Source organism: Coptis chinensis, chromosome 9 (assembly GCF_015680905.1).
Source record: "Coptis chinensis isolate HL-2020 chromosome 9, ASM1568090v1, whole genome shotgun sequence".
In the NCBI taxonomy this organism is placed as follows: Eukaryota; Viridiplantae; Streptophyta; class Magnoliopsida; order Ranunculales; family Ranunculaceae; genus Coptis; species Coptis chinensis.
Window position 1 is genome coordinate 50959899 of NC_141464.1, and position 144179 is coordinate 51104077.

General features: G+C 36.2%; 5 protein-coding genes, 2 long non-coding RNA genes and 2 pseudogenes across 26 annotated transcripts; 5 read left to right on the forward strand and 4 right to left on the reverse strand.

Moving 5' to 3' along the window:
• Positions 1–9718: 9718 nt before the first annotated feature.
• LOC147476540 (putative protein phosphatase 2C 58) lies at positions 9719–13898 on the reverse strand. 3 transcript variants are annotated; one of them, XM_086582212.1, is made up of 6 exons: positions 13803–13898; positions 13607–13704; positions 11306–11560; positions 10892–11168; positions 10273–10427; positions 9719–10149 (listed from the first exon to the last, which is right to left on the reverse strand). In XM_086582212.1, exons 2-6 carry the CDS (start codon positions 13634–13636, stop codon positions 9997–9999), a joined length of 870 nt encoding a protein of 289 aa, XP_086438338.1. In that variant the 5' UTR covers positions 13637–13704; positions 13803–13898; the 3' UTR covers positions 9719–9996. The 3 variants fall into 3 exon arrangements, with proteins under 3 accessions (XP_086438338.1, XP_086438336.1, XP_086438339.1); XM_086582210.1 differs by lacking the exon at positions 13803–13898 and having other exon boundaries at positions 13607–13764; XM_086582213.1 differs by lacking the exon at positions 13803–13898 and having other exon boundaries at positions 11306–11580; positions 13607–13705.
• A 1545-nt stretch (positions 13899–15443) lies between these two features.
• On the forward strand, positions 15444–16187 carry LOC147476541 (uncharacterized). Its single transcript, XM_086585759.1, has one exon. The coding sequence runs from the start codon at positions 15444–15446 to the stop codon at positions 16185–16187; it is 744 nt and encodes a 247-aa protein (XP_086441885.1).
• Positions 16188–38705: 22518 nt separating this feature from the next.
• Positions 38706–40136, forward strand: LOC147476542 (uncharacterized). The gene is made up of 2 exons (XR_015208511.1): positions 38706–39449; positions 39539–40136. It is a non-coding gene; the product is annotated as an uncharacterized LOC147476542 (long non-coding RNA).
• Positions 40137–44211: 4075 nt separating this feature from the next.
• Positions 44212–46782, reverse strand: LOC147476543 (protein RICE SALT SENSITIVE 3-like). Of its 2 annotated transcripts, none has more exons than XM_086582059.1 (7): positions 46153–46782; positions 45986–46036; positions 45747–45875; positions 45544–45652; positions 45398–45439; positions 45238–45294; positions 44212–45120 (listed from the first exon to the last, which is right to left on the reverse strand). In XM_086582059.1, the coding sequence occupies exons 1-7, from the start codon at positions 46281–46283 to the stop codon at positions 44332–44334; spliced, it is 1308 nt and encodes a 435-aa protein (XP_086438185.1). In that variant the 5' UTR covers positions 46284–46782; the 3' UTR covers positions 44212–44331. The 2 variants fall into 2 exon arrangements, with proteins under 2 accessions (XP_086438185.1, XP_086438186.1); XM_086582060.1 differs by having other exon boundaries at positions 45743–45875; positions 46153–46766.
• Positions 46783–48898: 2116 nt separating this feature from the next.
• Positions 48899–58963, reverse strand: LOC147476544 (protein FRIGIDA-ESSENTIAL 1-like). 9 transcript variants are annotated; one of them, XR_015207440.1, is made up of 8 exons: positions 58732–58962; positions 55473–56019; positions 55087–55310; positions 53675–54999; positions 53433–53570; positions 49446–49526; positions 49299–49358; positions 48899–49141 (listed from the first exon to the last, which is right to left on the reverse strand). XR_015207440.1 is itself a non-coding variant. In XM_086582058.1 (5 exons), the coding sequence occupies exons 1-5, from the start codon at positions 58880–58882 to the stop codon at positions 53541–53543; spliced, it is 2274 nt and encodes a 757-aa protein (XP_086438184.1). In that variant the 5' UTR covers positions 58883–58962; the 3' UTR covers positions 53244–53540. The 9 variants fall into 9 exon arrangements, 2 of the variants coding, with proteins under 2 accessions (XP_086438184.1, XP_086438183.1); XR_015207437.1 differs by having other exon boundaries at positions 48899–49154; XR_015207438.1 differs by having other exon boundaries at positions 48899–49161.
• Positions 58964–74980: 16017 nt separating this feature from the next.
• Positions 74981–76412, forward strand: LOC147476545 (zinc finger CCCH domain-containing protein 2 pseudogene; annotated as a pseudogene). Its single transcript, XR_015207715.1, has one exon. The product of XR_015207715.1 is annotated as a zinc finger CCCH domain-containing protein 2 pseudogene (transcript).
• Positions 76413–109091: 32679 nt separating this feature from the next.
• On the reverse strand, positions 109092–110340 carry LOC147476546 (uncharacterized). The gene has a single exon (XM_086584747.1). The coding sequence runs from the start codon at positions 110268–110270 to the stop codon at positions 109320–109322; it is 951 nt and encodes a 316-aa protein (XP_086440873.1). The 5' UTR covers positions 110271–110340; the 3' UTR covers positions 109092–109319.
• Positions 110341–124743: 14403 nt separating this feature from the next.
• On the forward strand, positions 124744–130667 carry LOC147476547 (uncharacterized). Of its 7 annotated transcripts, none has more exons than XR_015208661.1 (4): positions 124744–125564; positions 126745–128021; positions 128324–128637; positions 128735–128982. It is a non-coding gene; the product is annotated as an uncharacterized LOC147476547 (long non-coding RNA). The 7 variants fall into 7 exon arrangements; XR_015208662.1 differs by having other exon boundaries at positions 128324–128423; positions 128517–128982; XR_015208660.1 differs by having other exon boundaries at positions 128324–128423; positions 128539–128982.
• Positions 130668–131366: 699 nt separating this feature from the next.
• LOC147476548 (uncharacterized) lies at positions 131367–135797 on the forward strand (annotated as a pseudogene). Its single transcript, XR_015209772.1, has 3 exons — positions 131367–133160; positions 133203–135042; positions 135174–135797. The product of XR_015209772.1 is annotated as an uncharacterized LOC147476548 (transcript).
• The last annotated feature ends 8382 nt before the right edge of the window (positions 135798–144179 follow it).

A 144179-nucleotide genomic window follows, 5' to 3' on the forward strand; every position in this document is an offset into this window, starting at 1 on the left:
TTATAGAAAAATTGCTATCAGTTATTAAGTTGGATTCGAGCATATGGCATAGATGCAAGTTAAATGCAGCCACGTGGTCTTGAGTTTGGCCTTAAGTACGATTGTCGGCGATACACATTAATGAATTTTGGCGTCTCTCTTGCTAGTTTGGGACGTCCAACATAAACTAAAATGTCAAAAACTTTTAATCTTTTGTACTTGCATGATCTTCACGGCAAATTCTTAGCTGGAAAGAAGCCTTACGACCATGCACGAGAGTACCAGGGTAGGACGGTAGGTAGTCGGGATCTTAATTAGTTTAGTTAAGCGTCACACTCCTACTATGATTTGCATGTACAAAATGGGTGTCTAGAATTCAAAAGAATTGAATCAAACATAACATTATATTAAAAAAAAAAAAAAAAAAAAAAAAAAAAAATAGAGCGGTTACTTAAACAGAGCTATATATTTATTTTGAATCAAGCAAAGCGATACTCGGTCGATATGGCCTCAAATAAAAATCTAGTGATATCAACAGGAGAGACAATAAGTTCATAACTTCATTGCTTGATTTAATGATTTATTTATTTTGAACTTGGATAAACATAACATTGATGTCTCTGTCTCCATTTCTATAAATCGAAAAAATTAAAAATATAAATAACTTAAACAGTCAAAAATCCCAATGTACATAAACAGTGTAAATAACTTAAACATCAAAACCCTGACAGAGTTCACCGAATATGCTACTTCACCGAACTCTGACGGAGTTCACTGAATATGTGTTTGTCACCGAACTCTGACAGAGTTCAAAACTCTGAAAGAGTTCAAAACTCTGATAGAGTTCACCGAACTCTGACAGAGTTCAAAACTTTGAAAGAGTTCACCGAACTCTGACAGAATTCAAAACTCTGATAGAGTTCACCGAATATGCTACTTCACCGAACTCTGACAGAGTTCAAAACTCTGAAATAGTTCAAAACTCTGATAGAGTTCACCGAACTCTGACAGAGTTCAAAACTCTGACAAAGTTCACCGAATATGCTACTTCACCGAACTCTGACAGAGTTCACCGAATATGCTACTTCACCGAACTCTGACAGAATTCGAAACTCTGACAGAGTTCACCGAACTCTGACAGAGTTCAAAACTCTGACAGAATTCACCGAACTCTTGACAGAATTCAAAACTCTGACAGAGTTCACCCAAATTGTCGCCGTCTTTAAACGAGGATATCAATCATAACTATAATCATAGCAACCTAAATTAAATCAAAATTCAATATTATAAACGATTAAAAAAAACAAAATATAGTTACAATTAAGCATAAACCTCTCTGCATGTATAATTTCTATGTCTGTGTGTGTATGTGAGATAAAGAAAGTTATTAGATGACTATAATAACATAAGGCCAATAAGTAAAAAGCATTTCTAGGCACATACGTAACATTTTGACACAAAAGGAAACCCTTTTCGCCACCCGACAAGAACTCTACTGATAAATGAAAATTAATATTAAATAGTAGCTTTCAAATGACTAATTGAAAAAAACTGCATAATTAAATAACACAATGTTAATAAACTAATATATATATATATACCAGAATCACAATACCCAGATCTAGTTTCCAGTTCGCACAACTACAATGGCATCAAATTGAAAGACATTAATTAAATAAAAATGAATGTCTAACTTACACTTAATAGTAAATCTTGAGTTGTTTATTGCATTTACATTATCAATAAACAAAATGATGTTTGAAAATTAGAGAGGAAATGAGGTTGTTAGTTTTACGAATTCAAGTTTGCAGTAGTGAGTGAGTAGGAGTGACTTCGGATCGGATTAACCTCCTTCGGAATTTTTCCAAATTTTTTTCGGAACCTAATATGCTAGCCAAATCCGATCCAATTTTTTTTCGGATTCAAAATATATTTCCAATTTCGGAAATTTCGGAATACTTGGTAAATTTTCAAAGATCTCTTTACTTTCAATTATTTTTGGAATATCATACGCCAATGTTCATTGTAGGGAGAGAAAACCATGTCCACAACACCAATGTACCAACAACATTACGCACTTGTTTACTGAGAAAACTCATTTTCATTCAAACAAGTGATCCAAGAAAAAACGAGAAAAAGAACTTGCAGCCACCAATAGCAAGCATTGCATTTTGTTGAGGTCTGGGTATTTGTAATGTTTCGATCTTTTTTCGTGTGTGGAAATTGAAGCGTGAAGTGTCTGCATAAATAATGGATTATGGTCTTGGACTCTAAGTAGCTTTACATAATATTCTATCTATTGGAATTTGGCTTTTGGATTGGTCTGGAAGTCATTGTATGACTCAATGACATTTTTTTCATATCATTGTTGTTATGGCAGACGGTGTAATGACAGTAGAGTGGTCCAATTCAAGTGGGGAAGTAGCGGCTAGGTTATGTTTTTGTTTTGTTTTTGGAAGTAAAAAACTAGAAAATGAATGAACGGTCGATATCTAATCAAGTGGATAGTGAGAGAAGTATATATTTTCGGAATAAATTGGCAATAATATCGGAAATTTCGGAATTTTCGGATCGGATCGGATTTTAGAATTATATCCAAATCCGATCCAATTTTTTTTCGGAATTTTCAGAAATCGGAAAATCGGCCCATAAAAACTACACCCAGAACCAGACCAATTTCGGGTCGGATTTCGGAAAAATCTGAAATTCGGCAAAAAAAGACACCCCTAGTAGTGAGTAAAGTGAGTGAGAATAAAATGTGTTAATGGAAGCATACCTTAATTGGAACTCGAGAGAGAGTGAAGTTCAGAGAGCTCAGGTGGTTGTTAATGGCGATGGAATTGGGTTTTAACAATAGTTGATCCCTCTTTTTTTTTGGTAGATCTGTTTGTTTGTTTGTTTGTTTGTTTTTTTTTTTTTTTTTTTTTTTTGAGAAGATGAGAAGGAAAAGACGTTTTTACCCCCACTTGATTGGTTAGAATTTGGTTTGTTAGATCATGAGATCTTGAGGTGGATCCGACGGTTCAAGAGAAGAGTGAGATAAGAGTGTCACTATAAGAGTGGCACCCTAGACAAACCGATATATATATATGGGCTTAAGCACATCAACCAAAATTAAAAACCTGAAAATTAACAGGCCTACACATAATGGGTTTAAGAATAGCAGGCCCGACCACAAGTCGGGCTGCATGGCTAGTATTAACAAGCAAATGAAACAAGTTCAAGGAGGTGGTACCTGGTAAATGTTAAGAATATTTATAAATATTCTTTCATGAGGTCTTCTACAGTCCAATTAGTGGTGTGGAGGATTTTGAACCACACATTTTAAAGGGTAGAACCGAAGGAAAAAGTTTCAAGGACTAAGCTACTATCTTTTTTTAGTACTCCTATTAAACTACTATATTGGATTGAATTAATGTTGCAAGCGATGACAAACTGGTAGAGCTATATTGGAATACGAGACTTTCAGCTGTACAAACCTTACATCATAATGAAAATATGTCAATGGTAATTTGAATGCCTAAACATAGCCGTAATTTTGTAATTTGAATGTGAACACTTAAGTACCAAACATAGCCGTAATTCAAACACCAAACTACAATGTTTAGGCGTTGAAACACAAACTTAAACACTTAAGTGCAACACAATAATCAACACACCAAACTACAATAACGATTCTCATATGTTATTTATTGTTTCATACACACATGCTATTATGGATATCATATAGTAAAAAAGATGAGGGGTTCTCATATTATGTTTTTATGCATTTTGATTTACTTTTGATTTTTTACTTTCTAGTATATGTGCTAATATTTGAACTAGGGGGTTTTCTTGGATGAACACTAATGCATTTGACATTGTCAAAATCCAATGTCAAGTTAATTTGACATGGAAAAAAGTTACTGCCTATGAATTTGGACTGTCAAAATGCAATGTCAATTGCCAAATTTAAGTGAGAGACAAGAGACAATTTTAGTTCAGGCACGCCATATTTTAAATTAGAGCGAGAGAGATGTCCGAAGATTTAAGCGAGGATTTGAGTTGAGAGAAAAACTTTTACTTTAGGCGCGCCAAATTTTAGGTTAGAGGTAGAGAGATGTGAGATGTGAGATGTGAGATGTGATGTTACAGTATTACCCTTTAACTGTTCGTTTTACCAAAAAAAACTTTGTCACCCGATCAGAAAATTAAAAGGGTAATTTCCCAATTAGTAATCCATAATGTCAATGTGTTCCCAAGTAGTAACCCACTTCCAATTTTGACTTTTTAACGCGGCTTTTGACAATTTTGCCCTTCAAATAAAAACAAAACACTTTTCTCTCTCTTTTTACAATCTCTCACCTCTTACACTTTTCTCTCTCCTTGTCCCCATGATGTTGACGTATTTGAGTTTTGTTTTTAAACAAAACAGTACTCTCTCTCCTCTTTCTCTCCTCTTACACTTTTCTCTCTCCTCTTACACTCAATCATTGATTTTTGAGTTTTTTTTTTATTTCTTAACTAATTAAAATGACTAAAAATATAATAGATAAAAATAAATAATAAAACAATAAATTTAACACAATCCATCTTCATTCATATAACAAAATTCATATTCCTTGCAAAATAATAAAAGTTACCTCATAATAAAATTAACAAAATATGTATTCCATTAAAATGATAAAATTTATATTCTTTTCAAATTTATTACATCAATCCAACAAAATCGAAATTCTAAGTCATGAAGTAGTTTCATCAGTAGATGGGATAATTATTAGTCAATGTACAACGCACATCAGTAAAGTTGCTAATATACAATGCACATGAGTTTGTCAGTCCCTCACTTATAAGATGAAAATAGACAAATGAATTTGGCGGGAAAACTATTGAGCGGGAATAATTGAGCGGGAAAACTGTTAGCGAGAAAACAAATAATGATAGTAAGTTTCTTTGATATACGATGCATGTGAGTTTGTGATCTCTCTCACTTGTAGGACAATGATGTCATCATAAACCCAAACCCACTGTTATTTTCCTCTTAATGGCGTCCACTTCTTCCTATATGTATCCATCATCGTTTCCTTTGTGTACCAATGCATGCAAAAGTCATATGCACATATCTTACCGTCATCGATTGCCTTCATAGCATGGCTACAAGGAAGACCAAGCTGCTGAAAGAAACTGTAAGTGCAAGTCTTCTCCAAAAGGTCTACGGTGTCAGTACGATCCACTAATTGCACAGAGTAAACGTGCTCACTTGCCCTTACCACTGTGAAAGGTCTACTCGTATATCTCAACGAGATGAGCACATCCTCAGCTGATTTGGTCAGTTTTGTCTTCAACTTTGACGCCATCACCCGGTAGTCATAGAAATGTTTCATTATGTTTAACCTGATACCATTGACAAAATGAGATGTCACTTGCATAGCTCTCTCTGGAAGTATCATCTTATTCCAGCTCTATGTGATTTGTGTAACAAATGACATGCCTTCTCCTTTTAGCAAAAGCACAACACCACGACTCTTTTGGAATCTTAACAATCTTTGCATAACATTTGTTGTCGCAATAATACATTTGGCTCATTAGTCTTACAAATTCTGCTGTTAAGCTTAAGCCGGTTGCTCTTTTCACCTTCCTTTTTTGTCTATTGCTTAGTCACACAATTTGAAATGTGTTGTGCACAAAAGCAATGAACCACATTAGGAAGTATTTTAGGCACGACCTGAAGAATGCTTGCATGCCTATCAGAGAGAAGAATAAAGTTTAGCTTAGTCCCAACAACAAGGTCTCTCAACTTTTCCAGAAACCAATCCCAGTGGTCATAGTTTTCCTTCGGGACTATAGCAAATGCAATTGGAAGCACGTGGCTATCACCATCCGCCGCGATAGCAGTTAGTATGACTGACTTGTACCTACCTGTCATGAAAGTGCCATCAATCATAATCCATGGACGAAGATATCTTTTGTAAGCTCGGACAGTGACGCCGTAGCTAACAAACAAACGTTCAAACTTGTGGTCATGGGTGGACGACGTTAATAGCTTGGTGAAACAATCTGAATGCACTCTTTTAAGTTCTTTATAATAATTTGGCAACATTTGGTATGACTCACTGAAGCATTCCCTTATCTGCAAGCAAAAAAGGCAAATGAACATAGGTTAGTAGTTGCTATTGTTGCGTTCATCACTTGATGATATAGCTAAGGCTGTTACCTTCTGTATGTTTCGGAGCCATATCAATATTGTCCCTAAGTTTCGATTTCACAACTTCTGAAACCCATTTTGCAATTGCTTGATGTTGTGAACATATTCCTTAGTATGTAGCTCGCTCACAGTTTAACAAATTACAACGTAGAGAAACTTAAAAATAAAATAAAATAAGAATAATAAGAATAATAAAATTAAGCGAGTTCGGTTCAAAAACCATAAAAGTTACTGACATATGTTTTAAAAGTAACTACCAGATACATACAATAGATCCAAGAGATACTTGACCCAAATTGTACTTAAGAACCACGAGTTCAACATTCAACCAATATCACTGATTACAGGTAAATAAATTACAACTTAGAGAAACTTAATAAAAAAGAATAATAACAAAATAATCATAGATATCATTATTTTAGTACCTAAAATATTAAAAGTTACTGACAGATGCTTTGAAAGTAACTACCTAAATATGTACATTAGATCCAAGAGATACTTAGCACAAAATGTACTAAAAGAAACACGAGTTCTGCCTTTAACCAATATCATCGATCACAGGTCAATAAATTTCAACTTAGAAAAACTTAATTGAAAAATATAAATTGCTGATAGATGTTTCAAAAGTAACTACTAAATATGTGCATTATATCTAAGAGATACTTAGCTCAAAATGTACTAAAAAAACACAAGTTCAGCATTCAACCAATATCATCAATCACAAATCAATAAATTAAAATTTGTAGAAACTTAATTGAAAAAATATATAAAATAAAATAATCACCACCATTTCAGTATCCAAAATAATAAAATTTGTTGAAAGATATTTTGAAAGTAACTACTAAATATGTGCACTAAATCCAAAAGATACATACCCAGCCCCAGCCTAAAATGTACTAAAAAAACACGAGTTCAACATTCAACCAGTATCATTTAGAGAAACTTAATAAAGAAAAAATAATATAAAATAAAATAATAATCACCATTTCAGTACCCAAAATCATAAAAGTTGCTGAGATATGTTTCAAAAGTAACTATCATATATATACATAAGGTCCAAAATATACTTAGCCCAAAATGTACTTAAATAACACGAGTTCAATATTCAACTAGTATTTTCTATATGTGACAAATATATTTATCGGGTTTATAACTTCGATCACAAATCAATAAATTAAAACTTCGAGATATTTATGCTAAAAACAAGCATTTTTAAAAATGTATATATTTGGTATGTAAGAAATAATATTTATAAGTGACAAACCGATTCGTCATTATGTAGCTAATATATTGTTTGAAAGTAACTACCAAATTCGTACATTATAGGCAAGAAATTTTTTATACAAAATGTATTGAAAAAAAACACAAGTTCGTTTTTCAGGTTCTTCTAAAACACCTGCTCCACAATCAAATATCCAACACTCATTGTCAATTCAACTTATCACATTGGAATTTTTTCTCCATTAGATAATTTACCTTTCAATTTTGAACGTCTTCAAACTACTAAATGAAAAAAGATAGATTGGGAATACCTTTTGACAAAGTTGTTACTTGACAACTTACCTTTCTTACATCTTGGAACTATGATAAGGTTTTAGCGTATCCAAACACACAAAGATAAAACCTTTTTCATTTGTTGTACAACTTTTGAGTGTAGCTAAACTAAATGATGAGTTTTACATCTTGTTGAACTGATTTTTTCATATCTCTAACAAAAATGGTTGTTAGAGATATGAAAAAATCAGTTCAACAAGTTGATATTTGTTTATTCCATGTGAATTATATATGAACAAAAACTTTAAAATGGATAATATAATTGGTTGTGAGAGATAAATGTAGGATAATGAAAATGGTAAATGGGGAAAAGTGAATAACAAGAGAATTGAAGGATTAAGAAAAAAAAAGTTGAAAAAAAATAAAAGAAATTATGTGGAAATGAGTTGAGTAATAAGAAATGTAAGAAGAAAATGAGATATCTTGCTGTTTTCCCGCCTAACTATTTTCCCACCCAATTATTCCCGCCCAACTATTTTCCCGCCCAATTTATTATGTCTTTTGTCACCTTACAAGTGAGAGACTGACAAACTCACATGCACTGTATATCAGCAACTTTACTAGTGTTAATTGTTTTATCGCTAATATTTTTTCCGCTCAATTATTTCTCGCCTAACAGATTTCCCACCAAATTCATTTGTCTATTTTCATCTTATAAGTGAGGGACTGACAAACTCATGTGCATTGTATATCAACAACTTTACTGTTACACATTGACTAATTATTATTTCATCTACTGATGAAACTACTTCATGATTTAGAATTTCGGTTTTGTTGGATTTTGATGTAATAAATTTGAAAAGAATATGAATTTTATCATTTTAATGGAATATATATTTTGTTCATTTTATTATGAGACATCTTTTATTATTTTGCAAAGAATATGAATTTTGTTATTTTAATGAAGATGGATTGTGTTAAATTTATTGTTTTATTATTTATTAATTATTTTTATATATTATATTTTTAGTCATTTTAATTACTTAAGAAATAAATAAAAAAAATATTCAAAAATCAATGATTGAGTGTAAGAGGAGAGAGAAAAGTATAAGAGGAGAGAAAGAGGAGAGAGAGTACTGTTTTGTTTAAAAACAAAACTCAAATACGTCAACATCATGGGACAAGGAGAGAGAAAAGTGTAAGAGGTGAGAGAAAAGTGTTTTGTTTTTATTTGAAGGGCAAAATTGTCAAAAGCCGCATTGAAAAGTCAAAATTGGAAGTGGGTTACTACTTGGAAACACATTGACATTATGGGTTACTAATTGAGAAATTACCCAAATTAAAATGAATGGGCCATAACTCCAGCCCCATACACCTCGCCCCTAGCTTTTTAGTGCAAATCTTCGTAAATGTTTTACCCACCGTGAATGACTTTTGTATGTGGTATATTGCATTTAAAAACTCTGCATGCTCTCCTTCTGTGAATATTCACAAACAAATGAAACAAGTTCATGAGGGTGGTAACTGGCATTTTTTTTTTCGATAACCGGTAACTGGTAAATGGTTCTAAATGTTTGTTAAATCTGCTTTCGTATCCCATGAAAGTGGAGCTCCCTAGCCAAAGTTGTTCCCTTGTGCAAACATCTCCCAGTAGAATATCGAAGTGCTGACTATCTAGTTAGTTTAACTTCTTTCCTTGATGATCACTATACATGTAATATCCCTCCACTTGATCTCATCTTAACAGAGATTGTTGAGAATGATGTAGGTGGGACGAAACATTTGAGATTCTAATGCAGGTCTAAAGGTCCCCTCTCCTCCCAGTAGAATATATATTTGACAGAACCACCAGTTCACGTCCCCTCTCCTCCCAGAGTCTAGACTTACAAATATTATCTCCGGATGAAAGTATTTCCTTCTGCTAAAAAGGTATCAAGAGTAAATGCATTTATCAAGAGTTCCTGGTGGAGGGGGGCAATTCAAGAAGCCCTTTACCGTCAGTTGGTGAACTTCAAGAGGAGTCAGTGAGTCAAGGACTTTGACTGAGGAAGTTACATCCTATACAAAATGTACCTGTACATAACTACATAATTATTTTTGGAATGGTTATACAAACTCGACATTATGTCGTCAGTTGAAACATACATCTACACAATTGGGTAGAATACATCAGAAATTTTTGCATACAAGAACATAAAGTTCTTTTTGTACAAAAATATATCGCTGATTGACGCTTGGCGGTTATCGTCGTTGCTGAAGTACAGGAAAACACACACATGCTGACATACCAAGGATCAGCTGAACCTAAGCTTTTTTTTTATTATTATTTATTATTATTTTTATAAGCAACGGGGAGAGCTGAACCTTACAACTATACAGGAGATATCATCCTTGCTTTTCCTAGAGACAGCTTCCTCTGTCAAATGCTTGGCCGCAGATTGAGCATCCTTTTTATTTCTAATAGAGTCCACTGCTTCCTGATTGGACATGACCTACATAAAAATGAGAGGGAGAGAACGTGAATTCAAGGCTCATTCAGAATACAAAGAGGAGTAATCACAGCGAGAGAGCATGAATTTAATCCACATAAAGTATGCTCCAATGTGAAAACCAACCTTCCATAACCCGTCACTTGCCATTATAAAAAACTCAGTATGTTCATCTATCGTCTCCACTGCCACATCTGGTTCTGAACTTAGATGCCGCTTTAAGCTTTTATCACCAAATGCTCTTGCCACTGCCAGCAGTCCATCAACTCTTGGGACATCCCCTGAAAACACAACAATTAATGAAATTCCATGATGGAAGTTCAAGTTACATAAAATATTATTATATAGATCTTTTGAAACTTTAGTTGCTTAGGCATAATTTTGCAGTTCCATCTGCAATAGTATTTTTTCTTCTTCACTTGTTTCTTGCTTCCTTTACATTTATCGGGTAAAATGGTAGGATTTTATCCCTGATTCCCTAAAAAAATTCCTATATGTATTCAAATAATTAGAGAAAAACATGCATTTCGTTAGATTGTTCACTCGTTCGCAGCTAAAAGGACTCGGGCATGAAACCCTCATTGCTGCTTATGCAAAACCTAGATGACAAAAATATCTTATTTGTTGCTTTTGTGTTTTGATCTTATATGCTTCAGAGATGGATTATTTTCATTCTCTTGTATTTGTTCTCTACGTTTACAAAGTTCTCAAGAATTTGGGTGACATGGGGTAGACTATTAGTTACCTGGAATGTTTGACACAAAACCCCCTCTGCTCTCGATTTTCTTCTGCTCTTTGCTTGGCTCATGATCAACTGATAATTGTTTTGCCATACCATTCTTGCATATAACAGCTCGAGAATCTCCAACATTTGCCACAACTAGCTTTTGACCATCTATCAGTATTGCAGTAACAGCAGTTGAACCTCCTCTTCCCAAATCAACTGCTTTGTCCAATATTTCTTGATCAGTTACACGATAAGCTCTCTTGATTGCAGTCTCTGTTTCAGTCCAGAAGTCAGGCTGGTTTGAGCAAGAAAATAGATAGTGAGATTAACTCAGGCATATACTTGAGATCGGGTGCCTCCCTTTTATTTTGAAGAAAGAATAAACCAATAATAGAATAAAATAACACAAAGGTGCACATAAACAATGATTACCTCATTCAAAATATTGTTAAACAGATGCGATTGTAAGTAGTCTGGAACATCATGGCCTAAATGGCCATCAAATATTGCAAATAACCCCAAGTCGTACTCATTTACTTGCTTATACTGTGCAACAAGATAATCTTCCATTGGATGATTAGATTTCCCTTTGATCAAGTGAAAACCATGTGTTACTTGCGAGCCTGACATCTTCGACTTGCCTTTACCAGTATCTGATGCAGATGAACCAGCAAAACCAGCTTTTACCTGTAACAAAGGTGTCGAGTCTTCCAATATATTAAATTTAGAGCTTGACAAACATGAAGTCAGACATCCAAATTAACAAACAACTGAAGCCCATGCTAAGTTACTCGTTCCAATGACGAGGTAATTTTCTGGTTAGAGCATGACAACCTTTTCACTAGATAGCTTCTTATATTCTTGAAATAGATGCCTATAACTTTTAAACAATAAAGCAAAGAAGGAGGAAAAAGTAAATATTTGAGAGGTGGCTCATTTCTGTCATATTTGGCTCTTCAAAATGATGGTGTAGGGCAGTGGGACCATAACAAGATGAACTAACCTCATATGACGATACATGTATCAGACAGAGGTTTTGGTATATAGCTTTTAGGTAGGTTACATAGTGTACATATACTATTTAGGCTCTAATGGATTGAAGGATAAGCCAACGTTATCCTGCAGAAGGACAAAAAAGCAGATGATGGTACACTCAAATTTCATCTGTTCATTAATAAGTTCTCTAAGTACTTACTTCATCCGAATGTAGAAGCGCAAACTTCCTTGTTCTACTTTTCTGAACCAAGACATTGTAGCATCTCAAAAAATTTACCAGTTTCACATGTTATAAAAACTCAAGAGACCTCATACATGAACACTTATAAGACCTGTATAGCCATGTTGCATTTTTCAGCTGATGATAGGACTATCAGATACATTGAGTCGGAAATTCAAACGAGGGCCGGCCATATATAAGAGGAAACTTGGCCTTTGGGATAGCGGCATTCATGTTGCACATGCTTATGAAAATTATGGTCTTCAAACTCGAGATAAATTATAGCCAGGCTAGGACAACACTTAGTTGTGTTTGACACACATCAAAAATAGCAATTGGTCAATGCACCAAAAACTACAATGACAGAATCATCTATTTGATTCTTAAGTTGCCCACGAGAATGATGTGTATATAAGAGGGAATGTTGCCCAAGTTTAAAGATAGTCATTGTCTTCTGAGGGACAGATTACAACTCATAATGCCTCGAGAATCACATCATTCAAATCACAAGATACCTTCTTCCACGCTATATTTTTACACTCAAAATTAGCTAATCACACCCTGTCCCATAAAGAAGAAGATGTGGAAACGGAACTCAGTAATTGCCCTTCCAATAAGTGAATATCTCTTCAGATATTGTCATCCACATACGGTGTTCCAATCAGTACAAAGTGAATACTAAATGTGACACTACGAACCACCCAAAGTCCTATAGCAACTGTAGGTCTGTAGCTTCAACTAGCAGCAGAGTTGCCAAGTGGAGAAATTACTGCAGTGTTTTAGTTAAGCCAGAAGGAATGGAGGCAACTTTGGACCAGCCATTATGACTAAAGGAACCGTAATAGGATGTTGACACAATAGTCATTCCTAAGAATGCTGGTTAAGCTCTCCTGTAAGCATGTTGGTCAAGCTCTATCGTAAGCAAGTGAACTTGTAAATAAATTTGACACTGGGTTAGCTATAGTCCTAGAGATATAGTCGGTGATATACAGGTTCTTAATATCCAAACTGTTTATTCTGCAAGTGGATACATTTTCACAAACATGTGTTTAAACTCCAGCATTCTTCTTTCTTTTTAGAGCTGTGAACCTCTAACAACTGCAGTTGATAACCATCTTCATATGTGTCAGAACAATCTGAAGTGATCTTACTTTAGCTCATCTATTCCTAGACATCCTTGAACATACACCAATTCTACTTCCATTGATTCCGAATTCCTCAATACAAATTATTCACCCCCTTCTCTTGAACAAGTTTGCCATAACAATGGTTTGGGAAATCAACCACTTATTATGAGACAAAACCTCAAATGGTTAAGAAATAAAGCAGATTCAATTCCAAAAATGGCCTAAGTTGACTTATAGATAGCTCAATTCTACTAAAAACAAACAAACAAACTAAAAAGTTCAAAATTGTAACACAAAACCAAACACACAAAGCACATACAAATTTGACTAGAGATAGATCAAACTAGTTGAATTAAATCATATAATAACTTAAATAAATAAGTGTGGTACCTTCATCTTTTGAAGTATTTCTCTTCTCATGGTGTGACTAAAAGTTGATCTTATCTTCTACACAAAATCACAAACTTAAGGTTCTTGAAAAACACTTCCTGCAACAAAGGGAAAAAAAAATGTTTATATTATTAGAATTTATAAAGGTTGGTGGTGGGCAATGTGTATATAGTAGTTTGACAAAACAAAACTCTACATTCTCATTTTTGCCGCGTAGTGTATATTTTACAAGACGCGTTGTTGTTCCTTGCCGACGACGACATACCATTATTATTATTTTTGTTCCTTTTACATATTATTATTTTTATTACAAATTGCAACTTGCAAGTTTTTGCAACTAGTGACTTCTCATCAATCAACATTCAACAGTGAAGCAACAAAAACATGAGTTTTTTTACGTGATTGTTGGATTTGGATAACGCCAGCAGTTCATTGCACGTCAATGCGACATCAAACTTAACAGTTTACAAAATGAAATTACATCTCATTGGACAGGGTAAGGATGCCAATATATTTTTTTGGTGGTCAATGAATTCTTTTTGGACCACTTATAAATTGAAAGTCAAGCAAGTGGGGTCAATAGTCATGATGAAGTAAGATGGGTAAATGGTCCCATGGAAACCCTTGATGGCTAACACAAGAGCCTATTTGAAAAAGAAAAGGCCATCAGAGATATTGTTTTGGACTTTAAATACTTTTGATGTTGGGCAAAATAGGGGAGTGATCAAGTTATCAAACATGCTTAATCCAGCAAAAATACTCAAATATGCTTGAACAAAAACTTAAATGATGCAACATCACAATGCTGAGTCGCGGATTAAATGATATCGTTATGTGGTGACACACGGCGCAAAACGTCCAAAATTGTAATAGAAATAAACGCTAATAATATTTGATTATAGGACTAGATTTGCAAAAATAAAAACCTGTGTCTTATTAGTACCAATCGATTTGAAAAAGGAGGGTTGTGTGCACTATTATCTAAGAAATTAAAGATCAGAAGTAGAACTATTTGTCCAATTCCTTGATTTCTCCCTGATATTACTTTTCTACATTCTCACTTAATTCTGTACTGCCTTACTTTAGACATTGCAAACGCTCCTTGCTTTGTGTGGAATATACGATTGAAGAAAGTAGCAGTCAGCCAGTCGCTCTCATTTAGTCATTTATCGAATACAAGACAAGTTGTCAAAGGCTCAGGCTTTCTTTTGCTTAATAGTATATATAAAGGATTTCAGACCAGGACCTTTACTTTTTCTCTTTCAACATTTGAGTGTTGATATTGTACTATCAGGAGGTGAGCTAGCTATACGAACGACATGGATGGTTTCTCACTTTCTCGAGTCTAGACACCATGCTACATGGCCAACATGTTGATATACATTGGCTTCACAGGTGGTATATATAGAGATCATTGATGTACCTTGCAAGCAAATCATGCAAATAGACCAATAAAGTCATTGTTCCAAAGCAATGATTTTAGGGCTATTCATATATACTTAAAACCTGGAAGATCATGCTGGGCCATGCTCCACAAATGTGATAAACTATAAAGCACTACACTCTAGTATAAAATACATTAAAATGTGTAATGGTTGGGAGGATAGTGATGGTTATGATGATTCAGCGTTTCATAGCTAAAGGTATTGAAGAGTTGGCTGGTAGAATGACATAATTCACACCACTCAGATTTCCGGATCAGCCCAATAGAGGGCCACTTGTTCCTCTTTGGGGGGCATTTAAACTCTTTCCACCTTGTGCATATCAGCTCTTTTGCCGTTATAAGTATCAAGAATTCTGAATCTCATGAGCAATCAAGTTATCATGAGAAGAGCCCATGGAGGATTACCAGCATGAGAATCCTCTATGCACTGGTAGCAACGGTTTTCATGATACATTCTCATTCTCATTTACGTTTGAAAACATGGTTATCCAAGAACAAGAACAAGACAATGACAAAGAACAGTATCAAGATTCGGACTTTGAATTCAACTGCATTACACCCGAGTCCCCAAGTTCTGATCCAGAAAAGAGTTGCCCAGCAGATGATCTGTTCCTTAATGGTTGGCTTCAACCACATGCATTTCCATTCCAATCATCCAAAGACAATAGAATTGATTTTACCCGATGCACAAGTCGCACTAGCAGCAGTAGTAGCAAAGATTCATTTGCATGGTCGCGTAGCAATAGCAGCAATAGTGGAAGCAGTTCTAGCAGTGCGCGCACAAGTTCAAGTGAATTCCGAGGGAAGAAACCAATATACACAAATGCTGACACTAAAACAACAAACAAGAGACTGCAAAACTCTACGACAAGATCAGGTAAGCATCAACCATATGTATCAGCACAAAGGTGGCAATATATTACACCGGCTCCTGTCTTGATGTCCAATGCAGAACTGCCTTGTCGAAAGAGTAGTAGTGAACCTGTATTAGTACAACAAGAACCAAGAACAAAAAACCAAGGGGAAAAGAGATCTAGGAGTTCCTGGTTTATTGTAAGGCTTTTCAGATCAATTGTGTCAGCTTGTATAAGATGCCATGCGCTTGAACCATCAGTAAAACAAGATGAGGAATCGTGAGCAGTAGCTGAGAATCGTTTTGCAAGTAAACATACGGCCTGGCAATTTCTATCTTTCGATATTTTTTGTTTGATTTTGTTTATTAATTGTCTAATGAACATAGACAATGCCATTAAAAATAACTCTAGTTTAGGCAGGAATCGTACCCTTGTATTCTGGTGGGATAAGTAATGGATTATGTAAGCGTAGTTTGTCTTGGATCACCGTACCATTAGCAGGTAATGCATTTGTCCCATGTAGATCATTCTTATTCCCTTTTGCAGTTCTTTCATTAGTATTGGGTGTGTGGCTAGCTGTCATTAGGCAAACTAAGGTTGCAGATGAGGCGTCAGTCGCATCAGAAACAACAACCCGCCTACAAATCTACAATAAGGAAGTAAACAAAATGAAAATTGGGTAATATTACTTCAAGGTAACGGGCACCAATTCAATCTTTAGGCCTAAAATCCCCAATGCCTAGCCTAGAGCTGGTGAAGAAGTAATTAGTCTCAAGGGGATTGCCACATCTTCTATTTGGCAAGCTTTTAGAGTAAGCTGCTTATTCGCATATATCACATAACTGAAGATCAATCCTCAGGTACTTACAAGTCAAAATGAGTAATTTATATCATATCTGTCGTTCAGCGCGAGCGTATAAGGTGTGAGATTGAACCAAGTCTAAGTATAGCTGAATTCCTACTATAATTCAGTAACATAGCCTGCATATATTTTGAGGTCTAAACTATTTTTTAGAAAGTACAACAACAATTTTCAGATGCGGAATAAACAAAGATTTAGAAGAAAAAATGCGGAGATCTTCAAAAGGGGGAATAGATTTAAAGAAAAAGAAAATTGAATAGAAGAATTGTAGAAGTTGAGGGAGAAAAATATAATAGGTTTTGGATATTTGATAGTTTAGTAATTGATAATTGAATTCTTGAACTAAACTACAATGGCCTCCTTATATAAATAAATCATACTTGATAACTAAGAAACCTACCCTTCTAAATCTAACCTACACTTCTAAATCTAATTAAACTCTAAATAGAAAATATCATATCAAATATTCCAAATTCTTAATAAATAATCATTCTAATTTGAAAATAATAATTTTAGCACAAGCAGAAAGAATTCTAGCAAGAAAGAGGAGCTAGCTTAGTAATCCTACACCATTCTTCCATTCTTTTGAAAAACTCGACCTCGAGTTGCTGAGAGGAACCCAATCTCATCCCCATAGAAAATTTCTGCCACTTTCCTTGCAAGTATACCGTTGTCATGAAAAACCTATGTCAAACTCTTCGCAGCTTCAGGCATACTTTTGTTGCCTTTCATATACTGCTTCTTTGATGGAGTGATGGAACCATGGCTATGGTCGTTTGCAGCCAAACTCACATCATATATATCTTCAAGTTTTCTTTTTGTAACTCGCATCCTAGCTTGGCAACCACACCTAATAGTCGAAGTACTTCTTGAAGCTACACCTTCAATTTCTTCTTTCTTGTTATGGACCCCCTCGCGTGAGCAAACCAATAGACAGCTAGAAGGCAATTCGATCCACGCCTGTTTGTTTTTTATCCGTAGTCCGAACACGAATCTCAAATCCCTCCTGTTTACCAAACTCTCTATAGTAAGTCTTTGTTTCATCAACATTATTAAATTTTACATTCAAGTGCGGAACAACTAATTTCTCGATGTCATTACTTTGGGAATCATTACAACAACAAGAAGACCCAACAAAAGCTCCAACATTTTCTTCCATTTCTAGCAAAAAAAAATGAGAAAAATATCAAACGACGCAAAATTGATAGCAAAATAGATATCAATGACTACCATATTAAATTGACAATTTTAACGTCTATTCCAATTAGCAAAAGACGATTATGGTAGAAAATTCTCTTGAGAGCTCGCTCGACTATAGAGAAATTCTTCGAGAGCAAACAACTAAGATTTCTGATTCAAAAAGAAAGCACTCAAGTTCAGAAAGACATTATCAAAAGCAAAGAACATTAACTTGAGCCCATTTTATTAACTTACCTTAGTTTACAGAGATGAGTGATAATCGATCAAGAACTTGTTAGGCAAGCTAATTAAAAAAAAAGAAAAAATTATTGATATGGAGTACTGATCGAACTATAGTGGATTTTACATTATGGGTATTATATTATTTTTTTTTTGCAAAATAGGGCATTGTAGATTTCACATATTGCTAAAATTGGTACCGTATATGTATACTGTGAAGTATGTATACATATTTGATGATTTGGCAAACATAATGCGTACACATGGCAACTCAGTCTCCACGTAAGTAGCACATGCATGCACGAAGCACGTGAGTCTCCATCTAAAATTTCTAAACGAGAAATGAAGGACGCACACTCTCACTCACGTGAGTCTTCAAGAACTTTGCTTTCTCAAAGTCCCTGATGTTGATCTCCCTCCAAAATCCATAACTTCACAAACACTCACAACGGTTTTATTCAAGATCAAACCAAAATTGGTGTCACACCCCGAATTTCAACAGAATTCGGAAAAACAATATTTGTTCCCGACTCTTCGATCTTCGAGGTGTGACGCACTCTCAACTCCCAAAAACCCATAAACAGTTTAAATATGCAGATAATTAAAAACCAATAAAAATTTTAACTTAAACAAAAGTCCTCTTCATTACAAAAATTTACAAATAAGATTAGGTTACAAATCTCTTTTCAATAACTCTTTATTTAAATTTACAAATGAAAATACAAATAATCTTGTCTCAACTGAAAATCTATATCACCTCAAGGGAAAACAAAACATATCTTTGAAATGCAACGCTTAACGCAAAACCACAAGCGAAGAACCAACCTTTTTCAACACTAAACTGTCAAGACTTATCAACTATGTTCATTTAATGAACACACCCGATAAGCAAACATGCAAATCGGTTGACATTATAAAAATCTTTGGTATGAGTAGCTCTAAAATACAACATATATTTTTATACATATACATACACAATCTATAAAGGCGGTTAGTTCCTCCACCCGGCTTTTTTAACTTCCAACAACTAATACAACATTCTTAACTACAATAAGTAAAGGCGGGTAGTTCCTCCATTCGAGCAACTTTAACTTCCCACTAACTACACAACAAACCATACACATAATAAAAAGGCATTTAGTTTCTCCACGAGGCGCCTTAGGTTCTAACTAAACTAATAACCAACCAAGCATATTATATACTTACCGCATTTCATGCTCAATTACAGAGTGGGTCGTCTCTGCACAAATAATTAGTTTGACCCACCCTTCTGCAAAATCATATACAATCATCTATCTAAAGATATATCATTAACCAACATATTACCATAATTATATTAATTTAGGCTTTCTTTGCGTGTCCCTAAAATCACGTCGTAACTATGTCTTACCTAGTTTTCCTGGCTACCACAATCGCCTCCCAACGCCGAACATGTACATCCACATGCCTCCCCTTACATAATGAACCTTTCGGTCGTAACTACCCGGCGGGATGCCGCGACACGGAGGTAACCCTCACACGAAAGCCATTATGTAAGTACTGCCACTATTTAGCATAAAATATCGTGCGTCTCGTTCTAATTTTGCGAACAGAATAATCAAGCCACTATTCGGCTACGCCCAAAGGGCCATTCAGAATCACTGAAACGCCAGAAGGGCCAATCAAATTACTTACGCCAGAAGGGCCATTCAGATTCACTGAAACGCCAGAAGGGCCAATCATATTACTTACGCCAGAAGGGCCATTCAGATTCACTGAAACACCTGAAGAGCCAATCATATCACATACGCCCATCACAAAGGGAAATCACATGAGTTGTGGTAGCTAGGTTCTAGGATTTTCGTTATGTAATTTATTCAGGTGTCATACCTTTATATCTCAGAATAATTCTTATTCTATCTCATGCCAGTATACTTAATTGTACTGAAGCTCAACGTTTTTTGTTATAATACAATCCACATTATCACGTGCCAATACTATTTATTGCACGATATCCAAATATCTCTATATCAAATCTCGAAACTTATTATTTCATGTGCCAATTATATATTGCACTACACCATATGGAATATCTCAGCCTTCATACATACTATAATTCATTTAAGTAGCAACTCATAATAATAATCAATCATGAAATCTATTCGTTCAATATATTTATGTGAACTCAAGTCACCCTCAAAGGCACGCATTATTTCCATTTGTGCACAATATAAATAGTATATAAATAATCAAAATATAAGTCCGTTCCACCAAATATCAAAATGAAATGACTTTAAAAGAAAGAACAACTCAAGTCCAAATATCACGCATAATTATTCGAGTCCAAATCACAAGTCAAGTCAAACTGATTAGTCGTCAAAAGCCCAAAACTAAAGTCCATGAATCTAAGTTCGTATGTAGTTTAATTCTCATAAAAACGTATATATCTAAGTCTTATAAGAATTCCCCCCTTGTTACGTGCTAATATTTATATGTTTTACACACTACTTATGTCAAATCTTAATTAGATAATGACAAACAAAGTTATACAATTTCGATAATATTATATTACTATATTTGTCCATATTCTTAAATATGTGAAAATCTAGAAAAAGTCAACATTCCACACTCAACAGTCAATGTCAAAGTCAACCTATCATTGACAAAGTCAAACTGTCATTTCTATGTTCAATAGGTTCAGGGTCATAGCCCTGGTTCATGGCTAAGGGTAAAGGCGCATGGCTCATGGGCTCATGACTAAGGTCATGGTTTGGACCCAACTAGCCAAGCCCAAACCCAAACCTTAGAACCCGGCCCCAAAAGTCTAAACCAACTTATTATTCAACCTGACCCAATTGGGGACATAAGGACCAACCCACATAAAATTAGAAACCGGCCCAAAGAAAACTAATTAGTTTTGGCCCAAACAACTTAAACTAAACCGGCCCAAAAACTTTGAACTGAAACCGGCCCAAAAACTTTAAACCAAACTGGCCCAAACAAAACAAATAGAACTGGCCCAAAACAGTTTAAACTAATATGGACCGGCCCAAGCAATACAAAATAAAATCGGCCCAACCAAAACAAAATAAGGTCGGCCCAACCAAAACAAAATAAGGCCCAAGCCCCACTAATAGGTTTCGGCCCAAGGCTGACCACATTATTAATGAGAACCGATATCGCCATTAACGCTTCTTTCCTTCTTCTTCCTCCACCACCGACCACAAACTAACCACCCGCGACACTCGACCCTAGCGAAGCGGTTCGGTTTTGATCCCCTAGAAAAACCCCCTCTTTTGATACCAACAAAACCCAATTCCCTCATATTGCGAAACTCAACCCCGACCAAAAGACACCGAAAATTGGAAGTGAGACAGGGTGCACTGGGCCGCGATCTCGGTCACCCAAACCAGCACACCAGCTCAATCCCGCCACCATCGATTCTTCTCCTCCTCTACTCTACCACACTCAAACACACCCCCTACAATCAACTATGAACCCATCGATTTTTAATCTAGATAAAAACCCTACAACTCTAATTAACCCAAAAACAGCCCAATCGAGTTTTCCTAAAACTCTCCCTCGACGCCATTGACGCCTTCTTCCACCTGCAACAGCACCCACCCAAACACCAATTCAACATATCCAACACTCGATCGACCAAACATCCACCCTTAATCAGCCAACACAACAACAGTATTCGTTCCAAACAATATACAAGTTAAACATTGGTTTGGCTCGCGCTGCCATTACCGACCTCTTTCGAGTTCCAACAGTTCAGTAAAGAATTTCAACAGTTTTAATAAAATTAAAAGATATCGACAAACATAAATAATTAGAACAAAAACTGATCGGAAGCACTCGGCAATAAAGGTTTTTATTCATAGACGTAAAACTCTAGTTTCGATGAAAAAGAAAAAACGTAACTACTCACCTGTATTAAAAAACACCACGAATCCCTCGTAGTCCGAATCGTCGCGCTCTAACGCTCTAGCCAACGAGCTTTTATCTCCGCCTCCATTTTTTTTTTTTTTTATTATCTCAGAACCCTATTCTCCATAACAATATGAATATATACTTAGGTTTGAACCTAAGCCCAATACAGACTCGGGCCCAGAAACCAGGCCTACATATCCCAAATCCAATCCAGCAAATTTTAAATAAATAAATAAATTAATAAATAAATAAATACGTATTTTAAATACGGGCATTACAATTGGGATTTCTCTATCTTTCCAAAAAACAAACAGGAGCTCTATTTTTCCAAAAAGAACTTGCAAAAATGAAGGTAATTGCAATATTGATGCATATGCATTATTAGTTTGAAATTTCTATTAGTTTCTAATGAATACATGAGGTGTTTATAATATTTATGTTTGTCCTTGTGTGAGCTTTATACATTCTTTTTGTTTTAAATTTTGTTGTTAACTTTTATTTCTTCAGTAATTAGTACATGTTTTGTTCACCACAGTTTGAATGTCAGGTCTGTGATGAGGTTGGACACTCAGCTATTAAGTGTCAATTTATGTATTCTCCCTGTAAAGAAGCTACATGTGATGGGATCTGAATGTTGGGCATATCCCAGACAAGAAAGAATCCAGGACGGAAGTACTTGAAGTGCCAACATCAATCATGTCCAAGTTATATATAATGGTTGGATGAAGCTGTTGTTGAAAGACTGTTTGGGATTGGATCAAGTTCATCAAGAAATGAATGCTTTAAGTGTGGTCAGACAGGCCATTAGATGTAGGAGTGCCCATGGGTAGATTGTGACTGCAAGAGAAATGATTGTAGGGGAATGAGGTTTGTTAAGACTACCAAGTATGGAATGAATATTGGAAAAAGTTTTGAAATGCAAGAGTTGTGGGGAATTTGAATGGCTTGAAGATGCATTGAAGATGGAGTCAAGAAAGAAGAGAACCACTTTGACAACGGAACCCATTGTTACCTTAAAAATAACTCTATCTGAATTCTCAAAGCTAAATATAAAATTAAGGATGAGCATGTCCAATAGAAATGCAATAGCAGGAGCAGTTGCAAAAACTGAGGGAGGAGAATTCATGAAGCAGAGGTTGTTGTTGCTGAAGTGGCTAGTCTACTTGCCAAAAGCCTAGAATGTAGGCATGTGGAGTTCCTTGGAGACAATCAAAGTATTATCATAACACTTAAGTCTAGAAGAATGTTGGTGTCCATTTAGAAGTGTAGTCTATCACATTTTAGATATTTTCGCTGATCTAGTATATTTTAAGTTTAGTTGGTTAAGTAGGTCTTTTATTGGGAAGGCTCATGAACTAGCTGCCTGGGCTAAGGCTGCAAATCCAAGAACTCTTCCACCTTGTATTATTGAGTCAGGTGTCCAAACCATTAAATTATGATTAATGAAATATCCATTATTGAAAAAAAAAAAAAAAAAAAAAAAAAAAAAAAAAAAAAAAAAAAAACAAACAAACAAACAAACAAACAAACTTGTTTGAGTTTTAGCTTCAGTCCTGTCCAACTTTTGTTCCAACTTTTAGAGTGTTAGTTCTAGTTCAAGTTGTTAACAAAAGAAACAACTGTTCTAGTTCTAGTTCAATTCTGACATAAAAGAAACAACTACAATGTACTAAATTCTTACAGATAGAGCAAACATATATACAAGTTATGACAGATAGAAACTATAAGCATAAAGCAAACATATAAGTTCACATACAAGTTCACATAGAGCAAACATACTAAATTCTGACAGAAAAAACTACAAGCATAAAACAAAAGACAAACATATAGCAAAGAAACTATAGTAAACATACAAGTTTGCTTGACATTCCTTAACAAAAGACTCTTAAAAAACTAGGCTAGATAGCAATACTAGACTCCAACAATACTAGCCACCATCACTTCTTCTCTAGAGTTTTTCCCAGAGTTTCCATGCACACACCTGCAGCTACCAGTGCTAAAACAACTTCTTTAATTTGTTTTTTAGATGGCCCTGCTTCTACTGTTAAGGTTGTTGTGCTTGAGGTGCTTGCTTGAAGCCTAGTTGATCTCCTCAATGAGATAGACGACTTCTTTTGAAAACCTGGTGGTGGCTCATCATCATCTGAAACAATAGTTGTTTCTTTTGGAACACAGTAGGGAAGACATTTTTTTGCTTTTCCTTCTTCCCCAAGCACCTTAACGTAGCACTACTTCTCACACTTAGGACAGACTCCAATATGTAGGTCTCCATCTTGGTACACCATCTCCATGAACACCTTCCTTCCCTGTGTTGTCTTCATCATTTCACATAGTTTATCATAGGACTCACTTAACTTGGATGTGTTCATCTGAACACTCTTCACAGCTCATTTCACCATGTCAACATGAGAGAGTGATCAATTGATTTCTAATAGTGCTGAGTAGAGAATGGTATGAGTGGAGCTGTTCTTATGTAGGAGATGAGCATTGGCATGCATTGGTACCTGTAAAGAAATTAATACACACTACTACTCAACTAACACATTCATTAAGCACAACTTACAATGCAACAAATATTGACTACAATCTATCCAAAACAGTTCCAAATCTATAAAATTTACACCATATCCGAATCCATATTCACAGATAACCCATATGCAACATTCATTTCCATAGTCAAATTACATTCATTTCCACATTTCCATATTCAAAGATAAGTCAATATCTTAGTTAAATTACATTCATTTCCATAGTCAAATTACATTCATTTTCAAATTGGTTTAACAGTGTTTGTCTTGGTCTTAGTTGCACCAGCTCTGGTCTTAGTTGCAGCAGCTCCTTGTTTACTTGTCATTGACCTTGTTGTTGGTGACTTTCATCCAGTTATTGTCTTGGTCTTAGTTGCACCAGCTCTGGTCTTATTTCTAGCTTGAATTGGCCTTGCTTGAGTTCCTTGAGCTCCAACTTCACTTTCTTGAGTTCCAGCTTATTGTGAATAGAACAATGCGGAAACAACGTTACCCACAACAAATAGATCAATCTTACACAAGGATCGATCCTTCTCACTAGACAAGACTTCAATACTCTCTAAGTACTATCCCAACGCTTCTCATTAACAATTTAACAAGCATATAAAGTAAAGATAATAATGCAAAAGAGAACCAACCAGAAGACAAGGATATATCGTGGTTCAGCAATTTGCCTACTTCCACACTGGCGAGATCCAAGCTTTACTAGATGTCCGGAGTAACATATTACAAGAGCTCTCAATTCACTCACAAAGAATGAACACTCAACTCACTAAGAATTTCTCTCTTACAATCTCTCTCTTTCTATCTTTTGGTTAGTTTTAGGTTTCTACAAAAAAAAACCTATATTTATACTATTTCAGAAAACTTCCGAAAAAGTCAAAATTCGTGCTGAAAAACGGTGGAGCGCGGGTCGCGCCCTCGACCAGGCAAAGTTGAGTGCGGGTCGCGCTTAAATCACTGGAGGTCGCCAAAGCATGAGCGCAGGTCGCACCTTGCCCAGGCATAATGGGAGCGCGGGTCGCGCCCTTCACACCAAAGAGAAAAAACGTCATTTTTCTCTACAATTCTCCACCTCGATCGGTGAGGTTTTAACACATAAAACTGAGTCGAACAGCAATAACACATCCATCTAGAAACTTGCAATCAACCGCCCCGGAGGGCCATGCCCACAAAGAGCCACCCACAAAGAGTGTCTTGCTCACAAAGAGCCACCCACAAAGAGTGTTATACTCACAAAGAGTCACCCACAAAGAGTGTCTTGCTCACGAAGAGCCACCGTACCCACAAAGAGTCATGCCCACGAAGAGCACGTCATGCCCACAAGGGGCCACCCACAAAGAGTGTCTTGCTCACAAAGAGCCACCCATAAAGAGTGTCATGCTCACAAAGAGCCACCCACAAAGAGTCATGCCCACGAAAAGCACATCATGCCCACAAAGGGCCACCCACAAAGAGTGTCTTGCTCACAAAGAGCCACCCACAAAGAGTGTCATGCTCACAAAGAGCCACCCACAAAGAGTGTCTTGCTCACGAAAAGCCACCCACAAAGAGTCATGCCCACGAAGAGCACGTCATGCCCACAAAGATCCATGCCTACGAAAGGCATCAATCAACAATGCATGAGCCTCCACCATTTGTGGAGTACCTCCAACCAATGTTGGAACTCAACTCCATAGAGAACCTTCTAGAACCCAAAGCCCTTTTGCCCTTAGGCAATGAAACAAATTCCCAAGTACAAAACTTGTCACGAGCCTCCACCATTTTTTGCATGTCCACCGACCAATCTCTGTAATGAGCATCTCTAACAGTTTCCTTGAAGCTATTTGGCTCATCATCTTCAATATTCAGTGCGTAGGAAACCGAGTCCGGTTGACCATAATGCTTCACTGGCTTATCATGCCTGTACTTCATAACTTGTTTCACACATCTCTTTGGCTTTGATCTAGCCAAAGCTTGCTACTCAGGTTGTTGTAACTCTACTTCTTGTTGAATAGTTCTTTCACTAAGAACCTCACTCTCTTGTTGAATAGTTCTCTTAAATGTCTCGAAAACTTCATCTTTGGACTTCAAGATATATACCCACACATAGTGTGTATAATCATCGATGAAAGAGACATAATACCGGTTACCTCCCTTAGAAGCCACTCTAGAAGGTCCCCAAACATCCGTATGCACATAATCCAGGATGCCTCTCATCTTGTGCTTGCTTGTACCGAACTTGACTCTGCACTGCTTGCCATAGACACAATACTCGCAGAATTCCATACTTGGTTTCTCCAAGTCTTTCAATAGCCCTCGCTTGCACAACTCAGACAATCCCTTTTGGCTCACATGCCCAAGGCGCATATGCCACAATTTTGTGCACTCAGAATCATCACTACATGTACCCACTGCTACATCACCTATCACTGTACTACCCAACGAAGTATACAAGTTTCCAAGCCTTTGACCCTTCATAATGACTAAAGAGCCACTAAGGATCTTTAGGACTCCACCATTTCCCACAAAATTGTGGCCTTTGGAATCCAAGGTACCAAGAGAAATAAGGTTCTTCTTTAGCTCAGGAACATACCTCACATCGGTTAAAGTCCTCATTATACCATCATGCATCTTGACCCGTATAGTTCCAATTCCTACCGTCTTACAAGCAACATCATTACCCATCAAAACGGAACCTCCACTCAAGTTCTCATAGGTGGCAAACCACTTCCTATTTGGACACATGTGGTAGGAACGCCCGAAATCAAGAATCCATGTATCAGTCATGTGGTCGTCCTGTGTAGACACCGAAAGACTTACATCATCCCCATTAAAGCCGGAAGCAAGACTTGCTTCACTAACATCCTCATTCTCAAACTTACCACTCATCTTGTTACTCTTTTTCGGGCTAGGGCAATCACATAGATAATGCCCATTTTCCTTGCAATTGTAGCACCGTACATGTTTTAAAGGCTTCTTCGAACTGCCCTTCCACTTGCTTATGGAAGTCATCTTATTCGACATCACCCTTGCCATCTTTTCTTTTGCTTATTTATCAAACTTCTCTACTTTAAATCTAGTATTTGACATCTTGGGAGCTTTTTTTCAAGTCACACACAATAACCCAAAAAATCACTCACTCATGAATTTTATCGAACACCTTGTCTACACAAATTTCGAGCACTATGGTTCTTTACCAAAACTCAAAATCCTAGGTCATATACCTCGCTCCGATACCATTATTGTGAATAAGACAATACGAAAACAACGTTACCCATAACAAATAGATCAATCTTACATAAGGATCGATCCTTCTTACTAGACAAGACTTCAATACCCTCCAAGTACTATCCCAATGCTTCTCATTAACAATTTAACAAGCATATAAAGTAAAGATAATAATGCAAAAGAGAACCAACCACAAGACAAGGATATATCGTGGTTCGGCAATTAGCCTACTTCCACACTGGCGAGATCCAAGCTTTACTAGATGTCTGGAGTAACAGATTACAAGAGCTCTCAATTCACTCACAAAGAATAAACATTCAACTCACTAAGAATTTCTTTCTTACAATCTCTCTCTTTCTATCTTTTGGTTAGTTTTAGGTTTCTACAGAAAAAACCTATATTTATACTATTTCAGAAAACTTCCAAAAAAGTCAAAATTGTCTTTGAAAAGCGATTGGAGCTGGTGGTCGCATCTCGACCGTGCAAAGTTGAGTCTTGGTCGTACTTAAATCCTTTGGAGGTCGCCAAAGCATGGCGAATGGTCGCCTTTGCATAGGCATAAAGGGAGGTCGCTTCTTCACACCAAAGAGAAAAAACATCATTTTTCTCTACACAGCTGCTATAGGTGCAACTACACTTTTAGTCTTAGTTCCAGATGCTTTTGGTATAGGAACATTCATATTTTTAGTTGCAGAAGAAGAAGCTACACTCAATCTTGAACCTTAACCATTATAAACTTTGATTGGTGGTGCATTGTTTCCTGAACAAATGAAATGATTGCCAGTGTGTTCTGATATATATATGTCATAACCTTGTAGTGGCACTTCTTTTCTCCCAGAAGTCTTTCTCTTCTTGGTTTGGTCCTATAATATACATTGCAAAATATAAGGATAAACTAATAAAGACAACCATTAATATAAACTAATAAGGATATAAACACTGCAAGAACAACCATTAATATAAATTAATAAGGATAAACACAAATTGGATAATTAGTAACCTGAGATGGTTGTACACTAGGTGGTGGCATGGTTGGCTGAGGAGTGGACTTTGGCTCTGATGGTATGTTCTTACTCTTTCTCTTCCCCCTTGTACTAACATTTGCACTAACATTTTCCTACAATGCAAAAATTAAAAGAAAAAATTCAAACTAATAAACTAACCTGATACCATTATAAACCAATAAACTAAACTACTAACCTTAGATGGTTGCACAGTTGGTGGCATGGTTGTCTGATATGGTTCTTCAGCTTCTGGTTGCACAGTTGATGGCATGGTTGTCTGAGATGGTTTTTCAGCTTCTGGTTGCACAGTTGGTGGCATGGTTGTCTGAGATGTAAGTTAGAGATACAAGTTAACCAAAAGGGAAAACTTAATTAAGGGTAACTGACAAAACATTTACTTACATATTTAGCTGGTGGCACTAAGTTGCAACAATTTATCATATTATGGCCAACTTGAAAACACCTTTGGCATACAATCTGCCTCCCTTGTCTGCTAATCTTGGTTCAATTTACACCTAGCTCACCTTCTTCCTTTTTCCTATTCTTTTTAGGCCTTCCTGGCATCCTTCTATCAGTAGGTGGCAAGCAAGTAGAACAAGTGTTCTTTGGCCATTGCATTTCACCAGTCAAGGGTTGCATATAGTGTTGGTATGCCTTGATATAATACTCCACTCTGTACCAATAAGCCATATAATCTTCTGGATTTAACTTCATGTAATATATGGCTGAAATAGCATGCTGACAGGGAATGCCATTTAACCCCACATCCTACAAGTGCAAGTTCTAGCTTCTATATCAATACATTGTGATTGGGAATAGCTTTGAGGTTTTATAATATCAAAAGTTGTGGCCCCACTGTAAATGGTTACCCAATTCCTGGCATTATCCTTGTTCTTTTCAAGTTTTGCCCTAGCCCTTGGACACAAAACATCATGTCATTTGTTGTATATAATTCTCTTTTTATGCATCCTTTCCATACATTGCAATCTTATATCCTCTAGCATTGCAATTATAGTATTCCTTCTTGATTATCTAATTACACCATTATATGTCTCACACATGTTATTCTCAACTGCATCACAACAGGGCACAAAAGAAAAGAAAGCTCTAGACCACCATCTTGGATCTTGCTGCTCAGTCAAATATTTGTTTGCTTTATCATACAACTTTGCTATCTCTTCCATGGTAAGATCAAACTCCTCAAGAATGCTTGCTTTGGCAGCTTGCCAAAACAAGCTCTTGTAAATTGCACCTTGTAATTTGAAACATTTCAAATTTTAAATTCTTGTAATTTAAAATTGCATATTAAAACAACAATTGTAAAAACAAAAACATATTTACCTGGTTGTCTCTTCCTCATGTTTACATAGATATGCCTTGCATAACATCTATGGTCTGTAAATAGTGACATCTCATTAATGACTTGCAGCAAACTTTTTTGTTGGTCAGTGATTAGAGTCAAACCAACACCATGGGCAATTCCAAGGTTATCAATTGTCACACCCCAAATTTCCAGACAATATTTAAAACAATTATAGTTAATTATCTAGAAACCCGGGGTGAAACAAAACCCAAAACCCTGTTATCAAACATGATATATACAAAACTGAAATCAAAAGAAAACTAAAAGGAACAATCCTTAAATCACATTATTAAACTACAAAGAAACTAACCAACTCTATTACATTTGTCTCAAAACAAAATCGTACCCTTCAAAAAATCTTAAACCAGAAGACTCCAAGAGAAACTCCAAATCAAGTATCCTTATCCACTGCACTCCACCATCTATGTTCCCAAGAACACACCCACGTTGCAAAACAAAGCAAACATGGGTCAGCAAATTGAATTTGCTGGTATGAGTAGACTAACAACAAAATATATATAATAATCTTTCAAATTAATAAATATAACATTACCAACCATTTCAACTTGGAAGACAATATAGTTCCGTTTTTCAAAACGGCGTGTAGTTTCTTCCCAAGTAAGATTTCACCCCTAATATACAAATTCCAAGAATCTCATATAACAGTACTCATCATTCCCAATTTCCAAAATAACTCACAACATAAATACCACTTATATTCCATTTATTAAATGCACATAGGATAACCTAATTAAATATGAGTTTGGTATACCTTACCTTTAAGCCAACACATCGTCTTAGAGTAGGATATTTACGTCCCTGTAGAAAAGATTAATAGATCCTACCCTCCTACAAAACAGAGTTATAAAATGATTTATCTCAGTCAGTCAAATTTTCATTCATAACCAAACCTCATTTAAGACATTTAAGTCTAATTGATATAACCTGGTTCGTCCCGCATATTCGGGGAATACCACTTATCATAATACCTATATCAAGGGTAGTCATTCATATGACATCATTACATCATAAAGTTTCTGCGTGCATAACCATAAATCTCAGACTATCACAAGTCATTAATATTTTCGTAATAACATATCAAGTTATAGTCATTTCGCAGTCACATAGAAATCGCAATCATTTACTAATATTATTCACAGTTACACTTCACCTCCATAACATCACACAATTCATATACTTTTACTTAAAAACCACTCGTCTATTTATGAGAACAGGGAAATATTACAACCAAGGAGTACATTCATCCCTTGTGAGTATAAACTCATACAAACCACGTATATATTTCTCATAAGAAATCATATACATCATATGCAATAACTCCATCACACGTAGAATCAATATTTTACTTTACTTATTAACTATCTCGTTGACTCATTTATTAAAAGACACAGCCCAACCTTTAGTTCCTACTCCACGATTTGCACTACACATATTTGCCAAATCACACATATCCGTGTGCCTCACTCACACCGAGTACCACTACAAGACATATATCCAAAGCGGGATATCGCCTCCAGGAAACATACTTTCATCTTGTAAACTCATAACTTGTGAGTCATAGCCATCTCTGGGCTTTTCATACACATAATCACAAAGCCTCCTTTGGGCATAACAAAATATCAGGTCATTCATGGCACATTCAATGAATACCTTAGGTCATTCCCACCACATTCAAGGAATACCCATCATAATACTAACAAGTCATTCATGGCACATTCAATGAATACCTTAGGTCATTCCCGCCACATTCAAGGAATGCCTATCATAACACTAACAGGTCATTCATGGCACATTCAATGAATACCTTGGATCATTCCTACCACATTCAAGGAATACCCACCTACATTCCCGTACATTCAAGGAATACAGCCCACCCACAAGGCGAATGCCTGAGTTCCTCTCTAAGGCGGCTTTTCACATGACATCATTAGTTATAAACATTTCTTTTCATCACAGAGGCGTGGAGAGATCTAAAGATGTGGGCGACACATTAAATTTTCACGGACATTTTTATACTAGATTTTAATACTCAAAAGTTATCATTTATTATAATATTTTCATTATATTATAAGATAAACATCGTCTCCAACAATAGAATCATTAATAAAGATTCTAAACACAATAACCAATCAACTTGCCTCATTATCCATTATATAAATCATAAATATCAAAAGGTTCGATCAGGAATAACGTATTAGTTAAATGCCTCGTGAATACATTTTAAACTACCACAATCACGTATACAATTAAGTACTAATATTGTACACATATAGTTAATTATAACAATAACTAACAACTAATATATAATATATAATATAGTGTAGTGGTTGCACTTTTGCTCAAAGCTGCCTACATATCCAAATCTTTTAAGATTGGAATCAAGCCTTCGTAGTTCTTATCAGCCACATAGTCAAAATCAAAGTTCATCAATGCTAATATATATAATTGCATAAAACCACGTCAAATCTTTATTAGATAATTACAAATATGTTTATACAAGTTTCAACAACATCCGATTATTAGATTTGTCCACAAAATTCAATATGTCAAAAGTTTGAAAAGTCAACATTCAAAAAGTCAACGGTCAACAGTCAAAGCCAACAGTCAAAGTCGACAGTCAACATATCATTTTCATGGTCAACAAACTCATGGTCAACCATGGTTCATAGTTAAGGTCATGGCAACATTATTGAATTGTATGTCTTATATTCTTTCCACATAAAGAGAAGTATCTTGTTCGTATTTCATTATTCACTCGTTATTAATTTTTATGATGTCTAAGTGTCATAATGTCGTATATCATAAAAGACTGAAATATCATATAGTAGTTAATACATGTACACACGTATATATAGAAATGTATTAGCCTAAAGCCAAACATGCTAATAGCCCTAGACCTATCCTAATAGACCAAATTATCATCCGAGTTAAAAGTCAACTCTGGTCAACTAGTCAAAGTCAACTCTGGTCAAGGGTCAAGCCCGATACTCAACAGTCAAAGGGTTATTTCCCAAAATCAGTTAATCCAAAACTCATCCCATAACCCATTAACTAAACAGTGAAATCATAACTTCTAAACCAACTTGGCTAGCCTGACTCTGTTAAATAACTTAAGTCTTAACCCAGCCCATAAACACTTCAGCCTGTTCTTTAAATTTGGGAAAAAAATCTCTTTCTAGCCGAATTGATCATGTCATGTGCAAAGTCTATAGATGATGGTTCATTAATTATCCCAGTTCGCGGCAGAGACAAGGCAGCAAGCGTATATGAAATGGGATACAGGTGGACCAAGCTACTTATGGATCAATAAATAGATTAAACCCAAAAACAAAAGAAAATAAACTGGCCCAAATCAACTAATGGGTTCGGCCCATACAAAACAACAGAATAAATTCTTTTTGGCCCAAACAAAACAAGTCTAAATCCCAAGCCCCACTAAGATATCCGGCTACAACTTAACTAAAACTGCACGTGGGAGTACTGGATACCCCTCACGGTCATCTCCTCTATCAGACCAGCTTGCATCTGGCCACCGCAAACCTCCACACACCACCATACAAAAACCAACCGAAATTAATCCCCATAAAAAACCAACAACATTTAATTAACACACCACACCCTTTTATCAACTGTCGAGATCTCTCCTCAAATCTAGATCTCGACCACCATTAACGTCTGTCAAAGCTTCACCCGCACCACTGCCAACCTCCAACTACCACCAATTGGTTTCCACTTTTGATCTCCACCAAAAACCTAACTTTAATCAAACCCCAAACATCCTCACTCCTCACCAATTGGTCTTGACGCCATTACAGCCTTTTTCAAAGCTTCGACAGCCCCCCAAACAAAACAATCCACAATCAACCAAATTAATACTATATACACAAGTTCAAACATAATTTACAGGACAATTCTTTCCTTTGGGGCTTTAGCCGCCATTAACAACCTCCAGAGTTCGAACAGTTCCAACAATTTCAACAAATAAACTTCCAGAGTTTTTACTAATTAAGCAAATTAATATAAATGACATCTAACTCATTTAACAAATTCGACAGGATGAAAAGGTATCGACATTAAGCATAACAAAAATATACTGAACGGAAACAAAACTCTGACAGTACCCGTAGCTTCAGTGAAATAGATTTAAAAATATAACTACTCACATCTGTTGTGTTTACGAGCGACATAAATGAATATAAAATTGAGAACGAAAAACGCCACGTAACAATCGTCAGAAAACAATCACAATAATATTCGCCATTCTCTCATTTTTCCACTCTATGTAAAACTCTCTCTCTCTCTCTCCCTGTTTTAAAACTGTCCGTGTAAACTCCTGTGTAAACACCATTTTTTTCAAAAACACCCCTTCAAATAGGAAATGGGGTTTATCCTCTTTACCTTATCTATTTCTAATATTTATCCTTTTATTTTATTTTATCTCTTCTTATTATTCTTATTATTTATTGTACTAGGAAAATATTAAATAAAAACATGGGGTGTTATATCAATCAACAAATCAAGAAACTATCTCCAACTGCTTGCATTCTTAGCTTCAACAACAGCCCAAGCAATGGGAAACATTTGATCATTGCCATCCCTCCCAACTGTAGTAAGAAGTTACCCTTTGCAGTACCCCTTTAAAAAGCAACCATCTAGACCTATAACAAGTCTGCAACCTTCCACCCAACCCTTCTTACAGGCATCAAAACAAATGCTTATTCTCTTAAAAATAGGTTGAGCTAATCCTACAACTTCATCTATATCTATTCTCACTGTACTCCCTGGATTCCTCTTTAATATTTCAAAACCATAGTTCCTAATTTTGGAATATATCTCAATCAAATTATTTTCATTGTCTCCCATACACTTTCTCTTAGCCCTGAAGCACATTTTTTCTAATACATTAAACTTGTAAGTTTTCAACACTACTTCAAACTTGAAATCACTTAACGTCCAACCTGGAGTACTAATGATTCTATCATTATAATCTTTAGCCAACCACTGAGAGTTAGCAAGCCTACTGTTCAAGTTACTTGAACAGTTATGCACATTAACAAGTGTCTTGATTTGGAAACTTTCTTCATTCTGCATATGACTAGCCCACAATCTTCAAGGACATTCACCACCTTCTGGGTAGCATCTTGCTTGCATCCTACTTGCTTTGTTGATATACCACTTAACTGGGCACCTGCTAGCAACAACATAATCTTTCAAAGCACCTTTCAGTTTATTTCTATGACCAAACCTCATCCCAACTTCAAACTGAATCTTCTTTATATATCTTAGTCTTAGTATTAAATATTGAGAACTTGTTCCTATTTCTAGCTGCCAACCTAGGCATGATCTCATCCTCTTCACTATTAACCTCAGGACTATCATGATCATCACTACTAGCATAATCAGTTTCATTTCCATCCACCATTAGTGCCAATCCCTCAATACTTGGACCACCTCCATCAGTTGGAACATCCTCAATATTCACATTGCCATCCAAATTGTCATTAACATCCTCAATTACTTTTGACTTCTTCTTCTTCTTCTTCATACTAACCAACTCTTGTGTTCTTACTTCAAGCAATTCTTCATCCACATCACTTAAATGATCTAAACTAGTAGCATCAGACTGATCAGATTCATCCTCAAGTTCTACTACAGTCTCAGATTCATCACTACTCAAATCCTCTTTTATAGCAGGGCATTGGGACACAACTTCATTGTGTTCAATATACACCTCAACTACATATGTTCTTTTAGCATACTCAACCATCTCAATTATCTCTTTGTCACTAAGGATTTGGTGGATATTATTCTGCAAAACTCTACTGTGAGGTGCCCAATACATGTTAGATAAATTATGGATATTCAAATCATTCTTCACTATCCCCAAAAGTTCAAAATAAGAAATCCTATCAAAGTCCAGCTTTGTGACATACTCTATTATACCACTGTAATTTAGCATTTGTGAGGTTTTAAATCTCCCGGAATGGTGGAATTCTATCATCATACTTTCCTGATTAGTTTCCACTAAAAATGAAATAAAAATGATTTCAAATAAAATAAAGAACAAATATTATTATATCAAATCTATACAAATAAAGAACCACCAATAATATTATATCATTATAGGCCATATTCTATACAAATATCGAAATGAAACACAAAGAAAAGTAATAATAATATAACTTAATTACTTGTTTAGATAGTTAAACTAGGTTTTCTTTCAACAAGAATTTCCAAAAGAACACTTGAATTTCTTCAAACAAGGGTTTGTGAAGTTACGGATTTTGGAGGGAGATCAACATCAGGGACTTTAAGAAAGCAAAGTTCTTGAAGACTCACGTGAGTAAGAGCATGCGTCCTTCATTTCTCATTTAGAAATTTTAGATGAAGACTCACGTGCTTCGTGCATGCGCTACTTACGTGGAGACTGAGTTGCCATGTGTACGTATTATGCTTGCCAAATCATCAAATATGTATACATACTTCACAGTATACATAGATGGTACCCATTTTAGCAATATTTGAAATCTACGGTACCCTATTTTGCAAAAAAAATCATACAACACCCATAATGTAAAATCCACTATAGTTCAGTACCCATATCAATAATTTTTTCTTAAAAAAATAGTATGGTGATTTTTTGTGAAGAAGAAAGAGAATGAGCTCCAATTGAAGAGTCAGGTATCTTTTTGTGAAGAAGAAACCAGTGTGGGTTTCTCTATAGAGAATGAGTGAGGAAGATGAAAAGTCTCGGGTGTTTTGTTGGGGTTTTTTTATTTTTTTTATGAATAAAAAATAAAAATGACCATTATACCCACCGTTCTATTCTTTAGTTGTTTGGGTGTGTGATCTGGCCATTGGATTAGATGGGATCAAACAGATGTAACGGGCTGGCAAGATAAGCTGTCATCAAGGTAGCCAACCCAATTAAGTTAAAATAAGTACGTAAGTAAAACTTTACCTAAAAAATGAATTCAAACCCAATTTTTTGTGGATATCATCTACTCACCATAAACATTATCTCTACAAAATTTCAACTCATTTGGAAATCTCTAACCTAGGCAAAAGATGATTGCAAAAACAATATTTTCTGGACCATTAGATTTCTTTTTAAAAATGACAAAAAAAATTATCTAAGTTAAATGTTTCCAAATTAGCTAAAATTTTGTGGAGATGGTCTTTATGGTGAGTAGATGATATTTACCAAAAATTGGGTTTGAATTTATTTTATAGGTGAAGTTTTACTTACGTACTTAATTATTTTAACTTAAAATAAGTATGTACTTCTAAGATCCGGACTATATATATATACTTCTAAGATCCGGACTATATATATAATTAGAAACAATATTTTCACAATCTTTCCAATGTTTTTTTCGACTTCTTGGATGAAATTTTCATAGTATTTTGCTTGAAATAAACACATGTCTAAAAGAAGTTTCAAACGAACTTTCAACGAATTTCTTTCGACGACACTTCTTATGATCTTTCTTGCGCTTCTTCGAATAACATGTAACCATTGGGAAAAGAACAATGCAAACGGATCTTCATAAGTTGGGAAGATAAAAGTTGATGTGCACTCACTTTCAAGAAAAAACTCTATCTTTTGAAAAATCTCATTTTTTTGTCCAAGTTGTAGACTTCAAAAGTTGGGATCTTCATACATAATATGTGGATCATTTTTGGTAACCTGTAATGGAGAATTAACATACGAAACGACATATTCTTCTCTCACAATTTCAACTTCTTGAGGATTGTAGGTGGGTGTTGGTGGAAGTTGGGTTGGACGTGAAATTGGGGTTTCCAAGTTAAAAAATTTAGGAGGTGGTGTAGATAATATATGGGTTAATATTGGGTTTGGGAGGAAATCTTTTGCTTAGATTTAGGGTCGACGATCTCATGGCTTTAGGGTTGGGTTTTGCAAAATCGCTAGAGTTAGGAAATACTTCTTTGAACATAATTATGAGTCTTGTCTCCAAAGCTCCAAATTTTGTATCAAAAGCTTCAAACTTTTAATGAAGGTTTAATTTGAACTTGTTGAATTCTTCATTTGTAACAAATTCAGCCATTGAGAGAGATTTTTTTTTGGTGGTTTGCGGAAATGGTGGTCTATGGTGGATCACTTTCTAGATGAAAATCTAAAAAGTGAGGCTCTTGATACCAATTGATGCGGAATAAGCAAAGATTTAGGAGAAAAGATGTAGAGATTTTCAAAAGGGAGAATAGATTTAAGGAGGAAGAAGATTGAATAGAAGAATTGTAGAAGTTGAGGGAGAAAATTATATAGGTTTTGAAGATTTCATAGTTTGATAATTGATAATTGAATTAATAAACTAAACTACAATGGCATATTTATATAGATAAGTCATACAATCATACTTGATTAACAAGGAAACTAGACTTCTAAATCTAACCTAGACATCTAAAGCTAATTAAACTCTAAATAGAAAATAAATCTAATAAGTAATAATTCTAAGGGTTTATTCGATTTTGGCCCCACTTTTAATAGGTATTCAGCGTTTGGCTCCTGTAAGTTGCGTAATTCGTTTTTGGCTCCAGTTCTGTCAGTTGACTTGGTCAGCTTTAACTGCTCCGTAGCTTTTGGTCCTCATAATTTCAAAATGACAACTTTACCCCTCACGCGTGGCACACGTGATTTTTGTTTTTTTTAACAAAAACGAATGACACGTGTCCAAATCCAACGGTTGGGATCCAAGGGTTATTAGTGACTAGCCGACTTGTTCAATTTTGGCCAGAGGACTCGACTTGCCTAAGCTGGCTCGATCAGCAACCACCCCGCTCAGTCACTAACCATGAGCAGATTGAAATCATCAAATACTGATTCAGTTAAGGATCTACACAGCAAAGGAGCAGAGACTCGAGGGATTCCTAAAAAACAAGTTAGATTTAGGCATTTAGCATATCAACCAACAGTAGGACTGGTTGCTAAAGAACAGGATAGAGATCCAGTGCGAGGTAGTTTCGGTTTGACTTACTATCAGAACCTAGTAGGGAACATGTACTGAACTCTAAAGACAACAACTCGAGTTGGATATATATGAAGTCAAAAATTAGATATTGCATATGTAATGTAACTAAACATAAAAATTTGAATTTACAAAGGATATGAAATAAAACCAGGAGATATATAATGGAAAATGACAAAAACAAATTCATAACAAGATGTTACAGCAAGATCTTTCAAGTTTCACAGGAAGTCAGAGTAAGATATTATCACAACAGCTATTGTTTCTCAATAAAAAATTTCAACAGTAAAAGCTAACCATCTTTCTTTCTTTTCCCTTGATTCAGCTAGTGTCTAATGCGTCTAGGGAAACCTCACCATCTATAAGACCTCTTTTCCCTTGATTCAGCTAGTGTCGGCCGTCGGGAGAGAAATAGATTGAAATTTTAATATGGAGGAGGTGGAGGCAGCGTATGATGCTGATAGTTTGTAATTGGAAGTGGTGTACTAGTACCCTTCCATGGTGATGGGGTTGGAAAATTGGTAGGAGGATTAGCTGATGGTGGTGGAGTTCTGTGATGATAATGTGTTGGTGGAAGAGGTGAACTCCCAGTAGGAGAAGGAGGTGCTGAACCAGGCTTTCCTGGCGCATGGTTGTGGACTGGAGGGGACGTTGGTGACTGATTCTTACTAGGCGGAGGCGGTGACACTAGCACCCAAATCGTTGGAGGTGGTGACGCCGGTGTCCAAGTCGTTGGAGGCGGTGGCAGTGCAAATGGAGGGGAGTAATCAGAAGGTGAATAGTGATTAGAAGGGGAGTGATCTCGTGATATGTAAAATCCCCAAACATTTTAATCCAAGCCGTCAATGTTTGTAATATAGATACTTGCCACGTGGACTTTTAAATCGATATCATCGAAATAAAATTTGTATTGGATTTCAAAATCGAAATTTTATGAAACTAGTATTTAAGAGGTTCACGTGCAACTCACGTGAAGGGTAAAATTGCCATTTTGAAAATATGCTACGGAGCAGTTAAAGCTGACCAAGTCAACTGACAGAACTGGAGCCAAAAACGAATTACGCAACTTATAGGAGCCAAACGCTGAATACTCTATTAATAGTGGGGCCAAAATCGAATTAACCCTAATTCTAATTTGAAAATAATAATCTTAGCACAAATAGAAAAAATTATGGCAAGAAAGAGAGGCTAGCTAGTAATCCTACATCACATAATCAAGTCATTCATTCAATACAAAAGAATCAGTTACCAAATTAATTAATTTTTTTTTAAAATAGACCTATTAGGCCATTAATATTACCTTAAATCTTAAGGGGTGCAAAAAAAACTACCTTTTTCAAGACTGCTAGAGTATATATAACTTCCCTACATTTACTAATGCGCAAGTATCACAAGAGAATAACAAAACAGTTATGCTTAAAAGGTCCAAAAGTTTGCAGTGATAGTCGGTAACACATCTTAACTAAAATTTCAGCCAATAAGCATCCCTTGCCAGCCTGAACTAAGAAATATTTTGCACCATGATGATGGGCTTTTGAATCAAATCATCTTTTTGAAAAGACACCAGGAAATATGATCTGAAATTTAGGCCACTCCTGGTGTTTGACTACTTAAGGCAATACCATTTTCGCATCGTAGTAAGAATCTAGTCCACAAAAGATTTGACTACTAAGAATGTTCAGATGAATGTGATTTGAGGTTGCAGCGTTTACTTTCTTTAATTTGATAGCCAGTATGGCACTTGTTATTTTAGAGAATTACAGACCAGGGACCTATCATCCCTTGACATAATGTATTTTAGAAGTTGTTCAGCTAACAATTTAATACCGCCAGGGATAACGACATAAAATGTCCACATGAATTCGAGTTATAATCGTAGGCTGCAGCTAGCTCCTCTGTTAGGTGGTAGAACAAATGTTCCGTGGGGGAACTGTACAGTTATTACATGACTGCTAGCACTGTTCCTACACATTGGCTATTAAGTGGAATATAAGCCTGAAGAAATTATGAATGGCCGCCGGCGCCTAAGAAGATTGGTGACAGTAGACCAGGATGGACTTGAGGCTTGAAGGCTGCCATCGTCCCCGAAGAGTAGCCAAAGGAACCCTTCATTGGCTCTAATGAAACCTGGACCAAAGACTAGGATTCCTCTTTAGAATGTACTGTGCGTTTCCTATACCTTATTTTATTTGTAAATGATATAAAAGGAAATTTGGCACGTCTGCGACTACCCAAGCCATCGTCATTATTGTTTGAACTTCTGAAGTGTACGTAGATCATGTTCGTATGTGTAAGAAAAAAACATGTATCTGGTCCAGGGCCTGGGTTCCTAATTGAAAAGATAGGTATGTCCATGTACCTACCTCTCTGTAGACCCTTCAATTAGAATAAACCCTTCTTTGAAGAGACTGAATGACTCAATTTTAGCCAAAACACTAGAATGGACTAGCAACCACCATATGAGTAGTTACACAATGGACTAGCACCCACCATGAGTAATTACACAATGAACATTTAAGGAACATCAGTATAATTACATAATGAACATTTAAGGAACATCAATCATATAAATGATGCATTCGATCATGCATAAGAACCTGATGCTCTCAGCTCTCACTCTTTTTATGGGTTTGTCAATCAGAGGTTCAAACCTGGGGACCATGCTGAACTTGGTAGTTGGTACAGAACATTAAAACGGAATATACTTGCTAGCCCTTTTAACTGATCGATAAAAGAAGATGCTTCTAAGAGATAAACATAGATAGGTTATGTAACTGCTTCTAAATCTCACTCAATGAATATTTGCCATTCTACAACTACTATCTCTGTATATATCTAGTTACCAGTACATCAGATACTTAAAACTGGTTTTTCAACCACATTTGATACTTCTACAATATCCAGAATAACTTTTCTAGTTCAATGACCAAGCCTAAAGCCTTGCATCTATAGTTCAGGAATACTAATACAATAAAGTTGAGAAAAGTCAAAAACAAATTTTCATCAGAATATCAGTTAAAAAACTATGCTATCCTTTTGCACCTAATATCATTGATAAATTATCGTATCTACCAGACATGCCACATTAAAAAAACAAGAAAAATCCTACAAGTCGTACCAATAACCCCGATTTGTTCACTGAATATTCATGTTGCTATCTTTGACATTAAGTTACACAATAAGTATGAATGTATGATGAATCAAATCTTTGAAAAGAAGAAAAATAGACAGCATTGAAGTAGAAACGGTGGCCACACAATCCTCTGATGTAACCTTACATTATTTTCCTCTTGATAGATATATATATATATGTGCACCGTAGGTATTCCATGAAGTGATATCGAAAAAAAAAAAGGTATCCCATGAAGAAACATGCTTGACGAATTAGCATGTACATAATAATATAATATATATTGTAAAGAGTGTATAATGCCAATGAATATGAGATGCACAATTCCAGCAATGAGGTCAAGGATTATGATACCCACTGATAAATGAAAAGAATGACTCCCAAAACTAAAATAAAAGGCCTAGCTCCCCTTCATATTATAGAACATAAAAATGAGTTACAAAGTGATTTGTGAGGTTATTTCGTCCGTACAGAAAGATTTACCGGATTGATATTTTACCTAATCGATCAGCATTGCAACAAATACAATGAATTTCAGATCATCCATTCATCAACATCATAAGAACATTTTAGGCAAAGATTTTTTTTTCTAGATGACATTGATAACATCAGATATTATCAGTGTTCTAAAAAACACTAGGCGGTAATCGGGTGTTGGGAGAATGCCTAGTGCCTAGGCTTTCTAGGCAATGCCTAGACAGGCTAGGCACTAGGCGGTTTTTTTCCTAATATATATAATAATACACACCTATACTATAAAAAATGAAGAAAATCATTTACCATAATTCAAAAAATAAATACAAACAAAGATACTTATTACAAAAATGCGTAATAGTTGAAGAATATCAACTTCATATAAAAACATACTCTTTGTTATAGTGATATATAATTTACATTAGACTTTAGTCTTTTAAACTCATTCAAATCTTAATCCTACATGGGCCTTTAATTTTCGACATTTAATCATTCAAAAAAAAATGACTGGACCGCCTAGAGGCCGCCTAATCGGTCTGCCTAGACCCGCCTAGTCGGTCCACCGATTTTTTAAACGACTTGGGCTTAGGCGAGTTGGTTGCCTAGATGGATTTTTAGAACAGTGGATATTATACTGATCCAATAAAATATTTTTTGTTGGGACCAAAAGTGGTTGCATTGAAATGTGAAAGATATCTTTGTCCACAAAGCAATTCTGTGTAAGATCATCAATCTTACTCCTTTCTTAAAAAAAAATGGTAAGCAAAATTTAAGGTTTTATACGTACGTGCTCTTTTAGGATACGAGGATCAACTGGGAACTTCAATTTTGTTTTTGGGATTTATCCACTTCATTCTACCAGTTTGCATTACATTTTACGGAGTGTCTGAGTCTGCTAAACCTTACCACATAAACTTCATTTGAACCAAGTCGTGGTATGTTAGATGTATTGCTCATCTTTTGTTCAGGAAGGGAAGATCATATATATTACGAAGAAAATCACAATTGACGCCGAGAAGAATTTTGTTCCAGAATATTGAGAAGATCAAATTTATCTGATTTCCAGGTTGTTGAAAGAAAGTTGCTCATAGTTTGCAACTTTGCGACGCTACACTAGTTAACTGCTGAGAATTCTATACTACTATACATTTATCTCATAGTCATGTATCTCCACACAATGTCTCGATCGTTATCCATGATTGATGTAGAAATATTCCTAGAGATTCCCAAGTGAAGTCGAATTTTGATGGAAATGAATTGAACATTCTGAAGTGAACTTTCAGATTATAATTCATAACTTCAAGCTTGGTAGAACAAATAAATGTCAAAAGTATCTTAATTAGATTTTGCATGAAAAGAAATGAATAGCAGCTGAGAAAACTAAAAGAGAGATAAACATGAAGTTAAATGACATTGAAAGAAGTAGAGGAATGTCATCAGCAGAAGAAAGCAAAACAAGTTTGCGAATACGTACAATCTGCCATCCTTTATCTCTCTTACAAAAGTTTATCAAATCACTCTAAGAAGGTCTCCATGATATCAGAGTAAATTCCACCTTCAGTGCTACTATAGTCAACTGGCTGGTGTTGATGATGATCCAAAGTGGAAGATGAAGCCATTCTGGCAGGCAATGTGAAGCTCCTTTTAAATTTATTTTCCATCTTCCTGACATTGTTTGTATGACTTTCCAAACTCAAATAGTCATTGACATTTTCATTACCACTATTTTCATTGTGGTTTCCATGATGGCCTAGCGTATTTGATGTTTCTGAGATGGATTTAGACTCTTCCGGATTGCCACAATAGTTCATGGCCAAAGTAGAATTGTCCCCTCCAAGACCAAGTGGATGGTTTTGTTGGCTTGGTTTGTTTCCTAAGCTCTCAGACCCAAATAGAAGCTTTGCCTCGTCTGTCCTGGCAGTGAGAGCATTGAAGAAGGATAACCCGTTAGGCCATTTGATGTCCGCGTCATGATCAGCAATCATGTCGCTCATTTGTGCATCATTTGAAATGGGGTGGAGAAAAAGATGGGCCTCATCTTTGCCTTGTGGTAATCCAAGTCTCGCAGAGCTATGGAAATTCGGAGAACCAATAACAGAAGTCGAAGACGGAAGTGGTCTTTGGCTCCAATTGAAAATAGGAGCAGGAGGACGACTTGGTCCAATCGATTGCTTCAAAGGTGTAGAGGAAGTGGAAGTATTTCTAGTGGAAGAGAAAAGCTGGGATAAATAGAAACCAGATTGGTATCCAAGAGATTCAAAGGTATGCCTCATTCTAAGTACAAAGTGCAAGTCTTCTGGTATCTGAAGAGGATTCAAGGACTAAATAAGTCCCAAGAAATGAAATATTCTTGGCAGTATAAACAAGCAAATCATACTAAAGCATCAACTAAACCTGCTGAAAGCCTGAAAAAAACTTACAATCTGGCAGGAACCCAGTTGTAAAAGACCATGGCCAGCTTGAATGACAGCAATGGTCTGTTAAATTGAAAAAAAGAAAGATAAACAAGAATCTAACTTAACTTACAAAGAAACAACTCTGCATATATTCCAAATCAAACATTAATTCACTCTTCCATACCTGAATACCAGAGTTGAACTGGTCAGTCCATTCAGAAGGAATCTGCAAAATAAGTAGTCAAAATGATTCCATAATCCTAACAATATCATAAGTTGCAAAAACTCATATTTTCATGCAAAATAATGTCTGGGATTCTCATTACATACAGCATCAAATGAACTCTGCCAGTAGTTAGAGATATTTGGTTCACAATCATTATTGAGTTCTTTGAAAACCCACTTGTGACATTTATCAGAAGCTACTTTTCCCATCAACCTGTTTGAAATAACCAAATTAAAATCATATATTCACAAAAACTTGATTACTTATTTTTTTCATAAAAAAAAAATCAAGAAAAGCACCTACCCACCCTTCTCCATAATTGTATAACTGAATAGACATTTTACTGAAAGCTTTTCTAACTGGATCTTCACCATCAATATCTTCCAAACATTCTGCTACTCTTCCTTTGCAAAACCCATCTTCCCACATCAACATCCTGTTCAAGAAATCAAAATTTCAGAATCCTTAAAACCTTCATCAATGCTTACAAGCTCTCCCCTCCTCCGTTTTCTTTTCTTGCATGAAAGTGAACAGAACTATACTTACAAGCTGCCATTATCTTCACCAACCTTGCAACCAGTACCACCTCTACTTCTTCTGCAAAAAACCAATAAGACAACTACATAAGAGTAGAAACAGAGAAAACAGTGCAGAAACAGAGAAGTGGAGAAAAGAAAGTGTGTCTGTGTAGGGTGTGTGTGTTGGGTAAGTACGGGCGGGGACGAATGGTCCAGAAAACGGAGTAAGTCCAGTCTGAATTGAGACAGATGGTTCTAAGAGCCTCATGAAGGGCCATCATCCCAACAGCTTCTTTGCTTCTATCTGATCCACCTGAGCCCACCATTTTTTTTTCTCTTTCTCTCTTAATCTTACTTCTGTCTCTCTCCCTTTTTCTTCTTTCTGTCACTACTACTACTACTACTACTTCACCTTCACTTTGTTTCTCTGTTATTAACTTCTTATCTTTTTATGTGTGAATTTCTATGTAAACTGCACATTTCTTTTTTCATTAATTGTTTTTAATGGTTTCTAACTTTTAACATTGTTTTTCTTTTTCAGTTGTTTCTTACTTGGGAGAGAAGGTAAAAGGTGTTATGTGTAAGACTGACTGACAATTGTTAGTGTGTTTGTAGGTGTGAGTTTGTGACAATGAGATGATGTTGGATGTTTGGTATTTTGTTCATAAATTCAATCAGAAATATAACAATCAGTTAGGACTTAGGAGTTAGGACAGTTCTTATCCACACACATGCAATCTCTCTTTTTCATTCATCAATGTACCGAAATCACAATAAATTTCAAGTTTGATAGAGAGTTTGTCAGACATTCCTAAGGAGTGTGCATCACTGCATGTTGTCATTTTAGAATACCGTATGGACTGTGCAGCACACTCTTTAGTGTTGACGCACAGCTCTCCATCATACGTTTGGATACTTACGCTTTTGGAAAAACACATCCAAAAAAGAAATGTACGTACAATTTGGAAAACTATTTTTGTCAATGAGATAGGAAGGTGAGAGTGAACACTCCTTCTAACAAAACGATTATACTGTATTATTAATGTTTCGTATTGTTTTAGATCGGAAGGAGTGTTCACGCTCACTCATTATAAAGTTTTTTTCAACAAACGCTCACTCATTATATCATTCAGCATAAAACTAAGTTTATTTATCAAAATTATTGTTGCATCTCCAAGCACAATTATTGGGATTGGACAGCCTCCTAATTCCTAAACCATGGATCATTTTCAATTGATAGATCATAATCATACACACTTTCTTGCTGCAACAAAAACTGAATGTAAACCTAACTTATACAGCACCTCAAAAGAATTCATCACAAGTAAGGCCATGGAAAACACTGATATGAGTACGATTGCTGGTAAGAAAAAGGATTTGCAATTCCGTGTGCGAGAATCTTATATAAAAAGACAATGGCCTAATGTCATTTTCTTCAAAATGTGGTTTATCATTAGGTATCACAAATGTAGGTGTTTCAAATGATTTGGTATATATGTCCTTACTCTCCCTTTTGTTCTCCTCCGAAATCAATTTTGTTTACCATTTTAACTCTTTTCTAATAAGATTTTCACGTACTAATGTAAAAGTGAAATAGGCATCAGAACAAAATATAACTAGAGGTAACATTATTTCTTTCCTACCAAACTTTGAAAGAGTAAAAGATCGGTTAGCTCATTGGTAAATTGTGGACGCATATCATTAGTTGATAATGTAATATATGTTGGATATTTACAACACCACAACATGGTTCAAGACTCTTTTACTAGTCAAAAGATAGTTGGAGAAAGGACTGGTAAATTCTGAACCCAAGATTTAGGACTAATTTTAAACTAGATTTGGCAGCACTACTAAACAAACAAAATAACTATAATTAAGCTGCAAGAACCAAAAAGGTGTACATAAACATGAATAATCTTACTGTTTAAAAATAAATAAATAAAGATCAGATTAAAAAAGCAGTAAAGAAGTCACGTGAGCACGTGAGATGGCAGTGGGGTCGGTGCATCGTTAGACTTAAAGAAAAAAAGTGTGAGGACAGAAAGTAGAGTTGAATAAAGAAAAGAGGATTATCAAATAAGAAGTGAAGTGCGCACGAATTGCGGGGATATTGTGCCCTACCTCTCGACATCCTCCGCCTAAACAAATAATCAAAACCAGATTTTCTCTTACTTTTGCATTTGACTGGGCTCTCTTCCCTACCAATGACCATATCTTGTGTGGCTCTGGGACCATTTCTTTCATATATTCCTAACATTTCCAAAACTACCAACCTACAACCTACAAACAAGAATACTTCACAGTATGACTACCAAGTTGAAAAAGTGGTAATTTGTTACATAATTAATCAAGATTGCGTGGTGTGGTATACTTAAGCACCTACAAAATTGTTATGGGCACCAAAAAGTTTTAAACACACAAGCCGGGACTTGAATACTATAACCTTATGGTCCCATACTCCCATAGCAGCTCAAGCTTTTGAGGAGTATTGGTTGTTTTACTTGAGATTTCTCTGTAGAGTTGACCACTTGACCTACACTATGAATGAAAATGGTTTTGTATTGTGGAAGGGCGTGGTGCCACGAGTCAAAGGGACTAATAAGTATCTAATGAAATTTAAATGAGTCTGTTTGGAAGTTTTTTTTTTGGGAATTGGAATTGAAAATATAATTCAAAGACTTATATCCTCTCAAGTTTCTGTTCCTATAGAAACTTACAATTCTTTAATTTTAGGGATTTGAGGTTTCCATTCCAATATAGCAAAAATTGCCAAACAGAAAAATTCTTAATTTTCGAAAATGTGTAATTCTAATTCTATCTGTTTTAAATATTTAATAACCAGTAAAAGACTGTACAAAGGAAATAGGAGAAATGAAAAGGATGAAAAAAATACACTTTATCTTCAAGAATTCGTGAAACATTAAAAGGGAAAATAGATGGCTTTTTCAAACAGGTAATTTCCCATACAAAACGCAATGTTACAAGTATTCAAACAAAGAAGAATAATCTCATCAGAAATTGGAATTGCCATTTTACTTCCCCTAAATGTCTAAGGATTTACATCATAAGTATTTTTATTATATGATTGCCATTGTATTTCTTTGGTTACATAAACACCAACCCTATGTATGTGTGCAAAATTACCAATGTCCTTGCACCCACTGGAACCGAAGTCCCATGCCAGCTTTTGTCCCCTCCTGTGTACTTTGAGAATCAAATGAACGATGTTTTCCTTTAAATTGGTCAATTGGAATATTGGATAAACATATAATATCCATGATTTGTGAGCTTAAATCAAGCAGGAGGAACTGCACAAGCATGTGAAGTGAAAGAAACCTCACCTGCTCAATCCAATTGTCTAGCTAGGTCAATCTTCTGCTTTCATATTTTGTCCGGACAAGCTAGGGAGAAAAGAAAAGAGATATTGTGACCTCATGAAAACAATAAAATGGGGGAAAAAATTAATGGAAACTGCACCAAAAGATTACTTGTACATGGAGACCAACCCACGAAAGCTCCATGTCTCTGTTGGGACATTCTTTATCGATTTCTTGATTGTGCAATTCAACCTGGCGACAAAATATATCAGAGTTGCATCACGGCACGCATACATAACCATATACCTAACAAGAAGGGTGAGAAAAGACATCCCCAAACAGCCATACTTCCAAATTCAACAATGATGATGAAAATGTTTACAAGATTTCATACAAGTGGGATTCCTTTTGGTACGTAAAAAGTAAGACGAAACATGCAAGACCAGATAAGACCATACTCAACCCTTTGAATGAAACATATCATAGAAACGTGAAAAACAGTTTTGGTTGGATTCTGGAGGCATTTGTCAACATCCTCATTCAAGGTTTCTTTCTTTCATGTTGATCTGGTGATGACGAATTTAGATAGCTTGTAAGCTCTATAAATCAGTAACCCCTGTCGTACTATTACTCCTGGTTTGAGTAAAGTTGAATAGTTGATAGTTGATACAGGTGAGTTTACTTGAACACTCTTTAGTATACGTGATACATTTTCCATGTCACGAGCAGTTGAGGACATAGAATATGCTTGTGTTGCCTGTAAACATCTCCAGGTAAACTTGGGGATAAGAACAGAGAACAGTTTTCGACATAGAATGGGAAGGTTGTACGTAGATGATAGGTGTTTCTACTCTAAAGTTCCTATCAAAAGATGCAAATGTGGGTAAATATTTTGCAGTTTTCAAAAGTAGTAAGGATTTCACGGAATTCGCATCATTTCTGTCCGATTTTTAAAGGTGAAACCACTCACCAGTCACCAACTACCCAAAACTTTGCTCGAGTTGTAAGTTTAATTCGATGTAAACTGTTATAGGTAAGGTAAACAAGCACAATTTAAGGGATATTGGCACCACTGTGATATTTTAAACTCCTAAAAATTCCAATGTTTTAATCTTTGATTGCAAAAGCGAATTCGCATGGGTAAAGCTCCCGAAAGCCGGCTTTCACCTTATCATACATTGAAGCTCTGAAGGAGGAAAAACATACGGGCAATGATGTTCAAGGACGGGTTTGGAGAGCCTAGACTCGAACCCTGTTCAGTTACAATTGCAGCTCAAAAAATAAGTTTAAATCAAGAGCTATTTAGTTTTTGGGCCACTTTTTAATTTGATAATTTGCAGTTGATCAATTGATGGTTTATTTGTGTTTGGGCCAAAATTGACGGTTGACTGCGTTGACTTTGAGTTGACCGTCTTATTCTATCTAATATTTTCTAGAAATGGCTCAAATGCCCTGCACATGCTATCACCTGACTTACTTATTGACCAAACACAAATATTACTATTAACAGTATGACCAAATGTTAAAAATTTCAAATAATGACACTTGATAAGATTTAAGATTTGATTCAATGATCATATAAGAATCTTTTTGCGACTACTACTTAACCAACTTACATCCTGCACCTAAGCCAAATTAATTAATATACACACGCAAATACGACCCAAAAGTGATGGGTGGAAACAAAACAAAATGCATATTATTAATTTTGCATAATTATACGAATTAAACTCTCAATCATTACACAGATTTTTTTGTGGTAGGAGCAAAACGAAACTTCACGAATATTATTATGAACACGTTTGAGATATCGATAATTCAATTGCTATACTTAGAGGTTAGAAGGTGTTTGATTTTCATTAGCTTTTATACTAAAATAATTGTTAAGTATTGTTCAAATTGGACTATCTCAAACTTAAATTTGAATAAGATTCTTACAACTATATAAAGATGACCGATTGCAAAACACCTCGTATGATTTATTACCAGTATTAGTCATGGGGTTGAACAATCTATTGTCGATTCAATCGCTATCATTATATGCAAATAATAAAGAAGTTATGTATTTATATTGCAGACCATCCGCCAGTTTATTAGATTCTTAGAATTCAAAAATGCACATATAAAACCACTCTTCACATTCCATGATTCCAACAGCTGAAAATTTCATTAGGAAAGACGTTGCTACCACGTGTCTAATAACCAGAAACTCAAAATCCCTCACCAGACGCCATCTCTAGAATAGGGCTGTAAGCTCTTGACTCTCCTCGGTGGAAATGGTGCTTAAGGGGAGCAGGGCACATCGTCAACCAAAGTACCAAACTGGTAGGGTTCTGCATAAAAACTCACTCCAGCAAATCATCTAGAGTTTTGCCGCCATCCTATTTCCCTCTCGAAGCCTTTTTGCATATTTTGACGCCTGAATTTTCCAATCATATTTCGCCCCCTTCTCTTCCTACACATCCAGCACTTACAATCTGCTTGAGAAAGCCACTAATTTTGACTTTATTCTTCAATTTTCTAGAAAACTAATGTTAGGTCTATTCACATAGTATCCAAATCCAACATTTTAACTCCTGCGCAGACTCCGCAGAGTAAATCCAACATCTAGTAAGTTCAGGATTACTACACCACACAAGCTCAACCCCGGACAGAGTCCCGACTCCTGACTATACAAATTCGATGATAACCACTGCGCATAAGCATCGTACAAAGCCAACCTAGACCCCACGCTGAATTAATTTCATAATTCCTATCTAGAAACTGGGAAATCTTGCTTGCTGGTCTAACTGGACTTGCCCACTCGAGAAGGATAAAAAGCCCCAATGATATCATGAAATTTCCTCAAACACATAATTGCTTGACAGACCTCTTTCCTCTGTTAGGAGAACCTGACTTCAGGCAATTCATCAAGAATCAACACCACCGAAAACATAGAGACCCACAAGTTTATCCCAGAATAAAATAAAATTTTGGTCAATTGACAGACCATAGACCCCAAAGGTAAACTCAGTATGATTACCATTCTGAAATTAACATCTAACTTCCACCTGTAACAGAAGACCGCCTTGTAAAGTTGTACTGTAATCCTTGTAAAGTTGTACTGTAATCATTCTTCCACTACACGCTACTAAAGGCAGCATCCGCAGAAATACTTCACCACTCAAAACAATTAATCCCACAGATTCCCTGCCCAACTTGGTGAGAAAGAATCTACAATATAGTACCTTAAAGACAACCTAAGCTCTGTCAAACTTCTAATGAGGTCTTTTTACTTGCAATAGTTTAAGCCTAGACCCATGAATCCTTGGGTTTCCTCTCTCCCCTAGAACTACACTCACAATCATTGTCCTCATAGTTCAACAAAGATGGTAATCCCAATTGTAGTACACAACAACAGTAGAATATAGTCTCTTAAAGACTGCCTAAGCTCTGTCAAAATTCTAATGAGGTCTTTTACTTGCAATAGTTTAAGCCTAGATCCACCAACCCTTGGGTTTCCCCTCTCCCCTAGCACTACACTCACTATCATCGCCCTCATAGTTCAACGAAGATGCTAATTTGACTAATGTCAATCGTAGAACACAATAACAGTAGAAGTCTACAAGATATTATGACATAAAGATTCACACATCACTCACTCAAATAATAAAAGTATTAGCGAAGGTAGGTCAATGCATAAAGAACAAATTGTGCACATTATGAAGCAATCCACGTAATCAACAAGAGGTAACTTCAATTCCAGATGTTAAGAAAGTTCCATGTATATAGCAAATGATACAATCCAAAAAGTTGACAAAGAGTACAGGCTAAAAGACGAAGAAAGACCTAAAAAGAGGAAACTGTCTAAGGAAACTCAACACAACAAGCTCACTGAAACACAAATTATATCTTACTCTAAACAATTTTTTTTTTTACTCCAAACCTATTAACATCCGCACTCCACTCGCCGATATTTTCACAAGGTCCTCAGTGTATCTTGACTTCCTAATTCATATATTAAGTTCTACCTCAGATACATATAATATTTATTTAGTACCTACAAAACCAATATTTGTATAAAAAGTTAAAAACAGAAATAAGAAGAGAAGAGCTAAATGTCTCTCAATGTATCATTGCTAGAAATCAAAAATCTTTAACCAGAAATTCAATGCATACCACACGAAACTAGTTTCAACCCCAACATTGGTGTTTATAAGAGCGCCCCCTATCTTACTGCAATAATAGGTATTTGTACAGTTTGTAGACCTTTCCACAACAGGAAGCTCAAGATTTGGCATACCTACCGACATATCCCTGCATTTAAGAGCAAATAGAAGGTAAATGCCGGCCATTGAATACATCCCAAACTTAAACTAAACGTATTCTCTTAATGAGGCTTATGAAATCCTGAAAATCACCTCGACAAGTTTTGCAAGTTTAGGCTGAGATGCAGAAAGATATTCAGTAGTAGACTCTGTTGTATTTGGAATTTGCTGGGGCTGTAATGAGTGTAGCACCTTTTCAACTGCCTTTTTAACTATAGTATTGTGAGCATCCTTGCTCAGGTGACCCTCACGCCAGTATGGTTTGACTAACTCTTTCACAAATTCAATAAGCGAAGCACGAAAAAGCTTCAGTGCCTTAGATTCCTTAGTGTGATTTCCACCATCTCCTTGATGACTATGCTTATGATCAAGATCCACATCCTTGGCATTTGTAGAATTTAGAAAACGACCAGACTTCAAACGATTCTCTTCTTTAGAAAGGGATCTGTTATTCTGTTGTTGAGCCCCAAAAGTTGCTGTTACGTCTGCTGGAGTTGTAAATCCATCAACACCATGACTGGACACACTGTTCTCTGATAAACCATACTGAGGCTTTTGATGAAAAGAAATGGGATCACCATTTGCCTGCTGATTTGACGTATTATGGGTGGTTGCGCTTTGACTAACAGAAGAACCCCAAACAGTCCTTTCGCCTCCATTCGGGGGATCAATGCTATCCAGAAGGGGATCATACTGATTTTTTGGCGAAGACATAATTGAGGATATATGAAAAGAAGGTCGGAAAGGTACAGATGGCTCCCAATTGCTAATAGTGGATCGAAAATGATGTCCAGTAGAACGATGAAGGGACAGGATTTCTTGCTCAGGCCTTGAGTAGAATGTTGAAGGAGAGTGACCAAGCATGGAAGAAGATCTAGATGGGAAAGAGGTGATGAAACTTGAGATAGGAGAACTAATGAATCCAGATGATGTACGGGCAACATATTTCATAGACTGACTTTCCAATATCAGATTAGGCGGCTCGCCGATACTTTTCTCATAAGCAAGGGAACTGCTGCTATTTCTATATACGCTTGATGGTATAGGAGACCCACTTGAAAGAAACCTATGTTCAGGAAGCAAGTTAGTCATGGATGAGGAATACCCTCTGACATATTCTTCACCATTTAGTCTCTTGTCATCCATGAAATGGGAATGATGATTGCGGATTTCATTAAGTAAGGGAATCCCCAAAGACCTGTTATATTCTTCGCTGTTATTGGACTTACACTGGAATCCACTAGCAGAACCTAAATGTTGCCAACCACTGCCAGGATTATCTGATTTAAGATCGTCGGGAACCAGTGAACAATGCTTATCATGTTTGTCAACTGACTGGCGGGATCTTTGGCTTTCGGAGGAAGCCAAAGGCTTAGACTTCTGAACAGAAGATTTTTCGTTTTCCACCCTCAAACCTACTACAGGAAAAAGCACTATTAGAAATTGTCACCATCAGGTGCAAGTGGTTAATGGATATGAAGACCCCAAAAGCTATCTTAACATACCTGAGTCCTTGAAATTATCATTTGAACTTTTAGTGGGAACATCTTGATTGGAAAACATGCTAGTATTATCCATACCATCTTTCCTATGAAGGAACTTGCATGAACTCCCTTTGATGCACCATCCTCTAGCAAAGAAATCACAGATGATTGCGGGTCTTTTAGTTCCATCCTCCGATTCAATAGGAGGGGACAAACTCCTAGGCCTTATCTTTGGAGTAAGTGAGCTGGAAACCTAACAGTTGTTAGAAACTGGTCCAGGATGGGAATGCAACAGGGATTAACTAAGCTAAGCACCACAAGAGGAAGTTCATATCAAATGGAAGTAACGCTTCTAGAGGGAGTATAAAAGCAAAACTTAGGTGTAGAGTGAACCAGTGGCACCATACCTTGATGCCTTAAGCTTAACGTTTTCTCCTGATTGCATGTCCATTAGCTTATTTTCTTTCTTCGAACATGAACTTCTATTAACGACTTTATTAGCAGACCCATCTCTCATCAGAATCTCAGATGCTCCCTTTTTCTTGCCAACAAAAGCGGACTTGGTCTTTTTAGCACCAGTAAAAGTACTAATTGAATGATCTTGGGTCCCGCAGTGAGATTCACCATATTGTTTCTGTGCACTTTTGCAAGCCTCAATGGGGGTCCTCTTCAATGGTTCAGATGTAGCACCTTTATTACCAGAAATAGATTCTTCAGACCTCTTAGCTTCATATACGACTTTATTTTTACTCAAAGTTTCAGTCTTAGAGTCCCCTTTTCCCACACGTGCTAGCTCCATGACTTGTGTTTCGAGTGCATCATTTGAAGGGTAGGGAGAATCATAATAGCTACCACTATCCTCTTCGTCATATCTATGTGAAACTAGACTTCCTTTAGATTTTTCCAGCCTCAAGTCCTTGTCATGCCCCTCGGATTCTACCTCGGGACTGGAATCTACAAGGGAGAATAGAAGAAATCAATAAAGAAACAAAGCAAGCATCAATAAAGTGCTTGCAGCAAAACTATGGAAGAGGTTCAAGATACGTTCCATCAGACTTATATGTAGGAACAGAAAAATCAGAAATCTGTTAGACCTTTGGGCAAGTCTCTATAACTTTGAGGCGGGACAGTTGTATTTGAAATTGAAGAATAGGCACCAGACACGGCACAATTGTATTCAGTTGTAGCAATGTGCACAATTATGAAAGTGAAACAGAAATGCACCAACAATACCGGACGCACCAAGGATAACTAATGCCCAGCTGTTAACCTAGAACTGAATTTTCCCAGACTATGAATACTTACACCACTAAGAATAGGGAGGAGCTTATTATACGATTTATACCCTTATAAAACTCAAGGGTACTAAAATGTGCCAAAATCTACGGTGTATGCACCCTTTTGATATCAATATATCATCTGGGGCATTTGGCTCGAGAGAAACATGAAGCACTTCGAGGGTCTACTTTGTGATTTTTATGAGGTACTTATTTCAGTAAGAGCTTTTATATGAATTCTTATTCTTTTTTATTTATTTTCATTTTCTCTGTTGACTTTGAAAAATGTCCCTTTTCATAATTGATTCCTAGACGTGTTCTATACTTCATGACATTATTTATTGAGGGTCGGATTCTGTTGCTTTGCTTTTTCCTTTGATGCGTGTGCGCTGTTTATATGTGTTTGAACCTTTTTACTTTGTAGGTTATCTCCGTAATTTGTGCAGTGCATAGCACCGAAAGAGAGGAGGTGGATAGGCAACTGTAGGGGAACTAATCTACCATGCTTCATATTTACATTTGACCAATAAAAACAAAAGAATAGAACATAATGTCGTTGCAAATGGAAAACACAATTTCTTTCTCCCTAAAAACTTAGAATAACGACATTAGATTATGAAGATGGACAAAGAAACTGGTCATAGAGGTAGCATTGACGAAGTGATTAATCTTTAGGTGTTCAAGCAAGAAATACTATAGACGCAACATGAAGCCAAAGGAAGAGATGGAACGAAAGAAAGATTCAAATAAAGTTTTCATTAGTCAACAAATAGGAGGCACTCACTCCAAAAAGGATTTTGTGGCGGTGTATGAAATCCAAATACTCTGGCATGTGGAACATGCGAAATAAGTGCCTAAACTGGACACTTCTGGGACACCGCCAAACATGATCAAGACACTAATTTGATATAAGACTTGAAAATGCACATACATAATAAAAGAAGTTAACGAATACGTGATCCTTTCTACAATTTTAAAGGTCTTTAACTCTTCATTCTCCTATCTCGAAATTGAAAAGTTAACATAAACAGACTAATGTACAAGCCTTGTAAATGAGTTGAACTACATCAATTGCATATAATAAGATGAATTAGGGTTACTATTGGATCATTGGGATTACTTTTGGATCCTTTATTATAGTATCAGAAATAGACATGGTGAACATTTTGATCTCTAGTTGCGTGCTAAACTTACGATGTGAGTGTATACTGATTGAATATAAATGCAGTGGATTGTTTATCTAAATTTTCAGGAGCCTCGTAAATGGGTTGAATCACATCAATTGTATTGTATATAATAAGATGAATTTATAACAAATTGAACACTTACACACAACCCATATATAGAATTATACATTATGTTGACCTCGCCATACCCGTTTTAAAGACTTATTGGTATCTTCGTATCTGTATTATGTCAGACACAACCCCTCCTGTTCATAAACATTTTTTTTTTCTTTTTTTTAAAGTATATATACAAATATATTAGCAAGCGTGTTTTTAAACGAGATCAGTAACTAATTGATGCTGGCGGGGTTCAGAACCCCAGACCTCTGGTATCATCACCCAAAGGTTTTACCAACTTTGCTAGTTGGAACCTGCATAAACATGCTTTCTAGCTTATCAATATCAATAAATGTCCAAATTTATCAATCTAAAACTAGCAACACAGACGACGTGAGCAAAATCTTAACTCAAACCAATCATAAGTCACTGCCTGAATAAAATGAATGGGAGCACAATGCAGGATTACTATCCTACAAGGCCACAACTACAGACATACAAGAAACCAACTACGCATCATTAAGCCCCAGCAAGCAATGACACCATTAATACCAGGAGAAGCCAAACATCTGAAACAAAATAAGTCGTATACTGGAAGGTCGGCACTCTTGCTCTTAATTGAAGCATACACAAAAATATTTATATCCTTTCAATTCTACTAACCTTATTCTAATCAACTCAACAACGACAGGATTCTAAACAGAGACTCTTTAAAACAAGCACCAAAAGCTAATCCAAGTAAGGTACCTACACTTGAGCCCCTAATGTTGACCAGTGATGACCTGGAATTGATGATTTCAAACCAAATGAGAACTTCCTTTAGTTATTCTATCTGTAAAGGTTTTCTGTATCAGTGGTCTACATTCTTTAAGGAAATTAAATGCTGTGTTTTATGTAGTTAGGTGGGATCGTCTTATGTTATTAAACATGTGGTTATGGATTGTGTTTATTACTTGTGTAATTAATGATCTTTCTCTTTACTAAGCAAAAGTATCAACATATAAATAAGATACAAGATAGTCATGAAATGAAGCAGGTGACATTAACATAAAAACATTATGATTCCAAAACAATATACAAAATAAAAAAATAATATAAATTATTACCATAATTGTTATTAGCTTCTGATTGGGTATCTAATATTGATTCCTCCTCGGGCACTTCTTCTTCTTCTTCTGGCTCTTCTTCTTCTGGCTCTTCTTCGTCTTGTTTTAGAGCATAGCTGTTTTCTTGTTCAGAAGAATCAGATGACGTCATTTTATTTTTGAGGTGGGGGCTTTTTTTTTCTTCTCTCGGGGAGAGAAAAGAGAAGAGAAGAAGTTTTTTTTTTTTTTTTTATAAGTTTGTGGGCTTTAGACACGTACTATTTAAAGCCCAATGGGCTAAGTAGGCTGGTCAGTAACATTTTTTTTTTTTTTGTTTTTTATTCCCTACCGCTTTGACTTATTGTTTCCCTTGTGAAGGCGGGACCGCGGGATTGAACATGAGACCAACCTCCCTTGACCAAAAGGCCACTGGACAAACACCTACGTAATGGTTAATGGATTGTTTTTATCCCTTGCAATAAAAAAACAGGGAGTTTGTAAAATTGTTTTTCTTAAAAAAAATATTAGGTAATAAGTAATAATTAGGAAAAATCTGAAGATACATTATGTTGTGTCATTTTCAAAAACAATAAATGGAGAGGAATTGTGTGATGATTTTTCCTAATTTAGAAACAAATATTTTGTTGGTGATCAAAGGACAATTAGAAATATTTAATTAATAAGAATAAGAGATCTAGAAGATGATGAGTTGAACCACGTTCTTTAATGACTGCCTACGTATTCTATAAAGAGAAATCAAACTCAAAACGTAGTTTAACTATTCTATTTATAATAATAGATTAGGTTTCATAATTAGTTGTGAATTAAGTAATTAGTGTTTAACTGATAAACAATCTCTTATCAAGTCTTATCCAGACTCTTCTAGAAGTTAGTGTTTCCCAAATCAATAAGTATTCTTTATTGACTTAAACAACAATAAAACATGTTCAAGTTCAGATTGGGAGTTGGAGTTCTGAATGAACTTGGTAGTTTCGGATTAAAGTAGTTACTAGTCAAGAGTTAGTAATCCGAACCTACTACTCTAACCAATTCCGAGTTTCCTTTTTTTATTTCACTCTCGAACCTAGAAAGTGAGTTAGTCAGGACTTGGACTTAAAGTGTGTTATGGTCTGGTACTTCCTACCCACACTAAGACTATATTCGAGCGTTAAGAAGGTGTTGTCACGTGCCACATATTTATTTGCTACAATATGTACACACAATGGGTCCATAAATATAATACCCGCATTTTTCATATTGATATAATTGTTTAAATAAAATATATATTGTTGTAATATGTTTAAAAACCAGTATTTAAAAACCCACACTACACCATAATAGGATATTTGCAACACAGACATTTTTTGCTTTGCAACGGTTATGTACTATTAGCAAGTTGCCAACGCTTATATAGCGTTAGTAATGTTATAAATCGTTACTTTATTTCAGTGAATTTTAAGAATTAATTGCTAACGCTTAAAAATCGTTTGCTAAGTGTTGCAAATTAAAATCTTTGAAATATAAAACACAACTTTACTTTTTCTCCTCTCGCTCTCTCTCCGCCGCTAGACTCTCCAGTCTTCTCCCTCTCTCCACACACACTCCGCCAACTCAGAAGAAGATGAAAAAGAGTTTTTAGATCCAGATTTATTCAAAGTAATAATTTCTTAAATTGATTTTGATTGATTTTTTGTTTTGTTTTGAATTGGTTTGTGGTTTTGATTTTTTTTGTCACTCATTTGAAAGGGATTATTTCGGCTTTGAATAATTTCAAGGAGAAAAGCTCAGAAAGAGAATTGAAGAAGCATGAGGTGACGATTTCAAGGTATATTTAACTCAAAACCTGTGAATTCCAAATCGTTGAAGCTAGATTTTGTTATTTCTGCTTATTTTAACGGATCTGAGAAATAAAAATTGAATCTTGAAAGTAAGTGGTCGGAGGAGATGGCCTTGTCTGGAATGAGAGGTCTCTCCGTATTTATAAGGGATGTAAGAAATTGTCAAAACAAAGAACGAGAAAGACTTCTTGCTCTAGAGTTTTTGCAATGTGCAATAGCAGCTTGGAAAACTTACAAACCAGTCAAAAGAACCAAAGAAGATTACACATTATTTCATTATTAATTATCCTCTATAAGCCTCCCTACCCTTATTCCTAAAAAAACGTGTCTGAAAAATGATCCTTCACTCACTTCTTACTCCCCTATCCCCATATGTTCCCTACCCAAATCTACATTCTTAGTGAAACATCATATGTGCAGTGCACTTGTACAGATGGTGGTGCTGCCCAACACTCTACTTCTTGCCTATCGTGTACATTTTCATTAATGTATCTCCTTAGGCGTCAATAAGCATAATGAGTAATTTGAACTGTCTTTACAACCCATTTGTTCTTGGGTTTACTCATTACAAATACATGCTTCCTTATCTCTACATGTCTAATTTCTATTTGCAATACTGACATACCTATACATAGCTCCAATCCTATTCCTAGTGAGCTCATTCCAAGTACTCTAAGTCTCTAACTCGATCTCTAAGGATGGCTAATTAGCCAAAGCACCCACTTAAAACTTGCTGTGTTACAATCCACAAACAAACTGAGACTTTCGTCTCTCCTTTCCATATCAACAAGTACTTGATAAATATTCATCAAAATGAGACCATACAAATTTAACACATTGTGGTAATGACAAAAAGATTACTAGAATATTACAGTACAAGTTACAAGTCATTCAATATGCAAATTAAATAAACCCCCCCTAAGAAATCACATACATAAAATAAGTGATCAAAATTCAATCAACCCATTGTATGTGAATTACTACAAGATATATATATATATAGGGGTGGGATAGAGGTACAGTCACTGTAGCCACATTCTAGACACAGTGACTCCCATCCACCGATCTGTTTCAATCTACGGATATGGGTAGTTCAATCAGCCAAATACGAAATGCGAAATTATTTCGGGAAAACAAAATTTTCGAAACAAAAAAATAGAAAATCTCCAAAACAAAAAAAACAAAAGATCGATATATTTCTCTTTTCTCTCTTAAACCTTCTTCTTCAAAATTAGATCAATCTCCAAAATTAAACCTCACTGAGCACATGCTTCCACAGAGGGTGTTACCAAATATTTGAAGCCTCTTTGTCACCGGCTTTTTCGATACGAAGGTAAGCTTTTTGTTTGTTTTTTTAGCTGCTATTTATTTCCATTTAGTGGTTGAGCTAGATTTAGTGTATGCCACAAAAATCTGTTTTTACTCTGGATAAACGGAGACTAGTTTTGAAGAGAGAGAATCTTGAAGGGGATTTGGGGGAAGAAGGATTTAAGTTTTGAAACAATCTGGAGGTTTTGGTGTAGCATTGAAGTTTGGGACTGTTTGAACTTGTGCTGGAGTTGGTACTTGTGGGGCTGTTGTTCGACATTGTAAATTTGGGCTAGAAATATCTTGAGAAGATTGAAATCTTGGGGTTGATGGATTGCTACCACCAGAAAGAAACCTAAACTTGAGTCTACTACTACTTCTAGGAGTACTAGGTGTACTTGGATTTGGGCTTTGTTTATCTGAAAATAAAGTTTGATGATCTGAAGATGAATCTCTTGGAATAGATGTGCAGAAAGCTCTTCTCCACCCAGTTCCACCCATATCACTCTGTATAGAAGATGATAGACACAAGAATTAAAACGAAAGAAAAGGGAGTTTGTTATTTGATGTATTCCTAGCTAGCTAAACAAGACAAAATGATCAAAAGACGGAACAAGTAGTGAAGGTTCCTGAGTCTCTTCCATTGAAGGCGTGGCATCGTAGACCGTGTATCTAAAGTTGCGTAATTATCTTCCTCTCTCGGTTCAGTCTAGTCCCACTATGTCGTCAAAGGGGCTCCATTTGACATGAACCAAATTCCTCGGCCTTCACATGGGGCTTTGCGGCAAAGCGGTGAGTAGAATTATGCGCTCTCCTCACATACACCCGGAGAACAGGCAAATGAGGTCGGTCCGGTGATTCAACTTCTTTCTCGGTCATTAGATGCATTGCCAAAAGACAAGACGATACACCCCTCAAAGGAGGACATGATAACCTCAACCAAGCTGAATTGTTGCAGGGTAGCGGAATATCATGTTTAAAAGGAGCAGCCAATGGAGATGAAACTAAAGATTTGAAGCTAGAACTCACGCCTGGGACATCTATTGAGATTTTTCCGGACAATGGGACCATTGCTACTGATCTCGAGGCTCCACCCAAAGTTGCGAGGGATAGAACAGAGAACAGATGGGACATTGAATGGCCAACCTGTTGACCTCAACGGCAGCCATGTAGATGCTGAATACATTTTGTGGCAGTTGAAATTAAGGACAAAGGTGTTGAAGATAAGCAGAGCTCTGTTGCCACCGGATCCCAAACGCGTGACCACTCAAATGATTCTTGAACTTAGCAAGATGTGGGAAGAAAATCATGTCGGTCGGACTTCGGAGATTCCAAGGAAAGATGAGACTTCTCCTTCAAATGAAGGGCCATCAAAATGAGGCCATGAATGCCATCGATATTCATGCACCGTCCAAGCAAAAGAACGATCACTCAACAAATTAGAAGGTCGACGATACATCCACAAGACCACAAGTGAACTTCTTCCTTAGTTTGATCTATTAGTGTCAGGTAGGAATCAACATCAAAGTTTGTGTACTAAAGTCCGTGTAAAATTTACATGGTCGGATCTATTTAGAAAACTCTTTGAGGGTTGGACATACTTGATGAATCTTGTGTATGTGCAACCAATTGTAGTTTCATGATTTACTTTTTATTTTTATTTTTTTATTCACATTTGATGCTTCTTCTCTCTCTCTCTCTCGACTGCACAAGCCACACATCACAACATGCATAAACATTTGCTTGTCACTCTGTCTGGGATAATCGCATTTGTTTTGTGTTGATAATTTATACACTTTCGGTGCTTATTCCCTCAGAGCAATATTGATTGGCGGTGATTACGTGGTTCGTGTGGGAAACTTGTGTAGGCAAAAAGAAATATTTAAAATGTGTGCCTGTCACCACTATGCCGTGAAATTTTGCATTTCTAATTGACTAGTATTCCAGTTGGTGATATCTTGTCTGGAGCATAATGCTAATGTCATCGACAGGCTTTCCCTTTGTTTTAGACTATCAATACTTTTGAAGTTCTGATCCCCTTGTTGGTTGTATCGGTCCATTAGTCAGTTAGATCTCTGTCCTTACAAACTTTAATATCGAAACCTCCCACCTGTTTTCTACGTGAATTCTTCTCTCCTCTCTTTTACAGAGTCCGAGCTTCATTTTTTATGTATTTCTTCACATTCAATAAGTTGGGTACAAATTGGCATAAAAAAAATGGTATGTAGCTGATATGTTCAGTATCGCGATTGGCCACGGCTTAAAACACTTAAAAGATATCTAGTTAGAGGGTCTTCTAAACAGCATGGAAGTAACGTTTGGCGAGGTTGATCTTGAGACCATAAAAACTAGCATACCAATAGAAATTGAAAACTTTAGAAATGAACAGGTTTTTCTGGTAAGGTTAACAAATAACAATTCTGAATAGAAGTAATCTTTTGTATGATGATTTCCATTATGTTTAAAACTCAAGATCGCCCTCACAAACAATCATGATCGAAATCCAAAATAAGCACTACGTCAACAAACCAATAAAGACTGGTGTCTGTCACTCCAAACCATGACACCACATGCAATCCAAATGAAACATCCAATTTTCCTGACAACAATGAGATCAACAACTATAGAGCTGACGCAGATACAGCGGTGTTAAATATGATAGCTCAAAGTGCCAAGAACACAATAATTGTATCGTAAAAGTGAAACTTGATCTTTGCTCAACTGAAGAGATGCAGATAATGCTCGATTAAATGTGGACGCTCTTGATTCATAATAACCAACATACAACAAGCGGGTATTTAGCTTAATCTATTGCAAATATTTATTCTCGCGGTATATGATGACAAAACTTCATTTTAAGCTCAAAGATAAAACTTAAAAAGAATGAACTCATCGTATAAATCCGACACAAACTCTTCACATGACTAGTCAGATAGAACGAAAGGAAGTAACCCGGTTGTTCCAACTCTCGTTTTTCCTTTTTTCTTTTGTCTTTTTCCTTCTTCCAAAGTACAACATAAACTTGAATGTTGAGTTATGAGGACGGATTAGCAGCCCGCCTTTAACTTTTGGTGGTGGGTTTCCTCCGGATGCCACAAAATAGGTATAGAAACATAATATTGCAAAGATTGCCATTCATTGGAAAGTGAGTTCATATATATGAGCAGATGTTTTAACTCGAGCAATTTTGGTGAACAAAAACATTACAAAAGAATATAGGCATTACCTTATTACAAAGATAAAACCCTCGACTTAAAAAGACTTTCTTTGTGCGCAACCATGATCGATATCGGGCAACATTCAAAGCAAAGAAAATCGCTTTTATTGACGAAAGTAAAAAAATAATTTATAACAATGATCACTTACCAAAGAGTAATTTTGAAGATGTTTCCAGAAAAATGCTGCAGAGAGTACTGCAAAGTCAAGCAAAAGAGATGAGTTCTATTGCTGTATATAGAATAATATCATCCCATCTTATCATTTTGTCTTGTTTAGCTAGCTAGGAATACAACAAATAACAAACTCCCTTTTCTTTCGTTTTAATTCTTGTGTCTATCATCTTTTTATCTGAGTGATATGGGTGGAACTGGGTGGAGAAGAGCTTTCCGCACATCTATTCCAAGAGATTCATCTTCAGATCATCAAACTTCATTTTCAGATAAACAAATCCCAAATCCAAGTACACCTAGTACTCCTAAGAAGTAGTAGTAGACTCAAGTTTAGGTTTCTTTCTGGTGGTAACAATCCATCAACCCCAAGATTTCAATCTTCTCAAGATATTTCCAGCCCAAATTTACAATGTCGAACAATAGCCCCACAAGTACCAACTCCAGCACAAGTTCAAAACAGTCCCAAACTTCAATGCTACACCAAAACCTCCAGATTGTTTCAAAACTTAAATCCTTCTTCCCCCAAATCCCCTTCAAGATTCTCTCTCTTCAAAACTAGTCTCCGTTTATCCAGAGTAAAAACAGATTTTTGTGGCATACACTAAATCTAGCTCAACCACTAAATGGAAATAAATAGCAGCTAAAAAAATAAACAAAAAGCTTACCTTCTGTAACAGAAAGTCAGCGACAGCAGGCTTCAAATATTTGGTAACACCCTCTGTGGAAGCATGTGCTCAGTGAGGTTTAATTTTGGAGATTGATCTAATTTTGAAGAAGAAGGTTTAAGAGAGAAAAGAGAAATAGATCGATCTTTTGTTTTTTTTTGTTTTGGAGATTTTCTATTTTTTTGTTTCGAAAATTTTGTTTTCTCGAAATAATTTCGCATTTCGTATTTGGCTGATTGAACTACCCATATCCGTAGGATTGAAACAGATCGGTGGATGGGAGTTACTGTGCCTAGAATGTGGCTACAGTGACTGTGCCTCTATCCCACCCCATATATATATATATATATATATATATATATATATATATATATATATATATATATCATAATGCAAATAAAGCATAGACTTGAACAACATTACTAACCTTTTTTAAGAGGGAGACAAAGCTTTGAGTTTGTTGTTTATATATAAGGTCGGAGTGACATAAGGTATGTGTCTTGTTTTTGTTATTACAAATTTATCAATGTATTAGACATTATATAAGCCATATTCAATTTTTGTTCCATGTGCAGATACAAGCCATGCTAGGGGGGAAGAAGCAGGGTGTGATTATAAACATGGCGTCTGCTTCGAGACTTTATCTGATGCTTCCAAACCCTATATACTCTGGCTCCAAAGGCGTGTTTTCTTTTATTTTGCTTAGTTGCCATTCACTTATGAATGCGTACTTGTCTTTTTCTACTGCATGATGCATTGGTCCTTGGTATGGTAATACCATAGGTGGTGTGGTGTTATTTACTAGATCACTTCTTCTGTACAAACGTCAAGAAATCCGTATCAATGTGCTCTGTCCTGAGGTAAAAGAAATGCTAAAACCTTTCTTTGTGCTGAACATGCTATTGTATTTTGGACTTCAAAGGCCCCTTTTGGTCACTTATAGTGAAAATCTTTGCAATAGACAAAAAAAAAATGGAAGATTTATTAACAATGGTATTATGGGAGGTTCTTGTTTGGCATACATAGTCACACACAGACATGTTCATTGGTCTGATTTTTTGTTTGGAATATAATCTATGTCGGATACGTCTCTATGCGTCCATGTATTGTGATAAACCTCAATTTTTTGATATTTTATCGTGTCAGACACTTCATATCCGTATTAGTATGGACACACATATCCATGTCAATGTAACTTAGTAGATTAGAGTTTCAGTCGTGCTATTATCATTTCTTAGTCAGAAAGTACTGAAACCTTCAATTGCATCATCCGTTAAAGCAGGCTGTAGCACACTATTCCAGTGGCACGAAGCTTAGAACTTGCAAATGAAGCCGTGCCTAGAACTGTAGTCTATGTTTATTTGTGTGACTCTATACTGTTTTTGCAGAAACAAAGTGAAAGCTGTTAGCATTTCATAATAGTAGCACTCTCTTTCCGGGATTTATTTATTTGAATATAATTATCAATTTGTTGAAAATGATATATATATTTTTTGTTCAGATTTTGGTCGTTATTAATGTATAGTAGTTAAATATGCTTTATATGAAGAGTTAAATTTTGTCATAAAGTCGTTTCTTATTGTTTTGGTTGTTTTCTTTTGCTCGTCTAGGACTTTGACATTAAATAGACATATACTTCGTTTATCAAAATAACAATGGTTAAAAGTACTGAAAAAAATTCTTGCAGGGGGAGTTATCTGCTGAAACAGTGGCTTCTTCTATCGGTTAAACATTCACATTAATATTTTCTGTAAGCAATTTTTGTGGTAAGCTTATTGAATTGGTTGTTTTCATCTCCTACCTATATAATGTTGGAAATGTTTAAGGTACAAGGGTTTTTTAACACATTTGGCGATCTGTGTGGGACTATTGCTGCTATGGAGCGGATAAATTCTTTGTTGTCTTTGACAAATAGTGATGATTATCTTGCATATGGACGGTAAGGGAACTTAATAAAAAGAAGCTTGCAGTGAAAATCTTAAATTGTTCTACAGTGAGGGTTTCTCTGAGGAAAATTTTGCTTTCAATAAGCATTTCATGTCAGCCTTGTAATCAGCTGCTAGCAAGGGATGTAGTGTAGAATGGCCCGGTAATATTTTTCTTGAAGGTATTGTTTTATCTCATTTTATATATACACTACGATATAAAACTTGGTTACATAATTCTGTCCTAAATTTTAGTGGTTTTGTGTGACCACTAATGTTGGACATGAATCTGACCTCATTTCTTTGTATACTAATAGACGATGATGATAACTAGTCGTGTCATTAGGGGCCTTGTAATTTCATTTCGACCTTTAAACTCTATATCTAGTTTGGCCAGTCCAGGCCCCCTAAATCTCTAATTCTTTTCATGCACCATACACTATTTGGAAAAGAAAATAAATATGAGAAGAGAAAATAATTCATAAACAATGAAAGTTCCATATAGATATGAAATATTAGAATTTAAATATGTTGACTTTATTGCACTTATGTGAAATATAGTCCATGGTTTAAGTCATTCGCCACAGGGCCACTACGTAAATAATATGCCAACTGATTATAGGATTTATAGCTATGTTTGTCATTTGTCTGAAGAGCTTTTTTTATGTATAGTTGTAGTTGAATAACGAGAAAACACTCCATACTCAAAATGAACTGAAAACACTTGCACAAATGCTACACGTATGTTTAAATATTGTTGTATTGCTTTTTCGAATTTTCGTTCTATTTTCTTTTCCTTCCATCCAATAGATCATGTCTGAACAAGACTCTTAACAGATTTGAATGCAAATGCACAAAATTTTGAGAGAAGGGCTAAAGCTCCTCCTCTTCTTTACACTGTTCGAAAATACTATAGACAATTTTTCCGACTCATCCCTATTCGTCAAAATGTTTTAATGTGGATGGACGGTTTTTCCTCATGAATTAACTATACCATAACAAGATATGTGATGAATTTGCACAAATTAGCTTAGCTGGTCTGTCTTTTTAGTTGCGGAATCGCCAACGTCCGCTAACTGTCAGGGTCAGAGCTGGACTCGTAGTGAAACTCATTCTTAGAGAAAGTGTGTTAGCCTGGACTACCACCAAAACTGCTCGCTCAATGCGCGAAAAAAGCTCTTTGTTCGTGCTTCTCGAGTGAGTTGAGCTTACGAGCCAACCATGCCTTTCAAAGTGCACCCTTGCTCTGTGGCTCTATCATCAACCGAATCGCTCGTCTCATCTGTGGTGTCTGAATCCACTATTGGCTAAATCCGAAGAGTTAAAGGACCCACACCTTCCCTTCCAGAAAGGTGGGTTCCCTACAAATGAACAGACCCCAACAGAAACCTCCTCACAAGCAGCTACATATGGGCTAAGATCAACTGCTACGGATGAAAGAGCTCCGAAACCCTATGAACTAGACACTGATGCTTATCCTTTAGCTGGATCTCCAGTTTAAGCTGTTGATGCCCTAGTCGAATAGACAACTTTTGAGGAAGGCGCTACTTAGCCCTCATTTGATCATTCTGCCAAACGAATTGATCGAGAAGGATCATCAACCACTTCGGTAGTGGACCTGGTGGTTAGTCCTTCAGCTGAGAAAGATAGCCCGGGCGTGATCCGTGATCCCTGTTCGTTATCTAACCTTTTTTCTTCCCCACCCACCGCCCACCATCCTGCACTCGCTCGAAAGCTTTTAGTTACGACTGAAAGAATAACGACTCGAACGGCTTTCAATGTTGCGATTGGGCGGGATGGTTGGCTTAACGCGTGTGAGCTGGTTCAAGGTCGGCTACTACATGCACTTCTACTGCTTCATCGGCGTTTGAAAGGTATAACGTTGATCCTTGGTAGAAGCTCGTAGAAGGGTGCAGGGCAAAATAAAGGTTCTTTCCATTGAGCGGAGGCTCGGTGCTGAACTCGATAGAAAGAAGGAGTCGAACCGTATTCAATAGGGAGGCGGAGCTAACAACCTTCGGGACTGGATTGAAAAGCAGCTGTTTAGATGTGCTAACTGTCCGTGGATCCGGGGGGGGGGCTTGCTTAAGCAATGGCTGTTTTTGAGTTCGTTCAGCAATATACGGATGAGTTCATGAGACTTAAGTAAAATTGAGGATTCAAGACAAGGCGAGTTTCTTACTTGGTGAAGTAAGTACGTTGGTTTCCTCTTCCATGCTATCCAGCAGAAGATGGAGCTGTTGATTACTCTTCACTTCAGCGTGCTATACAGCTGGCCATTGCTATTGAGAAATATCATAAGGCTCCACCCGGTCCTCGATCTTCTAAATCCCAGAACAATTCAAAGAATCATAAATTCAGCACTTTTGCCCTCCCAAGCGCGATTTCTTCCGTGTCACACTGCACCCATTACCATAATAGAAGCGTTATTTCTGTTGGATGGATTTCGCGCCCCGCCTATCGCGGGATTCTCTATTTCCAGCTCTAGAAGATGGCAGAGATCAGACGCCATCGCCTGCTTGTTAATCATTATATGGAGAGGAGGCTGATCTTGCATGAATCACGTTGATTGGTGATAGACAGAGTGAATGGTTGTCGGAAGATAATCGAATGGGGTAGAAGGGCTTGCTTGCCCTCGGGGGTTCGATTCCCACTTGTCCATTCTTCCACGCCAAGCACCACCTTTTTTTTTTCTTACTTGCTTTTACGCCCTCTTAAGTAAGAAGAAAAGGAATTTCATTTCATTACTAGAGAGAGAAAGCAAAGGTAAAGTTTTTATAAGTAGTTAGCCTCCATTCCATTTATTAAAAACGAAATAAGGCAAGATGTTCGATTCGAGTCAGAAGCTAAGCTAAAGTTGGACTCAGCACCAGGGGTACCACTCTAATCAAATTACAAAGTAGGTTGATCTGCTCTATACATTGTTATGTTCCGACCTTTCTTTTTTAGAGTTATGTTGGGTCCATGGCTTGCTAGTACATGTTGATGCAGGACTATTTTTGGACAGTCCTAGGTTTATAGAAGTGATGTTTTTGTTTATATATAAAGTGTTGGACAGTCCTAGGTTTATAGAAGTGGTTCTTTTGTTTATATATAAATTGTTTCAAAGCTTTTTAGAATAGCTAGATATATCATTTTGTTGTCGTTTAATGTGTTGTTCAGTGTGTTGTGTAGGGTATCAATTTGATGGAGGGAAAAGCAAGAAGCAGAGCAAAATAAGTGTTCTCCAATCAAATGATCATGCTCACCTCAAGCTCCTCGTTAAGGTAAAGCTTAAAATTTCACCCTCCATTTTCTCATTTGTTCAACTTCTTACTTTCTTTAGGTAGATTTTCAAATATTTAATTAATTGCATGAGTTTAATTAGTATTATTGTATTTCTAAGTTCATTATTTGTTTTGTGAATTTTTAGGAATTAGATGGACTTTGTGGAACCGCACTAGGATTTATAATGAGTGAAGCCATCACCAATACTTGGTATTGCAATGATTCGAGATTGCTTGGAAAATCGTATTGAATATGTTACTTTTATTTGTAAATATGAATTTGTAACTCTTAGAAAATATTTTGAAGTTATATTGCATATTTAATGAATATCCTATTTTTTTCAGTCTTTTGCTTGTGTTTGCTATTATTTACTTGTCAAATGGTATGAAAAGGCAATGGGAACTTTATCATGGAAATGTGATGTTTGTTTCAATATGGAAATGAGATGTTTGTTTCAATATAGAACAAGTAATGTTATTTTTGCAGGTTAGTGCGTCCTAATAAAATAATAAAATGGGGCAGGTTTAGCTATTTTGCTACAAAATATGAGATTTTTTTTTATTTGCAACCCATCAGCAACGGTTTATAACCGTTACAAATTTAAAAATGTTGCTAAAATTTTGTACGAAACAGGGCATAAACAAGCGTTACAAATAATATTTGCAACGCTTAAAAACCGTTGGAAAATTTTTCTTGCAACGGTTAATAAGCGCTGGAAATTTCTGTTTGCAACGGTTGATAAGCGTTGGAAATTTCAGTTTGCAACGGTTAGTAATAATTGGAAATTTCTGTTTGCAACGCTTATTAACCGTTGCAAAAATTTCCAACACTTTACCCATGCCATATTTGCAATGCTTAAAAAGCGTTGCGAAAATTATTAGCAACGTTTTTTTGCCGTTGCAAATAGCCTGTTATGGTGTAGTACCAAACAATGTTGGTATATTGATCTTGTGCCATTTGGAGGTCCATCCGTCCATAATGACAAGAAAAAGTGTTTTAATAATTAGGTTTTAATTAAATTCAAAACTAGATTTTATTTCTTATTTTTCAAAAAGTTGAAAACCCTAGCCTCCAAGAACAAAAAAGAGATGAAGAAGAAGAAGAATCCAAGAAGAAATAATAAGGAAGATAAAAGATTATTTTTATTGTATTTGTTTCATATTTCTTCAACAAGGTGAGTTAGGCTTTTGGTTTTTCATAGAAACATGATATGTTGCTCTTATATTTATTGTTTATATGAATGTAGAAGTAGGAAGCCATATTAGAATGTAGGGGTTTATATGAGGAAGATGAAAAATGATAATACACTTAAAATATGCACAACACAGTCTTTTAGTACTGCTTGGATGGAGTTCTTCCTGAACTCGTAATTATCCCAAATTTGATCTATAGCTTCCCAACACACTATAGTATGACATACTAAAATTATAGGTAGATCCAACAGTTGGATATTTTTCGAGGCACACATAAGTGTGATTGGTTATAGTATAAACTACGTCAGCAAACTGCATTACGCAGTCATAAGTTTAGGTGTAGATGAAGTATGCTCCAATCATGGATTTTCCTCAAATTTGATATGTATATTCAACACACATAGTAGTCATACACAGTAAGATTTCAGGCCTATCGGACGGTGGGATGTCAGTCGAGCCATGGAAAGACGATTATCTTGGTATTAGTTAAGTACTAAATGGAAAATGGTTTATTTTATGAGTTTATTTTTGTTTTCAGTTATTGTGCATGATTTTATACAACATGGAATTTGTTATGTATCTATCTCAAGTGTGATTTTGATAATATTGGTACGTTGGCATGACAATTGAGTTAGTTTGTGAAAAACGTAATTCTTTGGAGTGAAATAAGAAATATTGCATGGGAAGACTATTTGATCTTGGATCATTTAAGAGCTACATAAAACTTGATTTCAAACCTTAAAGGATTTGGATACGTAGACAACTTTGTAGTAAAGTGCAGCTTTTATATTAAATATTATGTAATTAGTGTATTTACTAGTGTAACTAATGCTTATGATAGTCAGACATTTACAGATATGATGTAAAGTGTTATGCTTATGTGGCAAGAAACTGCATGCATCTACTTAAGCGATAAACTATCTAGTGAGTCTCGAAAGGTAAGAGGAACTACACGTCTTGATGCACGTTAGTGGTTCAATGGCATTAATGTTTTTTTTTTTTTTGTTGAAATTAAATTGGGACCATGCCGTGTTATTTATGTTGAAATGGTACTGAATGTTAATATATTGCTAGTGGTGGTGATACCCAAAGAAACTACGGGTTTCCAAAGTGGACATAGAGAATGAAATTGGAGAAAGTTATATTTTGTTTAAATAATGGTTTAGTGTTTTTATGATTCTATTTGTATTGTATAAGACATGTATTAGGGTGTCTGGAATGTTGTTCGTATATAAATTGTTTCTTTTGATTTGAGGATTGGCTACTTGATTTAACTGGCATTTGTCGAGATAGTTAATTATCCGGTTCCATGAATCAGTATATCTTTTAATAGTTGGGTTTACGGCTGAGGTTTTAATATATTAAATGGAAGTATAGTATTTGATTTTCATATTATGATAGGTTTTAAATTTATGAAATGTTGGAAATACAGAGAAAACTCTGCCGAATATTTTTTAGAATGCGATGTTTAGATGTTGTTTTATATTTTAGTTCTAGTTTGGACTTGTGTGAGTCAAACCCATTCACGTCTTGGTTTATTATATTGTTGAATATTCAGACCGAGTTTTTTTATCTGAATATTCAATTGTCTAAAAAATTGGGGCGTGACAATAAATAGACCTAACAATTTCATATTTTCATACAAGCTAATTGTTGCATATATCCCACTTAGTAAATAAATAAATATAACAATGAATTACAACTCTAACATTAGTCCATTAGAAAATTAGAAAGACAAAGAAAAGGAAATAAGAATATTCGAGCCAAATTAAGCTATATTTGAAGCCCTCAACATGATTAGGTTCAACGGAGTTTCTATCATCACCCTAAACTTCCGACTCCAAACTCCAAAGTTGATTTTGCCAATGTCTAGCTAGTGTTGTTGAAGAACTCCTGCAATTAAAACAATAACGAACTACCACCAAGCAAGCACATTAGGATGCAATATCCTCAAATCGCACCCAAAGATACATACTGTGTCGAGCATAGGAACTAAGGGCCCAAATCTATATAAATTCTTTCAAGCCCATAAATCCAATCCCGCCATAAACAAATATAAGTAATTGGAATGAGAGCCCAATTTTAAAAAAAAATTCGCTCTAAGTCCACTTGAATTTTAATTTTGCTCTAAGTCCAAATATACGGGCTGACATCATTATATAAATTTAAATTTTCATATGTAAAATACTGTGCAAATTTAATTTTACATATGTAAATTGAAATTTGCATATTTAAAAATACTATGTAAATTTTCATTTTTCATATGAAAATTTAAAGGGATCGGACGATAGCCTGGTTTGTTTTTGAGCTGAAATTATTAACCAAAATGTGTCATTGAGCCAAAATTAGATGTAAAAATTGATGACATAAGGTGACGTCAATCCACTTTTGGATTTACTGTGAAATTAAAAGGTACCCAGACTTATGGTAAAATTATTATTGGGTTTTGTCATTGGGCTGTAATATCTGAGAAGCAAATAACTGGTGTAAACCGTAATGACAATTTAATTCGATGTTTGGTGGACAAAGTGGAGAATGACTATTCATTAAGAGCTGACACATGTAGGGTGTGCATGTATGCACCAAATACAAAGCAGACACGCATATCACCCCCCATACCTCACACCACTCTCAACGTCATTTCTTATGAATGTTAACTCAACCCTTCTCTTTTTAAGCCTTCAACAACTCCACTGCTCTCCATCACACCTCATTCCCTCAAATCTCTAATGGCTTATACTATTTTCGCTACATAGTTGTATTTTTTGTCTTCAACTCATTCTTATTCATATGGCAAAGATGTCTAGCATTTGTGAAGAACACTCTTATCCATTTTACTCTACCAAAAATACCCTCAAAGACATCATTCTTCCACCAAGAAAGCTACTCAACAAATCAAAACACTCCATGGAAGAATTCCCAGCAAGTGGATGTGATGATTATGAGGAAGAAAGTGATCCATACTCAAGCGATGAGTTCCGAATGTATGAATTCAAGATTCGTAGGTGCATGCGAAGCCGTAGTCATGACTGGACTGATTGTCCATTCGCTCACCCTGGTGAAAAGGCAAGGCGAAGAGACCCTCGACGTTTTCATTACTCTGGCAATGCTTGTGCTGATTTTCGCCATGGAACTTGTCCTCGAGGCGATTCTTGTGAGTTTGCTCATGGAGTTTTCGAATGTTGGCTACATCCAGCTAGGTATAGGACTCATGCTTGCAAAGATGGCAGGAATTGTACTAGAAAAGTATGTTTCTTTGCACACACTCCTCGCCACCTCCGCGTCTTGCCTTTGAGTTCTTGTTCTCCATCAAGTTCGATGTCAAATCATTTGAGTTCTTGTTCTCCATCAAGTTCGATGTCAAATCATTGTTGCTATTTTTGTCATTCAATGGCGTCTTCGCCGACTTCTACTTTAATGGGTCTTTCTCATTTATCACCACCAATATCTCCAAAACTCTCTTCACCTATCTCTCCAAGTTCAAACAAGGAAGGTGGTTATTCTTTACTTTCTCGATTTAATGAGGCTTCAATATTAAGTCCTAATTCAAGTTTCTCGGCTAGTACTAAACGATCTGTTTCAGAGTATTTGAGTTACAAGTGTGTTCCTATGGAACTTGTCAACTCTTTGCAAACTCTAGATCTGAGCTCAGTAGCTTGTCCAAGTTCTGGTACTGAAAATTTGTCATGGGGTGATGGTGTTTTTTCTCCAGAATATGAGGATCAACTCCAATTCTGTCTCTCCCCGAGTACTTTAAATGTGCCTGCTAGATCAAGGGATAATTTTATTAATGAAGATGGTTTGAACAGCAATGGTGGTAGTACTGGACCTGATATTGGCTGGGTGAATGAGCTGGTTATGTAAATGGCGATTAATTATGATGTGAAGGTGATCAAGTCAGGCTGTGAATACAGTAATATGTGATTGCTGATTTTTATTTTATTTTGATTTTAGGTGTTCTTCATTCTTATATGTTAATTTGGCCATGTAATTAAGTTCAAGGGAGTGTGCGAGTCTGTAGTGTCAATTGTTGAGTCTTAATAATTAGTTCTTCATGAATGCCTATTAAGTTGACCCAACTCGGTCAATTCATAATAATATCTTTAGATTTTCTTCAGCACTTCTTTTTCTGGTCTATAGAACTGAGATATATCTTAGTTATTTAAGCTAATGCAAATTCAGCTTAAGCTTTGACTTTGGTTTGACTAGTCAATTGGGTTTTATTAACTGTAAAATGCTAACATTTCTCTTTTTTTTCGATAATAAGAAAAATGCTAACATTTCTCACGTCCTAGTAACATTTTCTTATGTTGGCCGGTTTATTTTTATGCTCTCATCATTCTAAATATTTAATCGTGATAATATGGTTCACAAAATTTGAGTTTCTTTAATTGGTATCTTAAATGTCTCTAAGCAACCTGACGATGCTTTGATTCTTAGTTATCGAAAAATTGAAAAGCTGTAACTGTGCGGTAACTGTGCTACTGTTGCACCCGTAGTACAAGAAGTTACAAAAATTACAATGCCTGTTGAAATATATTTACTTTTGATATGGGATCAAGTATTCAAGTGATCAACAATTTTTCTTGAATTATGGTTGCACCCTTGAGTTCTTGACGACACCATAGTGTCAAGAACCAGAGCATGTGCAGGATGGAGAGAGGGGGAGTACAAAAATTTCTCAATATATAAGGCTTCGCCCCTTCAAAAAGTTTGACGATCGGATAGTGTACTGCCTGAGCATGTATGCAAGTGATTCAAATGCAGTTGCTAAGCGATTCAAGTATTCAACTCATATTGCATAAGCGATTCCATGTAACGTTAGAAACTTATCACGAAAATAGTGCCTTCAACTTTCCATAAAATCATGCTTTAAAGCTTCCCACTTCACACCGAGCATCTCTCAGTCTTACTCTGTGACTAAATTCATAATTTAGCCGACACTAATATCCTGGAAAGTCCACGTGGCACTCATGCAAACGTTAGTAACGTATCGTGTCGTGCATGCGGGAGGGAGGGAGTCATGGAGTCACGTTTTAGAAGCGTGCGTGGTAAATGGGATTTTTCAGTTTCATAAAACGACACGTGTAATGACATGCGCTAAGATTCTAAGAAGATAGGGAGGAATCATTTTGTCGAGATCTATGCAACAGTACAGTTACGACTACGTTACTACGGTAGAAGTACGAAAAAAATTCCAATTCAGATGGAGTTCATGTGCCGGTAATTTTGTTAAAGTTTTGACCATGCCCATGAATGTGGAATCAGTTTGGAACTTTGGATTTACCTCGAATGGCTCTCACAAGATGACAAGAGGTAAGCTGATTGGTTTGATTTGTCTGCACGTACACGTGGCAACTTCTATAACTGACAAGAAAACCAAATTCACCAACTTAATATTGCATTTGGACCAATTTAAATGAAGATGCTAGCTTAGCATAAAAACTAGAGTAAAACTATTTTAGCACCTTAAAAACACGTTCAAATGTAGGTTCTATATACGGGGTGCTATATTCATACTCATGAAAAAGTTTTACCCCGTGAACATTAAATAACGTAGCATGATGTGCATAAGTGCATTCAATCACGCGTGCAATCAATTATCCTGCGTTGCTACTTTTGTTGCAGCACATGACTACATGTTTCCTTGGATAGAAGCTTATCGTAAAATATGGCAATATATAGGAATGGTAAGACTCAATGCCCATAATTGGTGTTTGTTTGGGATGGAGGGGGCAGCAGCCAGTACTGAAGGTGAAGGCATGGTGTTCGGTAGTTGGGGCTTTTCAAAAAGAAATATGGTCTAGAGGGTGCACCCCATGCTAAACTGACCTGTCTGTAAATGAGGTAAGGTCCCTCCACCTCTATATCTCTATATTCTTGTGATTGTCTGACTGACAGAGTAACAAATTTCATTTATATAATTTAGCTCTAGCAAGCCTCTCTGCCCATCCCCCATTCCTTGATGACACGTCTTTTGGTGTTCTATCTGCTAGCATTGACAGGTGCACATAACCAACAATCTAACAGTACATCAAGCTAACGATAGGCTCCAAGGTGTTGGTTTTACAGTTTCTGATACTAGACTTGAAAATTGTAACTTCAAATTGAAGACTTAGTGACTGGTCGGACCGAGCTAAATGTTGGAACTTTTTCTATGCTTCATTCTACTCCTTGGTAGGAGCTGCATCATTTTTTAAAGCATATATTTTATGAAAAATATTTTATTGAGTTCGAAAATAAAAAAGTTAAAAATAGTTCTATGAAATATATTGTCAAATATGTTTTAGTGAATATTTCTGATGATCTTTATTAATGTTTCCTGTAGTATATATACATGAATACAAAGATCTCCTAGATCTACATATCTAGAAAAAGATAATACACTTACTAAGATTACAAGATACTTGCTAATATATCTATATCCTATAAAATACTTGCTAATACTAAACATAATAACAAATTGTTACTCTAACACCCCCCCTCAAGTTGGTGCGTGGATATCGCACATGCCCAACTTGAAAAGAGTTAAGCGCGCGGGCGCGCTTGGATATGCCTAGACAAAGGCGCGCCCCACGCTTTTGTCTTGACGAACCTCTAGGTGGTTGGATATGCCTGGACAAAGGCGCGCCCCATGCTCTTGTCTTGACGAACCTCTAGGTGGTTGAGCACGCCCCGTGCTTGGATATGCCTGGACAAAGGCGCGCCCTGCGCCCTACATACCTTATTTCAGCACCCCCTCAAGTCGGTGCGTGGATATCGCATATACCCAACTTGACAAGAGAATTATTAAACACCTTGCTAGCCACTGCTTTAGTAAGGATATCTGCTAGTTGGTCTTCAGACTTTACAAATGGAAAAGTAATAATTCCAGCTTCAAGTTTCTCTTTGATAAAATGTCTATCAATCTCCACATGCTTCGTCCGATCATGTTGAACAAGATTATGAGCTATCTATATAGCTGACGTATTGTCACAATATAGATTCATTTCCACTCTTGGTTTAAAACCCAAGTCCTTCAACAGATTTCTCAACCACAGCAACTCACATACCCCATATGCCATACCTCTATATTCAGCTTCAACACTTGATCTTGATACTACTGGCTGTTTTTTACTCCTCCAAGTCATATGGTTTATGCCTACAAAAGTGAAGTATCCTGAGGTAGACCTTCTGTTGTCGGCTGAACCTGCCCAATCTGCATCAGTGTAGTCTTCTACTTTTAGGTGATCATGTTTCGAGAACAATAAGTCTTTACCCGGAGCAGATTTCAAATATCTCAATATGCGCTCTACAGCATCCATATGAGGTTTCGTGAGTCATGCACGAATTGACTCATGACACTAACAGCATACGCAATATCTGGCCTGGTATGCGATAAATAGATCAGTTTCCCTACAACCTTCTGATATCTCCCCTTATCGGTTGGAGTTGCATTCAAACACAAAAATAGCTTGTGGTTCTGCTCAATGGGAGTATCAACTGGCTTACATCCGAGCATTCTCGTCTCAGATAATAAATCAAGAATGTATTTCCGTTACCATTCTTTGATCAGGCTACCTCAATCCCAAGGAAATATTTAAGGTCTCCGAGCTGTTTCATTTCAAATTCAGAAGCCAGATATTGTTGTAAGCTAGAAATCTCCTCATGATCATCACCTGTCACCATCATATCATCAACATAGATAATCAAAGTAGTGATTTTACCTCTTTTATGTTTTAAAAACAAAGTGTGATTCGAGTTGCTTTGTTTGTAGCCGAACTTCTTCATAGACTTGGTAAACCTGCCAAACCAAGCTCTTGGGGACTGTTTTAACTCATACAATGCTTTCTTTAGTTTACAGACCATTGTTGTATATGAGTATTCTGGTATACCTGGGGGAGGATCCATATATACTTATTCAGTAAGATCTCCATGCAAGAAAGCATTTTTTACATCAAACTGAAGAAGAGGCCAATCTTTATTAGATGCTAATGACAAAAGTACTATCACAGTATTGAGTTTAGCAACCGGTGCAAAAGTTTCTTGATAATCAACACCATAAGATTGTGTATACCCTTTCGCAACTAGCCAAGCTTTGTATCTCTCAATAGCCCCATCTGCTTTGAGCTTGACTGTAGATACCCATCTGCACCACTGTCTTCTTTCCCTTTGGTAAGATTACAAGTTCCCAAGTGGCATTCTTTTTCAATGCTGCCATTTCTTCTGCCATAGCTTTGGTCCATCTAGAATCTGCTAAAGCTTCCTGCATTTTACTAGGAATAGAGACAGATGATAATTGGAATACATAAGATGCATATGACTTGGACAACTTGTGAGATGACACATGGTTGCTTATGGGATATTTCACTTTAGCTTTAGGATCAAGTTCATATTGAATTGGTGGTTGGCCACGGTTAGATCGAGGTGGAAGATGATATTGAACTAGTTCAGAATTAAGACTAGGTAGATTAGCATCATGAATATTAGAATCACCAACATTATGAGTATTGAAATTAACACTACTACAGAAAATGTAATATACCACTGTTTTTAAACCGTGATATCAGCTGGTGGTAAATACTTTTAGCAAAATCGTGGTATAAACTTGTACTTATTAACCACGGTTTTAAACTTGTACTTATTAACCACGGTTTTTCTTAGAACCGTGGTAATAGCGATTTCAAAACCGTGGTATTAGACCATTACGAAGTATTGATATTTTTAGAAACTGTGGTATAAAGTCACCATATTTGTTACTCTTTTATCATAACCGTGGTATATAAATTTTTTATTTAAAAAAAAATCCCTGGTTTTTTAAATATTCCAATCACCTCACACAGTGCCTTCATAAAATTGTTATGCATATCACATTCCATTTCATCACAAATTCAAAACACCATAATCAAATTCCAATCGAAAATCCAAATATATATATAAAGAACCCAACCAACTTATTCCATCTTGTTCTGTATTGCAATGAAAGAATAACAATAGAAAAAAAAAACATATAATTCACTAAAACTATAATAATAATAGAGTCAGGCGATACCTCTAATAGGTCTTTTGGAGAAGATTGGATCATTGGATCCGTCTTAGGAGGTAATGTACTATCATGGACTTGATCTTCACATCGACTTCTTCTACTGAGTTTTTATCACTAGGTGATTGTGGTCTCGATAAATCAAAGACCAGTATATCATCATGATTCTGTATTTCATTTCTATTCTCCCCCTGAAGTGAAAAATCAGTGATCTCCGCATAAAAAAGTTCGTGTTCATGGAAAATGACATCCATTGAGACAGATTTTTTTTTAGAAGATGGATGATAACACTTATAACCCTTCTGAGTTGAGCTATACCCAACAAAGACACACTTCAACGCACGTGGATCAAGTTTGGTGCGTTGTTATGTATGTAAGTGAACATACACCACACACCCGAAGATATAGGGTGCTAAATGAACAATGGGCGGAAGCGTACAGTGATCAGAAAGCACATATAAGGGTCTCCGAAATTGGACAACACTAGAAGGTGTACGATTCATCAAGTAAACATCAGAGGTCAAAGCTTCGCCCCATAAGTGAGATGGGACATGACCACCAATTAATAAAGACCGAGTGACCTCTAAAAGATGTCGTTTTTTCGATTCGCAACCCCATTTTCTTTGGGGAATAAGAGCAAGAGGTTTGATGTAGAATACCAGCCGAATGCATAAAGCCAGTCAATTCCTTTTTGAAATACTCACCCCCAATATCAGAGCAAACAACCTTTACAGAGATTCCAAACTGTGTGAGCACCATCTGACGGAAAAGGGGAAAAACTGTACAGACATCACTTTTATGTTTCAAAAAATATACCTAGGTCATCCAAGTGCAGTCATCGACAAAAGTAATAAACTATTTCATCCCGTTATGTGTAGGATGTGGGGCAGGACCCAAACATCTGAATGAACTAAAGAAAAAGGAGCATCAGCTCTATTATCACTCTAAGAGAAAACAGTACGATGGCTTTTCGCTATTACACAGGTTTCACAAGCAAAATCAGAAAGACTACAACCATTAAATAAAGATGGAAATAATCTCCTAAGATAACCAAATGAGGGATGTCCTAGTCGTCTATGCCAAAGCCAAATCTCGCATTTTTTTTAATTAACCTTATCATCACTCATAACATGAGCTTGAACTCCTTGATTGGACCGTTGACAACCATCCTCTAGATAGTACAATCCTCCACTTTGTTTACCACTGCCAATATTCTCCTTGGTAAGGGTGTTCTGAAAAATACAGTGAGTAGGAAAGAATAAGGCAACACAATTATGAGATTTGGTTAATTGGCTAATAGAGAGAAGGTTATAGTTTATTGATAGAACAAATAAAACATCATGGATAGATAAAGAAGGGGACAGAGGTACAATGCCAACACCAACAACTGGAGATGACACACCATTAGCATTAGTAATGACTGATTTGGAACAACTAGAGGATCGAGAAATGGTGTCACACCCCAAATTTCCAGACAATATTTAAAACAATTATATTTAATTATCTGGAAACCCGGGGTGAAACAAAATCCAAAACCTTGTTATCAAACATGATATATACAAAACTGAAATCAAAAGAAAACTAAAAGGAACAATCTTTAAATTACATTATTAAACTACAAAGAAACTAACAAACTCTATTACATCTGTCTTAAAACAAAACCGTACCCTTTAGAAAATCTTAAACCAGAAGACTCCAAGAGCAACTCCAAATCACGTGTCCTTATCCACTACACTCCACCATCTATGTTCCCAAGAACACACCCACGTTGCAAAACAAAGCAAACATGGGTCAGCAAATTGAATTTGCTGGTATGAGTAGACTAACAACAAAATATATATAATAATATTTCAAATTAATAAATATAACATTACCAACCATTTCAACTTGGAAGACAATATAGTTTCGTTTTCCAAAATTCTAAGAATCTCATATAACAACTCATCATTCTCACTTTCCAAAATAACTCACAACATAAATACCACTTACATTCTATTTATTAAATGCACATAGGATAACCTAATTAAATGTGAGTTTGGTATACTTTACCTTTAAGCCAACACGTCGTCTTAGGGTAGGATATTTACGTCCCTACAGAAAAGATTAATAGATCCTACCCTTCTGCAAAACGGAGTTAGACATCACAATAAAATGATTTATTTCAGTCAGTCAAATTTCCATTCATAACCAAACCTCATTTAAGACATTTAAGTCTAATTGATATAACCTGGTTCGTCCCACATATTTGGGGAATACCACTTATCATAATACCTATATCAAGGGTAGTCATTCATATGACATCATTACGTCATAAAGTTTCTGCGTGCATAACCATAGATCTCAGACTATCACAAGTCATTAATATTTTCGTAATAACATATCAAGTTATAGTCATTTCGCAGTCACATAGAAACCACAATCATTTACTAATATTATTCACAGTCACACTTCACATCCATAACATCACACAATTCATATACTTTTACTTAAAAACCATTCGTCTACTTATGAGAATGGGGAAATATCACACCCAAGGAGTACATTCATCCCTTGTGAGTATCAACTCATACAAACCACACATAAATTTCACATAAGAAATCATATACATCATAATATATAAATATTCATCTGCAATAACTCAATCACACATAAAATCAATATTTTTCTTTAATATCACTCGTCTACTTATGAGAACGAGGAAAAGTCACAACCAAGGAGTACATTCATCCCTTGTGAGTATCAACTCATACAAACCACGTATATATTTCTCATAAGAAATCATATACATCATATGCAATAACTCCATCACACGTAAAATCAATATTTTTACTTTGCTTATTAATTATCTTGTTGACTCATTTATTCAAATACACAGCCCAACCTTTAGTTCCTACTCCACGATTTGCACTACACACATTTGCCAAATCACACATATCCGTGTGCCTCACTCACACCGAGTACCACTACAAGACATATGTCCTAAGCGGGATATCGCCTCCAGGAAACATACTTTCATCTTGTAAACTCGTAACTTGTGAGTCACAGCCATCTCTGGGCTTTCCATACACATACACAAAGCCTCTTTTGGGCATAACAAAATATCTGGTCATTCATGGCACATTCAATGAATACCTTGGGTTATTCCCGCCACATTCAAGGAATACCCATCATAACACTAACAGGTCATTCATGGCACATTCAATGAATACCTTGGGTCATTCCTGCCACATTCAAGGAATACCCATCATAACACTAACAGGTCATTCATGGCACATTCAATGAATGAATATCTTGGGTCATTCCCGCCACATTCAAAGAATACCCACCTACATTCTCGTACATTCAAGGAGTACAGCCAACCCGCAAGGCGAATGTCTTAGTTCCTCTCTAAGGCGGCTTTTCACATGACATAATTAGTCATAAACATTTCATTTCATTTCTTTTCATCAAAGAGGCGTTGAGAGATTTAAAGATGTGGGCGACACATTAGATTTTCATTGGACACTTTTACACCAGATTTTAACACTCAAGAGTTCTCACTTATTATAATATTTTCAGTACAAAATAAACATCGTCTCAAACAATAGAATCATTACTAAAGATTCCAAACACAATAACTAATCAACTCACCTCATTATCAATTATATAAATCTTAGATATCAAAAAGTTCAATCAGGAATAACGCATTAGTTAAATGTCTCATGAATACATTTTAAACAACCACAATCACGTATACAATTAAGTACTAACATTTACACATATAGTTATCACAAAAACTAATATATAATATATAGTTATCACAAAAACTAATATATAATATATAATATATTGGCTACACTTTTGCTCAAAGCTGCCTACGTATCCAAATTTTTCAAGATTGGAATCAAGCCTTCGTAGTTCTTATCAGCCACATAGTCAATGCTATAATTTTTCCTATATTCATCCAAATGACATGTAACTTAAATATTTAGAAACTAGGGTATGTAGACATACTTTTTAATGCAGAACTCAAAGTCCCAACCTCAGCCCATCTAGAAGAAAACTTAAGTTGAAAACGGTAAAAATCCTAATTTTTCAACAAACTAGATTTATGACGGACTATCTTCCGAATGACACAACGCTTTCCACAAGTGTCCAAATGCATCGAAACTTTTTGTGTTGAAAAGCTAACACACAGAACTTACTTTCTTATGTTTTACAAAAATACTCAATCTCATTCTAAATGTTTGATAACTAAGCTCAAACACAGTGCGCAGAAACTGATTTCTGACGCACTGTTTTCTGCCAGTCAAACTTCCAAACACCATAATTAATTCCACGAGCCTCGGAATGCGATGAGGCCAATTGGAATAGAAAGAAGATTTCCAAATCTTATTTTTTTATGTTTTATAAAAATTCTAACTCTCATCCTAACTATTTTAAAACTGACTTGAACACAGTGCGCATAAACTGATTTCTGACGCACTATTTTCTGTCAACCAAACTTCCAGACCTTATATTTATCTCCACAGACCTCGGAATGCGTTGAGGCCAATTGGGTTGGAAAGAAGACTCAGAAAACTCATTTTTTTTAATGTTTTGGCGAGAGTTTGAATCTGACCCTAACTATGTGAAAACTCGATTCCAAACCATGCACAGACCGGATTTCTGCAGTCAACAAATTCTGACGTGCCAACTTCCGAAGGGTGTAACTCCTTCTACATAAACCGAAATACTATAGGGCTTTTTGAGTTTGAAAGAGGGCGGATAACACTTAGTTAACATGCTTTAAAGAAAACCAAAATCAATCTCTAAACACACTTAAATTCGTCTCCAAATCAGACAAAATTCATGACTTGAATAGGACCAAACAACACCAAATTTTGCAATAACATAAACACCCATGTCAGTACTTATACATCCGTTATTAGTATTAGATATATACGATCTGAGACCTCATATGATTTAATAGGAAGGGTCATGCTCATCGTCTATATACAAAAGTAAAGGTAATAGATAAGTTCAAAACTAAAATAAGGTTAAGCTAATGCATTAGTAAAGTGTGACGACTTAGCCTTGTACAATCCATCTGAGTAATCAAAACTCGTCTAAAATACTAATACGTTGGCATCCCATGTCATGGTTTATTTCTTATAAACATTCACGTGCACAAGCAAGATAAACAAATAGTCGACAGTGTATTTCAAGCACACAAAATCATCACTTTCCAGATGTTAGATATCATCTTGTGTGTCAAGTCAAATAAGACAACACTGTATTAAATCATTGAACAGGGAGAAATATTTTCATGTTTAATAGCCAAACATTTCCGCTATTGAGCATGTATCGTTAATCAAAGTTGGATCTAAAAATATTCTATACAGTTGTACCTATAACTATCTCATGCATGGCAAATAAACATTCCCGCTTATAACCTAATAACACTAGTTAAAGTAGTAATCTCTAAAGTTCACACCTGTAGCTATAAACAACCTTTATATATATATATATATAAATTAAGCACTTCAACCTTTAAAGTTCGCATCTGTAAGCTACTAACATGAATATATAGACACTTTAAGCCATGCACTTTACTTCACCATATTCCCATAGAGCAAATAAACAAAGCCCATGAAACCCATATTCCACAATTAAATAAACTTTGGCGTCTGTAACTCAGTATACCAAATGCGTCTTTGTTCAATTCAATAATTTTTGACTTCAAAGTTCTAACAATTAAATCAATACACAACTATTATAAACCATATGATAATCAATTAATTATACATATATATACAGATTTAGACTACTCACTCGTGATACGCTCCTATTGCCAGCAAATTCCCAGCAAAAAACCTTCATTTTCTTCTTTGAGTAAAACTCTCTCTCTCTCTCTCTCCATTGTTTAAAACTCTTCGTGTAAACTCCTGTGTAAACACTATTTTTTTTTTCAAAAATCCCTTAAAAATAGGGAATGGGGTTTATCCTCTTTACCCTATCTCTTTCTAATCTTTATCCTTTTTATTTTTATCTATTATTATTATTATTATTATTATTATTATCATTATTATTATTTAACTTTATATATATTTAATTAAAAAGCAGAATAAAAATAGGGGTGTTATAAATGGTTAAATTTATAGCGATCGCAAGTCATATGATCAGTAGCACCCGTGTCAATTATCCAATCACTATTTCCAGTAAAAGCAATAAGAGCAGAGTTAGATATACCTAACTGGGCAGCAAATCCGGCAGCAGTAACTAAGTGACTCTTCGAGTTAGAAGACATGACAGTCGAATCGTTATTGGAATGCACAATAACGGAATCATTATTGGTAGGTACGTCTGTCATTATGATATAGAACATAAACAATGAACTATATCAATAGACAAGAACGATAAGGAAGAAGAGGGTAATAAATACAATCTGATATAGTGTAACAGATTGTATTATATGACCAGAAAGAAAAAAAATCAAAACACCAAAAAAGGCTCCGATTCCTATAGTAATGGGGTAATAAAAAGGAAATCGGAGTTGGCTCTTGATACCATGTCAAAGATGTTTTACTGAATATTTCTGATGATCTTTATTGATGTTTCTAGTATTATATATACATGAATACAGAGATCTCATAGATCCACATATCTAGGAAAAGATAATACACTTAATAAGATTACAAGATATTTGCTAATAGATATATATCCTACAAGATACTTGCTGATACTAAACATAGTAACAAATTGTTACTCTAACATATATATTATCCCCTATATTCCCAGAGAAATTTATTGAACTTGGCTAGTTTAGTTTAGTGGGATGTTCTCTGATTCAAGAGAAAATCAAGTGCCCAATGCTTTTGCCTAGCAAGTCAATTCTCAAGTTAAAATGTTGCCAAAAATGAAAATTTGGGTTTTATGGACCAAATGTGGGATTATATATATATTTTTTTATTCCTGAAATCATCCTCACCTAAATTTCGGAAATGAAGCTTAACACATACATTTAGCCTTCAAGGCCCGAAGCTTAGTTACTGTTGGTCCAGGCCATTGTCCATGTCCACCATTTCTTCCCCAGCCATTTCCCAGGACATCCTATCCAAACGGTGTCTTTGTCTAGTCAAGGCCATTAAGCCCTTCTAGTTTTAGGGGGTGTTTGGATCCTATTTATTTATTGCTAAAAAGTGTTTATTAGTAAAAAAAAAAAAAAATGTGTTTGGTCTCTATTTAAAAAAAAATAGTTTTTCATCTAAAAAACACTTTTTGGTCCCAAAAACTAGTTTTATGATAATTAGGTAAAACTTGTTTTTCAAGTTAAAAAACTATTTTTCTGTGAGGGAAACACTTTGGGCGCTCAAGGCAAATGAATTGCCCAGATGTTTTAGATTTTAGTACTTTATGCCGTGATATGCCGACATATATCGAGAAATATAGTGCGAAATGTGATTTGATAAAATAGCTTTTAAGAAAAATCACAACCAAACATGAGACCCAAACACCCACTTAACTTATTGGGCTCAGCCTACAGCTTAGGATCATTTCCATAGCCCATAACATTGTACTGCCGTGGAACATTGAAACCCCCAACTATTCACTCTTTTGATGATTCAAGTGTAGCGTTGGTGTGCACTGTACATTCAAAGCTTTTCAATGGTGATTTCTATGGATGTATGGGAGTTCATTCAGATCACATACATCAAATAATCGACCTAGCTTGTTGCAATTGGATGTCGGGCCATGCTTGGGCCTTTTTGAGTTCTTGTGTGTTCTTAAAGTAAAAGCAGTGTTCTAAAAATCGGTCTAGGCGGCCGCCTAGACGGTCTCTAGGCGCTAGTCCAGGTGCCAAACCGCCTCGCCTAGGCCCAAGCCGTTTAAAAAATTGGTGGACCGATTAGGCGAGCTAGGCGGACTAATCGGCCTCTAGGTGGTCCAATCAAGTTTTTTTTTTGAAAGATTAAATGTCGAAAATTAAAGACCTATGTAGACTTAAGATTTGAATGAATTTAAAAGACTAAAGTCTAATGTAAATTATATGCCACTATAAAAAATAGTATATTTTTATATGAAGTCGATCTTCTTCAACTATTAAACATTTTTGTAATAAGTATATTTGTCTGTGTTTATTTTTTGACTTACTGTAAAAGTAAGTGATCGACATTGTCCATTCATTGTACTTGCTCAAGTCTCTAACCCTGCTGTTTACACAAAAAACCTAAGTAGGAAAATAAAAGAAGTGGCATCTCATATACAGTATTTAACTAATAATTTGAGCTAAATGTAGGATATTCCGAGGTGATGCCAAGAACGAATTTTCCACTAATTACTAAGGACCATAGTTAGTAGAGGACATAAAAATGATATCGAAAGTATTCATGTAATTAGTTAAAATTTTGGATTTCTTGCCGATTTGAGTATGCATATAAAAGATTACCCATTCATTTTCCATAGCCCATAATGTTCAGTAATTTATAACTTGCCTTGAACAATCTTTAATGCATCCCTCAGGACTACTATACACACATACCCTATACCCTGGATACTATAAGAATGATTAAGCAATTCTTACCCAACATACCCTGAATAACCTACTTGTATCTGTAAGGCATCGTGAAGCTAGGGATAAGAAAACATCAATCAGTGTTGCCTTCTTTTCTTCCCTATTCAAACCAGCACCACCACTTATATATCCTTATATCAATTCAAGTCGTACAAATACGTACTCATCATTTTCTCCTTGAGGCTCAAGAAAAATCACCAATATTTGAAGCACACTGGATAAATAAATTCACTAACTGTCACACCCCAAATTTAAAGAAAATTTAAAATAGGGAATTATTCAAGATATAATTATCTCAATCGTCACCCTATTCAATCATCTGAAAACCTAGAATAAAACGAAACCCTAATTACCCATTCTCTTACACGACAATAAAATATGAGATCAAATTAAAACTGAAAGAACAACTCTTCATTCACAAATTCAAGAATTACTAACCAACTCTATTACATTTGTTTCAAATCAAAACTTTACACTTCAGAAAACTTAAACTAGTAAGGCTCCAAGAGCGAATCCAAATCAAGCGCCATCATCCATTTCATTCTATCATCTATGTTTCCAAAAACACACCCACATTGCAAATGAAAGCAAACATGAGTCAGCAAATTGAATTTGTTGGTATGAGTAAGAGCAAATACAAAATAATATAGCAGTATGTTCAATCTTTTAAATCAAGAAATATACTATTACAATCATTTTAATTTGGAAGACAATTTAGCTCCGTTTTTTCAAAACGGCATGTAGTTTCTTCTCAAGTAAGATTTCAATCCCAATATATATTTCCAAGGAATCTCATATAGCAGTACTCATCATTCTCACTTTCCAAAATAACTAACAACATAAATACCACTTACATTCCACTTATTACACATATGATAACTTAATTAAATATGAGTTTGTGCACTTTACCTTTAAGCCAACACGTCGTCTTAGGGTAGGATATTTACGTCTCTGCATACAAGATTAACATATCCTACCCTCCTGCAAAATAGAGTTATACATCACAATAAAAGGATTTATCTCAGCCAGTCAAATTTCCATTTATAATCAAACCTCATTTAAGACATTGAAGTCTAATTTATAAAACATGGTTTGTCCTGCATATTAGAGGAATACCACTTATCATAACATTAACAGGTCATTCATGACACATTTAATGAATACTTTGGGGCATTTCCGTCACATTCAATGAATACCCATCATAACACTAACATGTCATTCATGACACATTCAATAAATATCTTGGGTTATTCCCGCCACATTCCAGGAATACCCATCATAACACTAACATGTCATTCATGACACATTCAATGAATACCTTGGGTCATTCCCGCCACATTCAAGGAATACCCATCATAATACTAACATGTCATTCATAGCACATACAATGAATACCTTGGGTCATTTCTGCCACATTCAAAGAATACGCATCATAACGTACACTAACAGGTCATTCATGGCAAATTTAATGAATACCTTGGGTCATTCCCGCCGCATTCAAAGAATACCCATTATATCACTAACATGTCATTCATAGCACATTCAATGAATACCTTGGGTCATTCCCACCACATTCAAGGAATACCCATCATCTATCTAACAAGTTATTCATGGCACATTCAATGAATACCTTGGGTCATTCCCACCACATTCAAGGAATGCCCATCATAACACTAACGTGTTATTCATGGCACATTCAATGAATACCTTGGGTCATTCCCACCACATTCAAGGAATACCCATCATAATACTAACATGTCATTCATGACACATTCAATGAACACATATATTGGGTCATTCCTGTCACATTCAAGGAATACCTATCATAACACTAATAGGTCATTCATGGCATATTCAATGAATACTTTGGGTCATTCCCGCCACATTCAAGGAATACCCATTGACAATTGTACTTTTGCACGTTTTAAGATTTTTTTCTCAATACACACTCGAGTACATTTGTTCAAGTACCTCACTCACGTACACGTTGAAATATAATTGGAGTGAGGGTTTCGTTCCAAACCTATGGGCTAGAACTCTAATTAACAACCAAATGGAGGTTTCTCTAGGAGGAGATTTAGTGAGTAGGATTTTACAAATATTTTAAAACTATTTTCCAAAATGACTTAAATTGCAAGTTACTCAACTTTGATTAAACTAAACATAAGAAACATAAGAAACATAAGAAAAGAAAATTCTACTAATTACTTAATATTGCAATACTCAACTTAGAAATGACTTTTATTAATAACTTAGACTTTAAAATATATTATCTAATTAACTTAAAAATACAAATATGAAAACTTTCAACTCCATAACAAAACTTAACTAAGGAGCCAAAGTTATTTCTTGCTAATGAAACCTTCTTTTTATAGGAAGTGAGAGTGCTAATTTTCTTTCATCCTACATAAATTTTCCAACTCTCAACTGCATTATTTAATGTCCATTTGATTTTTTTTCCATGCCACCACATCATTTGCCAACCAATTAGGACTTTGTTGCCAAAGCTTAATCATTTTCCGCTTAATCAAGCATAAAGCTTAATTTGCATCCACCTAATCAAGCCTAAAACTTAATTTGCATCCACCTAATCAAGACTTTGTCTCCAAAATCAACTTTCAAACCACCTCATCAAATTTGATGAATTTTGTGCTAAGTTATGCACAAAAGTCTTTGATTTATTTCAATGCAACTTTACTTGTGCGGAAGCTTAACGTGTGAGCTTGGTCACCAATTTTTGTGGGTCCGCATAGTGGGTACCTCATGCTTCGACCAGTGGCGGGTCCAAAAGTTGACTTTTATAACTTCCCACATATGTGTAGAGCTCGTCGTACTGATCATTCTGATGGTTCAATTGCTACTATTGGAGTTCAGGTCTAGCAGATACAGGCTTTGGAAATTTGATGTTTTTTTCGGTACTTTTATCCTGTTCTGACTGGGAACAGTCCTATTTGATTCCTTGGCTTTAGTTGGGCTTCATTTGGCTTCACGTGGGATAAATCGAAATGCTTCATGTAGACACACTATTCCATGCTTAAATACTGGCTTTTATCCTCAATTGTACGTTGATTTCTCAAACCTGCAAAAACACGAAAATATGATTATTTCATGATTATTAAGCACATAATTAACCAAAATGCTATGTCTCTACAGGATTTTATATTACAGTTTTGGGTGCTTATCACACCACCCCCAAACAACACTTTGCTTGTCCTCAAGCAAAGAAGAGACATTAAAACAGATAAGTGGCAAAAAATGTGTAGTCCTAAGCTAATTCTCGTTTCGCAGAGAGCGGTTGTATTGACCGTATGCAACAATGCCTTAAACCACTAGGAATTCCCTAGTGGACGAGTTATAGCATCGTGAGAGTTTTCCAAAGAAGATTCTCACAAACGTCACTTATACTATAATGACTCAGTAATAAAGGTTTGTTCCTTTAATTAATCTCAGATATCTATACATCTCATTAGCAGGGAACGAGGATTAATTCCTGTAAAACTAAAGTTAATATGCATACAATAATTAAAACATCTACATATGAACATGCATACAGTGAACTTTACATTGAAATGTACAAGTATGGCCGTTTTTGGATCCTTTTGGAGAGCGTCCCTAAATAAGTTCTCACCAGTATGTGTCGAAACACAAATTCACTCGTAATTTTTCTACTCAAGTTTCGCTAACTCCAGTGTGTAGTGGCACACATTTCCTCTCATCTCAATGACAGTCAGAAGAGCCGAGGTCGATTAATCATGTCTACTACTTATTATTACACCATCTGATAAACGATAAAAAGATAAAGTTTACCTACGAAATGAACGATAAAACTCAAAACGTAAGTAAACTTAAACTTAATTACGTTGCTAAAATTTATCAAAGATTGTTCTACTCTCGATCTATTGAACATATATAGTGGAGTAGGAAGTTCGTTCCACTCCTAGTCCTTCCGCATGCTGTGTTTTCTAGTCTAATTACTCTACTCTAAGTCTAATGAGAGATTTACGAAATGATAACTAGACTACGATGCAATTACCCACAAGATGCAACTAGTCGACTATTTAAACAACTATGAGAATACTAGATCGATTCTATGATAAGGAGTTAGAGGGGGATTGATTCCACCTTAGCTCAACTTAATCCACTAACGACGAATCGTAAGTAATCCGAATGAATCGCTGCTTGAGAACAACCTGGTTATTCCTAATCCCTAATTACACATGACATTTCTACCAATTCATAACTAGCATGTGAACGATTACACCTATTCTCATGGTGAACTAATCATTTCTAGAGTGGAAAGGAAATTACGACTATTCAACATTAACACGAATCAAGCTTTCATCAAGGCTTTGCAACCCCCTCTAATGGAGGTTTAGCCGAGAATCATCACGCTATCATTCCCAACCAAATTCGAACAAGACATGATATAAAGATTTGAACTTTATTTGTTTAAACTCAATTCAAAACTACTCATGCAATAATTGAATTAAACTAATAATGACAAATAAGTACATCTAAAGATTTAAGCTAATAAATAAATAAAAATGACACTAGATTATGGAGAACTAATTAACTTTATTTATCTAATGAATAGCAATAACAATAATTTAATACTGAATTTAAGGCAAGAATAAAAACTAATTAATTAATCTAAAACTAGATCTAGAACTAAGGTTTAATGGCTACTTTTCTTATCCTAACCTAATTTATTTTCTAACCTAACTATCTACCATTAACAAAGAGCTAAGCTTTTGTTTTTATATGTTTCATATCCAAAAATCGTGCATGGGCTTGGAGCCATGTTTTGGGCCAGAGAATCAGGCCTAAAACCCAATTCTTTCAGTCCAAAAAGGCCTCTTCAGCTATAGTTGGCTTCAATAGACTTTTCGTCCACTTCTGCTCCTTTGATTGGGTCAAGGCTTAGACCATTGGAAAGCTCTTTTCGAGCCGGTCGTTTTGACATAAGGTAAGCCCAATTCCGAGGTCTGAGTCCAAAGATACGGCCTTTGGAAGTTCTACTGACTTTGTGTGCTGTTTCTGCCCGCGTCGACTTTTCAGCTTTTGAACGGGCTTTACAAAGGCTTTGTCTTTTTGAATCTTGGCCTTTAATCACAGAACTCCTTAGCAACCAACTATTTCTCCTTTATCTCATCAAAGTGGCACATTTCTGCACATAATTGACTTTGAAGCCCAAAACGATAAAAACGAATCGGTATTAACTCTTAATTATTACTCACATAATTGGTCTAAAAGTATGACTGTTACAGGGTTAAAACTACAGTTTTGGGCTCTTATCACCATCCTACTCCCAATTGAGCTAGATATCTTTATTATGTATTATGGGACTTAGGTGTTAGGGTAGAAGAAAATGGAATGGAAAATAAAAAACGAAAAGTAATAGAGAATAAGGTATTCAAGATATTTACACTAGAGAAATCTTTATTTTCTTTCCCTGCTTCTCACACGGGTTTCCATATATACTTGGAACGTTTAAGCTTTTGTACTCCTTTTGATTTGACTTTTGGGAGTTTGATTTTTCTTTTGACTTACTATTTTTTTTTAAGCAAGTGACTGATTTTGATTTGGGACAAGTCTTTCTATTTATTTTTCCACATTTCATCCTATTTCTCATACTCATCGTTTAGGTGAGTTATTTTATTTAGGGTTTAATATATGGGTAAAGTGTTTTTGGTGAAAGTGAAAGGTTTGATGAAAGGTTCAGTGGGGCGACTAGTGATAAAATTTGTAATAGGTATGAATTTTCGGCTATGTCGATCCAAAGAAAGCCTAAATTCTCGCATAAGATTCGGATAGTGATCAAGTAAGTAGTCGCGTGATTTTCTATACTTGGAAAAACTACTTCTCTGTGCCATTACTCATAATTCACACATATCGAGGCTTTTTGGTTAGATTCTCACAGGATCGGTAATTTAAGTAAACTAATCGTGAGTTCAAGAAACTTACTGCTATGTACATTCAATGATACTCAGTGCATGAATGCTCTTGAAAAGATGTAAAAACTATTGTGTACGTATTATCTTCAGTTTCTTAAGAACAAATCCTAATTTGAATGCTAATGTGAGATTTCTAGACAATTTTTCATCACAGAAAAGGAAACAAGACTTTGCCACAAAGTATATTTATTTAGAATAAAAACTATACACAACCCACAAGTTGGCTAACTTTTGCTACAGGTTTAAAGCACCCCCAAATAGAATGATGCTTAGTCCTTGAAGTATCAAGAGATGAAGAAAGAAATTACCTGAGAACCGTGAGCAAAATTAGGTTTGGACATCTATAACAGAAAGTTATTCTAAACAAATATATTATACAAAAAGAAAAATGATAGCACGCTAAACACAACTATATACAGTTACATACATACACATTGTCCTTCTCAAATTTTTACCATCCCCTGAATTATGATATTCTCTCATCAACATGGGTGAAATGCATTTCCTTAGCATCACGCCAATAGATAATGGTTTGCCAAATGGTGCTCCATTGTGGTGCCTCTTCGTTTAAATGTGCCAACATTTTTTTGTTGTCAGGATAACAGCGGACGTACCTCAGGTACCGTGACGGTCGCTGCCATGCTCGAAATCTTAAGGAACGAATTATTCTGTTTGCAGGGCACATAGAATCTACTTGAACCCAGTCGTTAAAAGTAGCAGAAAACTGTTTGAAATGCGTCCTCATAATTCGGCAAGCGGTTACAGGTCAAAGTAGATACTGATGCCGAAAAGTGCGAGCTCTTTTCAGATCGGTGATAACACAATTTATGATATCAAAGAATGTATGACCTTGGGCAAGAGCGTTGAAGACTATAAATGCATTGTCATTGGCAGTAGAAAAATGTCAATCTCCCATGATATTTAGAAGTACAAACAACATCGAATTTCCCACATTCATGGTCATGCTTGCTAAGGGAATGGTGGTCTCTGGCCATTGGCCTGGTGTAGCTCCTTCGTCTATCCATGCTAAACCATCACCATATATCTGGCAAAAATGATGCCATGAAAACCAACGGTATGAATTCTGGTTGATGTATGACCAAGTTGTCGCCATATATCTGGTGACAACTTGGAGAATAAGTTTGGTTTGGTTGAAGGCCATATATATGGTGATGGTTGATCTATAAAAACCATCACCATATATCTAGCAAAAATATGCAGCCAAAGTTGGAGAATAAGTTTGGTCCGGTTGAAGAACTAGGGAAGACCATCCAATGTTTGTGATATAGTCGCGGAATTGAAGGCCATAAGCAGGGAAGTCCATCATAGCTTGGAATGATTGCTCAGGGATGATCTTTGGAGAGGCTATGCTTGATGATGATGATCCTTGATGGAGTAGAGAGATATGGTACTTATAGAAGGGAATCTTGACAGACTATCAATCAACGTGGTGTGAAATCCAAAAGTAAATAGTCGCCTTGGGTGAAACAACGATAAGGGCCCACCACAAGGGAATCAAATATGTTCCCCACGCCTGCTGATAAAATTGAATAAAGTCTGGCGCAATGGATGGAAGAGTATGGAAGAAGATAAGGCCCTCCTGCAAACAAATTTAAAACAATAGTTTAAAATTTGTCTTGAAATGATGGTTTATTAATAACAACAAGAATTAGTACAACCTAATGGTACACTATCCTTAACCAGTGCTGAACACTAAAAGATAAAATAGGTGGACTAAGAGATAAAAATAACCTAAAAATCTAATTTTTAAAGGTGGAACCAAATCCAGGGCTTTTTTGACAACGAGGATGGGTAAGTGGAAGCAGATCATTTACAAGACTGTTAAGTTCATCAACTTTCTGGATGAGCTGCTGCTGAAGTTCAGCCTGGTGTGTGGAAAAATCGCTTTGGTTATACATTATGAGAGTGTGATTTTCCATAAACTATGAGTGGTTTGGCAAGAATTCTTCCTGTGCCACTTCATGTATTGCGTGAACTTCCTATAATTCTAGCAGACTTGTAAAGATGACTTCCTGACGGGCGTGCAGGGCTCGCAGTCCTTGGTAAAGAAAATGAATGCCCTCCATAGGATTAAAGATGTTATGCAAGGCATTTTCATCAAAAAAATGCTCAGAGTATAGATTTTGGTCTTCTTGTTCCTCTGTTAGGTGCATTGGAAGATCTGGAGTCCAAAAACCAGCGGTGCACTCTGCATGAATTACAGTAAGGCCAACTATTTGAAGAGGTATTTATGGATAAACAGCTTGATAGCCCCAATGCAACATAATTTTTGTGACTAGAGTAAGCAAAGGTGCTAACCATTTTTTAGGTCTGGTGATCGAGTTCCAGAGATATTAGATTATGCAAAAGTCATCCCTTTGAGTTTGTATAACCTAGAGTAGGTGGAGAAGAGGTTTGGTCACTTCAGATGTTTGTGATGTTCCCACCACATTGTGTCATAACCAATGGAGCACGGTTCGTTGATTTTGTTTCAAAGAGCGCTGAAGAACAACATGGTTCCGGTTTTCGAGTTCGCCATGAGATATAGTGGCCTTCAATAATTGTTTGACGGTATTAAATGGTGACTCCTGAAAATGCATCTCCGGGTTCGTCATTGGAATTTGAAGGATGTCGGAGATGATTTCCGTAGTCAATTCAAAATGTTGGCCATGGGCATGGAAATAGAATTTACCATGGTCAGGTCCGCTAAATTGGTAGAACATGAAAACCAATTCTCTGGAATAAACAACTACCGAATGATATAGAAGAGGCATCCATCCTCGACGTACAATTTCCGTGTCAAAATATGGAGCAAATAGGCCTTCATGAAAAAATTTCAAATAATTTTTCTTGGGCACTATTTTTCTGGGTCGATCCATTTGAAAGTATAAGTGAGGGAAGAATAGTGAAGAATGAGTGAAATGAAGATGGCTGAAAGGAAGAGATTTATAGCCAAGATATGAACATTTACGGATCAGGATGACAAGTGTAGTTAGATCCAGAATTAATATATGGAAAAACACAGATAAAACATGTGCGCTTGTTACATCACATTTATGTGGGAGCATGTTCAAATGAGAAATTCTCTAATGGTCAGATTCCCGAGACGATTAAGAGGTGTTCAAAAATATTAGATAATACGGCGGAAGGTTTCACAGGGCAATTGGACCCACACGTATTTTCTATCTTGAGTTGTCAAATAGGGCATTTAAAGTCACGTCCCTAAGACTGTTATCAAGGTATGCAAAGAACATATGGAGGAAGGGGCCACATGGTAGTTAGACTTACACTTAAAATTTGAATTTATGTAGCAAACCTTGATAATTGAACTTACAGAGTGGTGGGCATACCTAAGTAGCGTGCGCGAGTTGATTTGAACATAATGATGCGAGCTTATGTTATTTTTGTGATTTTTTTAATTTTTTAATTTTTTTTATGATGAAGTAAAAATACAAATAATACATGCAAACATAACATAGTTAATTTCTCCATTTAATACGTAAACCATACAAATGTGTGAGAATTATTTAACACACCACGCTAATGTACAAAAACATTAAAGAAAAAGAAAGATGTACATTACATAGATCTAGATATTTTGAAGGATGTTATGCATAATTAACAGTATAACAATGATAAACACCGTTATCAAGACGACCTTGAATGCAACATCACGTTGCTGCTTTTCAAATTTTTCAATGGGATCCATGAACGAAGCTGAAAGAGAGTAGAATATTGAAGAATTAATTTGTTAAGAGATAGAGAATAGGATGAGTGAAGTAGTGGGAAGGGGGTGGATATTTATAGGGAGAGATTCGACCGTTGGGGAAAGCGTGCGGAATAGTAGAGAGCACGTGGTCTAAAAAACTCAAGCACGTGCCATGGATAGGGTTGAATTTTTTTGGTCCAAGCCCGAAAAGCGTGCTGAATAGTACCGATCGCGTGGGTGAAAAAAAACTCAAGTACAGGACATGGATCTCGTTTTTTTTAGAAACTATATACAAATGTACAAGGGGAGATTAACGTGTTAGCAACACTGGACGGCCAGAAAACTCACCACATAAAATCCTAGGCAATTGTCATGTCGGCTCTGGAGCGAACCCAATCCAGCCAGACTGTGGCTTAACCTTTATGTTTTGGGGGCCTAGGGTGCAGGACGGTACCATCCTTGACCGTGCGAGAGTCGCAACAGTCTAATAATATTACCTTTATTACATATGGTATAGCCTTAATTGCCCCCGAAACGAAATCAATTAGCAAACAACTAGGGATTGGCCTGGTGGAATCCATTGCTTGTGTCCTAAGTAGGCAACATCCGAGGTTGAACATGAATCTCTTTGTGCATAGTGATAGTGCAAAGGTGAATTGTAAAAGACACGAGTATATACATGTTGAGTCTTTTAACGTCAGATCCTCAAGACGAATCGAGTCTTTTAACGTCAGATCCTAAAAACGTTTGTGAGTCTTTTAATATCAGATCCTCAAGACGATTCCCAACCCGTGGGAGAAATGGCGCAGCGATGAAGTTTATCCTGTTCAGCTGGTGTCAGACAAAAGTATACCTTATACCGGCTAGTATTGGATAGGAAGTCAAGACCTAGACAGAAAGGTGTTTGACAATGCATACACCACCCCATCCTTCGCGCACATCGTTTACGAGCAAAAGTACTATGACCATTACCTATTCGTGATGAGTGAGACTTACACCAAATGATTAGTTGAAGTTCGTGAGGTAGATAGTAGAAAAGGGAAAAGAAAGAAGGAGGGGAAATTTTTGGTACCCATCGTTTACCAGACGGCACGTTTGCTCGATTATCAGAAGACATTTATACTCAGTTCTGAAATAGAGTTGTTGTAGACTATGGTTCCGGCGTATGTAACCACACACTCCAAGTTATATGAAAAAAGAAAAAAGAAGAGGGCCCGACTACCAAAATGGTGTACTCCCTTGTTAAAACATATGAAATGAAGTACACCAAGCAAATCTATCAGTCGATGAATATTGGATCTTGTAGAAGAGTCTTGTCGACATCTGGAGACCGTAACTCATGGTAATGTTTGAGACATTGACCATTTACTTGAAATTCGTTGTTATCGTTTAAATTTTTCAAAGAGATTGCTCTATAAGGGGTTACAGCAGAGACAATGAAAGGACCAGACCATCGTGTTTTTAATTTTCCTGGAAAAATGTGTAATCTTGAGTTATAAAGCAAAAAAAAATTGACCAATTTTGAAATCTTTCCACAAAATGTACTTGTCGTGCACTATTTTCATGTTGGCTTTATAGGATTTCGAGAGATCATAGACATCACTCCGAATTTTTTCAAGCTCATTAATTTGCAATTTCTGCTTTTCGCCTGCTGCATTGATATTATAATTAAGACTTTTGATGGCCCCATAGAGCACGATGCTCAAGTTCAACCAGTAGATGACAAAGTTTTCCAAAAATGAGGCGGTAAGGAGACATCCCTATAGGTGTCTTAAAGGCCGTTCTATATGCCCACAAGGCATCGGATAATCGGAGAGATCAGTCTTTCCTAGATGGATTAACTGTTTTCTCCATAATGGACTTTATCTCTCTATTAGATGCTTCCACTTGGCCACTGGTCTGAGGATGATACGGAGTTGCCACCTTGTGGGTAACTCCATATTTCTTTACTAATGACTCAAAAATTTTATTACAAAAATATTTTCCCCCATCACTGATGATAGCTCTAGGGACACCAAACGAGAACAAATATTTTCTTTTACAAACAATACGACAGTCTTATGGTCATTAGCACGACGTGCTATTGCCTCAATCCATTTTGACACATAGTCTACAGCTACCAAGATGTAGAGAAAGCCATGAGAATTTGGGAAAGGGCCCATGAAATTGATGCCCCAGACATCAAAAATTTCCATAATTAGAATTGGATTTAAGGGCATCATATTGCGTTGAGTAATGCGGCCCAGCTGCTGGCAGCGAACGCATGCTTTCCAATGCTCATGTGCATCTCTAAAAAGTGTGGGCCAGTAAAACCCACATTGTAGAACCTTTGCCGCAATTTTCTTACCACTGAAATAATCACCACAAGATTGTTCATGGTAGAAGGATAGCACATCATTATGTTCCTAGTCGGGAATGCAACGACATATGAGTTGGTCTGAACAATACTTGAAGAGGTAGGGGTCATCCTATAAATAATATTTCACAGTGGAAATGAACTTTTTTCGGTCAACACGAGACCAAGAGGAAGGGACTTCCTTAGTAACAATGTAGTTCACTATATCAGCGCACCAATGAGATGAAAAGATTGAGTACAAGTGCTCATCAGGATAGGAATTGTAGATGGTGTCTAAATCGTTATCAACATCACTGACTAGCCTTGATAAATGTTCGGCAACAACATTTTCAAAACCTTTTTTATCTTTAATTTCCAAAGTAAACTCTTGCAAGAGAAGGATCCATCGAATCAATCTCTATTTCGCATCCTTTTTTGTGAGTAGGTAACGAAGTGCCGCATGGTCAGTGTAGACAATTATCAAAGATCCAACTAGATATGCACGAAACTTATCCAATGCATATACCATAGCTAGGAACTCCTTCTCAGTGGTGGTATAGTTATGTAGAGCTTCATTAAGAGTTTTACTAGCGTTGTAAATGACAATAGGTTTGTCGTCTTGGCGTTGACCTAGGACAGCTCCAATAGCATAGTCGCTAGCATCACACATGAGTTCAAATAGTTTTGATCAATCATGTAGTTGGATGATAGGAGAAGTAGTCAGGGTGATTTTCAGAGTCTCAAAAGCTTGTTTGCAATTGGAATTAAAATCGAATATGGCATCCTTAATTAGGAGATTGGCTAAAGGTCGAGCTTCCTTTGAGAAATCATGAATGAATCTCCTGTAGAAGGAGGCACGAATGTCACAAACTATTCGTGGGATAGGAAGAGATGAAATCTTATCAATCTTTGCTTTATCCACCTCTATTCCATCTTTTGAAACAATATGTCCTAGAACGATTCCTTTGGTAACCATAAAATGACATTTTTCCCAGTTAAGGACTAGATTTTTCTCTTCACAATGTGCAAAAACCTGGGAAATATTTGATAGGCATCTATCGAATGAGTTATCATATATGGAGAAATCGTCCATGAAAACTTCCATAAAACGTTCAACCATATCACTGAATATGTGAAGCATACAACGTTGGAATGTACCAGGGGCATTACAAAGGTCGAATGACATTCATTTATATGCAAAGGTGCCAAAAGGACAAGTGAACGTTGTTTTTTCTTGATCAGCAGGATCGATGACAATTTGAAAATAGCCTAAATATCCATCAAGAAAACAATAATATGCATGACCTGCTAAACGTTCAAGCATCTGGTCGACGAAGGGAAAAAGGAAGTGATCTTTACGTGTGACCTTATTAAGTTTGCAATAGTCAATACAAATTCTCCATTTCACTGGGATGCGAGTGGAGATGCATTCATTCTTTTCATTTCGCACAACTGTAATGCCAGACTTTTTGAGGACAACGTGAATTGGACTCACCCAAACATTATCAGAGATAGGGTATATAATACCAGCATCAAGTAATCTTAAAACTTCCTCCTGCACCACATCCTTCATGGCGGGGTTCAGACGACATTGCGGTTCACACGACGTCTTTGCTCCTTCTTCAAGATGTATGTGATGGGTGCACACATTAGGGTTAATGCCTTTAATGTCATCTAACGACCATCCAAGGGCAGAACGGTGTTCTTGAATGACATCAATTAAACGGCCTTCTTGATCGGCATTCAACTTGGATGAAATGATAATTGGGTGAGTGCCATTTGGATCCAGATGTATGTACTTCAAATCTGAAGGAAGATGCTTTAAATCAAGAGTCAGAGGAGTGAGAATCAAAGATTCTTGTGGAAAGTTTTCTTCAACAGAGAAGATGGATTGAGGTTCTTCAAAATCGTCAGACAACGCTATAGTAGGGTCAAATAGTGGTATTGACTCTAATAATGTGGTGACATCCTTAGTGTATGAGTCAACATCAAATTCTGAAACACCAAAAGAAAGAAATTGGTATACTTCATCGTTAGGAAAAGAGTTTGTTAAATAGCCTTGTGCGAGACTATCAACCATGCTAATCTCACCATCAATGTTAGCATCTGGAGTTTGTTTCATTAACTTGAAAATATTTACCTTGACAGAAAGATTTTCGAAGGACATGGTCATGAAACCATCCCGACAGTTTATGAGGGCATTTGCAGTTGCAAGAAAAGGACGTCCTAAGATGATAGGAATGGAGTCACAGCCAACTTCTGTATCTAGAATGAAAAAATCGACGGGATAGTAAAAGTTTTGGACTTTTACGAGGACGTTTTCCACAATGCCTTTGGGATACTTGATGGAGCGATCGGCTAACTGCAGAGTCATGGTGGTAGGTTTCAGCTCATGTAGACCTAGTTGTTTGAACAGGTAATATGGAAGTCAGTTTACACTTGCGCCTAGGTCTAGTAATGCAATAGCAGTATATTTGTCTCTTAATGTGCATGGAACGGTGGGTCTGCCTTGGTCTTTGTATTTTACAATACCATTCGTTTCCATGATGGAAGGGAACTATTCGGTGAGAAACGCTTGGTGAGGAACATTGGTTCTCCTTTTGGTGCAGTGGTGCACATATCTTTCAAAAACTTTGCATGTTTTGGCAATTGTTTGAGGGCCTCGAGAAATGGTAAGTTGATGGTCAAATTCTTGAACGTTTCTCGAATCTCATCAAAATTTTCATCCGGTTTGTTCTTTGCCAACCTTGCAGGAAACAATGCCTTTGGTTGGAATTTGGCATATTGATCAACTTGATTGTTGCCCAGTGTCGTGGATGGTGACTTGGTTGGAAGTGCTACGTCCCGTGTAGGTTCAACATTAGAAATAGGTACATTGGGAGATTCAGCAGTGTTTGGGTGATCCTCTGGCATACGTATTTGATTATCTATTGTTTTGCCAAAACGAAGAGTAGTGATTGCATTCACTTCACCTTGGTTTGGATTACTTGTATTGTTGAGTTCAAAGGTAGTGTTTGTTGGCTAAGGGTTTGGAACTACTTGTCCAGGAAACACGCCCTTTTGACTCTTATCCTGAGCTAAAAGTTGAAGAGATTGCTAGATAGACGTCAGGATTTGAGACTGTTGATTCATGTATGCCAGGAAAGTCTCAGTCGTCTTATTTGTAGAAGGTTGCATAGGTGGAGTAGCAGGAACTAGTTCACGGTTATTGTTGGTGGGCTGAGGATGATATCCGTAATTTTGATTCAAGAGAACAAGGCTGCGGTTGTTTTGGTTGGTTGGATTTGAATTGCTTGGAACCTGATTTTGACCTTGTTGGTTCTACTGATTATTCCCTTGACAGTATGGAATATAGTTGGTGGATGGTCGAATAGGAGGATTGGTGAAACCTGGAGGAGCCATCTGCTGTGTATTTGGTCACCAAGCGAGATTCGGATATTGTCTCCATAGTGCATTAGGGATGTTGAATGCACAAGCTTCTTTAGATGTTTGGGCAGTGGAGTCATATAACAAGGGACAATATGCATCAGGATGGTCAGGACTTAGGCAAAGAAAACATGGGGAAGTGTTAACGTTCATGACCTGTTTGGGTTTTTGATCGTTTACTTGAACTGCGAGAGCATCTACCTTCTTAGTTAGGGACTCAATCAGAGTTTTTAATTCTGAATCAGGTTTGACCTCAAACATAGATGTAACTTTAGAAGTAGTATCTTGGGATGATCTTGAAGGATAAGTGTTACCCCAGTGGGTACCTCTCGTTGCTTGTTTTTCAAGAAAATTGTAGGCCTCAGTAGCTCCTTTGTCCATGAAACAACCACCGTTCATGATATCAAACGTTTCTTTTTGATGATCGGAAAGACCATTAAAGAATGAACGGACGAGGACAACGATGTCAAGTTGATGATGGGGACATTTCAAAAGAAGATCGGTAAATCGGCTCCATGCTTCGGTAAATGATTCTTGAGGATGTTGGCGAAAGAATTGGATTTTCTGAAGTATTTCAGAAGTTTTCTTCTGAGTGTAGAATTTGACCATGAAAGATTACACAAGTTTGTTCCATGTGTCGAGGGATTGTGGCGGTTGACCTGCTAGCCAAATTGAAGCTTTATCAGCTAAGGTGAAAGGAAACAACCGTAACAAGACTTGTTCGTTGGAGACGGATAGATGTTGGAAAGTTGTGGCAACTTGCTAAATCCTACGAATGTGATTATACGATTTCTCATGGTCTAACCTATGATAAACAGGTCACAATCCAAAAACGTTGGGTGGGATTCGAAAATCACCCGCAATTTCCTTGAGTTTGATGCAGGAAGAAGGTCCTTCATGTAAAGAAGTATAGAAGTCCAAAAGGGGCTTCTCTGCTGGAGATTTGTTTTGTCGGCCATAACGAATGGAGTTAATGGTGACATAGGATTTTGATGATTACTATTAACAGATGAAGAACTTTGTTGAGGTGAGAACTTACGCAATTGCTTATCGTATTTTCGCCTACGATAAGTATATTCAAATTCTTTATTATTTCTAGACCTTAATCTCATGCAAGTATAAAATTAAATCTGAGGCACAAAAAGAATTTATTTTTACATGAATTTTATCATTTACATAAGCATTAGAAGTGAACAACGTAGGCCTACGCTGTTGCTAATGTAGCAGTGAAGCGAGGAATACGTGTGCACAAACCAACAGTTAGGTCACATGAGAGATATGAGGGAGGTTTTCCGTGCAAGCACGTTCCTTAATTAGATAACCTCAATCTTTCAAGTTTGCTAGACACCGTTGGAATATGATTATGATTTATTTTTTTTTTTTTTACATATTATGCATAAGGTAAAAGCACAAAATATTAATTAGTATGATTATTATTATTAATATTAGTTTTTTTTTAGTGTAAGTTACTAAATATGCATATAAAATCTAATCATGTAAACATAGTTAATTCATACGTAGCTATACATAGTAGTATGGGAAGTGATTCTACTCATACGTATATATATATTAATAGGCAAGGATGCATCATCGATATATATTTCCATATTAACAGGCAAATATACATCAGTAATACGTATATGGATGCTAATAGGCAAATATATATTACGTATACGTATAATTACGCTAACAGGCAAATCAAAACTACTCATACGTATATATAGATGCAAAATATAATCACGGGAATGTATATATACATTAACATGCAATTCATAATCACTCAAACGCATATATGCATTAACAGGCATACACACATTATTCATACATATTTCTAATATAATACGCAAATAATAGTCCATGACATACAGATAAACACATGTGAATCATGCTAATAATATACAACATGGTAATATTTAAGAAAAAGGAGTGGTAGAAGTTAAAACTTGGTTTTGCCCGTGCTACGCTAATAAATAGCGCCTTCAACAACCGTTTTTCACGTGCTGATGCTACTGGAACCGGTACGAATATTGTCCCAGGTCCAAGAACTGAATTGGATAGTGCTTGCAAAAATTCGACCGGATCAGAATTTAATGGAGCGCGGGCAAGCTATGGACAATTTGTATGAAAGCAGATATATATATATATATATATATATATAAATATATATATATATATATATATATATATATATATATATATATATATATATATATATATATATATATATATATAAGTGGAAATTTTATTGAAACTGATAAGGAATTTTACAAATAATTAGGACAAGCGTGCAACAAGCTGCGCCGCAAGTCCTTTCTGAATAGCAAATCATATTCTTCTAAAAACAAACTCGTTAGAACCAGCTGTCATAATGTTACTGTCCATCACTTTCTGAAGTCTCTTGAGAAGCTCAATAGACTGTTGTTCCAAGAAACCAAAAGTGTCCAAACTAAACAGAATGAAACAATGTTGGTTAGCAGTGCAAGCTTCTTCATGCTTCTCCATCTTCCCTGTCGCTGCTCTCTTAGCTGCTTCACCCACCTCAAAGACTCCATTCCCAAGCCCTACCAACGGAGAGGCTCCAGTTACATCAACACATGCATGTCTCCCCTCAGACCAACTGTAGATCAATACATCCGCAGGCCGAAGTGTAGATCTTCCCTCATTCGGATCAGTGAGAAAATTCACGGGAGCCTCCTTCTTTACCTGTACCCCAGCCCTCCAAAATGCATCACATAAAATATCTCTGACATGGTCATGTCGATATTTGAAACCTGAAAAATGTCGACAATGTGCTGCATGGTCCCCAAAGCATCTAGTCTACTCTTTTTGCAAACAGGGCATAGACCACCATCAGAGTACAAAGGAATCATGAGACGGTACCGGAGAATAGAACGATACTCCACCGGCGACATACGCTGTCCAAGTCCCTCCATCGGAATAGCAAGTAGAAAATCCTTTGCGTGTTCTGACTACAAGCATCCAATGACTGCTTTCTGATGAGCAGAGAACACAAATTCCCTTTCAAGACCAGCAACAATCTTACCATAGAACGCTTCCGCCAAAACTTTTTGTGGTTTTGAGGGGACGGAAGCATTCACAGCCATAGAACTGAGGTCAAAATCGGGTAGACAAAGACTCAATGCACTGCTAGCAACATCAAGAATCTCATCCAAAGGCATTGGCCCATAACTCCTAAGAATGTGGTTCTGAAGCTTAGACGTCTGACAACGGGAGGCCACAAACGCAATAGTAGAGACATCAGTAGCACAATAAATACCTAACCCACCCAGATGTAATGGGAGTGTCGATAAACGCCACTGCAAATCACCGAAGTTAGGACCATCTGAACCACAATACCCTGGAGAACACTGCGGAGATGCCGATTAAAAATCTTAGCTGCCTCTCTAAAAAAGGATGGTAGACAAGTACGAATCGCAAAGACCAACTTAGAAAGCCCAGCACAAGCACGTAAGAGAGCTAACTCACACTGTGGATCTTCCAATATAGCTAAACAGTCCATCAAAGACATAACCTTTTCAACACGCTTGCAAGCAAGCCCCATGACAAAGGATGAATCAGTGCTGACTGCACCTCCAAGCAACTTGACTCCCTGCTGAAGACGGGACAAATCTGAAGGAAAGAGACCAGGAGTGGAGCGACGTGGATCCAATGATGGCCAAAATATCTCAGTTTTAGCCACATTAAGAACCAGCCCGTAAGAAGGTCCTTCTTCCTGAATCATACCCAAAGCATGCCGCCACATTACGTATCTCCGATCAGAGTCCCATCATCTAGATACCAAAGCATGTAGCAACAACTGACAACTGGACTGGATCCACAGAATCAGGGGATGCAACACCAGTGCAAATAGAAGGGGACCCAAAGGGTCACCTTGCTGGACCCTAGTAGCAGACCATATGTAGCCATCTCCCAAATATAACCTTGCAGGTTGACAATATAAGTACTCGACCCAAGGGGTAATAGCTGGGCACCGGATACAAACCTCTCTTAACATGGTATTCCAGTCAACCATGTTAAAGGCATTCTAAAAATCTACAAGCAGCATCGAAAGAGAGGTATTGTCCCTGTTAGCATACACTATACGGTTGACAGCGTGCAAAATTGCTTCTGCTCCACCAGAAACACCAACCCCATATTGAAAATCTTGTAAGTACCCTACCACGTCTTTGGAAACTCCTTTCATTGCAATCTTGGAGACCAGACGGCGCCAAACCATGCCCACAGCTATAGGACGAATACTATTATCCTGCTTAAGAAGTGGAGTAAGCGGACCACTCGCAATGAACTCCGCTAATGGCTGTGGACATCGTCCCTGTAACCAAAGATTCACCACAGGGGTCAATGCATCTAGCAAGTCAGAAGATATAGCTGCTGCAGCACCACTCATGGCATCTAACAAGTGCTGAGCTCGAAGACCATCACGACCACAAGAAGTACCTTTCGGAAACGACCTAATACATGATAATAGGGCGTCTCTCTCTACCACTAAAGGGGGCTCAACAAAAGGAACAGGTGGTCTTACAGGTGGTTGTCGCATTGGGTGCTTCTCCTCTAATGCACATATGGTATCCGCAGTATTGAAGGCAACTCTTGATGAAGTCAACACTTTTACTGCTGCAGCAAAATTTCCATCAGCAACTTTCTGCAAACACCGACGCACATTCTGAATGGGGACAGATCTTTGGGGTGGCTGGATTGAAAGAGGCTCTATTACAGACTCTAAGAGACGAAACATCCCACCAGGCTCATTCCATGTCGTCAAAGCATGGAGAATTTGTTTCTGCTGAAGGTTTTTTCTAGTACCAGAATGACGTTCTTGATGATTCTGTGGTTGAAAAACTTGCAGAGTACAGCGCGGCAGAAGAAGGAGACGAACCCAGGGCATAACTGAACCAGGATCAACTGTAATATCCCAGAGAGCAGATTTTAGTGCACCAGAAAAAGTCAAACGACAAGCACGTGGTATACTTTTCATAGTACGAAAAGGTATACGGAATGCACTATCAAGTAACGTCTCATCAAGATGCGAAACATTACCAAGCTGATTAGGGGTATCACCGTCACCCCTGGGTATTATGAGTGTAAGATCCGTAGTGTTGGGCTTAGAGGGTGGTTATGGTATGCCCACAATAACACATGCGGGTTCTCAACTCTTTATCAAAGCAGGCGGTTCTATGGTATCATCTGGATGACAACACGGTATCCCAAGTGCATGGATGCAAAGACAAATGCCACAAACCCATTTGTCTGATGACCTTAAAGAGTTCTTTAGTGACAAATACAGTTCATGATCATTCTTAATTTCATCTCGTACCCTATTGATACTTAACTGGCAATCCAAATGTTGTTTATCGAAATGTGTGAAAATGTAGGGAACAGTAAACCTATTGCCGTTCACTCCATTGGTGCATCCATGACGATCCCGAAAAGGACAATGGACACGTTTCTTAGGGGGTGGGGCACAGACCCCCGAAGAAGTAACTGAGAGGGTGAGACCTTTATTCCCTCTCATAGCCAAACCCCGTGATCAAGTCAACAAAAACCAAACCAAAAAAATCCCAAACTATACATATCCCATACCCTAAAACCCGTCGAACAACAACACACAAAACCCAATACAGACAAATCCCAAAACCAGTCCAACAAACAAATCCAAAACCAAATACTGTTAATAGTTCAACTTATTGGCGGGAAATTGGTTGTGAAGTCTTCGGTTGCAAAAACAGACAAGAAAAGAGGTGGCATAGGTTAATAGAGTGTTTTGTGGTGCTGCTGAAGGTGGAAGAACCCAATGAATTTGAAGTTATGGTGGAGGTTGGAGTGTGGGGGTAATCTTGGCGGTGGGAATGTGGACAAGGTGGTGAAGGCTAATAGAGGCGATTGGGGGATAGATGGCGCACGATTAGAGATGCTTGTCCAAGGTGGTCGCCGTGGGTAATTTTTGGCAGAGATGGTGGTTGGGTGTTATAGTGGAGGCGAAGGTAAGAGATGGTGGTGGCAGTGCAAGATATATATGGTGGCGGTGGTGGGATGTGGGAAAATGATGGTTGTTGATAGAAGATGGTGGTGCTGCAATAAGTGGTGGTGCTGCGATAAGTGGTGGAGGAGATGGTGTTGGATTTCAGTGGTAGAGGTGGTGTTGGAATTCAGGGTAGAGAACAGTGGAGATCGGTGGGGAAATGGGAAAGATGGTGATAGGCAGACAGTGGTGCCGGTGGTGCGACAACAGTAACGTCGGGTTTTGGATCGGTGGAGAGATGGTGGTAGAGAGACGGTGGAGATGGTGGAGGATTGGTGGTGGGGGGTGGCAACAACAAGTGGGTGCTGGAGGAGGGTGCGGCGGTGGAGTGAGGTGCCGCACAAGTAGGGAAAGAGTTTATAAATTTTACAGGTGGATTTCTGTGGTTCCAGGAGGTGAGTTTTCAACTGGAGTTCAACTTGGAATTGAAAAAAAAAAACGACAGTAGTGAATTAGTAGGAAAACAGTAATAAACTTTGAAAAGAAAACATGAAAGTGAAAAAAATGAAAAAGAGTAAGGATAGGAATTGGGGAGAGAGAGAGAGAGAGAGAGAGAGAGAGAGAGAGGGTGATAGGGTTATATACTAAAAACATTATTTTTTTATTAACTCTAATTCTTTATATTTTGAATGAGAATCATATGGGCAAATGTTATGCATATTATATATGTTATTAGTTATATGTATGTGTCTAATACTTTATGTTGTAGATGATGTGGTGTGAACACATAGAAGATCATATCATCAATACTTTATAAAGTATAAGTAATCGTTCACAACCTAGATAGATTTGGACAAACCATTGGTACGGTTGTAGTATAATCTGGTATTAGTCTATCTTGACTATAGGATTACACTAGTACACTTTATGCGTATTGAACAGGACCAAGTGAGGTTGTTTCTCTTTATACTGACTATATAAAAGAACAAACGCCTCTGTTATTATGGATGTTTGTCCTCTTAATCCGGATATAATAACGGGCACTTACGTGCATTGTACATTGCTTTAAATCATCAATGAGTGAGATTCATTTGTAAATCAACAAACTCGATGGATTGGGTAATGACATTGTATATAAGGTGTGCTGTTGATTATAGAAGGAATTCGTGACCCGCAGGAAATCGGGTTGATGATGTCCCCTTGAGGAGCTAAAAAGATAGTCATGTAAACCCTGCAGGTGGATTTATTCTGACATGACAATGAGGTTGAGTGGTACTACTCAAGGACATAAGAAGTTGATTAATATAGTTGTCAGTAACTTGACTTAATCAACGAACATTCAATATCTTAAACACGGGGAGATCAACGAGCATATAATTTGGAGCCCATAAACTCTGACACGTAATTTGGGATTAGGGCGGTAGTGCAACAATGGCCTTTAGTGGAATAAGCCATTTGTTAACGGACTTGGGCCGTGTGTTCTGGGCGAACATGGGAAGCCTAAGCCCGTCAGGAGGTCCAACCCTAATTTCTCCTCATGGTCCCTGTTGTAGCCTATAAATAGAATACTCTTTCTCTTGGCTGAAATTCACTATTCACCTGGATTAGAAAAAAAGGCAAGGAAAGATAGATCCAAAATTGGATCTAGCTTTGTGAGAAAGAAGGGCGTTGGTAGATCGTTGTCCACACAATAGGGGTGTCTCTTTTTGCCGAATTTCCGATTTTTCCGAAATCCGACCCGAAATTGGTCTGGCTCTGGGTGTAGTTTTCATGGGCCGGGCCGATTTTCCGATTTTCCGATTTCCGAAAATTCCAAAAAAAAATTGGATCGGATTTGGATATAATTCTAAAATCCGATCCATTCCAAAATTTCCGATATTATTGCCAATTTATTCCGAAAATATATACTTCTCTCACTATCCACTTGATTAGATCTCGACCGTTCATTCATTTTCTAGTTTTTTACTTCCAAAAACAAAACAAAAACATAACCTAGCCGCTACTTCCCCACTTGAATTGGACCACTATATTGTCATTACACCGTCTGCCATAACAACAATGATATGAAAAAAAATGTCATTGAGTCATACAATGACTTCTAGACCAATCCAAAAGCCAAATTCCAATAGATAGAATATTATGTAAAGCTACTTAGAGTCCAAGACCATAATCCATTATTTATGCAGACACTTCACGCTTCAATTTCCACACATGAAAAAAGATTGAAACATTACAAATACCCGGACCTCAATGAGAATGCAATGCTTGCTATTGGTGGTGCGGTGTTCTTTTCTCGCTTTTTTCTTGGATCACTTGTTTGAATGAAAATGGGTTTTCTCGGTAAACAAGTGCGTATTGTTGTTGGTACATTGGTGTTGTGGACATGGTTTTCTCTCCCTACAATGAACATTGGCGTATGATATTCCAAAAAATAATTGAAAGTAAAGAGATCTTTGAAAATTTACCAAGTATTCCGAAATTTCCGAAGTTATTCAAATTTTCGAAAGTTCCGAAATTGGAAATATATTTTGAATCCGAAAAAAAATTGGATCGGATTTGGCTAGCATATTAGGTTCCGAAAAAAAATTGGAAAAATTCCGAAGGAGGTTAATCCGATCCGATCCGATCCGAAGTCACCCCTACCACACAACGTCCAATCTATTCTAAAGGAATACAACAGAAGATCAAGTGGTTGATTTCAGATTTCATAAAGCTTGGATTCTCAGAGATTACATCTAAGCCGATTCTCAAAGGTATGTTTTCTATCCAAAATCGTGAACCCCATTAATTCCGCTGTGCGTGGGTTTTCGCGGTTTGTAGAAATTTGCATTCTGAAATAACGGTTCCTACAGAGGGGTGTTCCCTTTGGAGTTGGTTCCACTTGGATTGCTGATTCTCAAGCCTTTAGGATGGCAGCGGCGCCAATTGACACTTGTACTTTTGCACGTTTTAAGAATTTTTTCTCAATACATACTCAAGTACATTTGTTCAAGTACTTCACTCACGTTCACGTTGAAATATAATTGGAGTGAGGGTTTCACTCCAAACCTAAGGGTTAGAACTCTAATTAACAACCAAATGGAGGTTTCTCTAGGAGGAGATTTAGTGAGTAGGATTTTACAAATATTTTAAAACTATTTTCCAAAATGACTTAAATTGCAAGCTACTCAACTTTGATTAAACTAAACATAAGAAACATAAGAAAAGAAAATTCTACTAATTACTTAATATTGCAATACTCAACTTAGAAATGACTTTTATTAATAATTTATACTTTAAAACATATTATCTAATTAACATAAAAATACAAAAATATGAAAACTTTCAACTCCATAACAAAACTTAACTAAGGAGCCAAAGTTATTTCTTGCTAATGAAACCTTCTTTTTATAGGAAATGAGATTGCTAATTTTCTTTCATCCTACGTAAATTTTCCAACTCCAACTGCATTATTTAATGTCCATTTGATTTTTTTTCCATGCCACCACATCATTTGCCAACCAATTGGGACTTTGTTGCCAAAGCTTAATCATTTTCCACCTAATCAAGCATAAAGTTTAATTTGCACCCACCTAATAATCAAGCCACTTAATCATGACTTTGTCTCCAAAATCAACTTTCAAACAACCTCATCAAATTTGATGACTTTTGTGCCAAGTTATGCACAAAAGTCTTTGATTTATTTCAATGGAACTTTACTTGTGCGGAAGCTTGACGTGTGAGCTTGGTCATCAATTTCTGTGGGTCCGTGTAGTAGGTCCCTCATGCTTCGACTAGTGGTGAGTCCAAAAGTTTACTTTTACAACTTCCCACCTATGTGTAGAGCTCGCCACACTGATCACTGTGATGGTTCAATTGCTGCTATTGGAGTCCAGGTCTAGCAGATACAGGCTTCGGAAATTTGATGCTTTTTTCGGTACTTTTATCCTGTTCTGACTGGGAATGGTCCTATTTGATTCCTTGGCTTTAGTTGGGCTTCATTTGGCTTCACATGGGATAAATCAGAATGCTTCATGTAGACACTCTATTCCGTGCTTAAGTACTGGCTTGTATCCTCAGTTGTACGTTGATTTCTCAAACCTGCAAAAACACGAAAATACGATTATTTCATGATTATTAAACACATAATTAACCAAAATCACTACTACAGAAAAGTCTTAAGATAGCATGCGAAAAACGCTATGGATGTTGTTCAATAGCGTTTTCTAAAACGCTATTAATGACGGTGATATGCTTTTATTGATAGCGTTTTATGAAAAAACGCTATTGAATTTATAGCATTTCTTAAAAAACGCTATTATATTTATAGTGTTTTTGCCTTAGCGCTATTATAGACCGATAGCATTTAATATGGAAGTGCTATGCTATTTGATTGCGTTTGTTTCTATCGCTATCTATTTATTAATAGCGTTTTCTCTTTAGCGTTATCCGTTCTATAGCATTTTAAAGTGTGCGCTATCCATTTTAAAACATTTCCTAATCACATGCATTTGTAATTAATTTCATTTTTTTTTTAATCTCAAAAACACGATTAATTTTTATTTGGATCCAGATGGATTCGAACCATCAACCTCTCACTCTCATTGTGTGAGCACTCTTTCCCATTTTGAGCTTATAGATCCATGAAAAAATAAACACACACACAACATACATTTCATTTAAAAAGGAGTAATCACTTGTAGTTATGTGGTTATACTCAAAATAATATAAGATAAATCTATACAGATACACAATATAAGTTACATAATGAACTAGTACATAGGAATGAAAGATATTTACCACACGGAATGTAAAAAGGAAGTCAATACAATATATCTTCTTATACATGACAAGACAACTAAAAAAATACAAGGATCATGACATAAATACATGATGACCTTATAAGATACTCATTTTGAGAAAAAATCTTTGGAATATAAAGGCACTTACCAAAAAATATATATAAAGTCAAGGCACTAAGAAGGATTTGGAGTATGCATGATACCTTACGCTCTAGCAAGTAGCAATGCAAATCTTCAAAAATAGTATACAGAATTATCAGTTGCTGAATTTAACTGCGCCAATTGGAGCATATAGAAATAGCATTGAAGAACTTAAAACAGAATTTAACTATGTACTGATTAACTACCAAACAAAAGTCACACGATCACTTCATTTGTTCAATATTTACCTGTCCCCCACTTCACAGAATAAGCCAATCCTTTCAACCCCTAACTAGGATGCTCCACAAACTCTTAGCTAGTAAGGAATGATGCTTAAAGCAAGTGTGAAAGTCGTTGCTTGTGGGTCGGCATGTCCTTCCCTACTTCCTTGCTCCGTTTGCTTTCAATCCGTAAACCTCCGTTGGAGATGCTTCCTTATTCCTAACATAGCCCACCTGCACCATCACCCAGCAGTTCGAAGAGTTGGCCATCCATCTGGAATACTTATTTACGAGACTGAAGAACCACTAAAGAACAATAAGTGAACAAACAAACAAAAAAAGGTGTAGTAAATTTCATCTACAGTACTTGAAACCTCTTAGATGCACATTGATCCTCTAAAGTCTCCATGTGTAAAGAATTCATTAGCAACAAAGAAAAATGGATGCATGAGAGAGACAAAATTAACAATATTAAAACATTAACTACGTATGTAAGGTGATAAGCAACACGAAATGATAAGCAGAGGAAATCATATAAAACAGAAACAGATATCTCTGCAAAAAGTCATAGGCAGCCCAAAATGGCATCTGCTTACAGGAAGTATTCAAAGTACTGATCCTATACCCATGACATTCAACCTGACAATATATCAAGCCACACCAGGCATTTCAAAAACCAAATGTAGAACGCAGGCTTCAAACCACTGACAATATATTGGACATGTAATAGGTTTATACGCAGAAAACAAACAATGATATCCATCACAGTTACAAATTGCAATGCCTAGTAACGAAATTGGGATGAAAACTCACTGGAAAACAGACTTGTATGCATTGTACTTTAGCTAAGGTAAGTAGTACAAACACATTGTTTCGATTGGTAATATAATTAACTATAAAGCTTACTTCGAAAACCGAAACACCACTTACTTGGATACATTATTTACCGTGACCTGCATGTATGTCGATGTGAAAGCCAACTTTCTGCTTCTCTGCAGAGGCAAAACAAAACACAAATAAATACAAAGTTTCATTCAGTTGGCCTGGGTCAGCTTATTGCCCTTTAAGGACACATAATTAACATGTATAACTTCAGTCTAGTTACTCAAGGAGGCTTTGTGCATGCCCTGATACGAACTTGTTTAATTATTAAAAAGGTAACCAAGCTTGAAGAATTAGACTAGTCGAATCAACATCCAAGGAATTAAAAGTCAGGAAAAAAATGAGATATACTTACCAGTTTGGAACTCTTAACACAAAAGGGAAGTGAATGGGGCAATGCTACGCAATTCAACATTAGATTATTGGGTCAGCATAAGTTTCATTGTTTTGGAATTCAACATGTGCATTCCACGTCACACACTTATTCCTTGGATGGTTGTTAAAGCTGCACTAGGGTAGGCGTAGGTGTGCTACTCTGCAGGTCAGAAAAAGAAAGATTCACGGCTTTAAAAGAAATGAGAAGTAAGAGAAGTGTGTGTATGTCGGCGTTTACATGTGCAAGTGTGTCGGTGTAGGTCAGCAAACAAACTAACACAAAGTAGTCTTAATAAGGATGAGATATGATAACAAATAAAATTAGGCGAAGGATTGGACCTTGTATAGCTGAGAGAGCTGCTCCTAAACCACTTCATTTAATTGGCATGATGCCTTGAAGAATAGAAGAGGCCTCCAAACAAATCCCCAAGATTTATATCAACCAACATAGCAAGAGATGCTTCTCCTTCCTGGAGAAAGTTTATAAACCTAACTGAAAATTTTGAGTTTATGCATCTAGAGTTACATAAGTCTAACACAACCACATTACCAAGTGAATGGTTCTTGAGTGCATAAATCAATATGTAAAATGGAGTACTTTAAACTTACCTTTCGCATATTACACAAGGAACAAAACAAGAATTGACTGCATCAAAAAAGACATGGCAACTCTTGTGAGGTAAAATAATAAGGAAAAGATGACAGAAAGGGCCACCTGATTAGTATTACATTTTAAGACAGTCAAGAAATAGAATTTAAAAGCAGACACTAGTCAAATATTTTACTTCATAGGATATAGTCTTCTGTCATTACTCGTGGTTTCTTCTCTTTGTGCCAATTACCAACAACACAACCGCCACAACACCAACCAAAATAAACTAAAAAAATACAATTAAGATATGAAATATGTCAGGAAAATACTCATTGTATCAATTGCAGTTAGAGTAAGATACCATTAAATTTGAGACAACGATAATACACAAATAATATCAACAGTCCATTGCTTCCCAACATTCTTTCTTCACTCTAAAACCTAAGAAATAAACCGATAGTAAAAGGGTATGCTTTCATTGTAGAAATTTTTCCAAACGAAGGATGCTCACAAATTCACAAATCCAGGGAGCATAAAGTAAAGGCAAGCAGTCAGAAACAAGTGTATCAACGATCACCCAATTGTTTTTTTTAGTTCCTGAGTAGGTGAATGATATCTACCAAAAAAAAACTGGAAGGTAACTACAAGTCCAACTTTAAAAATGGATGTGCTAAACTACAGTGCATTATGTACCAAAGAGCACTTACCTGGCTGCGCTAAATGATCTTTCTCATTTGGGTTCTTTAAAGTCGAGAAATAGAGAAGTGAACAAGAGAAGAAGCAGACCTTCAAGTTCACACTGCATCTCATTGGTAAAACCATTAAAACTAATCTTAGTAGCAAAAGATAAAATTCAATACAAACAAAAATAAAAGATGTACCTTTGAGGTTTTTCGAAAGCTCAAATCAGAAATCAAAATTGGGATTTTGAGTTCAATCCCGAGATGAGATGTAGACAGGGAAAAATACCCAATTGCTTTGTGACTTGTGAGATAACCTAAAAGATCAGTTAATGGGGTCGGGAGAGACTGATGAGTTGCCTCGAAAAATTCTATCTCCAAAAAATTCAAAGTTCCATTCTCAGATTTTGGACGTTTTGCCTTAGAGAGAGAGATGGTGGTGGCTGTTTGGGGAAAGAGAGAAAATAGAGAAAAAGAAGCGGACCTATTTTAGTTTTTGGGAATTTCAGTTGTAGTGGGCTGAAATTTTGGGCTAAAGTCCGATAAAGGCCTGCCATTTATAGCAGTAACCAGAAAACGCAATTGATTTTATTGCATTTTTCGTATAAACGCAATTGTTAGTGTTTCAATTACAAACATGCCATAGCACTAGATTGATAAACGCTATCCTCTAAAATGCATAACGTTTTTTTTATAAGTGCTATTAAATGAAAGCTATCTTATTGCATTTTTGTAGTAGTGAATGCTATGTCTCTACGGGGTTTTATATTACAATTTTGGGTGTTTATCACCCACCGTAACACTAACATGTCATTCATAGAACATTCAATGAATACCTTAGGTTATTCCCGTAACATTCAAGAAATATCCATCATATCACTAATAGGTCATTCATGGCACATTCAATGAATGCATTTTAACCAATCACAATCACGTACATAATTAAATACTAACATTGTACACATATAGTTATCACAAAAACTAATATATAATATATAATATAGTGACTGCACTTTTGATCAAAGCTGCCTACGTATTCGAATCTTTCAAGATTGGAATCAAGCCTTCGTAGTACTTATCAAAAAACATAATTTCCATGCAGAGTCTGCTAACAATCATTTGATAACGGTGGTATTTTAACGTCTGTCTGCTAACGGCCGTCCTAACTATCAACTTCTAAAGTAGTCCTAACGGTCGTCTTCTAATGGTAGTCTTAATGGTCGTATTCTAACGGTCGTCTCCTAACGATCAGCTAACGGACACCCCAATGACACTCTTACCTTCCTATAAATTTGTGATCTTCATTTAAATATTCCATCTTCTCACCTACTCATCTCATATTCTCAACCTCTCCACTATTAAATTTTCCCATATTCTCATCTTACTTCGGTTTCATGGATAAATTAGAGAAGTTGTATAAGTAGGACATTGACGACAATTATAGTCTTCTAGTTAACGCTTTTTATCGTTGTCATGTTGTTGATCTGGCATCTAGTTATAACAAATATCTAGATCTATGTAACTTTCGTTTTTTCCTTCTCTTTGTTGTGTTTTGTAAATATGTGTGGTGTGTTTAATAAATTCTCACAAATTGTACGTGTTACGTATTAATTTGAGAAATTCTCTATGTTTATATTTGTGTGTATTATTTGTATTTTTGCGTTATCATAAAATAATAATAATAATAATCAGAAAACCCATTAAAAAATAAAACAAATCAAAAACTCACAAAAGCAACACAGAATGAACTTATTCTGCTCAAATACGGTCGCGCGCGCTACTAGGGTTGTGCATCAACTCTGTCGTGTGCGCGACTCTGTAAGCTCCAAATAGCTTTCACTATTGAGGTTAGCGCCATCAATTTAGAATATACGTGTTGGTTTAACTACCCTGTGAAGTCTTTTTCCATATGTTCTACCTCATTATAAAGCCTCGATCTTCGTCTAGGGAATCTGACGTTAAATGACTTCCTGTGAAAAAAATTTAACTTTTCACGTACGTGCCATGTAAGAGTGTTCAGACAAAAGCACATGTCTCATTTGGTGTGCTCTCCCTTTCCTAGTGTGTGATATTTGATTGTATATATTTGTTTGTCTTCTTTGATTGGTGTGATATTTTCAACTTTATTTTGGCATGTTGTATATTGTGTTCGACTCACTTTTTGTCGCAGCGTTAACGTTAGCTGAATTTTTGCTCAAGCTTCTCAGGTATTTTCTTTCTTCATCTCTTGACACTTTGAGGACAAAACATCTTTTTGTTTGGGGGTAGTTAGAACATTTCGCAAAAATTTAGCATATTTAGGTTGTTTATAGTGTTATTTTCTTTTATTTTCAACGCATTTAGTGACAACATCTTGTTTCTTTTTCTGTGATAAAAATTGTCTAGAAATCTCACATTAGCACTAGGATGAGAAATTGTTCTTAGAAACTTAAGATAATACATACGCAATAGTTTTTACATATTTTCATGAGCATTCATGCACTGAGTGTCATTGACTGTACATAGCAATAAGTTTATGGAACCCACGGTTAGACTACTTAATTACCAATCTTGTGAGAATCTAACAAAAAATCCTCGATATGTGTGATATATGAGTAATAATGACACAAAGAGGTAGTTTTTCCGAATAGAGAAAATCACGCGTCTACTTAATTGATCACCATTCGAATCCTAGGCGAGAATTTAGGCCTTCTTTGGATTGACATAGCTAAAAATTCATACTCAATACAAATTTTACGGCTAGTCGCCCCACGTACTGAACCTTTCATCAAACCTTTTACTTTCACCAACAATTCCTTACCCATCTATTAACCCCAAATAAAATAAACCCGCCTAAATGATGAGTATGAGAAATAGGATGAAATGTGGAAAAATAAAGAGAAAGACTTGTTCCAAATCAAAATCAGTTACTTGCTTAAGAAAGAAAAAGAAAAGAAAAATAGAATTATGTTTTCCAAAAATCAGAGTTAGAACTCCCCAAAATCAAATAAAAAGGAATCCAAAAGCTTAAAAGTGTTAAGTATGGAAACTTATATAGATGCAGGAAAAGAAAACAAGGATTTCTCTAGTGTAAATATCTCGAAAACCTTATTTTCTCATACTTGTCATTTTTTATTTTCCATTTCCATTTTCTTCTACACCACCACCTAAACCTCATAATATGCCTAATAAAGATCTCTAACTCAATTAGGAGTAGGATGGTGTGATAATAAGTAGTAGACTTGATTTATCGATCTTGGCTCCTCTGACTGTTATTGAGATGTGAGAAAACGTGTGTCACTACACACTGGAGTTAGCGAAACTTGAGTGGGAATATTATGAGCAAATTTGTGTTTCGACACATATCTGTGAGAACCTATTTAGGGACGCTCTCCAAAGGACCCAGAAACGGCCCTGCTTGTACATATCAATATAAAAATGTAAAGTTCACTGTATACATGTTCATATGTAGATGTTTTAATTATTGCATGCATATTAACTTGAGTTCCAAAGGAATTAATCCTCATTCCCCACTAGTGAGATGTATAGATATCTGAGATTAATTAAGGGAACAAACCTTTATTACTGAGTCGTTGTAGTATAAATGAAGTTTGTGAGTATCTTCTCTGGAAAACTCTCACGATGCTATAACTCGTCCACTAGGGAATTCCTAGTGGTTTAAGACCTTGTTGCATACGGTCAATACAATCGCACTCTGCGAAACGAGAATTAGTTTAGGACTACACATTTTTGGCCACTTATATGTTTTAATGTCTTTTCTTTGCTTGAGGACAAACAAAGTGCTGTTTGGGGGTGGTGTGATAAGCACCCAAAACTGTAATATAAAACCCCGTATAGACATAGCATTTTGGTTAATTATGTATTTAACAATCATGAATTAATTATATTTTCGTGCTTCTACAGGTTTTTGCGATGAACATAAAAATGAGGATAAATCCAGTATTTAAGCACGAAATAATGTGTATATGTGAAGTATTTTGATTTAGTCCATGCAAAGCTCCGTGAAGCCTGACCAAAGCCCGGGACGCAAAGAGGACATTTTCAGGTTAGAACAGGGTTAACGTGCAAAAAACATCAAACTTCCGACAAGCATATCTTTTGAACCTTGACTACAAATCGGGCAAGTGAACCATCAGAAGGATCAATGTGACAAGCTCTATCTCATGCCAGATTTTGCAGAAATTGACTTACAGACCCGTCACTGGACAAAACATATGGGCCCACTATGCGGACCCACAGACGGTCATGCTATCATCATGTATGCCCATGTGAATGCAAAACTCTCAAGTCAAAACTCATTATTGCACTTAAGATTTTTGTGCACACAAAAGTCTTGATTAGGTAGGAAGACAAATTATTGATTAGAAAAAATCAAAAGTGCATTTAATGATGTGGTTAGGAAAATCAAATGGTATAATTAAATTAGGTGGTTGATTCACGTGGGTGGGAAAAAAATTAAGCAATCTCTTGCTTTAAAAGGGAGTCTTCATTGGCAAGACACGACTTTGGTCTCCTTAGCTAGTTTTAGTTTTCATTTTGCTCCAGAGTTTAACAAGTTTACATTTTCTAGTTCTAAGTTGTAATTAAGCCTTGTACTAGTTTTCAAAAGCATTCTTATAAAAGTACTTCCTTTTAAAATTAGTATTCTTCTTGTCATTATCTTTTAGTTCTATCCATTCAATTTTCTTTAATTCATAGAATCTAAGGATCATGAGCTAAAACCCTCCCTGGTGGAGGGTTAATACGCTCATGTGAAGATCAAACTCAGCTTGAGGAGTCCTGGATCATGGCTTAGGACTTAGGTTGTATTTAAAATCCTGTCACAAAATGACAATGATCGTCCAAGATTGGAACCTGGACCTTGAGATAAGCTCGCGTGCGCGACCCAGGTGACACTGGGGCTAGTCGTGCGCGCGAGGCTTTGGTGCATTCAGGCTAATTTTGAAATTTGAGTGGCTGGTGTAGAATAGATACAAGGATTGAAAGGGTAGTTTAGAGATGAATATCAGTTCAATCTCTTATGCTAACAAGATGAGCTTAGAGATAACTTCGTGTTGTTAGGGATCGACGTCTCAACGTGTTTTGGGTTTGTCTATGAACCCAAAAGAGGTTAGAGACAACATGATTTAGGCTTATTAATCATGAAAATAGTTTAACATGAATAGATTTAACTCTCCACCCTTCTTTCTCTTTATCTCCTTTGACTTAAGAAAATTAGTTTTTGAAAGCTTTAGTGATTTGAATTCCACGTAACACCATAGTGTAGTCGAATAATCACTGAAAAATAAATCCTTCTCACGAGTTCCCTAGGTAGTAAATCTAGTGAAGTAAAGCACAACAAGGGTTCTAGACTTTAGGCGTGGAACGATTCCCTTACTCGTAGTGCTTTTCTTATAGCTTCAAATGCTGAACTAACAGTGAAATTACCATCCCTTGCAAGCTTCCATATCATAGTGTCATTAGTATCCCCACTAGGAAGTTGAAGTTGTGATAAATCAACTCCCAAGTTAGAAAAAATCTGGGTCACCTCCGTTGGTATACACCATTGGTTGTCACCAATGATATGAGTTACCGTAGCTATGAACCCTCTCCAATTGAGATTAGGATTGAGGGCAGAAACTTGAGATTTCCTTATTTTGAGAAATTTTAACTACTTGAAATTGTAAGTTTTGGAATTCCAATTCAAATTCTAAATAAAAACTTCCAAACAAACCATAAATGGAATTGTATGTAAACTCTAGATTTGTTCATTTTCTCTCATCTTCTTTTTATAACAGTTTTTAGTGTTTCTTTTGTATGAACATTCTTGAGGGACGGTTCCATCCACTAAATTGGAAGATTTGTTCATTTTCTCTCATCTTCTTTTTACAACAGTTTTTAGTGTTTCCTTTGTATGAACGTTCTTGAGGGGCGGTTCCATCGACTAAATTGGAATAAATTGGCATTATCGTGGGTGGTTTGTTATGGGAAATTACCCAAATAGTTATCCGTCGAAACCCTGAGTGAAAAAATAAAAATTTGTCTAATACCTTCTCTTCATTTTATTTTATTTTTTTTCGATGAACTTTCCTTTTCTTCAAAAGTCAAAACTTGCTTTCGTGCTGATTTTCTAAATCAAAATGATAAAAAATGATGATGCCATAATTTTTCAGGTTTCAGATATATATCAGAACACATCGATATTATGGCCATAATCCTAACTCAGAAAACGATCAAAAATAAAAAATCAAAATGTTCCACCTCCAAATATGGTCCCATTCTTTGCAAATTAAACGAAATTGGGATTGACAAAATTTGAGATAATAACAATAAATATCTCATATCTCATTATCCACAAAAACTCCTTTCCCATTACTCCCGTGAACCAAAAAAAAGTGATACTGCAATTAGGCTTTTGCAATGTCATTTAACATCCTTTGTGAATGTAGCCCATGGACACAAACAAATGTACGCAAATCTTTACTTATGATTGGAAATATATCAAATTTAGCTTTCTCCAGAAAACTTCCTCAGGTTGACTTCAATTCATTGCAGCCTTGGAGGAGTTGGAGCCCTTCTTCAATGCATCTGCATCTCAGTTCATACTTGGACAGTGGATACCCTCTCACTGTGGCTATCGTTAGCCCCCGTTGTCATTGGTAAGCTGGAATTTTTTTGTTATCTATCCTGGCATCTATCCATTTGAGAAAGCGCCATTGATTTTGTAGTGTTCGAAGTTGGTTTCGATTAATGACTGAAAACTTTGTATCATACTATAACAAGCTTTGACAAGATTGCATTGAAACCAGATACATAATCATATCCTTAAAGAGTGATTTCTTACGTCTAGTGTTCCAAAACCAACGTGAATATCCTCTATATTCTCCAGCACAATGTTCTACTCCTCTCCTCTCACTTGAAGTTTTAAAATCTTAATTGGTTTACTAGTGAACCACGATGTTGTTAGCTTTTTTTCAGGCCAAAAAAACATTGCAATCTATAGTGTCATTTTTCGTAGGTGTCCTCTATTCTTATTCTTCAACTCTTTGACAACATATAAAAACACAAAAGCTCTGCACTCACTCAAGGACAGAGGCATTTGGTGTCCCCTCTAGTAAGAACAGGGGCCTGGAAGTCAGTAGTCGGCATGCGTTTTAGTCATGCCTTTCTTCGATCAAGGTTCGATATTTCTGGTGTTCTTGGCGTATATGATCCTTCCTGAACATGGTGGTTAAACTCTACGGCAGTAACTATACTGTAGTCGGGCTATGAGTATGTGTAAACATAGTACAAAATATCATGATATGGGTATTTATCGATATTCAATTTCTGGATATGTATCGTGGATATATCTCTCTCTTTGGGGATATTTGATATTGTTTCACATGCAAATATCGTGGATATATTCAAAATATCGACAAATATCGTAGATATTGTAGATATTTCTTGATATATCATGATACATTATTTATATTTATTTAAAATATAATGGTAAATATTAAATAAAATTGTTATATACACAAAATATCGTCAAATATCCCCAAATATCATAAATATCACAAATATTATCGAAATATCACTGATATTTACAGTCGTATATATCTCTGAACATATCGTGATATTTATATATCTTTTTCTGAAATCTAGATAGATATCTCCAAATATGGCGATATATCGGGATATTTTATACTATCTGTGTAAAGACATGCTTAAAACTAAAAAATGTTATCCAAATGCATTTTAGTAATTGCACTGTAGTCGGGCAATAAGTGGGTTTTTCTTTAGAAGCTAAGCGTTTTACTGTGAGGTTACTTATTTTTCTGTGAACTGTATCTTCAGAAAATTCAGGTGTGGCATCTTTGACTGAGCTCTCATTCAACTGGCTTGGCTTCAGTAACGCAATGATTTCAAATATCTCATTCACTTACAGGAGTACCCACTCAAAGAAAGCCATAGTTATCCTCCCATATGATTTTTATTGTTTTATGTTTTCTATTACTTAATTAGACTTTATCTGCTCTCATTTTATTTGCTGATACTTACTTTGTTGAAGACTGATATGGATAGCACCAATCTGTATGCTTACATTTCCATCATTGCTCTTATTGTTTGTATTCCACCATAAGCACTTAAAATCGATTTTCGAAACTAATCGGTCAAGGAGCGATATGCGATTAATCGGTTAATCAGTGATTTAATCGGTTATATCGGATGTATATATTTGACGTTTTCAAAATATATAGTAGTATAATCATACAAAATATTTCTAAACAGTGATTCGAGATACAACAAAAAATATTAAATTTTCATAATCACATTTAACTAGCTCAATTTTAGAGTATTACAGATATGTCAAACACAAAAATTACGTTAAATATTTAAAAGAATAAGGAGATTGAGAAGCAATAATATTTATTGGAGAGATAATACAACAATTTGTATATTTAACTTTTGTTAAGAAGGGAAAAATAAGTAAACTTTTAGCTTTCTATATTGATTGGGTTATATTATTATTAATACAGTGAAAATATTCAATTCGTTAATTTTACTTAATTTTTGGATGGAGAACCGACATTTTCAATAATTTTTTTTTCTCGATTTAGCGAGAAATCGGTCATTTCAGCCGATTAATTAGTCAATTTGGTGATTTTTGGTGAGAAAAAGTTAAAAAAATCAATAAAAACTAATCGGTTTTCAAGCGATACGCGATTAATCGGCTGAGATATCCGATATTAATAGCATAGATTCCACCATGAGAATCCTTAGTCAATTCTCCGTGTCAGATTTTTTTTTCAGCTGACGAATTAGACATATGCCTATACATATTTGATGCGATCTTAATTTATCATTCTAATTAAGTGTTAACTTTTCTTCATAAGTCTTGCAATTAATGTGTACTTATACCTACTACAAATGATACTTCCTAATTCAAATGTAAAAGAATGTCTTCCTCTTATATAACGGAGATATTTTTCCTGATCGAATATTCTTGTTGGCTTTGATGTTACAGTTGGAGGGACCTCAACTGATGAAACACGACCTTTGTGATGCAATAGCCAAAGTTGGTATGACCAAGTTTATTTCGGATCTTTTTTGGGTTGGAATGTTACAATCAGGTATCTATCTTACTAGAGTATACTGCAACAGGATTGTAAAAAGAACTGTTAACAGGGTGGTAATACTGGCAGCCTCTTTTTAAGGGATAGGACAGATATATTTACTTGGGCATTTAGTTTCCATTTAGAAAGCAACCATGACAAACATATACATATCTCCGTACCGAAAGATGATATTTACTCATTCCATCTTCTAGAAGACAAAACTATCTTCTGTCGTAGTAGTCACATGATGCATAATGTTGTATTATCTGCTTCGAATGATGATCTCAATGACCCCTTTTCCCCCGTGACTGTTTCAGTTGGCAACCAACACCCTCGAGAGAGTGGCACCTCTTACTCACGCGGTTGGCAATGTATTGAAACGTGTGTTTGTGATAGGTTTCTCAATTGTTGTCTTTGGTAAGTGTCACTTTTCTCTTGCTTGGTTTTCCGGTTTCGGTTATGCTCGTTCCCCAGATATTCTTCAATCTTCAGAAACGAGGTGCCGAACAGGCCAACACTAAACTTCGTACAGGCAACAAGATTTCGACACACAGGAATTGGAACAGCCATTGCAATTGCTGGAGTAGCAATCTATTCATACCTCATGGCCAAGATAGAAGAAGAGAAACGGGTAAGTCTTGGCACTTGTTTGTTGTTTCAACAACCTGATCCTACTCAAGTGGACAAAAGGATTTGGACACCAGCAATAATAGATGGAGAATTCACAGTGGCAGCAGCTCATGAGCAAGTAAGAAAGAAGAATTCCAAACCCGGTTGGGTGTCATTCTTTGGAAAGCCCTTGTGCACCCAAGAACAGCGGCAATTGGCTGGAAAATTTTGCAGGGGGTAATAATGCATACCGATGATAGCTTAGTGAAAAGGAAATTTCATGTTGCATCGAGGTGTTGTCTATGCAAAGAGCACATGGAGACCCGGGAGCACCTTCTTTATCATTGCAAGTATGCTAAAGACAGTTGGAACTGGAAAATTTTCAGGGGTAATAATGCACCTAACAAGTTTAACATTGGGCAAGTTAGTGGCGTCAACGACATCCTCATGCTATGTAAAAACAAGAGTCCATTGATAAGGGATCTCAGGTCTGCAGCGGCAATCACTTGTCTCGTGGAAGTTTGGAAGACTTGAAATAAGATCGTCTACAACAAGGGTCAGGCTAATCTCTCCTACACTATCAAGCGCATTACTCAAGCGGTGAAGCACGCATACAATTTGTCCAGAAGTAACATTAACAATATTGTATCTGACCTCGCCACGCTCCATTCATTTGGTCTGCAAACGAGGCATAGAAGAGCGCCCCAAATTTTAGAGTGCTACTGGGCTCTCCCCCCTGAAAACACTAAAGATTAACACGGATGGTGCTTGTAGAGGTAACCCAGGCTTGGATGGTTGGGGTTCTGTTTTTCACGACTACATGGGTCTTGTGGTGGGAACACTTATAGGAGGTCTTGGAGTTTCGACAAACTACATTACTGAATCTGTTGCTATAGTGGAGAGCATAAGGAGAGCAATTGACAAGGGCTGGACTAATATTCGGGTGGAGTCAGACTCCTCCGCAGCAGTCAAGGCTTTTCAAAGTGGCAAAGTTCATTGGTCAATCAAAGCTAAATGGAACAAGGTTAAGCAACAGGCTAATTGGATTAATGTAACATGTACGTGGTGCGTTGCAAACCGGACTTTCTACCCTTGATGTAACTTTAGATTTACGCACTGAGGAGGTCTAGAAGAGTCTATTTGGACAGTTCTTCCTCCAACTTTTTTTCTTCTTTGTAATGCAAAAAAAAAGATTGTTATTTCCTTTCATATATAGGAGCCCCAAAACCTGGACTTGACTTATCAACCATTTTATTGGCTTATCTCATGAGCTTCCCATCAACAACACATCCTTCCGTAAATACTTGGACGCTTAGTGCCTTTGCGTCAGTACTCCAGTTTTGAGTTTCCCTTATAACTGAATGATTACATACCTGAACTCTGGACAAATTTTTTTAATTTGTCTATAAAAAAAATACTCTTTCAAGGTACTGGTCACTTGCCCCATACCTGAAGGTCACTAGGTCATGCATCTAACTTACACTTTTTGTTTTTGTGGTGGCAGGAAAAAAAAGCTACCTGAAAGCACATGAGCTATGGATTCGGAGGAACATTTGGCGGTGTAAATTTCAGAAGTGGTTGAAATGATTGTATTTTTATTCCTAAAACAGTACTTACGTCATTTCCTCGATTCTCTTGTAGGACATATTTCTGAAAATCCACATCGACGGAGGCAGGGACATGCCGCAGTCGGTACCTACAAGATTGAGCTTCCCATTACGCCCTTAAATCAGTTACATTTGGAAAATTTGGTGCCAACAAGATTGAGTTATTTCTTATAAATTGTATGCTGAAGAGGGCATTGGAGAGGATGATTACTCATTCATCAAAAATATCCCGAGAAAAGCAAGTGCTGCTTCAGAATTATCTATCTACGGCTCGTAAAGGTTCAAAATGTTTCTCAACGTTTCCATTGTTTCCTAAGCCCTGAAGAGTTTGTTTTAAAAATTTGTAAATGGTGGAATATCAAAACTGTTAGTATATATCTCTGCTCCCGGACTTGAGAGATGCGTTATTGATGAATAAAACTGCCATGCTGGTTGTGAAGCAAAATGGGTAATGAGTACAATTATCTCTATATAAATCATGTCCTCCCTACAGTCTGTGTCCGCTTTTGTCGTTCCACGCGGGATCTGACATTTCCTTCATTTCTTATCGTTTCTATTCACTCGTTGGTTTTTCTTAGATTTCTTAGTTTCCTCTGTTACTGTTGTCATCTGTAAATGTACGTATTTTCTCATATACTTTTATAACTCATACTAGAATGGTGCACGTGCTATGCACGTTTTTCTATATTTCATCCTACCTCTTCCACGTGTCCATCAAAAGCCCCCAACAACTTTTCTCTCTTTTAGATATAAATTAGGTAAATAAAAAAAAAATAGAGGGGCAAATAAGTAACCAAGAGTTCATAAAAATTAATAAACTACTGTTGCGGGACTGTAGCTAACAGTCGCGTTCTTTAAAGTATTTTAGATATCTTGATCTAGTGGGTCAAACACTCAAACCAAGTCTTTTGGATACCATCTTGCGATAATTGCAAGTCTTGAAGTGTTTTGACGGACGCTGCGAAGGACCAGACTTGGTTAGTCACCTGCCCCAATCAAAATAAATGGCCTTCGCTACTACCACACAAACAGCTAGTGGCGGTTTATTTCTTCCACACAGACTGACCTACAAGAGTGCAAGTCTTACGATCATCAATAAAGTACTTTGATGTACCTGACCCACAGACTGAATAATGCACAATCAGTGATCTTCCAGCACTATATATAGAGCATAAACTTCACGTCTATCACGTAGCCAAGCCAGTGAAACTCACAACCCCATCATCACAAGTTCATGGCTTCGTATCACATGAAACTGCTGGTCTCTTTTCTTGTCTTATTAGTTTTACTGTTGTTTTCTTCTTTCAATGTTAACTCTTCTTCTACTAGTCCCAGTGAAGAAGCCCATGCACTTCTCAATTGGAAAGATAGCCTTCATGGCGAGATCACTTCTGCACTATCTTCATGGGTACTCCCTCCTAGTCATGCCAATTCTTCTCATCACTGCCGCCACTGGTTCGGCATTTCTTGCAAGGCAGGAAAGGTTGTGGACATTAACCTATCAAACATAAGTTTGGCAGGTACGCTTCACAGTTTCCCATTCTCAAACCTTCCAAATCTTAATGGTTTGGACCTCAGTTTCAATTCACTCTATGGAGCCATTCCAGTCCAAATTACTGAACTTTCCAAACTCAATTACATCGACTTTTTCGCCAATAATTTCTCTGGAGAAATACCATGGGAAATGGGCCAATTAACAAGTCTCCAAAGGCTTGATTTCGGGAAAAACCATCTTTCTGGCTCCATTCCTTCTAGTTTGTGTGATTTGAGTATCCTAAACTATCTATCCCTCTCTTCAAATCGATTTTCAGGTTCAATTCCGCTAGAAATAGGAAACTTGAGGTCTCTTGGGAAACTAAGTCTTAGTACAAATCATCTCAGTGGTTCAATCCCTTCTTCATTCGGTAGTTTACAAAACTTAACCGTATTGTATCTCTATAAGAATGAACTTTCTGGTTCCATTCCTTCAGAAATTGGAAACTTGAAATCTCTTGCGGAACTGGATCTTAGTGAAAATCATCTTTTTGGCTCCATTCCTTCTAGTTTGTGTGATTTGAGAAACCTAAACTATCTATCCCTCTTTTCAAATCAATTTTCAGGTTCAATTCCACAAGAAATAGGAAACTTGAGGTCTCTTGGGAACCTAGCTCTTTATCAAAACAATCTCACTTGTCCAATTCCACATTCTTTAGGTAATTTGACCAATCTAAAATATTTGTACTTCCAAAAAAATCAACTTTCTGGTTCTATTCCTTTAGAAATTGGAAACTTGAAATCTCTTGTGGAACTAAGTCTTCGTACAAATCATCTCAGCAGCTCAATCCCTTCTTCATTCTGTAGTTTACAAAACTTAATCCTATTGTACCTCTATGAGAATGAACTTTCTGGTTCCATTCCTTTAGAAATTGGAAACTTGAAATCTCTTGTAGACTTAGAATTTTATACAAATCATCTCAGCGGTTCAATCCCTTCTTCATTCGGTAGTTTATAAAACTTAACCACATTGTACCTCTATGAGAATGAACTTTTTGGTTCCATTCCTTCAGAAATTGGAAACTTGAAATCTCTTGCGGAACTAAGTCTTCGTACAAATCATCTCAGCGGTTCAATCCCTTCTGCATTCGGTAGTTTACAAAACTTAACCCTATTGTCCCTCTATGACAATAAACTTTCTGGATCCATTCCTTCAGAAATAGGAAACTTGAAATCTCTTGTACACTTCGATTTGGGTATAAATCATCTTAGCGGTTCAATCCCTTCTTCATTCGGTAGTTTACAAAACTTAATCCTATTGTACCTCCATGAGAATGAACTTTCTGGATCCATTCCTTCAGAAATTGGAAACTTGAAATCTCTTGCGAAACTAAGTCTTTATACAAATCATCTCAACGGTTCAATCCCTTCTTCATTCGGTAGTTTATAAAACTTAACCCTATTGTACCTCTATAAGAATGAACTTTCTGGTTCCATTCCTTCATAAATTGGAAACTTGAAATCTCTTGCGGAACTAGATCTTAGTACAAATCATCTCAGCGGTTCAATCCCTTCTTCATTCGGTAGTTTACAAAACTTAACCTTGCTCAATCTCATGTCTAATAACCTTTCTGGTTCTATACCTCAAGAATTAGCGAAAATGAAACTGACTGAACTTATTTTATCTTTTAATAATTTTTCTGGTTATTTGCCACAACAACTATGTGAAGGTGGACAACTTCAAAATTTCACAGCAAATTCCAATAATCTAATTGGTCCCATCCCCAACTTGAAAAATTGTCTAAGATTGTTTCGACTTCGACTAGATGGAAACCAACTCACGGGAGACATATCAAATTCATTTGGCATACATCCAAATCTTAATTTCGTTGATTTGAGTAACAACAACTTGTACGGCAATCTTTCAAGTAATTGGAGTGAATGCAAAAATCTAACGAGTTTTAAAATCACTAACAACAAACTCACTTGTACCATACCTCGTGAGTTTGGAAGCTTGACTCATCTAGGAATGTTTGATTTATCATCAAACCAATTCACAGGAGAGATTCCAAAAGAAATGGGGAACTTGGTTTCGTTAGTGAATCTCAACTTGAGTGATAACCATCTTTATGGCAATTTGCCTACCGAGATTGGAAGCTTAAGTCGTCTAGAGACACTAGATTTGTCCACCAACAATTTGAGTGGGACAATACCAAAACAAATTGGTGATTGCTCCAGATTGCATCATCTGAAGTTGCATAAAAATAAATTCAATGGAAGCATATCATCTGAATTAGGCAATCTGGTTCACATTCAAGAGTTGCTCGACCTGAGCCAGAATACATTTTCTAATTCTATTCCACCTTCCTTTGCTCAAATGCGTAACTTGGAGAACTTGAATTTGTCACACAATATGTTCTCTGGTTCAATTCCAAATTCATTGGCAGAAATGCTAAGCTTGACAGTTGATATATCTTACAATGCATTAGAAGGTCCGGTTCCTGATTGCAATGCTTTCCGCGAGGCTTCAACCGAAGCATTTGTTAACAACAAAGGCTTGTGCGGTCACGCTAAAGCTTTGTCACCTTGCAGATCTTCTGAAATAAGCAAAGGTGTAAAGGGAAGAGTTAAACTAATCAAGATCATCATTATTTGTTTTGTGGGATTGTTCTCTCTTTTGATTGTAATCGTTGGAACTTGTTCCATGTTTTATAAGAAAAAAAGAGTTGAAGAGGAAGTGATGACAAGAGCAACATGTAACAATTTATTTTGTATTTGGAATTACAATGGGAGAATAGTATATAAAGACGTTATTGAAGCAACAGAGGGGTTTAACGAGAAGTACTGCATTGGGGTGGGAGGATATGGAAGCGTCTACAAAGCGGTTTTGTCAACTGGACAAATAGTGGTTGTAAAGAAAATTCACCCGGCACAGGATAATGAAGTGATCAATTTAAGATCATTTCAAACTGAGGTACATGCATTAACAGAACTAAGACATCAAAGCATTGTGAAACTTTATGGATTTTGTTCACATGTTCGACACTCTTTTTTAGTATATGAGTATCTGGAAAGGGGGAATTTAGCCCAACTTTTGAGCAATGTAGAGGAAGCAATTGGTTTGGATTGGAAGAAGAGGATAGACATCATCAAAAGTGTAGCTAATGCCTTGTCTTACATGCATGGTTGCACACCACCATTGATTCATTGAGACATTTCGAGCAAAAATGTTTTGTTGAATTCAGAATATGATGCTTGTGTTGCTGATTTTGGTATTGCTCGAGATTTAATGCCCGATTCTTCCAATTGGACGGCACCAGCCGGAACGTATGGTTATTTGTCCCCAGGTAAATCTTTCCTTCTCTTTTGTTCACTATTTACATTCGATTCATAGGTGAATTTATGGTTTTCTATCTAATATGCAATTTAGTTTCTTTTAAAATATCTGACCACGTTTCAATAAAAAAAATTCATGTAGAGTTGGCTTTCACAATGAGGTTGACTGCAAAATGTGATGTGTATAGCTTTGGAGTGTTAGCACTTGAAGTGATAATGGGAAATCATCCTGGTGAATTTTTATCATCTCTTGCTACATCATCTTCTACAAGTGGATCAAATGTTTTGTTGATGGATATATTGGACAAACGTCTTCAACCTCCCACTACGGAGCTCGTCAAGGAAGTATTGGTAAGCGCAAAATTGGCGTTTACATGCGTAAATGTTAGTCCTGAATCTCGACCTACAATGGACTGTGTTTCTCGTAAACTAGAAACTTTGAAGCTATCTCTTGTGGAGTCGTTCCACATGATAACTGTTGTACAATTGCTTTGTGAAGAAGTCTGAAACTATTTGAAGTAATACTATCTTTCTGTGATGAAATAATAAAATCATGCGTGTTCTCTGTTCAAGAGAAGATTTTTGGAACCATGATATTCGTATTGCTGCATTCTTTGTATTTTTGTGCAACATGGGTTTGTTGTGCACTAGTCCCAGTGTTCTAGATTTCAATCTTCAAATGCAAAACTTGCCACAACATGGTGAAATCGGCCTGTACGAAAATAGATGATTATAGTAAAAGATATTGGAGTCTCTTGCTTGCTCATGTTTGAGGAACATTTTAGTAATTACATGGTGGTTTCCTATGGGAATTATTTATTATCATGTGAATTAAAGCACCATGTGTAAATGCATAAAATTCCTTTCTCCTTTACCTTACCAAAATGGTTTGATTTATAGTATTGACTGTACTTCTTATGTGCAGCTGTCTACATATCTATTTCATTCATCGAACGACCTAGAATCAAGTCAAATGTAGTTATATAGAGATTTAGAAGTTTCCATGGTGGTAGAGAATGTAGAAGATGTCTTTTCCTCTTGTCCTTGGAACACCACTTGTCCTTTGAACCCGGTCCTCATGGATGACCTTTGATGCCCCATTGGTAGCCTATTAAATGACGACATTAAGTGTTCCGATCCGTTGATGAGGTGATTGACCTTTGGTGCTCTATGTACAACTCACACCTTTTGGGTTGCCTCGTTGCTACGATCTAATAGGTTTACATGCGTTAATTAATCAACGACAATGATATGTGTCAAGAATATATTGGTGATAAATATATGCACCTTATACCAAGTACATTGTTTCTTTCTTTTTCACTTTAACATTTGCTATGTGCAGTGCTACACTGCTACCACAAAAGTTGACCCCTATACAACTTTTTTCAACTCCATTGATTGCATAAAATAGGATCACTTGATTGTCTATCTAATCTTATTCTAAAGTATTTAATGTCCAATTGTCAACTTTTAATAAAAGGCAAAGTTAATGCAATAGTTTACTAAAATGGATCTTAATTGGGCAGCTAAGCGAAGACATGTTCGTATCTTGGCATAAATTAATAACTAAGTCTAAGATACATAGAAACATATTGCACCTCTTATGTGAAGCTTAGTATAAATCAGAATCCTGATCAACTTACCATATTATATGCATATTGGCACTTAGCTCATCTTGCATCGTGTGTGTGTGTGTGTTGGGGTTGGGGGGGGGGGGTGTTATAGGTACTTAACATCCCTATAATAAAATAATATACTGATTTTTCGGATATCTCAACTTGAATAACAATCCCTCCATTAGAGATCAAATGGTTGAAATAGTTTGGAAAACAAAACAACAGCACCACCTATATACCTTTTGGGTATCGTACATTGGTACTACGACATTTTTTATTTTTTTTCGCACACAAGTAAGGTGTATTATATAGAAGAGAAGAATGTTACAGAGTGTAGGGAGGATCCCTTTACAACATTAGAACATTCAGGTGAACCTAAAGTAAGTTATATGAGGACATTCTATAACTCTTACAAACTCAAGCCTACTACTACTCCATAACGACACATCTTTGGGCAAGGGTGATCCCTTTTTTGCTGTTGCATCAGTAGCGAAATTCGCTTATCGGAATACATGTGTAATCCTAACCTCCTAAAGCTTGTTGGTTGCCTTGACCCATCTCTGCCTCAGTTGCCAAGGTACCTTATCCTCTTTAAAGGAACAAATAGTTGTGGAAGAGTTAGCTTCTATACATATTTTTATCTATCTGTGTCGTGCTGCAATCTTAACTGCAAGTATAATGGCCATACTCTCTGCTTTGAAGTTAGTAACAACTCCAAGCCCTTGAGCAAAAACATATACAATTTCATTTGCACTGTTTCTACTTATCACACCAGCACCTCCACATCCCGGATTCCTTAGAGAAGACCCATCCTTGTTTATTTTTATGACATCTCAATCTGGCGGTATCCACGATACCTATTTAATGATGGAAGAGGGTCTAAATCGACGCCTGACATTGAGCTTATTATGCATAAGAGTAAGCTCCAATGGGTCATTGCACATGAATCCATGAGATAACATGCCCGCAATCCCGATGCTTTTGAGGACTTGTTTCTTCATGAAGAACTTGTTCACATGCATATCCTCAAAGTTCATCTTATTCCTTGCTTTCCAAACTTGAACTAGCAAATTGATCACAGCCGCAATCCAAAGGTCTTGGACAAGAGAGCTTTTGTTCTTCACTACATTCACAATGCCACTAAAAGAATATCTATAACCTGAGACTTGAAAGAGCTCAGCCAACCAATGAAGTATGTCTTGTGGTTTGTATGGGTTGAAGTTGTTCATATTAGATCTTTGAAGAGTAGAAGTGTGATGGAGAAAAACTAAACTTTTCTTAACTTTTCATTTGTTCTTTGTATGTTTTCGGTGTATGAAGATGTAGACAACTAGTTATTAAGGGTTTTAAGATTAAAACATGAATATTAGAGTTGTTTTAGGTGTAAAACATATAGATGTTGATATGTAAAGGTAGCTTGGTTAGCAAGTTATACTCATTTGATTTATTCAAATGAATATAACTAACTTGGGTGTGTTGAATGAATGAATAAGAAGATGTTTTGAAGAACTATTTTGATGAAAGACAAAATTAAACACTTTGAATGGAAGAAAACCAACTTTATTTAACTAAGCTTGAAGTTTTAAAACAATGAAAATGGAAAACAATAACAATAAAACTAAATAAAAACAATTAACTAGTTATTATCTCCTATTCCTACTAGAGTCTAGCTATTATTAGTTAACTAGCTCGTTTATTTTGTGGGCATTTCTACACTTATATATGTGTAGAGATGTACAAGTTTGCCCTCCTCATATCTTATCCATAAAGTAACCTAATCTAGAATTTTCTTGTGCCTTCTTTGAGTGGATATGATCAAGCCTTTTTGGGCCCAAACCCATGTCTTTGGAAATTTGAGCTCTTTGGTCTTTTGAAACTTTAGGTCCTTAACCATAGCCTTGCAAATGGTTGAGGCCTTGGTCCTTGAAGCCTTTGAGTGTTTCCTGAGCTTTTGAGTTTTTGGGCTCTTGAGTTGACTTTTTGACACTTTTTCTCAATTGTTCCGATCTATGAGGTCCCTTTTAGGCTCTTTTTGTCTCCTTTTGGCTCTAGAACTCGTCTTTTGAGATATTTGGTCTAGAATAGGCTTGTATCCTAGAAAAGTAATAAGAATATGAGTTTTCTATATTATTGATCATATAATTTGACTAAATTGAAGCATTATAAGGGGATAAATAAAAACGCATATTTAAGGACTGATCAACTACCCCTAAATAGCATTTTGTTTGTCCCCAAGCAAATATGAGAAATAAAAACATAAGAAGTCAAATATGTGTTTATTATACTAATCTCGTTTCGCAGAGTGCGACTACATTGACTGTATGCAACAAAGTCTTAAACCACTAGAAATTCCCTAGTGGGAGTTTAAGCCTCGTGAGAGTTTTCTAAAGAAGGTACTCACAAACTTCCTCTATTTAGCACAAAGGGTCTTGTCTCCTTATTTATTCTCAAAAGTCCATACATCTCATTAGCGGGTGAATAGGGACAAACTCCTTTGAACTTAGGATAACATATGTACAGTAGTTTAATCATCTAAATATAAATGCGCAAACATGAGCGATGAAGTGCAAAAGCAGAGTTGTTTCCGAAACTTTTGGAGAGTGATCCTTCAGGTGAGTTCTCACAGGGATATGTAAAACACAAACTCTTTGATAGATTCACTCAAGTGCAAAGGGCACTTATATTCCTCACATACACGAATGACGTCTAAGGAAAATCGGGGTCGATTGATCATAATTGCCACTTACTATCACACCATCCTATTCCTAGTTGAGCTATATGTCTTTTATTATAAGTTACGGGGCTAGGGTGGTGGTTTTGAAAAAAAATGGAAGGGAAAAAAAATATGATAAGTTGAGAAATCGGGTCATCAGGATACTTGTAACTAGAGAAAAACCTCGGTTTGTTCTTTGCTTCCGAATTGTGATTCATTCTTTATCCCTTTGGCTTTGTGGCTGCATATGATGTTGATTTTTGAGAGTTCTAACTTTGCTTTTGTTTCTTTTGAAATCGACTCCATTTGATTTTGAACTTTTGGGAGTTTCGATTTTTAATATGAATATTTCTTTTATTTTCTTTTCGAAGCAACTAACTGTTCTATTTTTGTACAAGGTATTTTCTTATCTTTTTACTGTTCATCCAATTCTCAACTTGGTAGCTGGGTAAGCTTTTTATTGTGTGTAACAACGGGTTATGGATTCGATGGCGAAGAATAAAAAGGATTATTGAATTTTTGAAGGCTCAAAAAGGGGAAACTAGAGGAAAAATTATTTTTTTGGGGTTTTTAACGTTTAGCTGGTTATTTCGTTTAAAAAAGGGCCTAAATTTTCTCCTAGGATATGGCGTGGTGATCAAGCAAGTGGACGTGTGTCTTCACTCAATAATCATTCAAATGAGGTTTTTAGCTAGATTCTTATAGGATATGGAACTTAATTATTCTAACCTTGGTTTCGAAAACTTACTGCTATATATATACAATCAAATGCTTATACATGCCATTCATGAAAAGATTCAGAAACTATTATACGTATATTAGTCTAAGTTCGAAGAATGAATCCTTACTCTATTGCTATAATGAGACTTCTAGACCATGTATTCATCATAGAAAAATGAAACAAGATTTTTGTGTACTAAACAAAATGTTACTAAACAGATTTTTTGGTCTTTTCGAAAATATTTTTACACACTACAAAGTGTGTATTAGATGTCAACAACTTGGGCATATTACTCAACGTAATATGATGCCCCTAAATCCCATTCTCGTAGTAGAGATTTTTTTATGTCTAGGGTATTGATTTCATGGGTCCGTTTCCCGTCTCGCATGGTTTCAATTATATCCTCGTTGCTATCGACTACGTTTCTAAATGGATTGAAGCCATGGCTTGTCGTAGTAACGACCATAAGACTGTAGTATTTTTTATGAAGGAATATATTTTCACCCGTTTCGGCGTCCTTAAGGCCATCATCAATGATGGGGGAAAACATTTTTGTAACAGAGTTGTTGAAGCTTTAGTCAAGAAATATGGAGTTACCCATAAGGTGACGACTCCGAATCATCCGCAAACTAGTGGTCAAGTCGAGGTGTCTAATAGAGAAATCAAAAAGATTTTAGAGATGACAGTTAATCCTGATAGGAAAGACTGGTCAAGACGCCTAACAGATGCCTTATGGGCATACATAACGGCTTTTAAGACACCTATTGGCATGTCACCCTACCGCTTGGTTTTTGGAAAACCTTGTCACTTGCCTGTTGAGTTGGAATACTACCCTGTGGGTTATCAAGAGTCTAAATTTCAACATTAACACTGCCGGTGTCAAATGCAAATTGCAATTGAATGAGCTTGAAGAAATTCGGAGTGATTCTTACGATCTCGCGAAGGATTATAAAGCTAGCATGAAACGTATTCATGATAAACACATTTTGCGTAAAAAGTTTGACCTTAGACAAAAGGTTTTGCTCTACAACTCATGTTTGTATATTTTCCCTGGAAAATTAAAAACACATTGGTTAGGTCCTTTTCTGGTTATTGATGTCACCCCTCACGGGGCAATCACCTTGGTAAACCCCAAGGATAACAATACCTTCCAAGTAAATTACCAATGCTTAAAATATTTCCACGAGTTAAGGTCGCCAGCTGTCGAAGAAACCCTTATACAAGACCCTATTTATGATAACTGACCCTCTATGATTGGTGTACTTTCTATCCATATTCCATATTAAATATGGGAGTGCACCATTAAGGTAACCGGACCCTCCTTTTGGAGTGTGTGGTTGTAAGTGCCGAATCCTTAGTCCATGTTTTATGTAATTCACGCATTCCAATCTTGCATTTTTTTTCTCGTTTCTTTTGAGTAGTGTTTCTCTATAGAGTGAGTTACATTTTTAATTACTTTGTTCTTTTATTTTCAAAAATCCAAATTCATAAAAACTATAAAACTATAAAACTATAAAACTGATAATAGTAAAATGATAGTTTTACTAATGAATAAAGCGATGAAACTCTAAATGCAAGTAAAACTAAAAACTGAACTTGTACTAGACTTATCAAAGATTTCTACTCTCGATACTATTGAAGTAGAGTTAGAATAGAAGATTTGTTCCACTCCTAGTTCTTTAGCATTCAAGTTTTCTACGACTATCAATCCTACCAAAGTCAATGAGAGAATTACGAATTATACTACGAAATGCTACGGAATACTAAGGTTAAATCTAGAATAAGAATTAGGGGGGAATTGAATCCACCTTGAATCAAACTTAAGAAACTAGCATAGATTGTTATAATCCAATTCTTACGTTCTTACGGTAAGAATTGGTCGTTCTAATCCCTAATTATACATGGCATCTCTACCAATTCATAACTAGCATGTGAGAACGTCCACCCATTCTCATGGCGAATCAACCACCTTCTATAGTGGAATAGACTCTTACAACGATTCTAAGCTAACAAAATCAAGTTTTCATCAAGGCTTCATCAAACCCCTTTAATGGAGGTTTAGCCTCGATTCATCAAACTATCATTTCCAATTGAAATTGAATAAGACATAATATAAAAATTCTAACTTTATTAAATTTAACTAAACAATAATTGAAATCTAAATTAACAACTAAGAAATCATTAAATAACAATAATCGAAATTAATCTAAACAATCATTAAATAACAAGATCGAATTTAACAAGAACTAAATATTTTATTTATCTAATGAATGATATTCAATGATTCAAATAACTAATCTAAAACAAGGAATGAAACTAATTAATGGAATGGAAACTAATTAATTAAATCCAAAAACTATATCTAGAACTAAGCTTTTTAATGGCTACTCTAATGGCTACGTTCTAACATAAACTAATTCCCTCTATAGAGCTAAGTCTTGTGTGTGGAAATGGAGGAGACCAGATCCACATTTTCGTGCATGGGCTGAGGGTCCATGTTTTGGGCCGGAAAATCGACCCCAAAGCCCAATTTATTCAGTCCACAGGGCCCTTTTCAGCTGGCTTTGACTTTAATAGATTTTTCCTCCACTTATGCTCCTCTGATTGGGTCAAGGTTTGAACCATTGAAAAGCTTTTTCTGAGCTGGTCGTTTTGACATAAGGTACGCCCAATTCCGAGGCCTGAGTCCAAAGATACGGTCTTCGGAAGTTTTGTTGACTTTTGTGTGTTGTTTCTGCCCGTCTTAGCCTTTAATCCCATAACTTCTTAACAACCAACCCTTTGCTCCTTTCTATTGCCAAAGTGGCACATTTCTACACATAATTGACTTCAATACCTAAAATACATAAAAGCACGTAATTAGCATTAACTCTTATTTGTTACTCGTATAATTGGTCTAAAAGTATTATTATTAAGGGGTTAAAACTACAGTTTTACCCCCAAACAGCATTTTGCTTGTCCTCAAGCAAATATGAGAAATTAGCATAAGTGACTAAAAATGGAGTTCTAACTAATCTCGTTTCACCGAGTGCGATTGCATTGGCCATATGCATAGGGCCTTAAACCACTAGGAATTCCCTAGTGGACGAGTTATAGCCTCGTGAGAGTTTTCCAGTGAAGGTACTCACAAACTTCATCTATACTACAACGACTCAAAAAATAAAACTATTGTTTCCTTATCTATGTCTCAATTATCTATACATCTCACTAGCAATGAATACAGAATAATCAAGTCGAAACCTAAGCTAATATATGCATAATAATCAATCATCTACGAATAAACATATATACAATGAGTAATACTATGAGATAAACTAGCGGGTCCATTTCTGAAAACTCGGAATAGCGTCCTTAAGTAGGTCCTCACATAAATGTCAAGACAAAAACCACTCTGATTTTTCCGCTCAAGTTTCGCTACTCCAGTGTGCAGTGGGCACACTTTACCTTACCATCTCAATGACACACAAGGAAGCAGGAGTCGATCAAACACATCTGCCACTTACTATCATACTAACCTATTCCTAATTGAGCTAGAGGTCTTTATTAGGTGTTGTGGGGATTAGGAGTTGGTTTAAGAAGGAAGGAAATGGATATTCAAAGAAGACAAGTCTGAGATAATAGAGTCTTCATATTATGTAACTAGAGAAAACCTTATTCTTTACTTTTGCTTCTACACTTTGTTTCCATCCTTAGCCATATTTTTTTTCTTTTTCTTTGGCTTTTGACTCCTTGATTCTATTTTTGGAGTTCTAACTCTTTATTTCTTTTTATTTTATTTTTTTATTATTTTTTTATTTGGATGGAAACTTACTTTTTTCTTCTGAAGCGACTAACAAATTCTTGATTTCAAAGGTTCTTCTCTTTTCTATTCTTCATCTCTATTCTCAGACTTATTCAAAGAATTGGGTAGGTTGATTTTTTAGTTTGTTTTGTTTTGTAACAGGGTATAGGATTTGTGGTTTGTGAAAGACTCAAGAAAGGCTCAGAAGGGCGACTAGCGGAAAATAATTCATAGGGTTGAATTTATGGCTATATCGATCCAAATAGGGCCTAAATTCTCGCTTAGAATATGGTATAGTAATCAAGCAAGTGGACATG

Excerpts from the sequence above, each read along its gene's own strand:
- LOC147476540 (XM_086582212.1), bottom strand. The coding sequence starts at position 13,636 with ATGAGAAGAGAAATACTTCAAAAGATGAAG. Across the intron at positions 11,561-13,606 it reads AAATACTTCAAAAGATGAAG|GTAAAAGCTGGTTTTGCTGG; the intron begins GTACCACACTTA and ends CCTTTGTTACAG. Across the intron at positions 11,169-11,305 it reads TTAACAATATTTTGAATGAG|CCTGACTTCTGGACTGAAAC; the intron begins GTAATCATTGTT and ends TGCTCAAACCAG.
- LOC147476541 (XM_086585759.1), top strand. The coding sequence starts at position 15,444 with ATGGAGGATTACCAGCATGAGAATCCTCTATGCACTGGTAGCAACGGT.
- LOC147476543 (XM_086582059.1), bottom strand. The coding sequence starts at position 46,283 with ATGGTGGGCTCAGGTGGATCAGATAGAAGCAAAGAAGCTGTTGGGATG. Across the intron at positions 45,653-45,746 it reads TTATACAATTATGGAGAAGG|GTTGATGGGAAAAGTAGCTT; the intron begins GTGGGTAGGTGC and ends TATTTCAAACAG. Across the intron at positions 45,295-45,397 it reads AGTTCAACTCTGGTATTCAG|ACCATTGCTGTCATTCAAGC; the intron begins GTATGGAAGAGT and ends TCAATTTAACAG.
- LOC147476544 (XM_086582057.1), bottom strand. The coding sequence starts at position 58,882 with ATGACGTCATCTGATTCTTCTGAACAAGAAAACAGCTATGCTCTAAAA. Across the intron at positions 55,000-55,086 it reads TGATAATTTCAAGGACTCAG|TAGGTTTGAGGGTGGAAAAC; the intron begins GTATGTTAAGAT and ends TTTTTCCTGTAG. Across the intron at positions 53,571-53,674 it reads AACTTGCAAAACTTGTCGAG|GGATATGTCGGTAGGTATGC; the intron begins GTGATTTTCAGG and ends TCTTAAATGCAG.
- LOC147476546 (XM_086584747.1), bottom strand. The coding sequence starts at position 110,270 with ATGAAAAGTATACCACGTGCTTGTCGTTTGACTTTTTCTGGTGCACTA.